Genomic DNA, 144,179 nt, shown 5'->3' on the forward strand with positions numbered 1-144,179 from the left:
GCTGTATGTGAGAATGCAAATTCCCAAGTTGGAGGTTCCAGAGTTTCTCCTGACAGCCGCCTAGTAAAAAATGATGTACTAATGAGTCCATGTGAGAAAACAGCAGGAGATCCTCTGAAGGATTCACCGTGAGCGAGTGGGGGTGCTGATGACGTGTCTAACATGCAACGCATGCAAAACTAATGAAAACAAATATCTTTTAATGAAAATGATGTGCCATATAAATAAAACAGAGTTGTCAAGGGCTGAGGGCTGTTGGTGATAAGGGCCGTCGCTTGTCTCAATGTGCTGCAAACAATAACATGTGATCTCCGCGGTGGATTTGATATATTACCTCCTGCCTCGTGCCTGCTGCTCCACCCCTCACCTGAACACAGAGATATCTGTGTTGTTGTGAATGCACCTGACTCGGGGAATCTCCTGCTGCTTTCTTCAAATGTGAAAGGCAAACTTTGCAGAATGTCCGGACCCCACTGTGTGGCCATTCTCCAGAGTTCATGTCTGAAAACCCTATTTGAAATGTCAGACACAGTCATCAGCTGATGGGTGGAAGGTTCTCGATGAATGCATTTTATTTCCAGCCTCCAAACCAGCGTTTAGTTCATTGCACAACATGAGCAACAGATCTGACCACCCGACCCTGTGGTGTGTATGTGGGACACCTTATCCTCAGATGGAACGGATGGAAGTAAAGCATGTGGGTGACTTTGCTTCGATTGCGTCTCCTTTTCTATGTCTTTTCAGAGGGGAATCCGCTGAGGGGATGCTGCTCATTGCTTTTGGTCCAGATGGTCAAGAGCTCCCAGTGTTCAGTGGGGTATGCGTCGTTCGCCCAGGGGGACTCCTGCCATCTGTTCTGATCCTCTCCTCTCCTCTCGTATAAGTCAGAGCCTCGATACGCTCAGTGTAAAGGCTTTGCATAAAGGTCTGATTCTGTCTGATCCCCTGTTTCTCCTTGACCGATGAGTAAATAAAATCAAGTGCAGCTCGAAACATCTGCACAGAACTTCCAGGAGCTGATAAAAAGCACAGAATTAAAATCTTTATTCTGTCACGATGGACCTATTTTACCTCTGTCCTGTCCTCATTCCTTTACTCTCAGCTTCTATTTCTGCTACCTGTGTGCGTGTGTGTGTGGTGGAGTGTGAGTGTTTATGGGTGTCCTGCAGAATTCAAACAAGATAGAGTGCGTCTTTCTAGAGTCATGTTAGCTCCAGGGAATGTGACTAGATAACGGGATGCTAATGCCGTCCTTGGCCTTTGGGGAATTACGTCTGCCTGAGCGGTAACCTACATTTACTGAGCCGTCTTACATATACGGTTAATGAATCAGGCCTCCCGGAGAACACACGGACCCCTCATATAATACACACAGATACAGCAATCATGAATGCAATCATTCCAGACACAGTAACACACAAACAAGGGGGGGGGGGGGGGGGGGGCTCTGTTTGCTGTGGCGCAAAAGCTAACAAGGTTAGCAAGAAAGCCTCCATCTGAATCTGTAATTTATTTATTTTGTCTGGCTCCAAGGAGCCGTGGGCGTGGACTAATAAGAGGAGGAGAGTTCTTCTGCACTGAACTGTGAGAGAGAGCTGAGGCCCGTCTTAATCCATCTTGCTCCTCTCTCCCACCTTCAATTAAGACAAAGAGAAAGCTCTGGAAAACTGATTTGATAGCTTAATTAGCTCGTGCATATATAATGTATCATACAGTTAACTACAGGTTGAACAGCTAAAGGAGAGCTGGTGTGGACTCACTGTGCTTTGCCCAAAGCATGATAGGTGTTGATGGGAAGAGGTTGATGGGAAGAGGTGTTGAATGACATGGAGGGTGAGGTGTGTGTGTGTGTGCGCGTGAGTGCGCGTGTGTGCGCATGTGTGCGCGTGTGTGCGCATGTGTGTGTGTGTGCTCCAGGGATTATTTATACTGTGGGGATTTAAATCTGTTTACACAGTGACATTATGGGGACTCGCCTTTCCAATGGGGACAAAATGCAAGTCCCCATAACGTACATTTTAAGGTGAAGACGTTTGGTTAAAGTTAGGTTCAGGTTAAGGCTACGTCATTTTCGTTTGAAAATGCATCAACTCAGCTATAGATACGCCCGGTGTTCACACTACTCTGGAGCGTAAGATTAGGGTTATGGTTCGGCAAGTAGTAACTATGGTTCAGTCAATGTAATGTCCTCATGGAGACACAACTGTGTGTGTGTGTGTGTGAGAGATATATTCTCCACACCTCCACCTCTGTCTCGCCCCCCTGTTCCTTCCCCCCACACCGGTGACTCTGGCTGGGATCCGCTCACTGTCTCCCCCCCTGGGGAAGACTGCCATCCGACTCGGGTCGTCAGAATCAATTATACTCTACCCCCCTCTTTTTTCTCCTCGGCAGCATTTACATGAGTCACATTTTTCAGGCCTCTGTCTCAAGCATCCACTTTCCTTCCTTCCTCCTTTCCCTCCTTTCATCGCAACACCCCACCACCCCGAGGGCCCCCCCTGTCAGGACCCAGGAATAATTCCCCTCCTTTTTCCGACGCTTTTGGGAGAAAACGGCGTGAGGTGATAAATCTGCGGTGATGTACTGTAGAAAAAAATTAAATGAAGGAGAAGAGAAGGGAAGCCGGGAGGCTCGGCAGTGCTGCCTGCCTGCTCAGCACAGCAGAAAAAAAAGAGAACAGTCCGCCCAAGAAAGATGGAGATGGAGGGATTGAAAAGAGGAGTAGCAGAGGGAAACGGGACAGTGGAAGAGGGTAACTCACCTTGGACCCTGAACACATGATCCTGAAGGCAGGCGAGATTGCTCACAGGGTATCATGTGGCTGGAAGCCTTCAGCGCTCCTCCTGAGCCAGAGCTGCGGAAACATCTTTCACCATAAATGCAAAACAGAACAACCTTAGACCTGTGATTCTCATCTGTTGAAATAAATGCTCAGGTATCACAGATATTACTGAGGAGAAAACAATAGATCTGTGACCTAGGGCTGGTACGTGGGAGGGTTTGTGTCCATCAAGATAATCAATACCATGTTATTCACTGCAGCAGAGCCAAGGAGAGGTTCTAGTGCTCCCAACATTTCTCATATTTAACGCCTGAATGATTTTAACAGCTCGCACACCTCATGGGTAAGAGGCGAGGAGGGGTCCTGTTCCAGCTCTGCATGCACCTCGAATGTACTTCCGAAGCAAACCTGGGGAGTTTACCTGCCCCGGTGAGCAATAGAAAATACAAACAATGCAGGGCGTAATTGGCATTGATGCACTTTAAACACCCTCCTCCTCCCCTGCAAACACCTGCAGCCCATGAAGCTATGGGCGGCCCCCTGGGAAATCACACATTAGCATTTAGCCGTTTCATCTGCTGCACTAATCAGAGCCAAACGTTTCAATAATACAACACAAGAGCGGTTACGCAACCCAAAGTAAAGGGTGAGTGAGAGAAAACGAGCGCTCAGTTAAAAGGTATTTCCAGGGGTTGCGAAGCATTTGGCGCCTGTGCTAAATAGTTGGATGGATCCGGGTGGGGTAGAGAGCGTGAGGCGGTGACCCCGACTGATCTCCCCCTTGTATTTCGTGTAACCACAGTGTGTGGAAATCAGTGAGATTGAGCGACTTGCTCAGCCGCGGCAAAAAATGATTGCAGTTGTTTAACGGCCAAACAATTCAGGGTGAAACAAGGAGAATACACTAGTGACTCTGTGAGGCTGAGCTTCTGCTTTGTGGAACTTTGAGCTAGATGCTATGGGAGCAACATGGTAACATGCCCTTAAAGATGATGTTAACATGTTGGTGTTAAGAAGGTAATATATAACATGTTCAAAATGCTATCTTTGGATAATTAACTCCAAAGTGAGGCTGATGAAAATATCCATGGTTTTGCAGGTAAAGATCTTAACAGCGTTTCCATAATTAAAAAAACATTCATAATGTTGTAACCATGTAATATAAACTTTCCACAAACTACCAGATTGTGAAACAATGTTCTTTGCTCCTGTAGAAAGCAGAAGTCTGTATGATATCAACTGCGTGTTTTAGATGCCATGTTAAAGACAAGTACTACACTACCCACAATCCTCAGGTGTAATAGCAATGTCTCTGATTGGTGGTGATCGCTGTTGCCATGATAATGTTTACCACAACCTCAAAAATAATGTCTGCTATGATCGGATCGTTCAGCGTTACTACAGTTGGTTGGTATAATGTTCACAATATGAAATGCTATTCACATAAATAGAAGACACCAACTACAACATATTGTAACACTAGAGTTGTGTCTCAATTCGGGGGGCCCATCTTTCGGAAGCTGCATTTGAAGACCAATCACATCACAGTGGTGAGACTAGACTGCCCCAATTCGAAGGTTCTTCCAAATCCGGCCGACAAATGTGTCCTTTCACCCCCGAGTAATAAAGGCTCTAATGAGTGGATCCTTCCTGGCCCAATATATCCCATGATTCATTGTGCTTCTGCGACAAACAGTTTTTCAAAGTGGTAACGGCGGTAAAAAGCGAGACGAAAATGTCAGAACAATTTATTTTTAAGTGCAATTATTCAACCGAACAGTACTTACACTTAAACAGTACACAGTTTTTTACTTTTTGCTGTTTTCGAATTGTTTTCGTCAGAATCAAATGTTTATGGTCACAATTCATCTGACAGCTGGTCGTCCTGGTTCCAGACTTAAAACTCTTCTTATAAGCATTTTCTGAAACGTCAATGGAAAAAAATGTATAGGAAATTTATATCCAGAAGCAGAGCCGTTCTGAATGTGGGCCACTGCTGTTATGGTCTTTTTATTTAATTTTTTTAAAGCAAGACAAATGAAAGTTTTGAACTAATGAACATCATGGATTAGACTAAATGTTGAAGAAAGTTATTTCAGGTAAACCAAACTGGAACATGAACATCTGAATAAATTTCATGGTGTTCCACACAACATTTTTAACTCAAAACCACAAGTGTGAACAGTATGGTGTTGTTACAGCAAAATCAAGGGGATCACCAAAGCCGTAGGAGTTGTCTCCCATGAATGACTGTATGAAAATGTATTCAGTGGTTTAAAAAAAACAACTCTGGGCCAAAGTGCTGAACTGATTTACTGACTGACAGACTCGCTCTCCATCGAACCATCCCCACCCCATCCTTCCCCCAGGTTTGAAAAAAACCCCATCACATGTGCTCTTAAGTAACGGACACATGTTTCTGTTCAAATCATACACTCTGTTACTGTTCTTGCTCACACCAACTGGCAGATTTGTTTCGGCTTGCACCCACTCTGGAACCACCTACCTAACAATTCATCAACTTCATACAGTTCCCCTCCTTTAGACGCCAACCTCTCCTGCAGTCTGTGCTCCCTTCCTGGAGCTTGGCAGCCCCCGATCAGCCTTTCTGGCCCGCAGCGAGCAGGAAATGACCTATTGTTCTGAGATAATGTGAAATATAATGTTCCCCTGCACTCTTGGAAGGCATTCTGCCCTGACAGCCTCGCTGCTGTGGGCAACAGTAGGCGCCAAATATATGAGCACCTGCCAAACAGAGACGTCCATCAGCGGTGCGGTGATGCTGGTTTACAGCGGAGAGAGGGAGGAGAGGGGAATCCCCCGAAGACTTGCGGGAAAACAAGCACCTCTCACAGAGCTGTGTCACGAAAACTCACCTCCGCCCACTCAGCACAGCCTGACTGATTTTCTATCATATTATTCCGAAACACATGTGAAAAAAAAAAACCCTCAGAGAGCATTTGAGGCGATGCAGAGAGTCATGGTGAAAGTAAAATCGTCGTCGGAGACATTCTCGGTTGTTCCCATCGGAAAGAACCGGAGTCAAGCGCTTACATGACCAAAGCAATTCAGCGCGGCAGATTCGCAGATTCGCGGATTCACACCGTCTCCAGACACATGTAAGAAATTAGAGCGTCTCCAAATGTGACAACGCGAGCCGTGTTTCAGAAGGGCCTCTTAGCGCGGCTCGACAAGACGAGGCCGCGAATTCACTCAGACGCTGAAACCCTCATTGATCATTACAGTACACTGCGGAGCGACGCTCTCTCCCTGCTGTGGAAACAGTGAAGGAGTTTGTTTATTTGAATGCATCACCAGCCAAAAACTCATAAATATCCCTGGCAATTTTACAGATTAAGAAAGCTGTTTGCAGAACAAGAGCAGCTGAGACAGAGAGAGGGACCTTCCATGTTTTGTAACAGAAATAGAGCAATATGTGAACCTAAATGCCAGAACACCACAGAAGAAACCACAATTTGTCACTCACCCTTAAGCTGCTTTTAGACTGAACTCAAAATCTCCTCATATTCTCCAGCGTGGCTGTATGTGAGAACACAAATGTACGAGTGAGAGGCTCCAGAGTTTCTCTGGAGTTTCTCCGGCCAGTGCCCAAATAAAGTTTCTGGATAATATCCGAATGAGCCGATGTGAGAACACAGCAGGAGATCCTCGGAGGATTCATCGCGATCGAGTGGGTGTGTTGAGGACTATTCTAGAGCACGACCATTGCAAAACAAAACAAAAAAAAACAAAAGAATACAGATATAGGATGCCATACAGGTAGAAGACACAGTAGAAGTCGAGAGAGCTTTTTGTGATAAGGGCCAATACCTGTGTCGATGTGCTGTAAACAAAAATATATATATATATATATATATATATTAGGTCCTGCGTCGGCCTGCTGCACCACAGCTCACCTGAACACGCTGGAGATTTGTGTGTTGTTGTAAATGCATCTGAGCAAAGAATCTCCTGCTGCTTTGTAAACATGTGAAAGACAAACTCCGGAGAAGGTCTGGACCCAATTGGGACCACAGTTCATGTCTGCAAGTGGCTTTATTCTCTTCCTGAATATAATATCATGCATTAGCAGGTTATAACTCTTTCCCTAAACTTGCTTCCTATCTCAGCTCCTCTGAAGGACAATTGCACAACTTGTATTTCAAGAGCTTTTAGAATAATACCTTTACTGAAGAAACTTTATTTGGGATTGCGGCTCAACAGCTGGCAGGACTTAAAAGCTAAAAAAGCCCTTTTGCTGTTTGTTGAGGTAGAGTTTCACCTTTTTCCACAAAGTCTATTCAGCTGTTGTCTAAGATAACGTGTTCTCAGAAACCATGAAGAAATGTCCCCACAACTTAAAACATTTTCAAATGGGATTCACCACGAGGTGAGAAATGTAGAGGGCGGCGTATTCAGGTAATAAAAGGGTGTAAATCTGTCAGATTAACGACAGAAATGAGAGTGTGTGGGATTAAGGTAAAGCATGGATGTGGCTCCTTTTGCTTTATTACTCATCTCGTACATTCAAGGGATCTTCTTTTTTTTTTTAAGGAGGAACGCACCTAAATGGATTAAAGTCACAATTCACTCCTCATACAAAACAGACATTTAGGCATATATCCTCTTCACTGTATCTTTGTGACTGTGCTTTGATGTTCAACCAGCCGCCCACTGTGACTTTCTTACAGCTGCTGAATTGTCTGTTCAGCAGAGCTTAGGCTCAGACGTTTGGAGGTGCCTAACACTGCCATCTATTGTTCTTCTCCTAAAGGCTCTTAGGTTGTGCTGCACAGTTGGAAGTGTATTGTTTTCAGAGATTAAAGGAGGCTGTCACCAGGGTTCACTGCACACAGTCTAACTTTGGTAAAAGTACTTTCATGTTGCAGTGCATCTCACCTGGGTGTTGTAGTTTTCCTTCATACTTTTTGTGTTGGATCATAGGATTTTATAAATTTAAATTAGCTCATTTTCACAAGAAATAAATAAGTGGAATTTTTGTGAATCTCAAATGCACGGTTTCTAAGAAAAACAGCTTTGCTTTGAGCCTCCATAATGATGTGTTTTTCATATTTACGGTTTGAAAAGGGTTTCAGAGCCATTAATCTTCTAATTTAGGGCCCTTTATAAATGGTTTACAAACTGTTACTAATGGATTTATTTTGCTCACGATTTATTCATTCGATTTTTCTTACACAAAACATAACATTGAGCAATGATATGTGATGAAAAGATTAAGGTAGCTCAAAAAGCAAAGTACTTACTTGAAAAGTACAAGATTATCTATGCTATGCAGTTCATAGCATAGAGTTTTGAATCCCAAAGAAAGAAAGAAAGAAAGAACAGACAAATTTACAAACCACCATTATAAAAGAAAGGGAAAAAAAGTTAAGTAATTTAGTAAAGTTAATTAATGATCAGAAAATAATTCACAGATGTTCATAGATCGGTTATTGGCCATTACAAAGTGCAACTTCTGGGTTTCAAGAGTTTGTAGTGAAAGATCTCTTCTTATATTCTTCTCGTGTTCCGGCACACTTTCTTCAACTTGCTCTTCAGTTCATTACTAATCATCTTCTGGAAAAGGGCTGCAGAGAATCTCAGCCAAAATCCATTTACAGTATTAACAACTTAACATTTACGAGTGCAGACCTGATAGAAGGTCATCCAAACGCCGTTATAGGTGCTTTGATAACTCGCCAAACTGCAGACACGAGGATGATTAGAAAGGGAGAAATCTGAACATATATTAATGTAACTGTAACTATAAAAAGTCTAGTTGGAACAAAGGTAAACTAACTTGTTCCCATTAATTTGAACACAACTCTCTCAGCGTTGGATGACATTGTATAATTAGGGTTCTGTTCATTCCTGCTGATGCTGCTACTTCACTTTAGTGATTAACTGAAATCAGTGAACTGCCTTGCGTCATTCCACGATTTGTAAATGGTAAAAATGGACTGTGTTTAAATAGTGATTTTCTCCTCTTATTGACCACACTACAAGCCACATTCACACCAATCACATGCTTTTGGCACAGCCATCGGGGAAATTTGGGGTTCAGTATCTTGCCCAAGGACACTTTGGCACGCATCCTAGCGAGCCTAGGATTGAACCACCGAGCTTTTGGTCAGTAGATGACCCGCTTTACCACAACTGCCCAATTTGTACGTTACTGATTTGGACTCCAACATCCCTCCTCACAATACTTACCCAATATTTTTTGTGTATCATTTAAGTATAGCCCACTAGGCATCTCCATTATGTTTTGGCAAACAAATGTACAATAGAAGGCATTTCTTAATGAAGCTACATAAACTGAATTAGCTTATAACTGCTCAATAAAGCATTAGAAAATTATTTCTGGTGAAACAAAACATACATTTACTACAATCTTTTCGTAATGGTCACACAATCATTATGCTGTGTTGCACCTTAAAACCAAACAACCTAATTCTTACAAGGATAGATGCAAAATGGAATATGTGCCTGCACACGGGAGACGATAAAGGCCTAAAAACTTGTAAGTAGACATAAACAACAAAGCCTGACATACCCCCCCTCCACTTCACACGCTTAACCCAACTATAATTACAGTGCCGTGCACCGGGCTGTCTGAGATTACAGGAGTGAGTTACACCTGATGCCAAGGGAAAGTACTCCATACTTTAAATATTTAATCAGCCCCTTCACCACGAAGCAAATGAGGCGAGGCAAAAGTTGCCGAGTGGCTAGGGAGAGGTGGGAGAGAGAGAGGGAGGGGTGGGGCTGCATTTTGTGCTCATGCGAACATGAAGGAGCACACACATGTAAGTGTGCCAGCACACACACATGTGAACACACATGCACACACACCAGGGAGTTAAGTATGTCATTACCTTGTGATTTCTCTGTTGATAGATCTCTTGCCAGTCTCTCATTTCAGGGGAACCTGAGAAGCTCTATGACTATGTACAGTATGTGTGTGTGTGTGTGTGTGTGTGTGTAGGAAGTGTGTGTGTGTAGGAAGTGTGTGAATAAGTGTGTGTAGGAAGTGTGTGAATAAGTGTGTGTGAGTGCAGGGGGAGAAATGGGGCGGGGGCGGTCTGCACACCTGCCCAGGGTCAGGGCCAAGACTCCGCGAGGCTCAGCCTCACCGAGCAGCCGGCCGCTGGGACACAAAGGAGAAATTCTTCTCCACGCTAAGCCGGTTAGAGCTCAACCTGCTTCACTTGAGCAACACGGGAAGTGACACAATCAGGCGCTAAATCCTGCATGCCTTGTATGTTCAAGTGACCATGAAATGAACCATCCGCAGAGGTATATTTAAAGTGACACATGATATGGTCCGAGGTGCAGATCACAGAGCGGGCTTGTCTACGAGGTGCAACCTGATTTTGGCAGTAAACACAGCAAACACTTTTCATCATACAGACCCTATTCACACAGAAACCATAAGTGATTTATTTCACCTTTGTTGGAAGATGCAGTGTCAAAAAGTTGATGCCTCCAAATCAAATGCTGTGGTTCAAATTAGGATTTACACTCAAACTTGTACGATAATATCTTTATTCATCCTGATATATTTAATATATTTTGTCTTCTAATCTGGAGAACCCAGTTTTACCAGCAACAATCACGAGTCCAGTGACAGGCTTATTGTCATCAATTGTGTTTGCTGGGAAACACGAGCAAAAGACAAGTGCTGTTACCAGCAGTAGTTCAACAGTAGGTCTCTGCAGCAGTGTGTGAGAATTTCACAATCAGGCCTCCTGTAAATGTCTCCCACATTACTGGTTTTAGCAGATGTTAGCTGCTCGGCTAATCCTCCCCTTAGTTCCAGTGATTTTTATTCTGGCTCAAAGTTTCTGCTGTGAGTCACATCGAGGGGAAGTTTGTGATTACAGCCCTGTCGAAGGCTGGTAAAGTTCATTGACTTGTTATTCACTCCAATGCTGTGCATTGTTGCGTAACAAATGTATTCTGTTCTGATCTGTGATGCTTTGGGCCCAGCCCTGCCTCCTCGGACTAGTTACATTAAAGCTACATCGATGCAAATTTTTTTTGCCATTGGGGAGCATTGCAACAAGCTGTAAACACAACACTGATGTGTCATCACCTTCTTAAGATGTTAACAAGTCAACGCACACAGCCACAGAAATGCAGCATTGCCATTTGTTTTTCTGTCGACCAAAAGTCCAAGATTCACTAGGGTTTAAATGTGGGTCTCCACAAACGCCTGAGATAGAGCCTATTTATTTGCTAAATGCTTTGTGCACCAGTTAGTTGTAAACTAGCTGTTTGGTTTAGGACACTTGTTCCAACCCTCCACCATCTAAGAATCATGAAGGCCACTGTGGCTCTCGTCAACCTTCAGTGAAGCAGGGACGTTTTTGTAGCCCTCCAAAGATGTGTGTCTCAACACGGTCCTGTCCCCGACCTCTGCAGGCAGCTCCTGGCTGTTTGGCTCTGATATTCAATTCAATTCATAACATACATTATCTCAAAGCCTTAATGAAGTTAAGATAATGAAGTTGGGATTGAATTATTACAATAGAGATATTAAGAGAACTAACTGCTCCCACAATGAGCAAACACTTAGTGACTGTAAAGAGAAAAGACTCTTATGCATTGTCAGGTTTGATTCCTTGTATAGACAGGTGTGACTTATACATCACATTGAATTACAGTAGTTAATTTACATTAAGTGGAGTCAAGGTGTTGAAACATGACAAAGATGATCAAGAGAACATTTAATCGGAGCTAAAATGTCACCATAAAGTGTCTGAATACCTATTTAATTGTGGTATTTAACTTTTTCTCATTTTACCTTTGTCATTATGGAGGTTTGAGTGTAGATTGATGAGAGGAAATTACTTTTATTCTTTTCCATTCGACTGCAACATAACAAAATGTAAAAAAAAAAAAAGGTGAAGGGGAATCATTTCTGGAAGCACTGTATGTGTAAACCTCACCCTTCATTTAAAGTAATGGGGGGAAATAGTTCCACAATGCCCAGTCATGGCAGTGCCACGCTGACATCACACGCTGGAAGATGTGCCCACATTATGATTTCACCACACGCTGACATCACCTTGCACCTCTGTCAGCCCAGAGTGATGCGTCAGAGGCCTGACGCCATCCCTGCTCTGTTTACTGGACTGCTCTGTCTGTCAAGATGACATCAACGCAGCTTCACTTCCCTGAAACAAGTGAGTCAGCCGCTCCTGTCCGTTTGACAGATGGAGAGGAGGGGAGGGGAGGGGAGAGGGGTAGAGGAGGAGAGGGGAGGACACAAACATATAGAAATGATAAGGATGAAGCGGTTTGCCCAAAGTAAAGACTTCACCTTATCCTCAAACTCAGCATGTTGTGCCAATATTTTAATTCAAACAGTTGTCAAGTCTCCGTCCAAATCAGTTCTGTATTTATCTGAAGAAAATGCAAATGAATGAGCGACCACACCCAACACTATCTATTCGGATTTGTTTCAAAAAAGACCTGGTGCCAAATAAACAAATATGATGTGAAAAACATGATGGAAATGATATTTCTGATGTATATTTTTGTCACTTGAGGAATATTATTTTCAGTTTTCATTGCACTGTTGAATTTTCAAGGCTTTAGGTCATATTCAGTCCTTTTTTTTTTTACTTCTGACGTATCACTTTCATTTTTATTGCTATTGAATATGCACTTAAATGGATGTAAGCACATACAGAGACACTCTTTATTTCACGAAAGAAAGTCTATGTTATTTTTGCTGAGCAGCGGTGATAGCAGTGGTTATTACAGGAAGCTGGTGATTAATTTCTAAAGAGCTCATGCACAGGAAACGTCATCATTTCGGTACAAACCAGCAAACTCTGTCCGCTCATGTCAAGTCAACATTCAACTAATCTGACTGACCAAAATCTTCTGAATCCACGGTAGTTTTTTGCTTAAATATAGCTACAAGTCTCTTGGCCTCTGCATTAATGTCCAAACAGAGAATACCGAGCTAGACTCTCTATGGGTAACTGAGGATCCAGCTGCGTGATCGTAGCTGCTCAACCCAAGTTGCATAATACAAGAACAGGGATTCAGAGCACCTGGCTGTCTCCATTCTCCATATGACAAGTCAGTGTAGCATCAAAATAAAGTAAAACAAATGTGCATATTGTTGCTTTAGTCCTCCATTTCCTGTCTTTCCAAAAATGGACCTCGGGGTCTCTGCAGAGGACCACATCCCTACTGTGAGAGATGTGAGGTAAATACGCAAGACACAGGAGAGGAGAAGAAGGTTACGTCTACTCTGAAATCGTCATCCGATTACTTAAAGAGCAGCAGAGAGGGATATAAAGCACTCGGGTCATTTGTTAGACAGAAAAAGAAACGTTTCAGGTTTGGTCAGTGAGGACCGCCTGCAGGAGCACTGTGCTATCATGTGGCAGTGTCCAATCTGCATCGTGCACCGTTTCTCCCGGCCTGTCCTGCGGGAGGGTAAGCGGAGATGGCTGGAGGAGAGTGATGCTCTCTGGACGGTGTATCGGTTGTCGCTGAGCAGAGGAGGCCGAGTCTGTGACAGATGCTGCTCCCCCAGGAGAGCTGTGGAGCCGAAAGCCTGAGAGGTGAGGAGATGAGAGAAACGCTGATCTCCCCTGGTTGTTTGTGGCTCTTGCTGCACCCTTTATTAATGCGCGGCAATTTAGCAGTGGGAGTGAAGTCCCAAACACAATGTCAAGTACAGTATGAGCAAACAGAGAAGGCAGCCTCTTTGTTTTCCTTAACGCTCTTATTTGTGCCAGTGTGTGTGTCAAAAGGAAGAAAGGCGCAGGGTTTGTTTCCGTACAGAAACTCTCTATGATTCATGTTTCCTCCGCTTTGATCTGAGAGCTGTGCACAGCCCCGGGATAAACCATTTCAGATTGTCTAAACAATTTCCAATCATTGTTTCCATATTTAGGTTCTTCTACGGAGGAGTGAAGAGAGGCCCTCACATGTTAACACACTTGCGAGGAGAGGAGAACCTGGGTCTATCCATTAAGAGGGAAGGAGACGCTGATTTGTGCAGACAGAACGCACATGAACAAACAAACAGGAACACGGGAACATATACCCACACATCTGCACAGCCATATGCCCCGTGAGGTCAGCTTACCGGCAAACTGAGAGCCCCCTGAAAACACCCACCTCGCTCTCTCATCTCACTCTCAAACACACATCTGCGTCCCCCAACTCCCCTTTAGGCTCTTATTAGTAAACCCCACCCACCCTTTTCTCCGCACACCTTCCCAATTACCCAACAACCCACTCTGTAAAAAAAAAAACACAATTCAAAAAGCTGCAGAGCAGAGCAACATTTAAATTCCGAGGCCAGAGCTCAATTGTGTTGTTGGATAGAAAACACTGTCCCACAACGCAATGTGTGTGTGTGTGTGCTGCATGACATCATTCAGCTGTTCCTCAGGACTCCATCCAGCTAAATAATCCAGGCCAGCCCCATAAAGTAGGGAGTGCCGCCACATTCCCCCAGCCATGAAATATCAAATGGTATTAAGTCACTGTAACTGTCAGCCTCCTTTATTCCTCACGCTTCCTCCTGCACATGCACGAGTCCTAACACCCATTTATTTCTATTGAGGTGTAATTTTCTTGTTTGCAAAATGGAAAAGAAATCAACAACACCAAAGAGAAAAAAAACCCCCTCATGATTGATACTGATATTTGTGTGTGTTTGTGTGATAGTATCAGATGTGCAGTGTGCATGCAGCAGGTGGCTCCACATTAACCTTCGCCCACAGCCAGAGCAGCACAGCTCGGCAGAGAGCGCGGCGCAGGGCAGGGATCTGGTTTCAGCCCCTCACTCTTCCCTCCATCCCTCCATTCCTGCATCCCGGAGGACGCCCATTATGCATGACATCAGAGCCTTTCGACAGCCGTGCACAGCTGTGGCCAGAGCGGAGCTGAGCAACACCCACGGCCCTCATCCCCACCTTTAATATCCAAGTCAGGCAACTGGGATCATTCACACTGATTCTTTTTCACATGTGAAAACATGTAGAAAAAAAACTGCAACAAATGAATCTGATTTCAGAGAAAGTTGGAAAAAAATTGGATAAAGAGTCTAAATAGTGGATTCTGATCACTGGTGAATCTGCTGAGTCGATGCTTTCCTGTGAAAATGCAGCACTGTCCTAAGTGAGGGGACTGAGGTTATTTATTGAGCAGAACCCAAACACATCCAAGTCTGCTTGTGATGCAGCAACACGAATTATCTAAGAACTGTTAGTAGGAATTTAAAAACATTACATTTATTGCGAACATGTCACGTTTAACCATCATGTTCTGTTAGATTTGATTATATTTATACAGAGGGAAAACAAAATCCTTTAATCTAATTTCTCTACTGAATTTGTTGAATATCATGTCATTTTCTCTCGTTCCCTGTGTTTTAAACATTTGTATCTCAACACAGCTTTTCTGTCTCTTTCACAACCACTGAGGAATGTTAACAGGTGCTGGCTCCGCTTTCAATCTGCGAGAAGCGTAATGGGACAAAGGAACAACTGGCACGAGCACCTGTTCTCCACCCGGCTGGGAAACTGGATCCTGTTTCCCCCAAAAATCACACTTGAGAGTCTGACTTTTCTTTTTTATCACAGCAGAGGAGAAGCATACGTACAGTTCTCATCCACTTTAACCCCCTCGTGTCCTGTTTGATTACAACCTGTGAGTGATGATGGACGAGGTGACAGTTTCACTTCTGACAGATGAGCTTCACAACATTCATGGCTGCACCACAGAGACACCGTGTGGTGGCAAATCACAAACCACAGCATCCCAGCACGACGGCAAACACCATACACGTCCCAACAAAATACCATAGACATGAGAAAGCTCATCAAGTGGCGCATTAAAAACATATTTGAAAAGCATATTCAATTCATCATGCTATGTCAGCGTCTCCATATTGTAAAGCATGCTCCCTTTTAAATAGGGATGTTTTTGACACAGGGTATGGAAAAATATATGATTCAGAAACAAGCACAATTATATCAAATGTCTTTTATCCAGAATATTTCTCATCTTCCAATTTCCCGACTTCTAAATGTTGATTCTTGGCTGTAACTTCAGTAGATTTAATGAGTGTATCATACAGGTCTGCCAACAGGGAAATAAAAGCTGCTTGTTAATTTGAAGACCCCTCATGTTTTGTCAGTGGGTGGTTACCTTCATGGTTGGATCTTATACAGAGGAAAGGTTCGGCCAGAAAACACACAACTGACGCAAGTTATTAGGTCTGAAAAAGTTTCACTTCCACAAACGTGTGTTGGTATGTGTGAATGTTTGCCTGTTTTCACAGCCACTTCATAACATATTGTAACAACATACAGATATAACTGTTTATATTCACAAGTATGATTCACTCTCATAGCAGTCAGTGAAACAGTCATGATAGTCGAGTCGGCAAAACTTTCAAACTAATATATTTCAGTTGGAAACATTTTTTGAAAAAAGCTCAACATTTGTTAACAGCAGCTGATTTTGGTTTAGTTTGAATAAACAATTTTTTTCTTCTTAAGTCAAAGTTAACTTTTTCTGTATTAAACCAGGTCCTGTTTTTCCATAAACAAAAGAAATTTAACTTGAGTCCCTTTTATACAAGAATCCTGTTGTTGTTGAGAAGACTTGTTTTAACTGATCCAAACAAACGTATCCCCCCCCCCCCCCCCCCCCGTGTGTGATTTTACAGAACGTGCCTGCGTTCTGGAATCAGATAAGTAACAACAATGCCCCCCCATCCTGTCTTTGTACCTTTTGTACAGAACAGTGACGCAGATTAAAGGCACAAAGTTCTCGAGTAAAACAGGCTGTCAAAGTGACTCATTCAATCACTTAGTCTCCTCGTTTACCCCTGATCGCCCCCCCCCCCCCCCCCCCCCCGCCACTTTTATCTGGCTGGTCATCGACCATGACGTCATTTCCTCTGTAGCGTAGCTTTCACTTTCCAGAAATAGTCAGACCCTCTTTGTCATTCTGTTGGTATTAAGTAGATTCTCATCAGTATTAAATGTGGGTTTAAGCTGTACATTCATTTTGCCGCCTGTAAACACCAGGTACGATCCCCCTGAACATTGTTTGGTGTTGCGGGAGACGGGTTTTACCCATAACCTGTATATAAAGGTCTTACCCCACCTGCAGAGGTAGGCAGCGTTTAAGGCCTGTTTGGATTCTGGTGTCAAATCCCATTTTCAAGGCGGATACTTTGTACTTTCGGTTCCCGTGGGTTTCTATGTGACTGCTCCGTATTAGGCACACGTGACTATAAAGGTAGACCAAGACATTTAGTGTTCGATCCGTTTTAAAAAACAATTGAGGAAATGCTGTATTTAAAAAAAATATATTTTCTTTTGTAGAATACTGTTTTATTTTACTTTTCTGTATATTCTGATTAAATCGGCTGCAAATATCTATCCACTCTTCTCAGCCTGTGGGCGAACTGGTTGAGTTTTTATATTTTGTCTTTTTTTTTATAATCCTTTGTGAGACAACCCTACTGCCTCGTGCCTTAAACTGCTTTAAAGCTGCCTCTAGCTCTCTCCTTCATTTAGTTGCCGGGCTGAACGGATTAGGACTTTGGGCCAGTCGAGTTGTGGTGTAATTGCATGCAGATAAGTATTTAACCCTACAAGTGGTTAAGTGTGCCGTGATATAGTGTGTGTGTGTGTGTGTGTGTGTGTGTGTGTGTGTGTGTGTGTGTGTGTGCATGACAGAAAAGGATCACATGTTGGTGCAGAACAGAGCTCAGTCCTTTGCACTCGGTCGGCCTGTGTAACTTACCCAGCTATAGGATTTATTGTGTGGTTGTGTGAACATCCACTAATTTGGCCTTGTTCCTGGTCTGCCGAGTGTTTACAAGTATTTTTTGTAAATTAAGTGGCTTTTTTGTATTTTATTATCTCTGGCTATAATAAATTAATTAAATTTAACTGTGTTACTGTTAAATATACATTTTTACAATAAAACTTATATAATTGCACTGGAAGCCACGTTTCTGACTCTGATTAACTTTACAATTATCTTATATATTAAGAAAACTAAGTTTAAGAAACAGTAGAACATGTTAAAATGACATTTAAATGAAAAGGAAATAAAAAAGAATGCATAAAAACAGAAAAGGAAGAAAATGATAAAATATATAAGAGCGCAGGAGTGAGGGCAAGTGTAAGATCTAGATAAAGGCTGAAGCAAAGATAAATGTTTTAAGTTTTCTTTTGAAGACATTCAACTTCTACTAACTTCTCTGATATCTAGCGGCAGCCTGTTCCGCGGCTTTAGAGCGTAAATGATGCAGCTCCGATTTTCTTTCAGCTGTTGTTGGGAGCCTCTGATAGACCTGCTGCAGATGATCTCAGTGCTCCAGAGGGAACATAGTTAACTAGAGAGTCAGCTATGTAACTCGGTGCGAGGCCATTCAGAGCCTTGTATGTGAGGAGGAGAACCTTGAAGTCAGCCAGTGCAGAGCAGCTGGAACTGGACCAATGTGTTCTCTCCCTCTTGGTTCTGGTTAAACGGGACAAAAGAAAAGCTCACAAGTGAAATCTCTGAATCAAATCATAAAATTCCCATCTCACACACGACACGTTTCATTTCCATCTGCTTCTGTAGAGATCACCTGAGAGGCCTAAGGTCAGTCGTTCCCCAGAGAGCTCTGCAGGAGACAGCTGTTACAGCTAGTCTGTCCACACACACACACACACACACACACACACACACACACACACACACACACACACACACACACACACACACACACACACACACACACACACATAGAAAGTAATGAAGGCTGGTTGGATCCTCTCCAGGGCCATGGGTGCTGTGTGGAGCCATATGGTTGTTCTAGGTCACCACCTCCACTCAGGGTTCAGAGGTGCCTCGATTCTCATTGACATTAGATTAGACACATTAAACAGGATTTAAGCAGGCGCTGCCCACCCTGCTCCTATACACCACATCCAGCACACGGCCGCCTGCTTTGATTTGATGCGAGTATTTATTGTAACACTCGGTGACGTTGCCAGAAAGAGTGCATGTCAAAAGAGCTTTTGGAGAGGATGGACGAGGAAATTTGACTTGCTGCAGAGGAGCAATGCAAATAAGAAAGCCAACGCTAAAGCCCTTTTGGTGTGTGTGTGTGTGTGTGTGTGTGTGTGTGTGTGTGTGTGTGTGTGTGTGTGTGTGTGTGCGTGTGTGTGTGTGTGTGGGTGTGTGTTGGAGTTTACGTTTGTGAGTGCGGCTTGGATGCAGAGCGAGCTGGCAGGACATGCCCCTCTGAGGTTAGAAATGCTGGATGGAAAATACCCCTCAAACACCTCCAAAATAATTCAACAGTCTCTCCTCCTCCTTCTTCTTCTTCTCTTTTCCATAATATCTTTGATCTCTCCAACCCAAGGCTTCTCCCGTCCCTGATTCATCTACTTGTACCTGCCTCTTTACGGCGCCACCCTCGTGCTGACTCTGTCTCTTTTCACCAAAATTGGATTCAGAGGCTGCTTTATTCACGGAGGGATCGACTTCAATGCCTGCGTGTTTTTTTTTTCACCTTCTTCTTTTTTCCTCTCCCGTCAAATGCCACAGTGAGAGGAGAAATAGAGGGGGAGAGAGGTAGCGGGAGGCGGAGGAAGAAGAGGAGAAGAGGCACTTCTGGATTGTATCTTCATCAGCGTATGATGTCGCCTGGGGGCAGCTCAGTTGCCCTTCGTGCTTTTTTCCCCTCACTCTCTTTGTGTGGGACCAGTAAGTATTAAAAAACGAATTTGGTGAATACGATTCTTGGAATCAGAAAGATTGCGATTCGCCCTCACCCACGTTCTTTCTTTATGGGAGATAATAAAAATGATATGACACACAAAGCACAAGCAGGGATCTATTATGTCGCTGTGAGGCCTCTCGGATGTTCCCCTGATTGGAGGTGATTGAGTGGCACCTTTGGGGCTGTGCGCTGCATCCAATGAAGTGGCCCCATCTCTCTGCTCCTCACCTGAGTAAATGGCCTCTTGTCTGCCGCGAGCTCTTGATTACTACTCTTCATCTGAGCTGCTGAGGAGAATGGATGCAGGGCAAAGAAGTGAGTCAAATATGCTTCCATATTCGCTCTTGTTCGGTTCCTTTCACTTTCTCTTTTCCTCTTCTTTGTTTCCTCTCTTCGGTTTCTCCGGTGGTTGTGCCATGATGTCCACACTGAGAATGGTGAGCTAGATGTCTCTTATTGTAGCCAGCTGCTTGCTCCTGCTCTGTTTGTTGGTGTGTGATGTTCCAGCACGATATTCCAGAGTAGCGCTGTGGCAGAGACATACATGTCATCCTCCTTATTATAGGTTTTTGTATCATACAAATTTTGAAGATTTTATTTTAAGGTATAAAATCTACCCAGTGTTGCTTTAAAGGTATAAGAAACAACACTTAATGTAATGAATAAGGTTTCAGCAGCACCACATCCGCATTTCCATAAGGTTGAATCAACAACTCTCCAGAAAGAGAACCCATCGCGTTTTTATCTTACACCCTGAATTCATTAGCATTTATGCATTAGCATTAAACAGACACTTGCCTCTACCTGGCCGTGTGTGCATTGTAAACCAGCTGATGGATGACTCCAAGCTCCTCAGTGAAGGCTGAGTGAGAGCTTGTATTTTATTCATGGACCTTTCAACCTTCAGTATGCGGAAAGCAAGAGATATATTGGGCATAATGTCATCAGCCTTGTGCTTTGAAGATAAAAAACTGCTCTATCCTGGTCTGGTCTGTTAGAGCTGTGCTTTGTGCCGCTACCCGAGTATGAGCTTGTTCCATCTGAAGAACAGTCAAGTCTGAATGGTGATAAATGCAGAGCTCTCACTGCAGAAGCACCGATGATCAGTAAACTCTGCACTGCCCTAGTTTTAGAGAAAACCAGTAGATGCCCAGCTGGTCATACCCTTACCGTCATGTTGCACCCCCAGCCAGGGAGGAATCTCCATGCGAGGAGCTGTTGCCCGGCCCTGTGGCAACAGAAACCCAGTGTGAACCCAGCACGAGGCTTAAAGCCTAGTTCACACTTCATGACTTTCAGCCTGATTTGCCAGTTGCAGATAAGAGCCCCTAACCGGCGCCTAGTGATCAGATTCCCAACCTACTGGAAATCTACTTGGAGTCCACATCAGACCCAGTCAGTTCTATCCAATCAGAGCGCAGGGCGGGCGAGGGAGGTGAAGGTAGATGTAGTGGTGAGGTACCCCCTGAGTTTTAGCTCTACACATGTCTGTAATCAGGGACAACAAGTATTAACCATGTGTGTGAGGTACACAAAGACAGTGCAGTGTGCACAGTACCTATTGATCCAAAGACTGGAAAATAAAATGACACAAACAAATGCATGAATGAGACTTGTTTCACTTGAATAATTTAAAATATAAATAATATATGTTATTATTTTATCAAAACACTGAAGTTAAATTCAAAACTAAAAGAAAATCAGGTGGAAAAATTTGCTCTTCAGTGTTCTCGGTCAGTATCGCATGTGAGCTCACGTCCATGCTCTGACCATCCGACAGCAGCTAAACTAAACCTCCTGCTTTTACTTATCTCCACCAACACTCACCTCACTGCAGCTTCTTCTAATCACGTCCGCTCTATGTTCCAAACTCCTGCAGAGATAAGTTATTCAGCAGCTTCTGCGCTTTTTAAGTCCACAGTCTGTATTCAGAACAGGAAAAAAATACAACTGTGGTGAAAGACAGCACACACCTGGTCTCTCTGTGAGTACACTTGTGCGTGTGTGTGTATAATGGATTCTCGGGCTACCTGCGTGTGCTGATAAACACCAGCAGACACAGGGAACACAGCGGCGGTGGACCGTCAACTCCAACCTGCTCACAACGCCGAGCGGCCTCCATCTGTTGCCACTTTTGAAAAGAGTGCCTGAAAACACATTTGTGTAATTTGGCATGTTCTTTCAAATGGAAATAATCCGCCTGTTTTTCTTTGCGAGGGGAGGCTCCCCTCTGTCGTAGCTTTCAAGGTAAGATTAAGAGGACGTTTTTATCTCACAGGGTTTAACTCGTCCCCGCCGCTGATTCCACTGCCTTCAATCTGTGCTGTTTGAAATACACAGAAGGCTCCTCTGAGCAGCACTTTGTGCCCGGTGCTCACTATCAACCTGTGAGACGGGGGCTGTGAATGTTAAAAAGTGTTTTTATCTGAAGAGAAATAAATGAATAAAATTAGAAATCAAAGAAAAATAAGAGGGCCTCTTCCCTCTTTCTTCTCTATGATGTGAATGCAAGCGGGTGTATCTGCCTGGAGTTGTAATTGGTGGTGTGGTAGATGAATAGAAACACAACAACTCAAATATTACATGTACAATTTATCATTATTTTGTAAAGTTACAGATGTAACTGTCATATGCAGACACAACCACCACTGAAGACCGAGAGCCTCTCCTCCTCTTTATAATACAAAGGGATATTGCTTCATGAAAAAACAAAACATTTACTTTTTACAGTTAATTCTTAGTTCATTTTCTCTAAAAAAATGTTCAGCCCCATATTGGCTTATTGAAAATATGTCATCATATCAAAGCCTCTCAACACTTCACCCTATTTTAGTGAAACACAGACCCAGCAATATTCTCTTATACCTCCTGGCCCAGGAACAGGCTGAACAGACCAAGAGCACAAACACGTGTGAGTCACAGAGAACTGATAAACAGTCTAATCCCACTGATGAGGAAAGTGGAGGTCAAGTGTGTGTGTGTGTGTGTGTGTGTGCGTGTGCGTGCGTGCGTGCGTGCGTGTGTGTGTGCGTGTGTGTGCGTGTGTGTGTGTGTGTGTGCTATGCTTGAAAAGCTGTGTAAGGGAATATTTTCATTTTCAACGCACGGGGACAGAAAGTGTCATGTCTGCAGGAAGTGAACGCGTGTGACTCTTTTGAATCCCATTACAGGTTCACAGTGCTGACGCCACGTTAGCATTCTAGCCCGATGCAACAGCAATCTGCTGAGGAATCAAGAGTCTAGACTGGTACTGCATTATCGGATTTTCAATTCAGAACCATAACTATATGTTCACATGGTCAATAAATAGCATCACACATTTTAATCACTAGATTCTAAGTTTGTCTATTGAGCCTTAAGACACCAACTGATGATATTTGTCATTGTTTTAAAATCTTATATTTTGCTGGACCACCAGCTGTATTTGACACTGTTATTTATTAAACTGGAGACATTTACATGGTTCCGGGATCCATCAAAAGCAATTCAGAGTCAGAGTATGTACTTCAGATTGTTAGTTTCGTTGTCCTTTTGGTTTGTTTCCTTAGCTTAGTGTTAAAATGTTGTTGATTCCATTCCCAAACTCAGAAGTGAGATGTAACAAAGTACCTTTACTTCATTACTGTATACATATATATATATATATATATATATATATATATACTACTGTATAGTACATTTTCATGTATCTGTACTTAAGTAGAATTATTTTACATATTTAAACAAATATTTTTACTTTCTACTGCACTACATTTTGACAGTTTTTTACATGTGTAATAGTAACCAATAACAATAGGGGAATTTGTCCACTCATTCAATTTGAGCAGGTAACGTAGTAGACTGTTGCATTAGTACTTTTATTTAAGGAAAGTTTTGGTTCTTTTTGTCTGTGTATTTGTAATTTTACTGAAGTAAAATGCTTCTTCCAAAACTGGGATTACTAAAATTATGCCATGTGAGAACTCGTCTCTGACAAAGGTCTTTCAGCAACAATACGTGTCGTCACTAAACTGTGAGTGTTGAGAGGGAACCGTGGCTGGGTACATTGCATAACAATACATGGTCGACTATGTTATGTCTGTCCCCGCAGCTACACTTTGATTCTCATAACCACAGCTGGGAAACTTCAGTCTATGAATGTTTGGTAATTCTCCAAATATTATTTTATGGATATATGAGAAAAGTATACCCACAGCTGCAGACACCATGGCAAATCATGGAGACAACAAGAACATTACCAGTAGCAGAGTCAGGCATCTAAACTTTACTGCCCTCTTCACCACCAGCTCACTCCCGCTGGCTTACACCCCCCAGCCCTTGACACGCAACTATAACAAGTGCCAGACACCCTCGGTAAAGAAAGAGTGTCTAAATATATACCCAACTCACACATACAGTCACACAGGACGGTAATATTGTTCAGGTTTTCAATGTTAAGTCCTGTTTTGCTCCTTTCTGTCAGAAGGCGATTCCTCTTGGGACTGGAGTTTGAAACTATGACTCGCTATTTTCACTTACTGCCACTTTTTCCAGCTGTGTCCGGGCATAGTCTGCTCATAAAGAACCACGCTCTGGACCTGTGACTTCTTTTTTTTCATTCATAGGTTTTATTTTGTGTATAACTCATCCGTGTATCATGTTAATCACAGTCTAGTTTCCAGAATAGAAAAATGGCAGCCTACACAAGGTTGTTAGACATTGCAAACACATAGAAACATAAAAGACTAACAGTACTATAGTATTCAGGTAAACATCACGTCTGCTGTAAAGTGCATTATTTTGACTTTGATTATTAAAGACTTAAGGACTAAGGTCCTACTATTTTCAAGTAGTTACTGGATTGGATATAAAGTCTGTAGTTTTATAGGGAACTGGGTCATCAGTTCCTGCCGGACAATGATCACTCGTGCACCTTAATTATTTTCAGATGCCCCCTCAGTCATTTAGCTCTGACACCGGGCCTGGCTACAACCAGACACACTTGCAGCTACAGCCAAACTTTCCGTTGCAACATTGTCATTTTCCAGTGGTTCATCCTTATCTCTCCATATCTGAACTTTCCAGAAGTCAGATGCTCTCATCATCGCACAAATGGATCTTTGTCAGGGAAATGCTTTTGAACGCAGGAGGCTGCTCACCTCCATTCACTCACTCCCATGATCTCCCAGCTGCTGACATTTAGCAGCGAACATCACAGCTTACGGAGTTCACACAGATGTAAACACACTCCAGAGCTCATTCACATGTACACGCTCAAATCTTTTGTGGGAGAACGCAGACGAGGTCTAGCTCCATATCACGGCCACACCACATGCTCAGCCCGTGATAATAACTACAGCAAGACTGTGGGGGAACGACACGCTCACACTCACACTCACGCTCACACTCATGCTATGCTTCTCAGAAGTTTGGACGAGAACCTGGTCTCCAGCCTGACCCAGTGAGCCCAGGGAGGCTGATGAAAGGTGCAGCACTAGATAGGGAAACAGAATCACACATCACCAGTGTGAGACTGGGTGCGCAGGAAGGCTGATGAAACGCATGTCTGTTTGTTGCAGTACCAATATGTAACTTTTCCAAATCCATCACTGAATTTAAACGAACCAGCGGCATATAATGAGGTTTAAAGTTGCGCTTTTTCCAACCATTATTTGCATCTTCCCTAGCAGTCATCCATTTTGCCCTGATAGAGAGCTCCTGGGTGACTGAGGTGCCGCTCTGATCAGCCAAAGGGTAAACACACAACCTTTAATACTGTTTTTCATAAATGAATTTGATTTTAAGTTCTACAGATCATACATACATATACAAATAATTTGCCTAAATAAACACTGTGTATTCGAAATGTCAAAGCTGCTCAGATTAAAGTGAATAACAACATAAACAAATTATGTGTTATATTGATTGTATATGAAAACTGTTCAGGCAACAATAGACTGCTTCAAAATGTTCTGTTATGAAACTCGGTAAAGGAAACAATTGTGGTCTTTGTTAAAAAAGTCAAGAGTTACATCACATCTTTAGTTCATTTCTGGATCCTTTATTCATCATTATAAGTTATCACAAACGAGCCAAAGGCAGTAAATATAAAGTCATAGACTGTCAGGTGACACATTTACTGGACAGTTACTTTCTAGTGACATGAACGTATATTATAGGACAGAGAGTTGCAGCAGTTGTTCACCAGTTTACCAGGTGCTAGTTTTAGTAATGTTAGAAGAATGGCTTGATCTCAAGTTCAGTCTGTCACTTTGATCACAGACGGGTAAATCCCAATCAAGACTAAAACTGCAAACAAACCTGTTCAACATCACAGTGAACATCAGAACTACACATATTTGTGTTTACTGAGAGACAAGGTGTGGGGGCACTCAGGGGACCACAATTCCCATCTGACCCCCAGCCTTAACCAGAACCTCAGAAAGGATTTGTATCATTACCAGGACAAGGCTTTGCTCCCAATTAGGTCGACTGGTCCTGACAAGGTCAGAAATTATGCTGAAGTGAGGACACTCATTAGCTTAACCAACCAAATGAAATGCCTAACTCTAACCCTTACCCTAACCTAAACCTAATTATAACCCTAACCCTTAAACCAAGTCTTAACCCTAAAACAGCCTATTGAAAAAGAGAGGACCGGTCAAAATGTCCTCACTCTGTGTAGGGCCTATGCTTAAAATGGTCCTTACAAAGATATAACAACAGGAACACACACCCTTGTACGCTCTATTACTCGTCACCTTCTGGTCTCTGCAGGACAGCTGGATGGGAGCCTTCATCTTCATCTAGTAAATATACACACTCACTGTCAGGATAACACGCTTTCCAAAAATCCACGCTGAGCCTGAACGAAGGCACACAGCCTCACAAACGAGCACCCCACAGACAGACATTCAAGTGCACACACACACACACACACACACACACACACACACACACACACACACGACCCCCACAGTGGAAGTGAGATTAGCTTTTTGCTGCTACTGTAATTCAGTTATCCCCCGCTGCCGGGGGGCCAAATGGCGGACAGGGAGTAGTATTCTGCTGTGTCTGTACTTTGTGTGGCTGGCGGCTTGCTTATCCCTCCTATACACAGGTGAATGCCTTTTTGCGGGCCTGTCTACTCCACACCTCACCTCACCCCCCCCCCCCCCACCCCCCCCCCTTGTCTTCCCACAACCTCAGGACACGTGGGTGCCCGCTTGCTGCTAAAGCTGCCATCTTAAATCCAACATTGTGAGGGGCAATTTCTGACACGTTTTCCCCTCAGGAATTGCACCATTGGTGCGGTGTGCTCACTCAGGCCACCTCTTCTTACAAACAGGCGTCACAAAAGCCAAAAGTACGTTAGCAGGAGGGAGTTTTTTTGGGAAGCAAGACCGCGGTGGCGATGCTGCGACAAAAGCCCACCAGTGGTTCACAATGAAGAAGTAGATCCAGTAGGTGCTTGACGTGCCAGCGCCCACATCATTAAATAGCAAAGTTGCATGCAGATGCACACATACCGTCCGTGTAGTGAGTCATGAACACACATGTGCATGCGTGCACACGGTGGGAGGCGGCGTTCTGGCACAGGTTCGCCGCAATCCGGGGCTTTTCCTCCCTCCGCCGCGGACCCCTTGCCAGGCCAGGCTTGGAAAGAGGTCACATTCTCCAAGGTGTGTCTAAACAGAGATGACATGTGGATGTGCTGGCACGAGACGCTGCTCTCGGCTCCCCACCACTGCATCTCACGCCTCTGCCAGAAACGCAGCCGCGGTTGTTTTCTTTCCCCTCTTTTTTCTCTTCTTTTTCTTCTCTTTCCCCACCGAACTGCAGCTCTCTGCCAGAGCAAACAGAATCATTGTTTGTTTTAATGGTTGTTCCATTCCTCAGGTTTATCCCGACTTAAAAATACCAATAGAGTCGAGAGCGGGCTTGACAACTGGAATGATGCTTATGTTAATTTGGGTCCTCCGTTTGCTTCTATCGCCTGAGGAGCGCTCATGTCATTTTTCATTTAACAGTTTTTCTACTGACTGACATGTTTGTGGAAATGTATCCCCGTGACTTATTCCCTTCATAACATGACAGCGTACTATTTACATTGTATGATGTATCATCAGATCTTTCTCAGGGCAAACATGTCATTACACACCGATGAACAGTTATAATAACAAGAGCATAAATTCATCAAATGTGTCAAGAAAGCAAACAAACTGTTGTGGTTTCCTGTAGAGCTACAGAAAAGATCTGAAAAAAAAAAAAGATCTGTATATAGGTAGATGTTGATACTGGCCAAATTCCTGATTTCTGCAGGATTTAGTGATGAAACCTTCCTGTGAAACGAGATATCTTCATTTGGACTGAAGCAAACACCTTTTAAGTCATATAAAAATAGTCAGTTTTCATATTTCTTTCTCTAACATGGTTTCGCTATATGCATATGTGCTCGACGTTTCACATCAGATTTATATGAGTTGCATAACAGAGAATGATTGGCTTCCACTATAGTTGTTATGTCATAAAATCCTGCCTGCTTGTGCAAATGTCTCAATTTCAGATTTGAGGGGAGCACAGGGAAACTTTCCCCCTTTTTAAGTGAACGTGGAAACAGTTTTCTTACGTCAAACATTCTTGTGAAGTAAAAAAGGGCAAAACACATTCGAAGCTAAGGGAAAAATTTAAAGCTCAGATCATCCCGTCCCTCCTCGATTTTTCCTAGATGTGAATTCCTCTTCTATCTCAAGTGTATCTCTGTTTATGAAAACTCAGTATCTACTCACCACTATGCCGATGGAGGGGGTGTTTGAAGAGTCCACAACACTTTTGGAGTTTCAGGGATAAACAGCATTTCAGCCAAATCCAATACAGTTGAAGTAAATGGTGACCGATTATAGCCTAAAGGTCATCTGTTATCCTCTGGAGTCACGTTCATGTGTGGTTCACAGGGGCTAAGAACCTGGTGTAAATGATGCCGTTGAATGTGGATACACCACAGCAGCAGTATGGAGGCATTTTCTGTTTTTTTCTGTTGTTGCTTTACGTTTGAAGAAGTGGTCGCCAGTTACTTCAATTGGATTGGATTTGGCTGAAATGCTGTTTGTGCATTGCATACCCAGTCATTATGCGTTTTCTAATGGGTTCAATGGGTTTATTAGTTCTATCTCTTTCATTAAAGATACATCTTTTAAACATGAATCTTTAAAGACCAGTCAGTTTTAATATTTTTGAGAGTAATGAGCTGGAAAAGAGACCAAAACAGCTAAAACACAGTGAATATAAACAAATTTATCATAATGTTGCTCCCCAAATAGCGATTCTATAAATATGCAACTATTAGTTCTCTGCGGCTTTTTCACTATGACTGACCCATCTTACATTGCACGAGATTATTTGACCCTATAAATTCAGAAGTATTGACTAGAACATCTTCATAGATCCAGAGATCCTCTCCTCTGAGTAAAAGAGTTCCTGCAATTTTCCCAAAAAAACGAAAACATCAACCTGTCTTGAATTTTAAAAGATACAAGGATGTAATCCTCAATTTCAGGGAACAAATTTACTGCTTCCGGTGAGAACTTTAAATGATGTTAAAATGAGTAATATCTTAATTTTTGTGTCTCAGTGCAGCCCTGCTCCTGTGTCTGCCCTGCTGATAAGCTTTTTAAAGCTGACAGCGCAGGATCACAGCTATCTGTTAAATGGAAATGCGATGAAAGCTACCCACACTCAGTGGATTGCTTTGGCTTGCATCACTTCGCATCCTTGGCTGAATTAGTGCTTACTAGGTGGTAATAAAACAACCACGAGCAGCTATGTGGAGTTCAGGGTGAAGACGGCACAGTGTAGACCTCTGCAGAATGAGCCCATAGGCATGTTCACAGGTCCCGGCCAAGGCCCGACAGGGTATTATGTTCGTCAGATTCAGACCTGTCCTGGTTTTAATTTACTGCATCCTGGAAAAGAGCACAGAACATCACCTGCTTCTGGTTTGCACTGAAAAATCAAACCCAGTTGTGGTGGGAGGGCACGGAGTGAAACAAAATAGGCACATAAATCTTTTTTTTTTTTTTTTCGGATGGTAGGAGTTTACAGGTTTTAAACATATATTTATGTGTTCTGGCTCAGAGGGTCTGAGGATAAATCACAGCGGTGATCAGCCACAGGCCACAGATACAGTTAGCACAACAGGCCAGGTAGCAGGACACACGGAGCAGCCAGGAGGTCAGTGAGGACAGAGAGGGAGTGGACGGGATCGGGTTTAGGCCAGAGTCAGTGTATATATTTCACGGAACTGCAGCGGGTGCGGAAAGTGAAAGATGAAACGTCACTCGATTACTTAACTGTCAATACAGTGGATGTTGTTTTTATAGACAGTCAATGCGGTGACAATGAGAAGTGCATGTTACTGTAATCAGAACATGATGTGATAAACACTGTGGAGCGTCCAGGGACATGATGACTTCATTTGACGAGCACCGAGCGTTACGAAGCTTCAAACCACCACTTGAGTGTGTGGGAAGCTGAGAGTGAGGCCTTATGTTTTGCAGAAAATAGTTTACAAGAGCTCCAGTGTCAAAGTATGTACATCAAAATTCCATTAAATTGTATTTGTACAGCACCGAATCCCAACATCCATTATCTCTCTTTACATTGTCGGGTCGAGACCTTAAAAAGAGAAACCCAGCAGCTCCCACAACGAGCAAACACTTTGGCAACTGTGGGGAGAAAAGATGGGAGAGAGAGAGAGAGAGAGAGAGAGAGAGAGAGAGAGAGAGAGAGAGAGAGAGAGAGAGAGAGAGAGAGCTCAGTGCATGATGGGAGTTCCCTCAGCAGTCTTGGCCTATAGCAGCGTGGATGGTTCAGGGCTCACTTGATGCAGTACTAACAAATGAACAACCGTAATTGTTCTCATATTGTCTAACGAGAACCTAGATTATAAGTAAGCATACTTTTTTTCACGTCACATAAGATCAGAATCAGAATCATTAGATATGTATCATTTAACATCAATATAATCTCCTTGTCCTAACAGCTCCGAGTATAAGGTTTACACAACTTTTGGAGGACAGGTGTAGGTCACACATTTTATCAGTGTGATCGCACTGTCAGACGCTGCTGATCCTCTCTGACTCAAGTCATTTAGCTATTGACTTCTGAAAGTAGGTCCTTATTAGCCTCTTTTATTAGACTCTAATTATGCTGGAGACAGCAGCCAACGGTTTGAAGACTGCAGCTCTCCCTCCTGGTGGTGTGCTTATGTCTGTGTGTGTGTGTGTGTGTGTGTGTGTGTGTGTGTGTGTGTGTGTGTGTGTGTGTGTGTGTGTGTGAGACCTGTGCCATAGCTGTAAATGTGATGTGTAGGGCCCGGGAACTTTCAGCTTGTCTGCCCATCACTCAGAGCGAGCAGTTAGATCAGGCCACACGTCCCAACTGGAGCTGAACTAAAGAGAGAGTGAAGAGTGTTTTTGTTTCCCCCGCTTTTGGGTTCTGGAGCACAACAGCCAGCGAGCGACTCCCGAGCCTGAGTCACTCTCTCCCCTTGGTTACGCCACTTTTTGTGTTTTTGTTTGGATCCTTGTGCGTCTCAAATTATACACCTGACCCGCCTCCTTTCCCCTGCAAACGCACACCAGCGTTTGATGTGAAGCTCATTTAAGCGCTGACCAGCACATGTTTTCTGCATGACACAGGAAACCTCTTCCTGCTTTGCAAATCCAAAAATCCACCTATGGCTTACTAGTCTAGCAGAAAATAACTTCCACAGCGAGCTGGTGAACGGAAAACCACCACAAGCGTCACATGGGCCGTGTCAGTGGAACTCCGCTGTAATTTCAGCAAAGTGCCCCAGCCCCCCCTTCACTAAACCTCCAAATCCTCCGCCACCACCCAGCGTGCTGTCTGCGGAGGAGCAGTCGTGTCTGCTCTCATCGTCACCCACCTGGTTAGCAGCACCCTCCCCCATACCCCCCACCGAAAAAACACCCAGTAGTCTGCTCCCCACAGCAGGCTGCCAGGCCCGGGGCTGTGCCACAGGATGGAGGGATGGATGGAGGAGAGGGGGAGGAGGGGAGGAGGGGAGGGAGGGAGGGGAGTGTGTTTGTTGGTGTTGATTAGAGGATCAGAGCCTCTAATGATGCCAGGTGGCAGTAGGAGGGCAGTCGCTCGACTCCGGTCCAAAAGGCCTCGCACACACACACACACACACACACACACACACACACAAGCGCACACACACACAGTTCGTGGCAGGGGAGCTCCTCTAAAAGGCTAAGATACTTTTGATTGATTCGGTGATTGGCAGATTCTTGAAGCAGCAGTTTCCTTCTTCAGGCTGACTGGAGGAAATAATGTGACCCCAAACTGCTGCTTTGAACGTTCATCTAAATTTCACAGTAAATACTCATTTTACTTGAATATGCTGATAAAGTGTATAGAACTTGACCATCACCCTGAACAATTCCACATCCAAGACCCAGCTTTTGAGTTTTGTTCCCATAAAATGAGGGAGATGTGGCCCTTTAAAAATATAAAGACCAAAGTTTGGCACATGATACCTGTAACTGCCCAAATACGCTAAGGTTCAGTGTGAGAGATTTAGGTGAAAGGGATCTATTGGCAGAAATTAAATATGAAATAATCCTAGTGATGTTTTCACTAGTGTGTTTCAACTCGACACAACATGACACTTCACCACTAGATGTCACTAAATTCTACACACTGAACCTTTAAGCTACCTGCTTGCTAAGTAATGAATCAACTTAATTACTCATAGGGAGAGAAAGTCAATTATTGTTGAGAATCAGTAATTTGGTGATTACAACTTTTAACGTGAGGACGTGCAGTTTCGTTGTATCCAAACAAACTTGATTGAGTTTGTGGGACGAACAAAACAAGCAACTATTCTACATTAGAAAACCAGTTAATTATTTCATCAAGTTTTATTGTGGTTTTGGTTTTATAATCAATAATGAAAATACTTACTCAATGTGAAGGTTCATTGCAAAGTAAGTCTTGAGTGATTTACAAGGTTTGCTTTATGGTCTTCGGTAGTTTTGGTAAAGCCTGATTTTACAGGTCTGTAATTTCCTGACAATTTCCAGTGAAGTTTCCTGGATGGTAAAACTCAACATGTTTGTAATTATAAGAAAAAGAGAACCAGATCTCAGTCAGGACAGTTCAAGTGAATTACTTCTAATTAGTTGGCAGCATTACCTAAACCTAAAAGTCTTTTGTCAGAGCACAGCGGGTCAACTGAACAAATATTTGTCTGAGAGACAGCATACACACACACGTATGTACACAAACACAAGAATAGTTTCCAACAATAAATGAGTCATGAATGAATTTGAACTTTGGATGAAAAGAGGTTGAATATTTCAAAAAGAATTTCTCCATTTTACACGGTTCTAAACATATAAAAAATTTGTGAGGTTCTGATAAATAAGTAAAACCTTTCAGGACACTAGAGACATTACATTGAAAGTTTTTCTCTTGGTATTGTCCTTATTTGGGAAGAAACTTTCATCCATTCATTGTCCTGATGACTGCTCACTAAATAAACCTAAGATGTGTGTGTTTGCAAGTTTCTTTATAAATTAACATCTGTGTAAAAAAAGCAGTTTTTAGGAAACTCCCCAAGCTGACAGTGCAAATGTGTTCATGCACATTCAGATGGAGCAGGCTCAGATTTTAATGCAGGGCGTGTGAGTGGACCTTGAGTTAAGATTATTTTCTCATGAAAGAATCATTAGGCCCGCCCTCATCTTACTCCCTTCTTTATATCTTTCCATCGAAAAGTCTAAGTGGCTGCAGAGGAAGAAGGTTAATTCCATCATAAACCTGTGGAATAAAGTCTAAACTCCAGTTTCAGTTCAAACTGAAGTGTGTGGTCCCCGTCTCCCTCCAGCTCCGGGTGGTGCAGAGCCTCCATCCAGGTCACAGCTGGACTGGGATCAGGAAAGACACAGCCAGTGAGGGGGACCTGAGGCACGTGGCTGCGCTCCACATTATATAAATCCACACCACTTTTACGGGCTCCATCAGGGTACAGATCTAAATCTGGGTTAACAAGCGTAGCTTACCACTAAAAGCCCAGGGCACCAGAAAAGAGAAAAAAACTTTTCTTTCTGAAATTCATTTCCCATAAATCATCTCAGCCCCGAGTCTTTGAAGTGGCTTAGACCTTGGACAGGAAGTGTTGCGCTTAGAGCTTTTTTCCAACCTGGGGAGAGGAGAGGAGAGGAGAGGAGAGGAGAGGTGAGGAGAGGAGTAAAGGAGAGGAGGAAAGGAGGAGAGAATAGGAGAGGAGGATAGGAGGAGGAAAGGAGGAGGAGAGGAGGAGAGAAGGATAGGAGGAGAGGAGGAAGAGAGAAGGAGATGAGAATAGGAGGATATGAGGAGGAGAGGAGGGGAGAAGAGAAGAATAGGAGGATAGGAGGATAGGAGGATAGGAGGATAAGAGGATAGGAGGAGAGGAGTAGAGGAGGAGAGGAGAATAGGAGGATAGGGGGATATGAGGAGGAGAGGAAGATAGGAGAGGAGGATAGGAGAGGAGAGGAGGAGGGAAGGATAAGAGGAGGAGAAAGGAGGAGGAGAGGAGGGTAGGAGAGGAGAGGAGGGGAGGAGAGGAGGGTAGGAGGAGGAGAAGAGGAGAGGAGAAGAACCCATAGCTCTATTGTGATGCCGGGAGCGAATGATAATCCACACATAAATAGAAACTGTGAACAAAAAGGAAACACAGCATGCAGAAGAATATGTGCTAAGCCTTATTTGGACTCTCATTGTTCGCTGCTTGTCATCTTCTGTGGATTGAGGAGAGGGGGAGGCGAGGGGAGGAGCGCTGCTGAGCAGGCACGCCGCCAAATGCAAATATTGTGGAATAAACGGCGGTAAAGCTCAACTGTGCCACTTTGCACCTAAGCCTGTGTTGAATTAACACTGTTATCATAAACAAAACATTATGTTAGTGGGCTGCACGCGGGCAGATGGTTAAGAGCATTAGGGAGATACCTGCCAAAGGCCACTCCTCACCCCTGTGCGAGCTATTAGAAGTCACAGCGAGTCATGGCTGCGAAAGCACGCGTGGCATATGGCCCGGTAAATATTGACAGATATTATAATTACCCCTCGCATAATCTAAAAATTAATCACAAACATCACAGTTTCACCTTTGGCCCGCACTCTGTGGACGCTCAGGATGAAGCACCGACCTGATCACAAGTGTGTTTCTATTCTCTGTGTTTTTATATTTCTGTCCAACTTTCATTCATCTTCATGGCACGATAGAAGAAGATCTCAGATACATGAGGAATGAAGTGCTGTATTATTAGTCATCAGGTGGAAAACCTCTTTTATGGTGTTATATCGTTATTTTATTTCGTTCGGGAGTGTAGTTCACTTTTTTTACTACTTCATATACTGTTGGGTTGGTACGTCATATTATATTTTACGAGATGAGCTTAAATGTTGACTGTAAAATCCACAAAAATCCAGAGTAGATCCATTTGCACACACTACTATTTTTATAAATGTTTTATGTTTTGGTGGTGGAGGGAGCTTTTTTAAGCTCTGATGACATCATCACAGTTACAGACTTAGTGTGTACTTTACATGGGCGTTTGTGCAGGGTCAGAAAATGTTGCGATTGGTTCCCTGGGACTGACGGTCAGGATTTTCTTGACTCAGTCTCTAAGTCAAGTCGCCTGACTTTATGGAAGTGCAATGCTAAATCTCGGGAGTTCCCTCCGATGTTTCAGACCAGTTGTAACAATATGGAGCAAGGACAGCGCCATCCACATCCTGTCATCAGTTTCCTGTTATTTCACTGATCAACCGTTAATGTGGCAGTAAACCTAACAATGTGCCAAAACCAGCAAGACACTATTCAGCAACTGGGCTACAGTGATTCATGACTTGAAATGAATGTGGGTTGGCGGTGTAAAGTGTGGGTCCTCTTCCTGTATAAACCCCCTAGTTATGGTGTCCATGCCCAAATTTGAGTTTGGCCTTCATTTTGATCTCAAGTACACATCTGTAAAGTTTTTCTGACTGTATCTAGTATAGATATGATACTATTGTGGTGGCAGACAGACATATAAACACCTGTCAAACTACTTAAATCCACCTCAGTGGAAGTTCCCCTGTCTCCAGGACCACATTTTGTCATGACGACACACACACACACACACACAGACTCACAAGGTGAAAGCAACACCAGCCGTGCGGTCACAGCTGCTGTCGAAATACCTGGTCGCTGATTACAGTCCTGTCTGAGCTCACATGTCATCAGGTGGTGGTTTTCTATCCGTACCTTGAATATAATCCAAATCTGCTGGGGATGGTTTTCATCACTTTGGTCCTGGAAGAAAGTGGCTGATAACCTGAGCTCTTTCATAACTGTGTTCACATTCAAAATCAAACTGTAAACGTTCTGTTTTCACAAAGTTAAAATCACGTTTGGTTGTGGTTTATTTCTTTGGGGTGGATGTGGGATAGGTAGGTGTTTCCATATGCTTTTCCATTCAAGCACATGTATTTTACTTGTAACTTAATGCCCTATATGATTTTTTTTTGCCTATAGCTGCCTCAATTATAGCAATATAAAAACAGACACAATTTCCCTCTGAAATGTGGAAGAATAGAACATAGCATGCAACGCAAATCTTTACATATCTCAAAACACTAATCTAGTAAAAACATTGCAAGCTTAATATCAAACTTCACTTGTTTTCTCATCAAAGCTGCCTCCAGCATTTGAAACAGAAGGTTTATAAAGATGGACGACATGACTGCGCCACAAAAGTGAAGCCAAAGCTCTCCCATGTCCTATGGATGCAATTTGGTCCTAACGAAGTCAAAGTATAAGTCAAATACATTTTTCTCAAAGATAGTTTCTGTCATGCTAACCAGCTAACCCCCGGCCCATCCCCTCTTGTAATACCATGCCGCTATGATCAAAGTGAACAGCTCTTGATGCTAACATTGTCGCTGTAGCATAAACGTACACACGGCACCTTTAAAGAGTTGGTATGTAAAGACATGCATCCCTCGGGAGACGAACTCCTTCAAACAATTTCACAAAAGGTGCCTGTGAGCGGTGAAATTAACTGCAGCAGTGTTTTACTCTGCTTTATGTGACACATAAAAGTTTACAAGGGGATTATTGAAATTATTTGAACCAAGTAATAAAATGTCCTCTCTCAGGGGGAATTTATGGCAAAATGGAAATACTTAAGTAAAGGAGGTAGTCCCCTTGCAAACAGTAGATACACATTTTTCTTTTTTAAATGTACTTCTCAATGCTGCTATAATGAGGTATTACGAGTATTACTGTTTGGAATTTAACATTGAGTGAGTCAGAAGAGGACAGAGAAAATACAAAAAATAACTTTCCGTCAAACAAATGCAAATAGATTTGGCTGACCTCGACTTCCCTTTCTATTCTTTTATTGCTTTCATTACATCTACTATATACATAGGAATATAAAAGCAGCTACTGTGTGTGTGTGTGTGTGTATAAACAGATTGTTCTGTACAGGAATGTGTGTGTGTGTCACAGTGTTTTGCATCCATGTCTTTGCATCCAGTAAAGGGATTGTATCAAAAGAAAAGCTGGTTGGAGCTCAGCATGGAAACTGGGCTCCGAGTCAAAAAACGGGTTCAGAGATACTACACAACACCTGGCAGTGTGTGCGTGTGTTGAGCAACGCAACTGTACATCCTACTGTCTTCCTGGAGACAGAGAGCGCAGGGATGGAGAGTGTTGGGAGAGAGGGAGGGGTGGAGGGAGGGAGGCTTGGAGCTTGTTGCACTGGTGTGCGGGTGTGGAGGAGTGGGTGGGAGCGGAAACGCACTGTGTCGCACATCAAAACTCCTCGCAGGCCGGAGGAGGAGTTCAGAGGGAGCCATGTGTAACAGAGTAATCCAGCACAGGCTCGGCATCCAACATCTTAGCATGAAAGAGAGGGCGAGCAGATGAGAAACAGCGAGCACCACGCAGCTGCTTGCCAACCTCCTCCTCTGGAAAAGGCAGCAGCAGCAGCTTCTTCTCTCTCGCTTGTTGCTGTTTCAGAGCAGGCTGTCAGCAAGGTTGTGAAAATATTGAGCAACACTCGAGCAACAGTTGGATGGACAGAAACCTGCTGTGTATATTGTTCTACTGTGATTGCATGAAACTCCCCTCTAATTGCTCTTGTTCCTCGACACAGGCCAACGGCTGATATTGAGAACATCTGAGAGGTTTCAGTGCAAGTAAGTAAGTGTGTGTGTGTGTGTGTGTGTGTCTGGAGTTGGAGGACGGCCTGGAAAAATGAGGCCGTGAGGTTTAATGGCTGATTGCAGCTTTCACCTGTGTGTGTGTGTGTGTGTGTGTACGACTTCACGTAGGTAACTGAGCTTTTAACAGAATTCATAAAGCTGCCATATGGGGAGAGAACACACACGCACACACACACACACACACACACACTCTCACACACACTAAATGTAGGTTGTTAACCGCGTATCAAAACCCAAAGGAGCGCTGGTGATCACAGCCACTGTCAGAGGAGGTAATAAGAGTGTAACATCAACACGTAGTGACTTTTTAATTACAGTTTCCAGTATTAATGCATGATTCCATGTCCTCATGTGCCAAAGTCACTACATTTACACACAGCCGGTTTTTCCCTGGGGTTCACTGCCTCAACCAGCAGCTCCCAAACCCCCCCTCAGTCACTTCCTTCTGTGAAAGCTGAACATATTCTCCACTCCCTGACATGCTGTGTAAACTACTTACATTTTATTAACTGCTAACAATAGTATAGAGAGACAGCAGGGTTCAAATTATTGAACGGATTGAAGAAGAAACGGTCAGTTTTTAGAAGTAGTAGTTTTTAGTAGAAGTCCACTTTTAGTTTTGTAGTAGTATGCAGCTTGTTAAATATTTCCCTATTTGTAGTGATGTGAAAGTATGAAGTATAGCAATACATGGAACTACTCAAGTACAAGAACTTCAAATTCATACTCAAGTAAATGTACTTAGTTACATTTAACCTAATGTTAAATTCACGAGGCTCTGCCACTACACTGTAAGGATCAGACAGACTTCATATTTGTTCTTCTCAATAATGTATCATCTAAATAAATCCCACTGATGTGACAGCCTCGCTAGCATCAAAGCAATTTTGTTTCTTTATCGTTTCCTTTTTGACAAAGTGAATTTATGGCACCTGTGCAGCTGAATTCCACGTAGCAGCTTAAGTTTCAGGAGGCTGGTACAGTGCATTGTCATAACTTACAGACACTGGAACAGAGCACATTATAATAATATTGATAATAATATAAAAGTCGAACTGTCTGCTTTGAAAAGCCCGATAAATCTGATGAATTCTACTCTCATTCCGCTCCAGGCTTCTCCTCCATGATCAGGTGGGTCTGGTGGTGATCCCTGCCCCCCAGTTTGGGAACCATGATCAAATCAGTATTTTATTTCCTAAAGAGGGTTGACAGAAAATAACACGTTCCCTTGCAGAATGTCCTGGTCAAGGGTTTATGCTGATCTGTTTCCTTTAGACAAATTACATCAACATCATCCCTAAGAGGCAAAGACTTCTTGTAACCTACTTTTTTGGCTTCTGGCCCAAAGAGCGATTTTTGTCCGGTTTAATTCTATTTAAGAGGAATAAATTCATCGTAGACTGAAGTAATTCAGGTAAAAATCACTCTTCTACTTTAGAAGAAAACGAGGAAAGGGAAAGAGGAAAGTTTGGAAAATGAAACAATTTATTGCACCAGGATTTTTTGTCCTCCTTTCCTATTCTATTCATCTCCATTTCCTCACAGTTGAACTCCAACTGGACAACTCTAAAAATTCAACTGTCGAACATTGAAAAACAAACTGCATGTCTAAATGTGTCAGAAAATGTAAAAGTAAGAAAACTTGTGCAAACATGTGCTCCAGGTTATTGACGGTTATGTGATGCAACTTAAACATGACATGTCACCCACTGTCTGAGTTTCTGCAACTGTCACGCATTCAGTCTGTAAAAAATTGACCTACAGCGCCCTCTACTGGGTTAAACCTGATGATGCTGATATCACAACACCACTAAGAAAACAGCAAACTGTGTTAAATAAAGCCCAACACAAGCTTTTCACATATCCAACTTTCAGGGTTTATTTCTCTAATAGATCTTTATATCACAAAGAGTCTTCAAAATGCAGACTATGACCTGTATATAAACTGTACACAAAGCAAGGCACTATACACTGTGGGACTTTAAAATCAAATGCATTTCATCACTCGCTCTGCCTTAAATCAAGCCCGTGTCTTTTACTATAAGTGAGACAACAATGACACTAAATGCATCCAGATAAAGCTGCATCATTTGATCTGTAAATGGCAAACGGTGAACTGTACAGCAAGTTTCTCTAATATCCAGTATTTATTAACATATGACACAAACCTCCCCCAAACACGTTCATTATACACTTTATCACTTTAGTTCAGTAAATACTCATGAAGGCTTTAAAAATCCTTTATAGATTTGATATAAATATAAATTATTTGTAATGCATTAACATACATACAGAGGGTGATGTGAAGTGTGTGGAACAGGCTGACAGACCTGCTCCCACTCCAACACATGGCTGCATTGCTGATAATGTAAGGGCACTGGTTGTCCTGCGTATTGTACATATGTACAAACATTAACAAAGATTACATCTAAACAAAATCTATGAACACATTCACACATACGTGCATCTGCCTACATTTGACAAACGAAATAAACAACACAAGAAGCAGATGAGAGGGAAATCTGCTGCACGGCTTTCGAACTCCCCTCCTACCCCGAACCTCGGTTGTGCGCAGACGTAAACAAATAAAAAGAGACGAAACGACATCTTGGTGGTTTCTTGTGACGTCTTCAGGTCACCTCCTCTGTTTCAGCGATCTAGAAAAGTCCTTTGGCTTTCTTCAATTTCACCTGTTTCCAGACAGGCAAACTCCCATAATCCTCTCTGGTCATCTCCAAGCCTTTCTGTGGGACGAGCCACACACACAAACTATCAGGGTGAAGCACACAACACTGTACCAGCAGTCACATTGTAGTTTACACATTGTTCAGGGTTTCAAACCACAAACATCCTGCAGCTTAGTAAGGAATGGGCAACCTCTCAACACACTCATGCATCAGTGAGATTAAGAGCAAACAACATTCTTCTATTCAACTAAAATATCATCTGTGTCACGTTTGAGTAAAATCGCATATTTCCAGGTGTCCACGCTTACTTGTAGATTGTGAGTGAACAACATGCTGAACAAATGAAAACTTAAAGAAAATAAGAAAAACAGTAGTGAAGCAGAGTTGGGAGGAAACTGGATTAAGAGTGAAAGAGCGGAATAAGAAGTGAGGAGGCTGTAGTGTAACGAGTCCGGGCCGTTCCATGCTCAACTCAGACCACTCACCTTCCCATAAGCCCCTACACCCTGGAGTGTGGAATGAATACAAAAGCAAAGTTCACAAAGAGACGAGAGGATGGAGAGAAGATGACAGAACATAGATAGAAAAAGCAAAGAGAGGCATGAACGAAGAGAGGAATCTTAAAAGGCTCAATAATCAACTAACAGCAAACATATACAACATTCCTGACTGTGATGGGGAAACACCAAATTATAATTTGACTAACAACAACAAACGCACACCCTCAATTCATTCATACATGATCTTTCCCCAGAAACCCCCGACTAGTATGTCTCTGTAGTTGTTGCTGATTTGTCTCTAGATCCTCCGAGAAATCTAGTCGGAGGTGTAGTGTGAACATTACCCTGACCAAAACCCAACCTTACCCTAACTGAAAAACCTGAAATGTTATATTCATGATCCTTTTCAAAAGATTCACATCTCTAATCAGAACCAATGGGCTTGAGGCTGAGAGCCACAGACAGAGCAGGGAAGTCAGAAAGTTTGAGAGTTTGTGAGACATGGACCAAGACATTGTTTTTATCTTTTTATGAGAATTGTTTGACAGTAAAAACTACAACTATATATAATACGAGACATTTACATCAATAAGGCAAACCCATTTTTTTATATTCAGTAATCGGATGAATGTTTGATCAAAATGTAACCAACATTGTGCTTGACAAGGTTTCCCATCAAAATGGATACTTGTTCCTTTGGTTTCAGAAACAAGAATAAATTACTGCTGCACATTAAAATCTTAAGTGAAACCTACAGTTAAAAAAGTCAAATTGTGGCAATTTACTTTATTCGCAGCTATTTATCTAAAAACTTTATGGATCTTTCCAGTGACATTAGTCTGTAGCCAGCGGGTTCCTACCTCAAAGTCCTCCTCCGACAGGTAGACCTCCAGGCGAAGAGGGTCGACTCCCTCAGGCAGCGGCCGGGCCAGAATGTCAGCCAGGGGGTAGGTGGTTTTACACAGCCTGGCCAACACGTCCTCCACCAGGATGATCTGGTTACACACCTCTGCCTCCTGAAAGCACACAACACACTGGATGTATCATTTCAACCCAGAGAGCTGGAAATGAAATAATCAATTTACAGGGATAACGGTGTTTTTTGTACAATAAGAGCATGTACTTTAGTATATGAGAGGACAATGACATCTACACTGTGAGCTTCATATCAGATGATGTATCTGGTAGTAATCAGATAAAGTGATTCGATCCACGCACCCTCTCAGTGATCTCAGCGATGTCCTCTCTGTGCTCCCAGCTGGGGAACATGTTGGTGAAGGTGAGCGGCTCCAGACCAGCGTGGATCAGATACGCTTTGGGAGGCTTCTTCTCATTCTTTTCTGAGGATATAAAGAAAGAATGGCTCACTGAAAATCAGGTTACAAGCATTTATTGCAATTTTGGTTTTGTACTACACTGAATACAGAGACCCAGAGTGGTAATAGAGACAGAGAATATATTGGATATTAACTATGTATGGTTAACAAAATAAGGTGTTAACACAAAGTATATACCAAATACATGGAAACATATATGATTTGTGTTTTGGTTGGGGGATTCTACTCTTTTCTGGGCAGCAACTACAATATGTAGCACTACAGTGAGTCTGTGGTGTGTACATCCTCCATGACAGCCTCAACACATCAGTTAAACATTATTCCAAAAATAAATCTTTCTGTACCATGACCTTAATCTTATCATTCCATTTTATTCTTATAATAATATAGCCTATAATTCTTTATTCTTTTAAGTTGCATACTGCGCTCACATAATCCATGCTTTCAATATCCATTTAGCCAAATACCTACCAGCGGCAATCCAACAAGAAACATGGCCTCGATATAAATAGATTCATTCCTCTCTATGACCACTCAAAAATATTATATCAATCAGTGACGGACAGAGACAAATGTTGTGATATGTACAGACAGAATAAGAAGGAAGTGGGATACCTCTGGAGTACTGCAGCACAGTCTCCATGGCACACTTCCTGTCCGAGTCCCAGCGGATCTGGGCTGAGCCGGTGCTCTCACTGTCCTGAGGCCACCAGCCCTGCCACAGATACACCTCGTGGTGGTTGTCCACCAGGAACAGGGCTGCACACACGAGAGAATACAGGACACTTACAACTCGATCACAGTACAGTAAACATTTCTCAGGGGAAACTTCACAAACACTAATTACTGGACTCTTGTGTTTGTTTATTGTTTTTTCTTCGCACTGGGAAGCTGAGAAACACATTCCAGGCTAATTTTGTGTGCTCTTGAATCTTTTTGGGTCAAGTCGCTTCTCAATTGTTTGTCGGAGAGCAAAGTTAGTATTTGGTTTTATGGAAATGTTAGAGCTTAAGAAATTAGTCTATTATTATTATTATTTACCAGGCAAAAATATAATCCATCCTTTTGTTCAAGCTTCTCCATCATGAGGATTTGTAGCTTCTCTTTTTTAAGTTATTATCCTGAATATTATTTGGCTTTTTTAATAAATTTGAATTAATAAAGTTGGTGGTGGGGTGCATACCTGGCTGGGAAGCTGCATAAAGGTCCTCCTGTAGGAAGGGCATAGAGTTGACCTGTTTGGGGTCTCTGGCTGGGTAGAGGAACTCCACGGCTGCAAACTCCCCTGAGCTGCTGCTCAACTGGTAGAGACGCGGCGTGAAGTTAAACCTGCCAGGGTCTGAGGGTCAAAGGTCAAAAAGAGCACACACAAACAAGGACATTAGTTAAATGCAATATAAAAACCCTGCGTCTGTTTATTATAAAGAAAAGCAGAGAGTCCGGTTCTGAGCTCTGACGTTCCCCCACCTTGCAGCATGCAGTCGTACGCTTTCCTGTCCCTCCTCCCGAGGGCTTCCCAGAATCCTGTGGGCTCTGCTCCCTCGTCACACTCCCTGATGCTCACCTTGCTGCTGCTGTGGAGGCCTGCTTCCAGAGGACAACTGCACAAAGACAACAGTGTCACAGCGGCAGATGATAACACAAATATTGCAGCAAATCAGAAATGGCTATTTGTAAGTATGTTTCACAAGGTGTTCAACAGATATTGGTAGTGAGTAATAAAAGTATCCCCTCACTCTTCTTTGATTCTGTTGGCGGCGGTGCGTGCCACCTCCCGTGTGTGTGTCTGAGACTTGCAGCCGTGCCACAGGTAGATGACAGCTTGGCTGACGCTCAGCAGCACCATGGAGACTCTGGAGCGCAGGCTGCTGCAGTGACAGGCCACCTCCAGCAGGTGGCCCTCCACCTCCACCTCTCCCCGCACGCAATAGAGACGCCAGTCATCTGAGAAGGACACAAGCACAATGAGGACGAGAGGCACAGGCACAAGGTTGAAAGAAAGGTTTTACCTTTTAGGCATTTAACTGAAACTACAAAAGACAAAAACTTCTGAACTGAAGTGTAACTTTCGACAAACGCTTTGGTTGTTTTATCCTCCGATTCCCTTTTTAACATCTAAATCTTCTCTAAGCTACAATCGCTGTTCTCATATATACGAGGACATGACTGCTTTACAGGCAAACTTGATATGTTGGTTTTTCTTGACTAATGACTGAATGAAAACTTACTCTGTGAGTTTTCCTCCTCCTCTTCTCTCTTCCCTGAGTGAACAACCATCCCTCCATTAAAACACTGCAGGAAACATGGAGGCTCCTTCCCCTGCTGGACTTGAACCTGGAGGGAGGTGAGACAGGAGAAGTCATTCTCTCTGTCCACACAAAGTGCTGACTACATGAAAACAAATGCACACAAGTATACGGTACCTGTGCTCCTCGCTCTTCATCCAGCTCCACCGTCATCAGTGCCGACGTTCCTTTCTCGCTGACGGTGGAGTTGCGTCCCTGCCAGAAGAAGTAGCAGCACTTCTCTTTGCCCGGCCCTGCTGTCTTCACCTGATCTGGGTTCTGTCTCTTCCCAACTGATGGAATAATGGTTTAGAAATGGTTAGAAACTAATGTAGGGGTGTGAAACACTACAAGCCTGGAAAACTATTAAATGACGCGTATTCGAAACAAATTTTGTAATTTTGTAACCCAACACTAACCTGCAGCGCTGACCATGTACTTCCACTTCACCACGTAGGTGTCGCCCTCGTGGAACTGGCCGATGCTCTGGCGCGGCTGACGGCTGTAGTCGAATTCCAGTATGTGCCACACCTCCACCGCTTGAGTGCTGATCTGGTAGCTCCGCCAGTCCTCTGCCTCCACCAGGCCGTAGCCCCGGCCCACATTGAAGCCATCCAGTTTGGAGCAGACCGGTGCCTCGTGGGGGTGCAGCATCAGGGAGGCGTCGTACGCGTGGCGATGATCGGCGGCTGACGGCTCCTGCGGCGAGGAGAGGAGTGACGACAGAGGTACAGATTTTGTATCATCCTCTATGTCACATTTAAGACACGATTCACACTTTAGAGTAAAGTACTTTTGGTACCTTCTGATCAGTGACGTGGTTGTTGGTGTTTCTTGTGGGGCTGGGCGTTTTCCTGGAGTCGCTCCAGTCCACAAACTTTTCTTTGAACAGAGTGGTTTCATTGTGTTGAGTCAGTCTGCCGAACACTGCCCAGTCGGGTCGGCCCTGACCTTTCCTACAGGAGAGGAGGAGACAGTGAATCAATGACACAATACCAGAGCTTCAATCAACGGCAATGTTCTCAGTATCCATTCATTATTCACACGTTTACAGTATTCAGAGCATTGAGGGAGTTTAGAAAATAAATTCAGACCAGTCACGCTCTTATTGCTGGATTAGAAGTTTCTTCAACTACTGCATTTTTTGTCATTACTGCCAACTGTCAGATTGTGACAAATTGCATTGCAGGTTTAACAGATTTTAAGAATTAACGGTCAGTGACAAACCTCTGTCATTAAAAGGCGTAGAGGAGACTACTTGTTACTATCTGATATTTCAGCTTTAGATACAAACACACTGACCATGAACAAGAAAGAATTATGTTTTCATCTACGTTTTTTTGGATTGTTAGCAGTTATAGACAAAAATAACAGGATAGATAACCATTTGATAAAAGGATGAGGTATCGATCAGAAACTTTTGTTGCAGATCCGAATCAGGGGGCGGATACAGTATTTTCCCTTTGACCTCTTTTTTGATTTCTCAGAGAATAGTTCTTGGACTGATACTTATCAGTGTGTGCAATTTGGTGAAGGTCCAATAAAAAATTAGAATCTAGTGAATTTAAATATGGTTTATGTGGACTGCTGGGCCTTGGCGGAGATATGCGCTCTATGTAGCATCATTCTAGTTTCTGTTGTTATGGTTCTGCAGAGGTGACAATGACAGTGTGCAATTAAACATCCAGTCAAACTCTAAGTCTGTGATTCTGAGCTGTGGTGTGTGTTTCCATACTTGGGTATGAGTGGGTTGCACTCTCCTGGGTCCAGCGGGTTGATGTCACAATTGGTGAAGTCAAAGGTGCCGTTCCACAGGTGCTTGGCCAGCTGGAACGCCACCTTCCTCTGTGCAAGCGTCACTTCCTTCCCGTGCCATATGTACATCTCACTGCCAAAGTCAAACACCAAAACCTGCACAGAAAACAATCTTTTTTATTTTAATGACCACTGGGGGGAAGCATTTCAACATTTTAAAACACACTTTAAACATACTGACTTTAAATAGAGTTCTGATTTGCAGCTTTACATGTCCACCTATTTTAAATGTTTAGGGTGATCTATGTTGTCTGACCTCCTTGGGTTCGAGCAGGGAACATCGAGGCATCTTGGCCCAAAAATCATCGTCTGGGACCAGTTTGTCGTCCATCAGGCGGTAAATGCAGTTTGTCTCCACGATGGCGCCCTCGTACAACTCATCTTCATCTGGGGTTCCTGCAGCTGCAAGGAGAAGGACGTTGCATTTCAGTAATTCAGGTTGGATTTTCTCCAGTTTCAACCCACGTCCGATATGAATCCTTACACTGATAAGTCGACTGTCCTCCCAGAATCTTCCAGAACTCCTTGGCAGCGTGGCTGTGAGTGTTGACAGCCTCCTCGATGAACTGCACGTGGTTGGCACGACAACCCAAATCTCTCTTGCTCTGGATGAAGTTGGCCAATTCTGCAGCCTGAGAGGAGAAAATTGAAAAAACATTATAAGTTTGTTACACGTTTATTATGGATGGGTTCAACATGGCCCCGATACTCTTAAGAAGGGGAAACTATTGGTTCAATTCTCTCAAGAATAAAACTTTTGGCCTTAATATGAACTAAACTCTAAACAAAAGCTTTCCTCTCCTTCAGATTGAGGTCAGAGCTCTGCTCAGCCAAGGTCATCAGTCAGTCTGGGACAAACAATTGTCTTGTTTCGTGTCAGTTTCCTGCCACAACCCCACGATACACACACGCACACAGACACACACACATTTACGCTCTGCCCCGACACACTTCTTCCTCCCACAGCTGCGTTTACATCCTGCACGTGAACGCTGCCCCACATCACCACAACCTCGCTCCACTCACTTATTGATGTGACTCTTATGAAGTGTGACCAAACCAGCCTGTTTTCCAATGTTTTGTGACCAACCTTGTTCCTCTCGATGACGTTGGCAAACTCTCCGGTCCAGATGAAGCAGTGGTGCGGCGTGATGAGCAGGAAACAGTCGCCGCTGTTCAGGGAGGACACTCTGGGCTCCACTAGCCTGGTCTGGACGTGTCTTCGGCCTGGTTTTACACAAACACACAGACCGGCGGCTCATTAGTGACAACTCAGACTATCACTGTCACCGTGACTGGGTTATTATAGTAGTGTGAGCCAGTCATCACTGTGTATGAATGTACATGCATCTGCTTTGACATGTACCCACAAGTTCGTGTTAAAAACATCTCAATATTAAACTAATAAATGTTCAAATACAAATGTACTCTGAAGTAAAAGTGCCACAAGTGGTTTGGTGCAGTTGACCTCCTAACACATGTGGTCCCCCCTGTGTACCGTGGATTTGTTCTGGGTTACACGCTGTGGTGTTTGGGAGGAGGGGATCAGTCCAGGAGAGTGTGAGGTGACCTGGGGGGAATGATTTAGAGCCCCAGCTGTCACCACCACACTTGCCAAGGAGGCGCACAGACACAGAAATAGACCCACTCTTGTTTCTTATTTTAGATATCCTCTGGAAAGGACGGCCTTCGAGAACCATTTGAGTAAAACACTCACTGTCTGTTTTTCCGTATCAACTGAATAGAATCACTAGAAACCAATTCACACATAGGGCATGTCTTAATAAAAAAACAAGCTAGTGCTAAAGATAAGCTGCATCCTCAAACCTGTCCTATCATGGTGGGTGCCCTCAGGACTTGGAGGACTGCAGTATTTCTTACCGTACAGCATGATTACCTCTAAATGTGGCCTCTGAGTTGTGTTTTCACCCTTGTTTTTGTGTAATGTTGCCTTACAAACAAATGGACAACAGGATGGATTTCTATGAAACTTGCTGAAAGGATGTGGTATGGGGTTTAGGGAAGAACTCATCTGTTTAAAAAAATCTGTTTTTGTAGATTTCTAAGGGAATATTTCACGGATCTAGAAGAAAACAAAACAGGCACGTTTAGGGCACCTATATCCATGTGTGTGAAATTTGGTTCAGCTTAATTTAAAGGTCTGTTGGGCCTTGGTGGAGGTATGAGCTCTACTGAGTGTCTAGTGTCTTTATTTTGTGAATTGAAATGTAATGTTAGCACAGGAGTTAGCGGTGTCCGTTCAAGGCCTGGATTCAAATCCACTCACAAGCCTAAAATTAGACATTGACCCCGAGGTTAGACTTTGGCTGGTTCCTGTTATCTTTAAATTCCAACAGCTCATTATCTCTTTTCATCCAATCACAGCCTGACACCCTCGCCTTGAGCCAACTCTTGTCATCTACTTCAAACCATCCAATCAGGAGCCTTCATGAAACGTCACAACTTCATGCATCATCCCTCATCACTAGCGTCGAGGCTCTGCTTCCATGGCGTTCTACTTCCCTGCTGGTGTCTAAGCACCAACATTTATTCTTCTGTTCACTAATGTAATTTCAATCTAATTTACTCACGCTCACTTGTTTCACTACAAGTCTCTCCTGATTGAGATACATCTCTCTCTCTCTATTAGTCAATGCCCAGTATAACTTCACTTATAGACCATCCCCAAACTACAGATACTAAAAGACTGTGTTGTGAGTGCAGATGCACCTGTTACATACTATAGAAGAAGGCTGTCCATGCAACTGACCTTTGACCTGCAGCAGCATGAGCTTCTTGTAAGGCACAGCGCTGTTGTTGGACATCTGCTCGGAGATGCTGACACTGCGCAGGTTGACGCTGCTGAAGTTCTCCTTGCTGGCGAGACCAGCCAGAGCCACCTCAGAGAAACCGGAGTTTTTATTCACTGAATGGAACAGGAGAAAAGGGAGGGACGGGGGGGGACATGGGACAGAGAGAAAGGTCATAACACAAAACATTAAATCTTCATATTTAGCCCATACACAGTTAAGTTAAAAATAAAACAACACTTTCTTTCAGGCATGACAATAAAGGTCTAAATGTGAAAGCAACAAATAATACAGCGATAGTTTGAGTGTCCCCCCCCCCCCAAAAAAAAACAAACATGTGCAGCTCAAAAACAACCCCAATCCTATGTGCTCTGCACAATGACAGGAAACGGACTGTGGGTCAGTTTTAGAGCCACAGAGGTTTTAGTGGATTCATTTACAGCACAGAGAGACTATTTAGAGATTGAAGAACACAGTCAGGCATAACAAAGACCAATCAATCAGTTTTTTTTTTTTTATCTCTATTCTGTAATTATTATTATTCTTGTCTCACTTACTTTTCTATATCAAATTTCTTTCTTCTTCATTCTTATTTCCATCTTTTTTCTATCTTTTCCATCTAATGATGTAAAGATGAGTTACTCTAATGAGTAACTCATCTTTTCCCACAATCATTTCTTCTATGGCCCTCCATCTATTCTTTGCTCCAAAAGGACTGTTCACCATATTTCTAATTGATCTCATTTCCTGTCTGTTTCCACTATTTTCTATCTATATATGTTAATATATAGCGGCTGTGGCTCAGAGGGTAGAGTGGTTGTCCTTTAAAAGGTTCAGTGTGTAGGATTAGGTGAAAGGGATCTATTGGCAGAAATTGAATATAAAATAATCCTAGTGATATTTTCACTAGTGTATTTCATCTAAATTCTACAAATTGTTTTATTTTCCCCTAGAATGGGCCCTTTATATTGACATATTTACATCAGGGGGCTCCTCTCTATGGAGGCCGCCATGCTTCTTGTAGTAGCCTAGACTGGACAAACTATTCCCTTTGAGTTTTTATGAAAACTGATGGTTACCACAGGTTATCTTTAATGTTTGGAAGGAGAGGATGAGGTGAGGGGTATTCAGCTGCAACATGCAACTTCATCACTAGATGTCACTAAACTCTAAATTCACACTGCAACTTTAACTCGAATCCTATTAGCCATTTAGCATGCCACCCTTGGGCAAGATACCGAACCCCCAAATTGCCTCTTATCATAGAGAAAGTGCTGCACATAGATGCACTGTATGAATGTGTGCGAATGGGTGAATCGCAAAAACTGTGCTGTGTAGAGCTTTGAGTGGTCATCAAGACTAAATTAACACAGACCATTTACCATTTAATCACCAATGGTTTGTAAGATGGGAGGGAGAGGACGGTAACAGGGGTAAGGGTCTGTGTCTGTAAAATGTGCAAAGATTTTAAATCTTAAAAATGAAGGAAAAAATTTCATTTTAAAGATGCAATCTCCACCGGTTTTGATTTGATGATGATGGAGAAGAATTTGATGCTTTAAAAAAATTGGAACAAATTCAAGAGAATGTTAAAATCTCACTTATAAAGACAAATCAAATCATTTAAAAATGAATGGAGTAACATCAAGAATTTTGATTAGTTCAAATGTGTAGATTTAGAGCAGATTTTGAAAAACCAGTCCCATGTTGCATCCCTGAACATCGTTTTTCTCCCGTGTTCTCCCGCTCCTCATCTACTCTCACTCACTCTTCTCAGCCTTCATCCTCTTGCTTTCCAGCAGGCCCACGTTGAGCCTCTGCTCCGTGTACTCGTGTCGGATGTCCTCCCGGGCAGCCAGCATCTTCAGAGGGTTCCTGGACGACTGGACGTTACGCGTCGGGCGCACCGCTCGCTTGTGCTGCTCCATCTCCGAGGTCAGCCTGGGAGGGGGTCAGAGGTGAAGGGTCACGATTGACAGGAAGGAACCTCACACTCATGGCTTAGTCAGAGTTTCTACTTAAAATCGACCTCTGGCAGCGAGAGCTTACTTTGGCACCTGCGGACCAAAGATGGCATCAAAGTCGTCGTCTATCTCCACCTTGTTGGTGACGGAGGGGAGCTCCTCCACATGGCGGTAGAACTTGGAGAATGTTTCATCCTCGAGGGACATCACTTCCTTCACCTTCTTCTGTGTCACTGAGATGGTAGCTTCTGGCAGGCCAGACACTGGGAGGGGACAAGACTGGGTCAGGGTCATAATTATCACTTCATCAATTCACTTTAGTTACTGCTGCAGAACATTTGTCAAACATCACTAAGCAAAGTAATCAAATCTATTATTCTTTTAATGGTCCCATTAATGTAAATCTTGATAGTATAGATAGTAAGTATCTTACTTCTGTGAATGCATAAACATTTTTTAAAATTATAATCAGTGAGTCTTTTTTAGGTGTCCCAGAATTACTGAAACTATCCTTCCCCATAATGAAAAATAAGATGAAGCAGCCTAGTAGATAATAACCCTCAAAATGCTACATTATCTCTCAAACTTCAGGTAATAAATCCGTTATCAGCTCCATATTGATTGTTTGTAGTTTTATTACAGTGAGCTAATATCTGAATCCTTGAGGAAGAACCTGCTGCCAAAACGTTTCTTTAAAACCAAATAAAAAAAAGATTTAGTTAATTTTAGAAGTAGCATTGAATAAACATTAACATTTAGACTTACCTTAATGCATTATAAGACTTATAAGTTAATATTTTAACTTTTTAAGTCCTAAAATTCTGATTATTATATGTTAGACTTGTTAAGTCCTGTGTGGAAACCCTGCTTTTTCTGCACAGACTTTAAATCGTCAACAAACAACCACTGGATTTGCAGGAAATGAACATGTACCGGTCATAATGTGGAGGACAAAAGCTGGTGCATGTCATGTCATGGAGAGGTTGTTTGGAAGTCCAGCTGTTGTTGACTTCCCTACTTCTACAGAATTAGTAACAGAGTGCACTCAAGGGGTTTTATTTAGACCTGACAGGACCGTTAAAGAAAGAGTGAGATGATCACATGATATTTAGAATCTGATGCAAGAGAGGCAGCATTGACTCACATAAAAGGAAAAACGATTTTTGGTCTCAGCATCACTGATGGACTTAAAAACTTATTTTGCAGTTGAAGCTCTAATTAGTGAAACTCTGCTGGAATATTATCCAATGGACAAGTGGACAATGATAAGAGATTAATATATTTACATAACAAGGTTCCTTACCTGAAAATGTCATTCATTCATTCATTCATCAGCAGGGACTCTTATATACCCATTATTTAAAGAAGCAAAATATTAAGTCATGCAATATCTGCCTAGAAATGCAACACTAATAGATGTTCTCATCTCTAAATGAACTGGGGAACATTTTATTCAGTGCATTGAGTTTGGTCTCAGTTAAAGATGAGGGGAGAGAGAGATGTGATTCCTTAAATGTGGCCTCCTTTTTCTATTATTTGAACAGAGCGACAGGTCGGATTCCCAAGCTGAGGCCTGATGAACTTGCCGACAGTATGATGAACAGGACTGACCTTTACTATTGAGCTTGCCCAGGAATGACTCCAGATTATCCAGCTTCCTGTCTGACTCCAGGTTCAGATCGGGTACGGCCTTGATCTCTGTAACACACACACAGAGGTGTCAGAGCCATACAGCTAGGTTTTATTTTAGGGAGTCACACTGATGCTGTTACATATGGGCATGATGAACACTTACATCCAGTCACAATGCAAACATAGCTAACAGTCACTGAACATGACATCCTCTGCTACTCAGACTCATGCATATTCACAGTTAACACTATCCCATGGTGTAAATTCTATTAGGCTTTGTAACCTAATAGAAGTGTCACAGCAACACGTGTGGATGATATTTGTGGTTTTGGTGATAATGATGAACGGTGCATTCAGTGCAACATTAAAAAAAAGTAGGAATAAACCTTCAGTATCAGACATCTCCTCCATGTCTTTTGAAAGAGAAGCAAAGGAAATCCGTTACAGATCTGACGCAGAATTCATTCAAAATCTAAATTTAGCATCGGTGGATAAACTGACAGTTCAATAGTTCAGAATCAGAAATCATACAATACTCTGTTCAGAATAAGATTACAGTTATTTGTGTTTGGGATTTGTGCGTGGTGTCAGCTGAGGGTGTAACAGAGTCAGGTCATTATGTCTAGATCAGATTTGAGCAGCTGCTGAACTCTCCAGTTTTCAATAACCCAAGTGTGTCATATAACAGCTAACTAGAGTACTTATGAAAGTATTGAGTTTTGGACAAAAAATAATGTAAAGTAACAGAAACGAGAGCGGGACAGACCTTCCTGTGGTTTGGAGATGGCAGGGCTGCTGTTCTTAGGTTTGGACGTCACTGGAGACTGGAGGGCGGAGGGGGAGGCCAACCCTGATGAAGGAACATAGACCGACATAAGCACCCAACCACCCAGTGAGCATGACATGCTTACACTGGTTACTCTTTTTCAAATGATGAAATGTTCTTTTTTCATAGTTTCGTTTCATTGGGACACTGATGACTCGTGTGAACTGATTATGAAATAATAATAATAATAATAATGGAGGCAAGGGTTAACCACTGACCTGAGGGGCCTTTATATTATCAAATTTAAACAAACCATAAAAGACAACACACTGACTGCACTGCCACCGAGCAGTGAGAAGTCTGTACATACAAAGGCAGTGGTGAGTCCAGCCTTTGAACACCACAGAATTGAGTAATGAGATGCAGCGGTAGCCAAGGTTTCTTTATAGCCGTCACAGTAACATTGGACAACACTACTGTAAACGTGGATCTAAAATGCAGCCAGAGCTACTCTACAGAAGCACTGTCTATGATGCCTGAAAAGTTGGATAAGGTCCCTGTTTCTAACGTGGCTCCATTAGCTATAATCTGGCTAAACCCACAATTCCCCCAAAACACAAATCAAACCCTCCATCAACTGCAGAGAAAAACCATTAAAGCATTTTCTGCCTGAGCAGAGGCCGCTGAGCACTGGTCTGGAGTGTCTGGGCCTGGTGGCGGGAGGAGACGCATTTTCCTCAAGCAGCAAACCGAGGCTCTGGAGGATTCAGAGCAGGGAGCCGAGACTGTGGACTTACAGACAGTCCAGCATGTGTGTGCATGTATATGTGAGACAGAGAGAGAGAGAATGGTAGAGAAAGCATGTGGGTTCAGTTCGCCCTCTCACCTTTCTTCACCATGCGTGCAGCCACGGTGAACTGGGTGGAGTCATTGGCCGCTCCGTGGCCTTTGCTCTTCCAGGCCTCCTCTTGGGCCACTATCAGCTGTTTCCTCTCATGGATGGACATGTGGGACTCGATGCTCTCGCACTCCATCTCAGCCTCGGCTATTCTCTGAGAAATGAGAGGAGAAAAGTTATAATAAATACTTAGTTATCGGATGAATCCACTTTAGGATGCCTGAACACTGTAATATAGCCTCAAACAGCGATGCCCGATGCATTCCAGAAACCACTTTGTGCAATTTATCTTTAATGTGAGCCCTGCAGCAAACGTGCAGAAGACAGACAGACCCGTCACCCTGATTAGCAAACAAGACTGAAGCTGACCGGAATAATTTGGACTGTTGAGTTTGTCCCAAAATATTCAGGTAGATGTTTTAGATTAATTATACAAGTACACAAGCTCTGTTATAGGTAAACTAAATCAAAATGGAACCAGGACTGCATCTTACTGTGTTATTGGCTGTGTTCAACCGTGTTAAAGTGTTATCCACGGTAATTAAATGTAGTAATTTGCCCAAACAAGGGGCCACATTCACAAACACACAAGCAAAACAAGGATACCAAGGATACCAAAGGGGGACAACGAATAACCATGAAGCACATTAATCCTTTTAACAACATCCAAAGGAGAATAATTCATTTTTATTCTCTTCTGCTGGTTGCATGCGAGTGTGAGGGCAGACGTTAATCCCAGTAATTGGACTTTCAAATATTTTAGTGTCTCTCATAAAGTTAAAATGAATAAAATGTTAGGTGAGGGGAGCAGACCATTTTTTTTAGAGTAACAAACTATTTTGCGACTTGTTTGGTGTTTTTAGAAACTTTGTTCAGCACGTCCACTCGGAAGTGGGTGGTTGGGATGTGAGTTATTTGCCAGAGCACTGTACAGAGTATTGACAAAGTGAGTCACCTTCCGTCTCCAGGGGTGTCTCTCATCCACCTGCATGGGTCTGGGAGAACTGGGGGCCTTCACAACCAGAGGAGGAGATGAGGTGAGACAGGATGAGGATTATGAGATGAAGATGGAAAAAATAAGAAAGCAGTCGTATATATGGTGGAAAAGTTTATCTCTGCACAAGGTAGAAGCTGCAGGGACCGCCATGCTGTCCTCATGGGCACAGTGATGCAGCTTTGGGGAAGGGATGGATATTGAATGGCAGACAACAGGGGCAGTGTGGCTGTAAAGGACTGCAGGGCATTAGTAATCCAAATGAGCTCTGGCCAAAAGAAGCAACTGAAGCAGTGGAGAGGTTAAAGTATTTGTAGTATTTGTCGTGAAACTGTCCCAAATAACAAAGGAATGTCTTCATTTTAAAAATCCTTGCTCCTTGTCCATTACATTTGATAGATTCTCTCTTGCAATACATTTATTACATTTTTATAATACATTTGCCTGTTAAAACGATGGAGTTTGTGATTTTGCGTTTGGATTTCTGAGCTGAAGTGAGCAGGGCGGTGGCGAGGCAGGCAGAGGGATCTGGAGCAGCTTCGTACCTGACTGGCTGAATCAGCAGGGGAAAGGTTATGAAAGAGAGGCTCAGGAGAGAGAGTCGGGGAAAAGACTGGCTCCTATGGAGGCCACAGATAGAGGAAACACACACAGGATATTATCAAGAGGACAGCAGCTGTGGAGCTGTAGGGTGGAGTTTATTATTTCATACTGAGGTCACTGGAAAACAATAAATACCAGGGAGAACTCGTTTAAAGGGTCACTGCACTGATTTTAAACATGATGCTCACTTTACCAGAAATGTTTAGGGAGAAACACGTGTGTCAGTTTGGTTAAATCCGCCTGTGGTTGTAATGATGGTGGTGAAATGCTGCGTTACTAACAGGGGTTGTGGAGTTTGAGCAACATGGTTGTTTACCAATCTTTAGGATTTGTACAAGTGTACATTGCAGTGAGGGTCCATTGAAAGACACTATTGAATTTCCATATTCAAAGTGTTGCCTTCATTGTTTTTGGAACCTGACCCATACAGTGTGCCTGAAGATCCTCTTAACTTGGCTATTTCTATTTTAATCATTATTTTTAAATCAATATCACAAATTCCTCAACTTTATGGAAATAGGACATTAAGCACTAAAGTACCCCTTCAAAATAAAATCACAATTCACGATTCTTCTATCTAATTTGGACAGAGAATACTACATTTATTTCTAATCAGGTTACTTGATTGATCTTGGTCACTTGAAGGCAGCAAACCAAGCTGTAGATACTGACGTTATCCACTTATAAAGTTGCTATGGCAAACGTTTGAGTAAACACTTACACAGTTATACATCCAGCAAACGTTCTTGTTCATTTTGAGTCATGTGTCTGACCATTTGTTGAGTATTGGACTATTATTCATTCTGCCTTCAGCTCCATTTTGTTCTCCACCACCAGTATGCTTCATGCTCATAAAGTATAATTAGAAGATATTTAGTCTGCTTGAAGATTATAATTCGCTTTAAAACACCATTATGTGCAATATTTTCTCTTCCTGTTATTACCCTGCATCCACAGCAATATGACCAGGGACATGACCTCAACAGTAACAACAGACCTGAGCAGAGGAAGTGGAGAGGAAACAGGAGGCAGAGCAGAGAAGGGAGGCAAACTGTTTTGAATTAAATGTCAACAACAGTTCCCGTCATTGATATTTCAGAACAGGGATAATGATTAGAGTCCTGCACCAAATGTAATTAATTAGAGATGAATAATTAAATGGGAAACTTTAACACACAAGCACCAAGAAAACATCCACAGTGTGAGAGAAATCCTCGAGCACAGGAAAACCACTGAGCACAGGCGGGGGGGAATTAGAGAAGCACACACCATCACTATACAACACCATCACCGTGACTGTAACACAGAGCACCATCACTAATACCAACACATGAACACATGAACACACACACACATACACAACAACAACGGTGTATTCATCAAGTGTGTTGGGAGTCAGGAAATTCATTTTCAGATTTTCAGCTAAGATTACTAATACAATTTAAATGCATTTTGTTTGTAAATACCACCGCATGTTTGTGTGTGTGTGTGTGTTTGTGTGTTTGTGTGGTTCTGGCCTCGCACACTGGCCTTACCCACAGCTGGTCGGACACAGCAAGCTCATCGATCATCATCAGCGCTTCATCGTCCTACAGACAAGCAACCGCAGGTGAGAGGGGACATGGTTTCTGAAGGTCGTGTACCGCGGCCAAATCACATGACCCACTAGATACAAATCTTTAAAAAACATTTCTGACACAAGACTTGGACTTTCTGAAATGCTCCTCTCAGAGGTGGAAAATATGAGGACTACAATATGTGTGGCACTCCCGTTGAAACCAGTGATGGATTTCTATTTGCCCTGCTGTTGGCATTTGTTTGACGCTGCTCATTTTTTAAAATCTGCCTTTATTGAGTAATGAGGCTGCAGCCAAGGGTTGAATTATGGCTTAAACTTTGTATTCGAAAATTTAAACATTCATTTGGTTTGGGCTCTACACTGTAGAAGACAAACCTGAGGCTGTTTAACGTCTTTGTACCATGCAAGTGCCGTATAACAAATCTGCGTGTCATGTCAAATTAGTTTGAACTTGATCTTTGAAAAAACTGCCAGGCCTAGTGGGAACCCAACGTGTGGCTGCTGCAGGAGGACTCATGCCTTCATATGTGGGACATCTGTGCTATTCTCTGCCTCGTCTGTAATGTTGCTCAGAAACCTGACTGAATTGTGTCCACTGACTCTGATGAATGGGAGAAAACCAAGATAAAACAACATCCCCTGTCCTTACTCCTGATCTCTACTTGGAAATCTGTTTTTATAGACAGAAATCCAGAAAAAGCAACTCAACCTCAGCGCGTCATCATTAAAAAAAGGCATCAGAACCATCGAAGCAAGGATCTGCCTGACATTACATGAGCTGAAAGCCAGAGTTCAGATACAGACAGAGCTGCTGAGTGGAGCTGAACAAACACTGATAAGCAGCTGGAAACATGGTAGCTGTTGTGGATATGTCTAAACAGAGAGGCACACGCAGCGTCCCACCTCAGCCCTCCCTTCAAAAACACACAGAGGAGCTCGACACATAGACACACTCAACATGCAGAGGATGAAATGACATTTATTTCAGGTAGAGGACATGCAAGTAGAGACAAAGGCAAACAGAAGAATGAAAGGTTACATGCAACATGCAGTTCAGTGGAGAGACAGGCTGAAGCCAGAAATGACAAAACATAGACAACACATTATAGTGGACAGTCGTTAGTGTCACTGACTCTGACACTTAAAACAAACAGGTGCTTTTAGGAAAAACTGAATTGAGAGTAAAACTTGCAATAAGAAAATGAAAAATGTATTTTATAATTCAATTTCATTATCCTTAGGGCAGTGTTACGCTCAGTAGCACCGGAAATAGTTTGCCAGAGGAGTTCTTATTTATAATTTTGGTAGTAAATTTACAATGTCAATTACATTTGTTTTTCATTTACTATTATTTTGTATTCAATGTTGTCATGTATGCACACAAGTGGAAAATTAAATTTGACCGAATAATTCCATTCAATATTGGCAGCCTTACATTTCTGTTTAGAATAAGATCAGTTTGAACCATGAAAACATGCGTGCATGATCCAGATACTGAAGTCAATATAATATTATCATGACTGGAATAACTGCAGATTAGATCTCGACACCGTTCAAACCCCCAAAAACATGCAACAGATGTTAATGTCACAGAGAAGAAGAAAGAGACAAAAAGATGACAACAGAAACACGGACAATACACAACCTCTCTGTTTAGAGATATCCTGAACTGTTACCATGTCTCTCTGCAGACCTGATTATTTATGGCTCTCTCGACTTTGACCTCAGTGTCAGAAAAAGAAAATCAGAAATGAAAAGAACTCTTTTTAAGACCAACAAAATACATGTTGTCATAATGTGAAACCTCAGTGGCATGTTGCTGATTCCATTATTAAAGTGATGGAATGACAGTTACAGGCTGATCAGTGGAGGAGATTGTGTCTTCAAACTTCAGTCAATATGGGAATATGAATCAATATTGTTGGGACTCTCTATCGTCCTTTTCACATGACATGAATGCAGGCGGCATTACAGCATCTCAGGCTCGTCTGTTGTGTGCGTTCAGCAGTGAGTGTGCACGTCAGGCGGTTACCTTCTTCTTGAAGCTCTGCTCCACCTCCCAGAGCTGAGCCTGCTGCTCGTCCACGGCCACCTTCGCCAAATCCTGCTTCCTATTGATCCTGTTCCTCCAGTCATCCTCACCGCTCTTCTTCAACAAGGCCACTCTGCGGGCAGAGGGGGAAGAAAGAGGGGAACAGTTCATTAAAATAATAAATAAAAAAATAGGGGATCTCAAGAGAAGAAAACCCGGATCTAATATTCGGCCTGTGCTCTACAGAGAAATTGTTGGACTGCTTCTTACAACCAAAAACAGTACTGGCTACCAAAAAACACTTTAATTTAAAATAATAAATTCAATAAATAGATTGGAATATGTTAATGTACAAAAGTTGTGCACAACTACGATTTAAAAAAGGTGTAACAGCTTTGTAAAATGTTGCTTATCTAACACTGTACAATATAATATACTAATAAACATTTATTTTGTGTTGATAATATTTAATCTTTTCGCTGCAAAGCAACAAAACATTGTGATACCATTTTATACTGAAAAATATTACCGTGGTTAAACAGAATTCAAGTTGTGGAACTGGTTTGAAACACTTGTACATCTTGTACAACAGTTAAATGTAGACACGCTCGCGCTAAAGTTAAGCGCTCAGCAAAACTTCCGACCCTCTGTCACAACACTGAGGCCAACACAAAACAGGGATGTTCCCACGCGGCTTTCAATCCCCGGGTCAGTTTGCAGAAAAGATAGCAGACACTAAACAGAGGCAGGCAGTGTGTCATTTCACAGCCACAGTTAGACAGAGGTCTGGATCGCAGATAAACACACTCGAGACGGCTGGAGTGCAATTAGACATAAACATCACTCAGAGACGTCAGGTCGTGTGACTGGAGCTGGGAGAGTGACGAGCAGAAAAAGGTGCTAAATGCTGGGGAGGCCAAAAATGAGGAATTCACATTTTGTCTTTTAAATAAGGAGTAGGGGAAACCAGGAGTATTAAAGTATCACAAATTGAAGTATTCTATAGTTTTTTACGAGAACAGAGGTTCAATTATTGAGACTGGGGGGTCAGGGTGTTGGGCAGTGCCCCCTGCCCCTTGTTACAACCACCCCTCTGTGACCCAGTGAGGCGACGTCCTGTTCTGCCTCAGGGGCAACAACACAGTCAGAGTGACACTGAACACAAGTCACCAGCTGTAACTGGGATACAGACCATGCCTCCAGTGAAATGCTTTGAAACTGGAACAGACTCAAAGACGACGTAGGGGTGTTGGGGGGGGGGGGGGTGTTGGATGTCACAGAAAGTGCGACGAGCAGACTGGAACACAACCCTTTAACAGCAGGTTATATGTGATTCCATTATGTCATCAGTCAATTGTGTGATCGCTGCCCAGTGTTTCCCAGTCACACCAGACGACTGTGACAGCCAACACAATGTGACATAACCAGACTTATGTAATCATTTAGTGGTGGGAAATCCAATACTGGGCTCATAGTGAAAACTGACTCTGTTTCAGGCTGTGAATGGTAGAGAGAAATTCATATAGAGCTTTTAACCTAATGCCAACTCAAATCACTTTATACTACCAGTCCAATACACAACCACACACACACACAAAGACACAGCACTTGCTGTACCTGCTCCACCTCCTGGGATTATACTACCTATCATCAGTAATTTGCATTACACGACAATACCAACTAATAATGTCTCCTGCCAGTAAGTACTGTAATCCAGAAGCTGATATATATTATTCCTCTGTGCCATAGAGCTCCATTACAATAGACATCAGTGTGAAACACTGCCTCTCTACCATGAACACACACACACACACACACACTATTATTTATTCTGACTCACACGCTGTCCTGCTGCAGGGAATGCTCTCCAATATGCTACGAATGTGTATTAATACTCAGATGAAAATAGTTCCCAACCAAAGCGCTATTTCCTACTGCTTGAATAGTGTTTGAAGGTTTCCAAAGTCCAAACTAGAAAATATACATTTATGACCCAAGTAAAAAAGTCGAGCCGAGATGAAAGCATCAGGTTCTGTGTTGAAAGTGACAGAAAAGTTAAGGACCTGTGGACAATCCAACATTTTGTTGATTGTGCTCATTAGCAGATTTGTGGACATTAAATTAAACCCTGAACATCACAAGCCTTAAGAACTTAATACATTACAGAAATGCATGAATACATTCTGAAATATAACTTTTTTCCCCTTAAAACAAAGTCAAGAACTAAAAATGTAAAAATATAAAACAGACTAGGACAGATCTGTGGACCTGAAGAGACAACAGACAGTTGGACGCCTGTTGTGTTGTTAACAAAGTGCATTGGGAAGCTTGTGCGGCCATACAGGACTGATTTTGATGACATCTACGTTTCTCATTAAATTAGCATTGGTAGCCTCATGCACTGAAGTTTAATAGCATTTTAGGGCATCAGTGTGAATTAAATGTAAATTGATTCCACATCCAGCACAGTGCTGCTCTTTTATTCCACTCGTTAGTTTGGAGAACCCAGCAGAGCAGCAGCAGTGGCTGAAAAATGAAAAAATCTAACAACTCACCCTGTCTTGTCCTCATGATCCAATTTTCTGTTTCCATCTAACCCACTTTTGAGCAGAGAATGAAAAAGGATCTTCTTTTTCTTTAAGTGGCTTAAGAAGTGGCACAAGAAGCATATTTAAAGCTAAGATTATATAAATTGCACGCAAATGAAATTAAAAGTTTGACAGTAGTTGTATATATAAAAAAGATGTCTACCAACTCCGAGCCTAAAACATGGCTGAGCAGGCTCACCTCTCTCTGATGGACATTTGTCTGGCGGACATGGCGTCGCTCAGTTCGTCCCCGTGCTCGGACAGAAAGTCGATGTCGTCTGTGTGTGTATCTGCGGCTGGAGGCTGACACGGCGTCCTGAGGGAATCTGATGCTGCTCTGGATGTTAGCACAGTCGACTCCAGCCGATCTGTGAGCACAAGCAGTCGAGCGCGCACAAAGGGAGAGAGTCAATAAGTGGACAGCAACTGCATGGATGTTAACAAGGTTCTCATGGTGGATTAAAGTAAGATATAAAGCATTTTAATATAGATTCTGCAAATGGATCTAATAATCAAACTTTCTCAGATACACCCTTTTAATTAACACATTATTCTGAAAAGTCCGGGACTAAAGGAGTTAACATACAACCCAGGCACAGCTTAGCAACTCAGCAGCAGAGCCAGTGTGACGAAGGGGCTTTACTGCTGCGGTGAGGAGCAGAGCAGAGACTTTAAATGTCCCTGTCATAGTTCTAATCGAATAAACAACACTGGAGCTCTCTTGTCGATACCGTGACACTCTGATCTTTGTCTGTGCGTCCATCCTGCTCCATCCCTCTGTTCCCGTTCCACACACAGACATGCAGATCTTATCAGCTTTTCATGATCACTTTTCTACTCTCTCTGATCAGATCTACCTTGGGTCAGACAAAAATGATGGCTGGGCAAAACACAACGTGAATGCAAGACTTTCACAATCCTGTGTTAGAAATATGTCTGAATGAGAAATGGTTGTTGACTGAAATGGACACCACATCTTACAAGCTGCTCTTTCAATATTTAAAGTCTGTTTCAATCTTCATCAATGTTGTTTTGCTTTAGAGTTTGTTTTTTTAAACTCAGAGTCACTCATCAAAACTATTCCTCATACACTTTTGTGAATAACATACATGAATGACATGATTTCTGCAAAAATAAATCTACTTTGCATATAGAATAAACCCGGAAAAAAAACCCAGACCAGTGTTATTCTCTCTCAGTCTGGTAATATAAAATAGGATATGGTTTAAAAGTCTTTTGCAAAGTATGATACTATGGAAACTATGGAAAAACATTGAAATAACATAATTAGGTTTTTTTCCAAAAGGATAATTTGAAGGAAAAAAGTTATACATCCCCAGCAACAGAGTCGTACGAGTATAGGAAGCAGAAGTTTCAAAAATGCTTTCAGTCTCACCTTCACTGACGGCCCTGCTCCTCTGGCCTATGGGGTAGTGTCCGTCCTCCCTCAGATACCCCCTCTGCTCCTGCCTCTCCAGTAGCATGTGGCTCTCTGGGCTCTGCACAGCGCCCTCTGCCCTCGCTCTGGTCAGCCGCTGCTCCACCTCCTCCTCCTCCTCTTCCTCCCTCCTCCTCTCCTTTCCAGGCTGGGGCAGAGCCAACTGCCTGACCGCTCGGTCGGGAGAGGGCAGCTTCCTCTTCCCTCCTCCCAGATCTACCCTGACTTCTCCCTGGGGCAGGTTCCTGTGCTTCAGGTGGTCCCCGGAGTCCTGGGGGCGCAGGGCCGGGCCGTCCGCCTGGTGAGGGGGCAGAGACCTGTCGGAGCTGGGTGGGAGGTTTTCGAGACGGTCTGGTGCTCTGGTTATGTGGATGTCTCCGGCGTGGTCTGTGGAGACGGTGCTTCCTGCTCTCAGAGCAGAGGAGGGCGATGAGGAGGGGAGGTGATCGGGCTGAGAGCCTGTACCGTTCTGAAGCTACACGAGAGAGACACAAAGAAAGAAGTGGGTCAGAGAGAGAGAGATCAGATAAAGTGCACACGCACACTAAATGGAGACAATCAAGCTGACTAATCACCGCCTGCCGGACTCACTGCACTTCCTGCGCATCAAAGGGCAGCCTCTATCTCACTGGTCACTTACAGCCCACATCACAAAGCCATGCCGGCAACCACGCCTGCACACAATGCAACCAGCTGTAGCCAAAATACACACAATCATACAAACGTCACTTCACATCAAATACATGTGAAGTTTTTACACGTGAAGAACTGACCTCGAGCTTCTGCTGGGTAACAAGTGAGAAACAACAGTGCAACTCCATGGAAACGTCGAGAAACCTTGTCCCTGTCCTTAAAACTCCTTTTCTTTCCACTTCCAATTTTCTCTCCCACATCACATCCCCCTGAAGCAGTTGCTTGTTTCCAAGAGGCTGCTGACAAATGGCTGCTTTCAGTCCATGTGGTGGCAAACTACGATTGTTCTCCTCTCTCGCACCACACAGGCGTCTTTCAAACCCTCGCACTTGCTGAAATACGGTCGGTGGTATGATCCATCCCCACACCGCAGCCTCTTTAACTGACACGGCCTGATGATGCCGAGCTGAGTCAGACCTTTATCAGAAGCGAAGCCATGCACTCTACATTCATAATGAAATCACACAGCACGGAGATGGGCTCAAACTGCGATGGCATACAGAGCGGGATGTTCACAGAAATGTAGAGCGGTTTCTGGAAAGAGTGGGTCAGCCGCCAGTGTCTCAGGCAGATGCACGGTGACTGTGCCAGAGGAGCCTTACTTGTAGATGCTCTACTGGGCTGTCGCACAGTTCCTGTTCGTCCCTCATGTCTATGTCTGAGGACTCCTGGAGCAGAAACACGGTTCATGGATTTTCTATTTAACAGATGATGCTGCAACTGCCTGCCAGCTTATTGCACCTAATATTTTCTGATTAATAATATAGGGTAGGTTCTTTATTTACTTATAATTGTCATCCTTAAGATAAACTTTATTGGTCCCACACAGGGAGATTTACTCATTACGGCAGCAGAAAGTCGGAATGAGGTAGACAAGAGAATACGTGAAATAATATAAATAGAATCAAATAATATATAAAAAATGTAATCCAATAGTATCTTTCACTACAGATGGAAATATCAATTGTAGAGAGACATCCTTGATTATGATTAATAAAAAGAACATATCTACTATACTGATATATATGAGTGTGTGCAATTTGTTGCAGATCCAAATCCAAATCATAATGTAGTAGATTACATTTTTAAAAAACACTTTCTTTAACATTGTGACTCTTGTTGTTCTGGGTTTGTACCCTCATGGTTAAATGCACTTATTGTAAGTCGCTTTGGATAAAAGAAATTACATAAAATGAAATGTAATGTAATAACGCCCTTGGCGAAGGTATGACCTCTAATGAGATGCTTTTCTGGTTGGAAAAAGAAAAGCCTTCTGAGACCAATTTCAGATTTTGATTTTTGAACCTGTTGTCTTTGAAAAAGAGGAAGAAATTAAGAAAAATTGGAAAATATGAGTAATTCTATAATTTTACTGGATGAATTGTACATTCTCCTGCTCTGCGCCTACCTGCTCCATATCTCCCAGCGTGATGGGTTGCGTCTGGTAGCGAGCGTTGGCCCTGCGCTGGCGCGTGTCCCCTCTGGTGCGGGTAACCCTGGTCGGAGGCTGAGCCAGCCGGTTGAACAGTGCCATCTTCTCTGCCAGGCTGAGGGTGCAGAGGTCGGGCTCCTCCTGACCGTGACTATGGGCTTGTCCCTCCATCGTGGACACCGGCTTGGACACACAGGCCTCCTTTGTCTCCTGCACCAGCCGCGCCTCCCTTGCCTGCTCGTGGGCAGCGGAGCTCTGCTGTGAGGACGCCTGCAGGCTGAGGGGAGGATGATGGAACCAAAGAGACAAAGAGGTGGGAGAAAGGGAGACTTCTCATAAGCGTGGAAAGAGTTTGTGCAAAGTGACATGCAGCAAGACGGACAACATTGTGGAGCTGTGTGACACCCAAAGTTTTAAAAAGAGCAAAAAATAAAAGGTTACACAGGCAGTGGGTGAGTCGCTACAAGCAAAAGCATGACATAACCTTTCTAGACTCCTGAGTCATTCAATAATTTACTTGTGTAATTTCCTCCAATCACACAGGAGGGCACCAAAACATCAAAAACACCTTTCCATGACAGATCGTTTACATCCTGTGGGTTTCAACCTACTTGTGAGAACACCACTCTGAAATTTAACTGTGCCGCAGTGAATGAACAGCAACCATAAAACATGTTAGTCACACACTGGAGGCTGGCGTGAGCATTCATGCCCGTGCACACGCATGTGTTGCATTTACCATGTACCTGTATGGTGGGACAGAGCTGCAAACAAGGGTGGGGCTAGGGATGCGAGCTACAGCGGTGTGAGCAGTCAGCGTTTGAGGCACATGAGAGGGGACGCTACAGTGGTCAAGGAGAAAGATGAAGACACACATTCGACAGAGGGAAGGTGATTAAGAAAAAGAGTAATTCAAACTAATGGAGAGGAGTATGCAGCATGTTGACAGTGAATCAGTATTATGATGTTCAGGAGGATGGATGGTGACTCAAACAAAGACTTCATTTCAGAATTCAGGGGAAATATTACATACAAATTAAATTTTGAATCATATCCAGAGCAGAAAATGTGTTTCAGATGTTAGGTTGCGAAAATAAGAAAATATTTTCCATTCACTTCATCGCACACCCCTGGTAATGTGTAACCATGCAGAAAATGTTTTATAGGGAAATCTGACTCAGACTTCTGCCTCCACCCTAATAAAGTACATATAAACAGAATTCTATTTAAAATACTTTAAAAAAAAACTACAAAAACCTCTTTACAGAATTTACTGGATAACGAATCTATGAAAATCTGCACAAATAAAACCAATGATTTGACTGAAAAGACACAGCTTAGACTAGTGAGAAAAATGTTTTGTGATTTAGGTGAACTGACCCTTTATAGCATAATACAATGGTGTGGAAATAAGTTAATGTGCCTTCTTTAGATTATTATTAACTTACGTAGCAGCAATGACGACTTCCTCAGTGGTGACGGGCTGAGTTCTGGATCGGTCTAGTGTCCGTCTCAGTCTCCTGTCCACAGCAGCATTCCTGGATCGAGGCTTAGGAGCTCCGCCATCGATGCTCTTCTCCAGTTCCTGGATGGAAACATACAGATAAACATGGAATACTATTATAAATCAGGGGAATATTTCACCTCACCTCAACACCAGTGGGATAATCTGCATTACAGAGACTAAATGCAGATGAATAAACTCATTGGGATCATATCACAGCTCTCCATTGACAACCGAGACTATAAAGCATGTGTGGGGTCATTTCCACAAATGCGGAGTGAAATGTTCTCAATTAAATCTCTGCCAGAGATTAAACTGAATCAAATCCACAGCTCTAAACCGTCACAGTGAAGATTTGATTTGGAGCACATTTCTCCAGAATCTGTCAACATAAGAGGACAAACAGCTGATAGTCGAAGCTCACCCTGAAGAGAGTGCGTTTGGCCGCTACGCTCAGCTTGGCTCTTTCATCGAGTTTCTCTTCATCAGCTGCAGAGGGAGGGACAGAAAGAGATGAAGACATTTGGACATGAGAGACTTTGGATGACTTCTCCATGAAAAATTAAGCCCCTTAACAAGCAGCGGCACAAACTCATGCTGATACGATTTTAACTCACAAGACTTCATTGCAACATTTAAAAGGTTTAAAAATGTACTCTTGGAGCGAATGTGAAACTGGATAGTTGGCTGGCTGCAGGTGATGAAATCTGCAACAGTCACTTCAGATAATTGTTAGAAATGAATTTTTTCTTGAATCCAGGGCCCACTGCTAATACAATTAGAGAATTTTGAGAGGTGACTGCCATTATCAGTTAAAAGTAAAAATATGTACTGTACAAGGACAGACAAGGGAGACAGTGTTTAGTGAACATATGGTAGAATTATTATTATAATTATTGCTGCTTTCACCTTTGGGGAACAGCAAATATACTGTTAAAGGCCAAAACTACTCCAAGATGCAACAAAATAGCAAATAGCAAAAGACTGAAATGTGACTATCCAGTGGCTTTCTTTAAAAACTCCATTAACAAATTTGAGGGGGTGGAGACCAAATAACCCAAATATCCTTTTTAAGGTCTCATGATTATTTTTTAATTGAAAAAAAAAATTAAAATAAAAGTTTAAAAACAAGATGCAACAAAATAGCACTTGTGATGCGTCAGAGATAATGCATCTATTAGATAATACTAGATAATCGAGTATATATGTAAAATATATAATCCATTGCAAAAAAATTAGACTTATTCATCATTATATTTACCTCCATTATTATCACCACCAGCTCCATCTGGTTTGATCACTGCGAGCAAAGACAAACAACTCAACCATGTGACCGGCATCACTAGTGGTGGACAGGTGTGAGAGACATTGCTTGCATGCACACACGCTCTCGCCCTGCAAGTCACGTGACATGACATCACCAAGCAACTATTCCCTATGATTGACGCTGCCCAGCTGAGATCTGCTGCCTCCAGTTCACGTCAGTGCAAAAAATCATCCCGACTGACTGTGTGCTTATAAGAAGCAGATGAGAGGGGTCTGCCCTCAGAGGCGCTACAGTAGGAACAAGACTCTATAGACTCATTTAATGTTGTGCTTTCCCATTAAAAAAAAATCATCATAAGACCTTAAAAGGGAGATTTGGGTTATTTGGCCTCTACCCCTTCATGTCCGTCCTTAGAGTTCACTGCAAAGTCCCATTTCAATCATCTGTTGCTGACTAGAGTTGTGAAGCTGCAGATAATTATCTTGGTTGTGTTGTTTCACTTGTAAGTGTAACATCATGCATTCAATATTGCTTGATATAGTTAAGAAAGACTATCTGTGTAACACGCAACTGAGGAATAAACTTACAAGGGGAATTCCAGTATTTTTCAACCTGGCCCCTATGTTTAAAAATGTGTGTGTGTAAATTAATGGCAGTTACAAAAACTTTTGGAATTGGTTCAGTAGATTGCCTCCGCCTGAAGCTGTGACACTGTGGCAGTGGTTACAATGTAATCACAAAAGGGGCAACAGCGACAGTCCATGAAATGTCCACTAAACAGACATGTTGATGATCGAGACAAGTGTAATGTTGTCAGACTCTAGGAAAAGACCCAGAATAAGAATTTGAGCCTTTTATTGGTGAAAAAAACAACAACAACACTTTTAGGGGACAATTCATGGCCTGTCGCAGTTGCCCCATAAGATTACATTGTAGCTGTTATTGCAGCTTCCAACGAAAGTGATCTACTGGACCGATTCCAAAAGTTCCAGAAGTACCGTTCATTTCCACACCCACATTTGTAAACATAGGGCCCAGGATGAAAAGAACTGTAGTTCCTCTTTAACACATCACCATGATCTCTTCAACTCAGCAAAACCCAAGAAAAGAGACTGAAGAAATTCAATTTACTCAGAGAGCTGTGCTGGTATCTGTGAATTACAGGTCAGTTTTTGGTGACATTCTTTTGCTTTATAAGCGCTTACTGCAGTGTTTTAGGTTTGTTGACTTTCAGTATATAACCCATAAATCAAAATGAAGCCTCCAACCTAAAATTGGAACACCCAAATAATCCATTATCCCCTAACAAAACTGCTTTACTTGTACCATTGCAAATATGAACATTATATCCAATGAACATTATGCAACAAGTCCCAGCCGAGCAATCTCATTAGTCAAACATACTGATAATTCCACGCTGATAGTTCCACTAACCATGTTAAATCAATTATATTTCACCGACACTTGAGTCAGAGGCTACAGTAGAGCCTGAGCTTTACTTTTATATGATGTATGGTACAGGACATTCGATTGTAGGTTGGATGGAATAAATCCTAAATGTCAACATACAATTTCTTATAGTCTATAAAATAATATACTACACAATAATATACACTGATCAGTTACAACATTGAAACCAGTAGCTGGTTTAAGTGCTGTGGCTGATGTATTTTTGATTTAGTCATGGAAGTTAATTAAAAGTATGAATAAGTACATGAATGATGAACAGGCCCACAGAGGTTACAATGATCAGTCACAACATTAAACCAGTAACTGTTTTAATTCTGTGACAGATGGACGTGTATAACTCTGAAAATCAACTTCTGCCCTTAAAGCTTTGTCGAGACAAGTTGCAGAAACAAAAAATAACTCCTTACCTTCAGAGGAAGCAAGATCTGAACTCACACAGGACCTTTAAAAACAGCAGAAAATAAAGAGTCAGAAAAATCTCCTGATATCCTTGCAGCCATGCATAACACAGTAATATGGAAGGCTGGTGAGTAGTCAGGCACATAGGTGGTGAGGGGATGCAGGGAGAGGCGGTCGTCACTGGTATGCTGGAAATGTGACAGCCAGTGTTAGAAGGAGAAAGAAATGGAAATGGAAACAGTAAGCACACTAAGTTGGAGTATTAGACGGCTTTACAGAAGTCTGTTCAGTTCCATGGTCTCAGTGAGTCATTACCAACAAAGGGCAATTCATGCTTCTGTAATTGGTCACATGTGATGTCCACTGCCAAGGCCCAGTCGAGGACCTTTGGCCTTTAAGCCTCACTGTTTGTTAATGTTGTTAGAGTCAGAGACCAAATCAAGGAGAACGGGACTTTACGCTTGTGTGTGTGTGTGTGGTGAACTATGATCCACTTCATGACATTAATGTGCTCAAGGACTTCATTCATTGTAGACTAAACAGAATATACTTTATAAGCACAAGTTCACAACTGTATTATAAGATTAACATTATTTCATGATTTCTTTGACATGCATGATCATGTGGTCATTTCCCAGCATTCCTCACTCTCAGCCATGCACTCTTGAGTCCAGAGCAGTACCTAGCAGTCTTCTGGCGCTCAGCAGAAGTGATGGGCTGCGTCCTAAACCTCTCTGAGGTCTTTCTACTCTCCCCGGGATCGATATACTGCCGGGGCCTGCGCCCCCTGTCCCTTTCCCCTCTCCATGGGGCCTCGTAGCCCGAGGGCGCCCGGTCCCCCTCAACCTCACTGGAGGGACCAACCAAGGTAAGGGACCAACACCCAAAATATAGAGAAAATACAGCAGAGTAAGAGAGAGGGACAGGAAGCAAAAATTGAATTGTTTCAAAGCAGAGGCCCAGGTTTGACCCTTCAGTCACACCCATGGTTTTAAATCAACTATGTGAGCAAGGCCATGCAGATTTATTAACAGTTGAAGCATGCACATGTTCATTGGCCCCGGGTAATAACTGAATAAGCCACAGAGCCACAAAAAAACTAACACTGTTAGGAGGCTTAGAGGTTTAGAGCTGAGCGATTAATACATTAATGCTTTTTCTATGCTGCAGCACTGCATTGTGCTTTGATGCAAAGGTTCAGTGTGTAGGTTTTAGTTTAGCATCCCAGGGTGGCGTTTGCAACCAAGTGAATACTCTTCACACTCAGGTAATGTAAAGTGAGCAGTGTATGAATTCTGGGCTACTGTAGAAACATGGCAGTGCAATTGTAGGCCGGTGTTGACGATCAATGCCCAGTTCCTCCAGTGTGCTTGCCAAAGTGTCCTTGGGCAAGACACACAAGGATTATAAGTTTCAGGTGACACTCATGAAAACATTATTATGAATATGATATTCTCTCAATAAATTCCCCCCGAGTCCTACACACTGGACCTTTGATGTTAGTCAGTCAGTAGCCAGCCGATGTTAGGTGACAAGCATCATTGAGTTCCACACCAGCGAGCCAGTGAGTAGCGGCGTTGCAACATTTTACTTTGCCACCTACAGCTCATTTCTGCGGCCGGTTGGAGGAGTGGTGGTGCTCTCCATGTAGGAGTGCCTGAGCTGGGACACAGACACCCGTGTGTCTTGGAGGCCCTCTCCATTACTGAAACCTTCACCCTGCTTGACCTCCTGGAGGTCGTGGTTCTGGTGCTGCAGGTTCCTTTGACTGGGCCCTTGTGAATCTCCAGCCGAGTGGCTCACGGCTGTGCTGGAGCTTCCCGGGGCTGCATGTGCTACTCTAGGCTGGATATTGGTTGCGGTCGCCCCTTTGTGGGTATGAGAGGAACTTTCCCTCTCTCTGGGCCTGCTCTCGACTGAATGCAGACGGGAAAGGTGCTCAATTTCCTCTCGCCTGCCTCTGCCTCGGTGTCTGCCTCTTGGAACATCCACTGCCTCAGCCTCCCTTGCGTGGCTGAGGCTCTGCACCTTGGACATCCCCAGGTCCTCCTCCCCTCTTCCTCTCCGTGGGTCCTCGGTGCTCCTCTCCCTGCGGCGGATCTCTGAGGGAAGAACTGCTTTCCTACTTTTCAAGAGGCCCTCTGTCTTCACATCCTCTGTCTCCTCAGGCTCGTCCTCAGGAGCCTGCTGCTGCTGGCCGCCTCTGGACGTGGGACCAGAGGCCATGGAGAGGTAACTTGGGTATCCAGCAACTTCCTGTTGCCCTGGTCGGGTGAGCTGAGGCTGGGTTTGAAGGACCTGATGGAGGCCTGGTGGATCTGTGTGGTAACATGGGCTCTGGTGCTGATATTGTCTGCGGTGCACTGGGGGATCTGTAACATTTCCCAGCTCTGGGCTCCTCTGGCGGCCCTCTTCCCTGGCAAGCCTGTCCCTAACTCTGATTCTTCAGGGAAACAAAGTGCTGGTTAACATTAACACTCCAATAATAGATACAGCCTGTGTGTGTTACAATCATTGTAATGATTGCACTCATCTCTAACGTAGAATAATCTTTCTGTACAATCTTTGCCCCATTTTATTTACTGAAATGCAATGTTCTTGTATTTGTTTCTACATTAAATGCTTTTTGGAAAGTTAAATGCTGGGCTGCATTTATATCAATGATTATTTTATTAGACTTTTTTGCTCAATTATCACTCCCTTTATTTATGGGGCTATATGCCTTAAGTTGATAGTTTCACAATAGGTTGGGCTAAAAAGAAGTTTGCATGTAGTTATAAACCAAAGTGAAAAGTAAAAAAAAGTGGGTTATGCCAATTTTTTTCTACCATCCACAGATTTTCAACACAAGGCCCATAACTCCTATTGTTATTTTCTAATTTTACTTCTATTTTAGGATAATCATGTTCCTAGTTTTCTGATGAAAGCCGAAAGCACAATGCTGCGAAGAGTCATTAAATTAGCTGTAGGCTATTTTCTTAACCTATATTTGTTTACACTTTTCAGCATCAATACAATACTGTATTTTCAAATTAAAAGCATACCAATTTAGCTGTTAGCAATTCCTGTTTGCAATATAACCATGGATGCACAGACAAGTATGACTGGATTACTTTGAAACAGCAAAAAAAATTCCAAATGTTATGATTATGAGACAAGCTACAAAGTTATAAGACAGCGTGCGGATGGTGATGGATACCAGAGATATGAATATAAGTCAGATTGCATCGAAATCATCTCAATTGTACTTAACTCAAGTTAAAACATTATCAAAAACATATTATATCTAAGAAGAGAACTGAAGAAAAAACAGGGTGGAAGATGCAAACTTTAAACATAGGCTCCAAACCCAAAGTCACTCATGTAAGGTCAGAACATTTGTTTTCACAATGGGGATTAAATTGAACACAGCAATATGTGCATGACAAATGAAGTTATGGTCCAAAATAAAAGGTGAAATGAGCTTGTGACCATGAGGAGGAAGAATGATGGATGATGCAAGGTCAGCTTAAAAGCTCAAACACTTCTAATCAATACAGGACCCAAACTGAGCAAATGTAAGAGATGATTATTAAAAAAAAAGGGAAAGGTTGATGGGTTTTGGTAAGTCGAGAGAAATGGGAGGTGACATTGCGGAGGGGACACAACCAGCCTGGGTGTATACCTCGATGGCCAGTTGATGAGGGAGTGTGTGTCGCCCTCAGCATCGGTCTGCAGGAACCAATCGGTGCTCAGTAACGCCCTCGCACTGCACCAGTGGAAAACCCAGCAGGAGACATGAGAGTGAGGGATTGAGTGGGTTGGTATGGTAATAGTCTAGATTCAGTGTTGCGGCTGTTTTCTTGGAGCACGCACAGTCGTACCACTACATTACACACACCACTGACTTCACATGTAGCTTGACCACAGTGAGAATGGGCTTGGCCACATTTCATTGTTATTATGGTTTTGGGACAAGCATCACCCAAAAGAAACATCAGAGATGAAGAGCAACTGCTACAAAAAACAAATTTACATGTTTATTCGTTTATGTTTATCAATGCAGCACTGGATCTGGAGCAACTGACTGTCTAACTGAGGTCTTAATAAGGGTCTTTACTGCAGCAGATATTTAGAGGAAATGCCATCTCACACCACTAGAGTCTAGAGGCAAATGAGTCATTCTTGACCTTTGATGGTGGATAAACACAAACAGCCTGAACTGTTTCATAAAGCAGAGTTCAACAAATTTAAGGAGAATGCTCCTCAGCCATCACCACAGAAAGAACAGAGGAGTAGAGAGTTGAGGAGTTGTACTTGGATTTTTGTGCTTTCACATTACATGTCATTTACCTGACGCTTTTATCCAAAGCGACTTACAATGCATTCAGTGCTAACACGACCAACAAGACAAAATGGTGTATCGTAACGTAACATATCCAAAATTTGACCACTATACTTCTGCTTTGGTCCAATTCAGTCGTGTGGATCTGTAAGTCTGCTTCTTTGGCAGAGATTACAAGGTCAACTGTTCCAAGGGCACAGTGGTCTACATAATTCTAAGAAGGCAAGGCAAGTGTATTAGAAGCTCAGTGAAAGACACATGACAGCACTCGACTCTCAGACTGAAAGAAACCAGCCTTTCTGGTTTGATGAAAGCATGATTGAACCGTCTGGTCCCCAGCAGGGACAGGGAGGGAGAGGGTTTGAGGGTTGGAAGCATCCCACTTTTGGACCACAACGTCACAGATCTTAATGGATTTTTTCATGAACAGCAATTGCATGTGTCTCAGATCCTTCTTAAGAAAATATATGGGCTAACCAAGTTTGAACTATTTATTTTGGGGGGGGGGGGGGGGGGGGGGGCTATTACTTTGACTGGCCATATCTCCCTTAATATAGGTCACCGAGAAACTATTCTCATGTTGTTTTGAAGTTATTTTCCAGCTCCATGTTTATCTAAACAGTATGCCATCTGTAACATCTGTGATGCTACAGCCCAAAAGTATGATAATTTGACATGGGGAAAGCTGAACAGAGCAAAGTACAGATATATCCTTAATGGAAACCTGGTCCACAGCACCGAGGACCTCAGACTGGGCATCAGGTTCATCTTCCAAAAGGACAGCGACCCTTAAGCACAACACAGGAGTGGCTTAGGGACAGCTCTTTGAATGTCCCAGAGTGAGCCCTGACTTGAACCAAATCTCTTTAGCGAGACCTGAAAACAGCTGCTCATAGACCTAGACGATCTGAATACTTTCTGAATGAGCTCTCACCACAGCACAGACGGTTTAGTTGTGGTTCTCTTCAAAATATCAAATTAATGGCCACAGCTAATCATAAAAAGACAATCGTTCTTTTAAAATATTTATTATGTCATTCTAAGAAAAAAAGAAGAATGACCTTTGTTGGCCTCTGCACTAAATCCTAACATTTGCCAGTTCACGTCACACTTGTCTGAGGACTCTCAGATACCCTGAGAAAAGTTAAAGCCACACGCTCTCCTATTTACTTCTCTCCTCTCAGGCCTCACTGGTCTTGATCAAGCCCAGCTGTGGGTCAGAGATCTGACTGTGGAGTCACACTGAGCCGCCTGGTAACACAACACCTTCCCTGCACCAGAGACACACAAACACTGGCCAAGTCTTAAAAACCTCAGAGATGGACAGAAAAACAACGAGAGAGGGCAATGCAGACAGGAGCAGAGAAAGATTGAGAAGCATGGCCGACAGATCTAGAATCATCTTCATCTGGTCTGTAGTAACAGCAGACTACCACAGCAGGGTCGAAATCTGGGCTGGGTTTGTACATCAGGCATAAGGAACAGAGATATAAAGATGTGCATGTGCTGCTGATACTATCTACGCTTTCAGTAGTTGAGCCAAAACACTCCTTAGTGCCAACCCTCTGCAGAAGCAATGAGTCAATCTGCTTTGGATGAAACCACTAACACTTTTCATAAAAAAGCATCTCAGGATCTATAAAAACAGATGATTGAAATACTCAACTGTACTTTTTGAAGAATATCATCTTGGTCTCTGGCCTTATTTTAAAAACATTCTGTTGGGAAAAGGCCAGTTTAACAATAAGCATACATCATGTTTACAATCATGTACTAACTACTAAGTACTAATGTAGTCATGCTACTTAGTATTGACTAGATCAATGCAAGGATAATTCCAGTTTATTAAAAATGTGGTCCTCTTCGTGTTTTGCCACATCACACAAAGCAAAGAAACTACTGTGATCTGGATAATGAATACCACTGCTACAGTGAAGCAGTGAATACTGGTAATAAATGGCCACATGTAACCAACGCGCGCGCGCACACACACACACACACACACACACACACACACACACACACACACACACACACACACACACACACACACACACACACACACACACACACACACACACACACACACACACACACACACACACACACACACACACACACACGTTTGGAGCTGGACGTGGACAATGGGAAGACAAAGCCTCATCACATGAGGATGAGGACATTTTGGCTTAATCCTTCGTTGCACAAAAAGCCGTGTGTTTGTGTATGTGTCAAGAAAAAATTTAAACACTAAGATGCCACAGGGCAAAAGTGATGTTCCTCCAATGGAGTTGAACCCTGAACGAGAGGTCTTCACGGGTCCACATGAACTGTGGGACCCGAGACCCTTACGGGTTTGGATCCACGTCAGTTGGACCGTGGGTCTGTTTAACATTATGTGTGATAACCAAGTAGACCTGAGTCTTCTTAGGAGAGTGGCCATAATATTTTGTGTGAACTGTGCCATAATGTCGTAAGAACCTGGCAGTCTTGGCACTTGGCTGAAGCCAATCCTGAACAGGTACTCAGCAGTGGTCGGAAACCAGGATGTATATATATATGCACCAGTATCCTGGTTACTTATGGAGTACCACAGGCAGTAAAATCGTGTTTCTCCAAATTGGGATAAGGGCTCATCCAGGATACTGAAATCAGGATATGGCGTTTACGTGCTTAAACACAAAAACGGAATACATAAAGAATGGATAATAACCAGGATACTGGAGCTCAAGTAAAAACAGTCATTGGTGAACTGCTTGAATAGATGCAATTCTCTTTAAGAATGTGGGGTTAGCTACAGAGCTGGAGCTTTACTTCACTTGGAAATCCCTCATCCTAACAAAACAACAAACAACTTGACCAAATTTCCTTTGGGAATTTAAAACAATACAGCGATTCACTATTCTCGACAGATCCACCTGAAACCTCTGGAATCGAAACATAACAGACCAACACACTGTATTAATCTGCCTGTGTATTTTGAGTGTGAGCCCGGCTGTTGGTCTCAGTGGGAGTTGGTGTGCGAGCTCAAAGATTGTTCCAGAACAAGCTCAGGTTGCCTGACCCGCCACAGTTGTTGCAAACGGGACGACCTTGGACATGTGTGGATGAGAATAGAGACAGAGATAGAGGGTGGGAGAGTCAGTCCGATGGATAACGCTGTCACAGCGAATCCATCTCTTAAAGAGAATGATACAGCAGTGTTCTGACCCACATGGACACTATGTTCAAACCCTGTGTATATGGATTTGAAGGGAAGCTGGGGTCGTGACCCAAGCAGGGTATAGCCTGCTCATGAGAAATCAAATACAGAACAGACTGATTTTTACAGAACAACCTCATATCTACTGTTTCTTAATTTCCAAGATAGAGGAAAAATACGCATATGAAACAATGAGGACAAAAAGAAACATTACACCCACTCACCCCTGTCTGCTGAGGATGTTGTGGGCCTGCTGCTCAATGAACAGGTCTCCAGGAGATGCACCATGTTTAGGTGAGGAGAGGGAAGGGTGCCTGCTCAGCTTCGGTGAACTAGGTGGCATTCCTGTGACTGCATTGTCCCTGGGGGGCACCCTGGCAGCTGAGGATAATGGTGTCACATCCATGTATGAGGAGGATGGAGGCTCAGGAGGAGGGGCCCTCCGTTGATTCTCCAGGTTCATCAGCCTCTCCCTCTCTGAGAAAGAGTCCACCCTGGTTCGACCCATCTCATAGCTCGGCTCGGCGTGGCTGTGGTGTGGTGCTGTGCGTCCAGACCTCGGGCTGGTGGCAGATGTGCCGGTGTAGGAGGTCAGGGTGATATCTCTCCCCTCTTCCCCCTCACACTCCTCTCGGTTTCTCCTCTCCGAGCCTTCTGACTCCTTCCGGGTGCGAGTGTAGCGGGAGGGATAGTCCAAGTCGGGCTCCTGATCCAAGGAGATACCGTAGCGCTCAGCCAGTTGCCGACGCCGTTCCGCCTTGTAACGGGCGATGCGTTCAGCCTTGGACTCCAGCTCGGGACCACTGGTGGTGGAGCCTGAACTGAAGATCGGCTCTGTGTGGATGGAGGACTGAGGGTCAGGCCGACATCGAGCTCTGGACTGTCGCTCCGGGGCCGCCAGCTGCATCTCTGGACTTTCATATCCCTCCACACCATATCGCTGAACTGTAACTAGAAGACAGAGAGTTAAGCCAACGAGGGAGTTATACCCATACAAGCACAGAGAGGAGACAGATGATGACGCAGGTCTGAACATGTCTCACCACCACAGGGTTCAAAGGGGTCATTGGCCCTGGTGTATCGTGGTGTATCCTCCTCTAAAAGCCGGTTGGCCACCAAGCTAGGCAGCAGCGATGGATTGACCTCACCCTCTATGCCCTCCAACCGCCGAGCAATACGCTCCTTTCTACACACACACACACACACACACACACACACGGACGGAAGGAAGGAGTCAAACTTTAATATATTATTATCTTCCTCACGTTTTTAATACACATATCCTCGCATTCTTACCTGTTCATTTCCCAGTCACTTGAGCTTGTGGTTATGCCTTCAAATCGTTTCCTCAATTCAGAGACTAAAGGAGAAATAAAAAAACAAGATGTTACAGCTCAATAAGAATAACACATCTGTCTTATTAGTGGCTTCTACAGACAATTAAAAAGAAGAAGATGGAGCAGAACCAGAGATATTTTCTTTTATATACCACACATTGTTCTTCTTTGTCAAAACCTGCTGCTTACATTACCCACAAAGCAACCAACAGTTTGGTGAGCTACAGAAGGTTTTACTTTTCAAACACAAAAGAAATAAAAGAAGTCTGACCACTGACCTGGCATAGAAACATTCAAATTCATGCAAATATGTTTCAACATCCAAAACGTTTTCACAAGAAATGGTAGAGCTTTTCATCTGGGTTAACCGCCACAAAATAAAAGATTTGACTTTTGATTTTATCCAATCATCCCTTCTTACGGCAAAACTCAGAACCTTTCAAACACTGATCAAAAGTGGCGTTCAACACCTCATCAAACTATTTAACAGCCTCCACCACCCAGCCGGACATGACAGACTCACAAACCTCAATAGGACCATATCTCTTTATAGGTCCTACATTTTTAATAAAATGGATCCTATAGAAAAAGTATAATCCATAATGTTCAACATATCAGAACTGTGCTTGTAGAAAAATTGGTTTTATAGAGGCTGCCATTATGAGGGTCATTTACAAGCAGGCAGTTATAAAAAAAAAAAAAACGTACTCACCTTTGGGGAGATTGGCCAAGAGACTAACATCTATATCCTTGGTGATTTTGGCAGGGTCGTCTTTTTCGTCAAGGGAGAATTCTTTCTGAAAGCTGAGGGGTGCAGGAAAAATACCAACTGTTGTGAAACAGAACTGGGCTGTGGGAAACTAAGTTTGTTTATAGACCGACAGTTGAATGGGTCCCACTGAATTAATCTGAATCTGATCAAACAGGCATTCATATCATTAAAACACTGCTGGGTTTGAATGATGCTCAAGAGTCTCGTCCATCAACCAGTTGATTATGGATGAGGACACATACACAAACAATCATCCAAACAATGCAGTTTAAAGTTTAAAATCCCTCTCATATTTATCTAGACACGATGAGCAGGTTTTGAGCAATCACATCAGCTGCCTCAGTCACATACCCCACTCCCTCTCAGAAACATGCTGGAGTCATTTATGGATTTGATTCAAAACCGCTTTGTTGCAACACAGCTATAAAAGAACTGGCAGCGTATTAATGATACGAAGAAATGCTCAAGAATTGGGGAAACATGACTTTGTGGTTTTGTCCATTCCGGCGACCACAGTGTTGTGAACACACTGATACACGAGGACATAGTAGATCCCTTTTTAATCATAACAGCATCTAAACACAAAGTGTTTCCAAGTCAAAGCCACACTCTCTCGGTTTGGCACTAACTAGGTGTTTCGATATCCTCACTGCCGTAAATGAAACTTCCCAAATGGAGACTAAGGTGTGTGCATGATGGACTATTTGACACACAGCCAACAACATGATGCGGAGCAATCCTGCTAATGATGCAGCAGAGAGGTTCTACACTGCAGAGGAGCACAGTGAGTGGGCCGATCTGCTACTTTCTCAATAAGCTTGTGTATTAGCCTTGTGAGAAACACAAACCCCTAATCACAGTCCTGTTCTAAACGTGTGTAATGGTTTCACCTTACAGTTTAGTTTTAGTCCAGGATAGGGCTTTATCTCTATAGGTCAAATCTACAGTAAATGGTTGTTATCTGTTGTCTTGATTAGCATGTGATGACACTTCTAAGGGCTCATCTCATACTCTTTTAAGCCGTTTTCAGACATGAACTCTGACATTTTTTTAGAAAATTGGGTCCAGGCATTCTCCAGAGTTTGCCTTTCAGAAATGAAAAATGCAACAGGAGATTGTCAGAATCAGACAGGAGATTAATCAAATTCCCTAACAACTCAGACAGGTCACCACACTGCATCAGAATAATCAAATGTGGAGTATTCCAATCTTGGTCACATTATGTGGACATGTTTGTGTCATAACCGCAGCGTAACATCCTATCTGAGTTTTCCCAGCATTTTGCGACATTGATATATGGCTATTCACTAACTGCTTAAACAAAAGCAGACAAAAGAAAACTGAGAATGATAATGAGGGTATACAGTAGAATTGTAACTGTTTCAGGTTGGGGTTTTTAAATTCTGGCGGGAATGTTGATGTGACTCATAACCAGGCTACACTCTGTAACATATAAAAAGGAATATGAACCATTTAAACATCATCATCAGGTCTTAGTCAGAATAAGATCAATAGCCAATAGTGTCGGCCTTGTAAATATAGTATCAATGTATCCACCCAGAGAGGATCTCATTTGTTTTTGGTATTTACATTAACATCTTGAAAATCATCCAGATGCAATAGATTTTTGTTTAAAGAAAAATAAGACAACCTTGTTGGAAGAAATGTGTCGGCTGTTGTACTATATCATGGTTTATCTCAGCAGTGTAGTTTTCATGTCTGCTAAATTTTCAAATGCACATTTCACTGTGCCTTTGATCTGATGTCAAAATCGTACACATGACATCATTCATATTGAAATTATCTATTATAAAGACCAAGGTTGTTTTTTACCTGCCAGGTCTTTAGCAAAGTGATCTAAGACAATTGTAATGGAAATCTGTGAAAATGTGTTAACACAACAAGTGTTTTAGTTTACATTACCTCAAAGCTCTCTTCTGTAGCAACCTGGGATTGCTTAGTTTTATAGGGGACTCACTCCCAAGTCCTGTGGGCAGAAGAAAAGAGTAACATTCAGTCATGTTGCACGGTTCATTCATTAAATCCAGCAAAACCTTTAACTTTTAATGACCAGACAAACATTGCAACCAGGCATCTCACGGTGAAGCAGCCAGCATGTCTGCAGGCCTTTGGCACAGACCCACATTAATTAAGTGGACTTCCACAGAGAAAACAAATGATGTGGAAAACAATAATCTGCCTGCCTGAGTGAATCACATCAAAACATAAGTGATCTGTGCAGTTAAAGGGCTTGTACCCCTCCAACCTCAAACCTCCGTCCCCACCCTCCCACACAAACAGCAACAGACTCAGAAATCATCTCGACACTTACAGCCAGAGACACCGACTGTCTCCATCCTAAATGTCATGTCTGTGTGCTGCGCATGAGGTCATAGCTTGCTTGATGGAGGGGTGACAGCCTGTGTGTCACTGCCTGAGAGCTGTAAAGTCTGATGACACGTCAAGGATGCAGAAGCAAAGAAGCTGGAACGGCGCCAGGAGGAGCCAAGCACATCATTGACGCTGGGCAGCATTTACACCCACCATGAATACAGATAGGAGACGGCACGGAGAGACAGAGACTTTCCAATATCCGAAACCTCACAAAAACACTTCTGCAGCTATGCGATAAAACTCAATTAGACACAAGGCTTTAAAGTCTGGTATCTATTAGGAAAATGGCCCCCAGACCATAAACAAGAAAAAAAGTGACATAAACACCTGCCTACAGAGAAATAAAGCCTCATTACCAAGAAAAGAGGCATTAGTGGGTATTAAGCATCATAAACAGTCTCGCGAGGAATTCCAGTTCTGTGGCGCATCCCTCTCAGGAATGTTGACGCCTGCTTCGCTTATTGACTCCAAACCCTTAAATGTGCGGTTTTGGCTGAACCTCAGACCTCAGCCTGGTCAGAGCTGTGCGCTTTCAGGACAAACATGTGGTCCCACTTCCAGCCCCTGCGAGTTCACCTCAGGGCCACGTGACACACTCAGACCCCCCCCCCCGCGCCCCACCCAAATCCCTAACCTCTCCCTTGAGGTCACCCACCCATAACCCCCCACAAGTTTCCAGACTTGTTAGTCCTTATTACGGATGTTTGGGTTGATGCTTTAAATCCCTTCCGCTTAAGCAAAAACACCATTGGAGAAGAAAGAAGGCTTATTTGCAGAGGGCAGTGTGCCTGCGTGTGTTTGGGGATAGTCCCATATTGTTTCAGCTGGGTGAAATACGGCTCGTGAAAACACAGCTCATTCCTCGCAAGCCTTCAAGGGCGATCCTGAATATCTGAACAAGTGAAGGTATCATTTATTATAGACCATGGCATATTAAATTAAATCTCCACTTTGTGGGTACTAATTTTGCCATCAACACCTACTGTATCCATATCTGCAACTTTAAAACTGGTTTTGTTTGAGCTTCATTTAAAAATTGAATCACCACAGAAATGACCATATACATTTCACCTTCAGCTTCTCATCCTTTACTCCAGTTGGGTGTCATGTATTGTGTTTTTCTTCCGGATAGATTAAAATGGTTTCGAAAAAACTATTAAACTAATGATAACAATTACTAGGCAACATCTGACATTTTTTGTATTATTTCTAAGCAGATTTATACATTGATCCAAGACTGAGATCTCAGATACTTTGACTGCAAAAGTAAGTTCTCCTGATTCCAACAATTTGTTTATGGTCCGTTTAGATTTCAGGAGATCATGAATCTGATTGGTGCAAATTTAGACGAAAATTGTATCAATCTGGTCCAAGGGCAGAAAAAGATTAAAAACAGACTTGCAAGAGAAGGTCTGGTATTCATCGGCCTTATTCTCATATTACTGGTCGATGTGAACCATTAATTGCCATTGATACTCTAGTTGTCAATCAATCATCACAACGTGGTACTCACAGCATCCATTGTAAAAATATTGGAAATCATTTTTTTTCCTATCAGGCTGTGGTTCTTCATAGATATGACTTATGTGCTATAGAAGTAGTAGCAAATGTGACAAGATGGTTAATGTGTGCAAGTTTTCACATTGCAAAAATAAACTGATAAAGTGCACACTGGTGCAGTTTTCAGTGAATGCCCCTACATGATAAATGAGGGGTCCACTTATGGTGTTGTAGTTGTAGTACAGTTGTATTACAGTGTGCTACAACAGTTATAGGGTTTTCCTGTGAACTAGATAATGTGTATATGTTTGGCCAAACAAGTGACTTCTTCTTTAATCTCAGGTGTTTTGGAAAGTTTGCAAGCTCCTGACCCCAGTCAACGTATCTTTGCATTTCTAAATTTCTACAATGCTGGTGATGAGTTGAATGTTGTCCTGACCATTAGTCATTAAAGGTCTAATATGTAATGACGGTTGCAGCTTTCTTCCTGAAACTTAAATTGACCAGCAGTAATTGAGCCGACTGCTGCAGAACCATAAAGCCACTGCTGCAAAAAGAGCCGTTCACCTGTTCATTCAAAGTTCTGTGAAGCTTGACTCATGCAGTACAAAGAAGCCTGAACTAGAGAATCAGTTGTAAATTCCATTTTTGTCGTGAACATGATATTGCTGTAAATGACATCACAGCACTGTTACGGCACACTGGTTCCCTTTTTATTCAAATGTTTATTAATATTGGAAATATTGCGCTTTCCAAAACGCACCAAATTTGACACTGCACTTCCTTGGGCCCTTAACAATCAATACGCATGCCAAGTGTGAAGTCGACAAGAAAAATGGTTCATGAGGTATGTGTTCCAACTACATACACACAGGCAGAGATTCTTGGAATTAGAAGATACATATGAGTGACACCCAAGTTGACGTATACCAGAATTGACCTTAAAGTAAGAATGTGAAACCAAACCAGATGCCAATGTTAAGGTATATTAACTGCTAGCATGAAGAAATAAAAGCTTTAGTTCCCTGGGGGCAGCTGTCTGAGGCTATTGTTGGCTCTAACATATTGAGTTCTCAACAACACAGACCTGGACTCGTTTTACACCTCATACAGCCTATACATAGTGGCATGTGCCCCCCCCCCCCCCCCCCCCCCTCACCAGAAACAGGCATAAAAGCCTCCACAATGATCACAGGTGTCACAGAGCCTTTGATGCTAGCTGTAATCTACAGAAACGCTACGGCAGCTATAGCCGCGAGGGCATGCGCCAGGAATTCCTCAGCAACATGCCCCGTGTGTGTCGATGGGGCTGTAAAAGCGGCTCGACACTGATAAAACATGGGGATGAAATGTTTTAATGATTCAGTGGAGTGTCATTGAGGCTCTGAAGTGAGGAGAGCCTTTTATGTGAAGGTATCAAAAGGTGTGAAGCAAAAAGACTGTAACTCTGTATGTACAAAAAGAAGCGGAACCTTTGGGAATGCTCCACTCTGGTAAACCTGACTTTAACCGGAGGCTAAGGTCAAACCTCACAGCTTTAACAAATTACAAACAAATAGGGGCTCAGATGAAACTTGAAGTGGGTGTCAATCAAGCAGCAGTGCTGACATCATGTCTCATCACACAAAAGCACCCGGTGTGTGTGTGTGTGTGTGTGGTAACCAAAGTAGCATCAGGGACTGAGCATGTGTCCAAGTTGAGATACAGGATTAACTTTGATTCCTGGGATTACAGCATGCCCAAAAGGAAGCGTGTCACTCTTTAACTGTCTACATTACATCACACCACATACGCATGTGTAAGCACGCATGTGTGAGTCTAAACACCCCCCCCCCCCCCCCCATAACAGAAGCCCACCTACTCTGCCTTCACGCCGCCTGCAGCGAGTTGTAAACAAGCCTCACTGAGAGGGGCTTAAGAAGTATTAAGCATTCAAAAACAGATGGAGAATCAGAAATTAGGTGAGAACCAGACAACAAGGCAATTATGCTTTTAACACTAACATTAATGAGTATACAAGCAGCTCAGTCTGAAAATTCAATTCTGAGCAAAGGACAGTAACTCTGCCACATCGAACCCATGAAACACACACACACACACACACACACACACACACACACACACACACACACACACACACACACACACACACACACACACACACACACACACACACACACACACACACACACACACACACACACACACACACACACACACACACCTTTCCTCAGACTCCATGCTCACATAAAAGCCAGAAACTGTGAGCCACCTGTTGTGGACTCCACGCCAGTTAAGTGGAGAAGCCAGTTCTCAACACTCGGCTCTCACTCAGAAACTATTACAGAGGAGGGTGGGAATGAGAAACACTCAAAAGAGGAGCCTACGTGGACCTGGTGCATAATCATACAGCTGTGCACGCTAGGGCTGGATTACATAATCTATGAATTAGCCAATTAAGAATCAATTTAACCATAAATATGTTTTATCATATTAAGTGTTTCCTTTGCTCATTTAGACTCAATGTTGTGTTGTGGACTAAATACAGTACAACTGGACTTCAAAATTTGGGCAATGACACAGCAAAATGAGTCCATGCCTCTTTGTGGAATAAGTAGTTATGACGTAATGAATCAATGGAGCTGGGGATCACACTAGTAATCTGGAATACACTGCTCATCACATATGTCTATCACAATCGTTTTTATTTAATGTTATCTCAGCCGTTTATAGGATAATCTGGATTGTGCTTCATTTCATTCAAGAGGAGAGACAACAAGGACAAAGATAAATATTGAGCTGTAAGGCATTTAAACAAAGTTTATGCTCACTGTCATTTAGCAATTTTAAAGTAATTAGCTTTGTTGCTAGGAGGAAAATATGTACAAGCAAATTAGATTGTAAGGGTTGATTTCATTTTCTCTGGACTCCAGGTCTCCATTTCCTCAAGGATGCACTGCCTGGTTTGCCATTGGTCAATGCATGGTGCAAATTGGCGTGTTAAACTCATTCGACTTAAACTCGCACCCCACGTACTGTGCTTTCACGCCTGGGAAATTGTGTACGCCAATGTGATCAAATTCGCTGATCATAGCAATTCCATTGCAATGAATGAATTTCACCACAAAATGTTGCCCTTTAAACTCTACTGTAAATGGGTAGTAAGACTTTGGGCTGCCTGGCTGGTTGAACCTCTGTTTATATAATCGGACATTTGGTTACATGAAATTAAAACTTGAAAGCTGTGATTAAATTAAGTGATTCTTCACGTTAAGCTGCTCTGCACATACATCATCAATGACATCAACTGCAAACGTATATAAATCACATAAAAGACTCTGAGTCCTAAGTAGCTGTGCAAATAGAAACAGCACAGAAATAGCTGCATCCCTACAACAGCCCCCCGCACTGTTAAAGAGTCCGTTATCTGTGCTACGTAGTGTCCTTGGAGGCTACAGCTGCAGTGCAAGGACAGCTGAGTGGAGAGCAGGGCAGTGAGCACAGAGGAAGGGAGTCTGCAGTTTGTTGCTTGCCAACTTTCAACAGCTCAGATTCCCCACATCCACAACCAGTCCCCCAGTAACCTGTCCCCAAGCCTCCAGTCCCTGTTTCAAATCTCAGCTCTGCACTGAGCCCCAGAGCCCCGAGAGTCGCTGCCTTACCTTGGCCGCAAAACTTGACATGAGTCAGGTAATTCGAGATCCACGGGTTCCGATACATTTTGGCAACAACGTGAGGGGGAAGAGGGTGAGAAGGAAAAGAAAGAGAAAGAGATGAAAAGAGGCTAGAAAGAGGGGCAGCTGCTTAAAAGGTGATGCAGCTACAAAGACACTGTGTCACTGCTTCAGGACAGAGAGAGAGGAGGGAGTCAGGTAGTGAGGCAGAGGAGGGAGGGAGAGAGGAAGGGAGTGAGAAAGAGATGTCCCAGCCGCAGTGTCGGCACAAGTAGAGGTGGTCCTGGTAGGCAAGCAGAGGAGTGGTGAAGCTGTGGCTGCAGCTCTGCCCCCTTCTCCGATCCACTCCTCCGCTCTGGTTCCTCCCGCTAAACACTGAGCCTTAGCCAGTGGCCACTACAGCAACCTGCAGGGCTAAAAGCTGCTCAGCACTGACTAAGCTCATTAGCCAAGGCAAGCAAATTAGGCCCCATCCTCACTATACAGATGGGAGCAAAGTGTCCTGCTGCATGCTGCAGAATGCGCGTCCCAGGCTCAGAGAAGAGGGAAAAGAGACAGAATAGTTCTAGTGTCCCAGGAGAGTGCTGCCTTCCCTTGGCTCACACAGTCGAGTGGGGAGCCAGAGAAAGTGTCGTGGAGCGTCAGAGAGAAGCGGGGGGAGAAAAGCGTGCAGGCTGAGTGGATGGGAGTGGAAATAAAGTGAGCAAGGGCAGAGGAGAAAGTTAAAATCACTCTCTCAGCCAGATGAGAAATTCCAGTCATCTCTCAGCAGGGACAAAATAAAAGGATCAGCATGCGGAGAGAGAAGGGAGGAGGGAGGGAGGAGGGAGGGAGGGAGGGGGGAGGGACAAGGAGAAGGTAAGAAAGATACAGTCAAACAAAATCAGGGACCATGCAGGCAATAATGAGGGAAAGGGAGAATGGGAGCGTCGCTGAGGCCAATCGGGTTAGGATTCTGCTGAGAAGGGAAATGCAAAACACTTTGGTTCTTCCCTGAACAGCTGAAAAGAGGTGCAAGGGTGAGTAAAATAGGTCGCCTGGAAACCTGCCCAATCAGAGAGCTCATGTTTATTTGCTCTCGCAGATGGATCTGCCCCCCCCCTCCCTCTCATTCAGACTGAAACAGGTCGGGCCAGTCGCAGCAATTTATCTAAAACAGGGCAGGGTTTGCTTCGATGACTGACAGCGCAGTGGCCCTGAAGCATTTTCGTTAATAACCAGGATGGCTGCTGCTGATATGGAGACGTCTGTTCAATCTGCTATTGCGACATTATTAGATGAAGTGGATGCCTTTACCGCTGGTCACAAAAAAAAACATGAACACGAACTAACATCTGGCTTTTATCTGCGAATGGATTCAATTGGCATCCACTCACGGGTCAAATGACTCTGCAGTGGACACAGGTTTGTATTGGCTTCAGGTCCAATGGGCAGTGATGGAAACGTGACATCCAGGTGAACACGCTAATTTCCTCTTTATTTTGGCAGTCAAGACGCACCTTTCCCGGCACAACGGGGGCAACAACGTCGAACGTAACTCAAAAAGGCTAACTCCTCTAATGGCAATGGGAAAGGAGTCATTGGTCTTTCTTTAGAGGGTTTACCCTTGTTTAAGAAACCTGCGTATGCTCACTAATTATGGTGTAAAAGAGGTAGAAAAGAAACTGCAGGATAAGTGCGTCCAGTAATGTTTCATTGATCTGCCCATCGTCAAACGTTTCTTTGCTCTGATTGGTTGTCTTTCCAAGTGCATCCAGAGGCCTTCTGGTCTGCGACTGTTGAAAATGCCCCTTGGAAATCAAAAATGACCTGAGAGGTTTCTAACCCAATAACAGGTTTTAAAATAGTGTTTTTTTTTTTCGACAATCCTACAATTTTCCTTCTAACACACTCATCAAGTGTTTGTGTGTCTCAGAGCACCGATAAACCGATATTGCCTGTGAATCATGGTGTGTCTAAACCCCTTTGTGTGTGATTGTTCTGTGAGCGAATGCCAAGAATGAAACAAAGGCACATGCACACGCATGCACGCACCTAACCTATACGTCAAAGTGACGATGACGTGCTTATCATTGTGGTGAGAGGGCACTGCAGAGAGGCTGGCGCAGAGCCCAACACGCTGCTGGGAAAACACTGAGCAGTATCTTATCTCTCTGCAGCACACAGAGCTAAACTGTCACCACCTATAACCCGCAGGTGTCAACATAAAGCAGATCTATGGATGGAAGTGGTCGCAAATGCTAGTTTCTCAACTGGGTGACTGTGGATTGGCAGGAGAAGCGATTAGAAGAGGCCTGCTGCCTCCTTCCAGAATATGTGAATCTCAGTGGAGTTTTTCTAAACTATTCTCTAAATCTAAGCCAGGTTGTTGAGCCGTTTCAAAAGCACCAACACAGAACAGGCTTATCACATCATAACATTTGTCAAATCACATAAATCTGTCCAGCCTCACCATCCAGGTCGGCACAGGTGTGTCAAGACTCAGCCCGACTGAAAGACTGGGGTGTGTAAACTTTAGAGGTGGCATGTTTTTGGATCCGTCTCGGAGATGAGCTCATCAGGCTCATGCATGTGAACTGCACGCGCGCACACACACACACACAAACATCACAAACCTGCCAATTCACACCGGGGGTGAGGGAATGGGAAGAGCAGTACCTGCAACCAACATTTACCTGTTTTTTCCAACACTAGCCTGGAGGGTTTAACAGACTACTTCCAGACTGACAGCTGATGATTCATAATGTATTTAAATAAAAAAACCTCTATTAAAAACAGCAGAGGAAATATGTGAGATAACGAAGCCAGACCATCTGAATTTCACTTGCTTTCTCCGTTCAACTTTCATCTCGCACCTGGCTGCAGTATTGGTCATAAACTCAGTCTCCTCCATGTTTGTGTATGGGATGTGGGCCTAAATAAAAGTTTAAGTACACGTTTCATCTTTCTGGGCAGAAATTTACAAAAACGCTCCTCACTATACTTGCAAAATGCATGAGCATTAAATTGTTATATATTTAATCTTTGTTATATAGCCCTATATGTGTTACTGATGGAAGTACAAGTATCAAGTTTCAAGTATCTCTAATATTTCAGCTGTTGTCGGGTGCCCCAGTGCTTACATGCAACCGGTTTACAATACTTAACACGACCGACACTTCTATTCTATTGAGAGCGTTCACCTCAACTGACACTTTACTATTTCAGTGCTTCAGACTCAACTGACACTTAAACTCCTTTAAATGAAAAACTAAACTGTTTCGACTGTTCTTGGCGTAAGCGACCAAACTGAGGATTTTGATTAGACACAAACCAAAACAGATTTTACTCTCCGAGCTGTTATCACCTCTGTACCTACCACATCCAACCTCTGGCACTCGTAATACATTTAATATGTTTCTTTGTCTCATCTGCTACAGGGATGACCTCACACCTACACAACCACCTGAAAGTTACTACCCTGTTATTAGCAACGAGGTGTCTTTACTGCCAAGAATGGGCAAGATCTCACAAGTCGCTGTAAGGATGCAACACTACTCTTGTTCTCTAATCTTTGCGCTGATTCATCCCCTGGGACAAGAAGAACGCATTTAAACAAACATGCACGCACAAGTTATTCCACATTATGAGATAATTAGTTTCAACTCTGCAGCAGATACGAGGCATCTGAGCATGTGTATTATTACATGTGCTATTAAAGCTAATTTGGAGTCAAATGGAACTACACATCAACCATGGGGAACAACAGCATAGTGTTTACTTGAAGAGTCATACCCGTGATAAAGCAATTAAAAGACTTAAATGGTGTAACTCTATATTTAGACACGTCACCTTCGTCAGAGAATCATAAGGGGAACATCTACTTCCAGGAAACTGATTTAAGTGTCAATCCGTGTAAGCTTACAAAACTGATTAGAGAAATAACACAAAGATCTCAATATATTGCAAACTGACTGGCACTCAGTCGAGCACATACCTCGGCCGAGGCCCAAAAGCCCCTTTAAATTCAAGCTGCAGTAAATTTCACACACACTTGTAAAAATCAAATTCCCTATATATACACACACCTGATTTCATCATCAAGATCCAGAAAATGTCAAAAAAAACAATTGTGCAATAGTAAAGAAAAGAAGAAAAAACAGGATCAGCACCAAAATTTGATGGATTCTTCTTTTATGGACGTATTTGAAGCATGTGCTTGTAAATAGTTGGTGCCAGTTGGTGTGTATGCAATCACATGAGTTGAAATGTTGATTGAATTAACATGTAATAATTAAAATGTTAATCACAATGTCATTACTGGTAGGCGAACTGTGAGAAAGCCACTTCAGGATGTTGATATTCAACAGCGCTAAGAGTGAGGCAGATCGTGTTGAACATCATAATAACAGAGACAGTAAACTCCACCAATCATCCTCCCAGATGTTCGCTCAGCTAAACAATCTGCTATTTCAGCCTGGACAAGCTCACATGTGCAGCCAGTCAGTGGGTCATTATTAGATAAACACTTCCAGACAGTCCGTGTTTGCACTTAAAATGACCTCCGGCGCACAGAGGCATCCTGACAGGTCTGCTCGGGGAGACGTCCTTAATGGCTGCATCACCTTCACGGTCAGAATATCTTTGAGAGGAGAGCAAACGCTGAGAGAGAGGGAGAGAAATAAGTTTTAGCAAACGCTGGTCTCCTGCTCTGGGCTCTTTCACAGCACTCTCAGAAATAAAGTCCAGATTTATGGCGTCCCCTAGGAAAGATATTCGTCTTTCCTGGCGAGAGAGAGGCAGAGAGATACAGTGCGCACGGCTTTTCCGTCTCTGCAGACGCATAGCAGAGCCCGAGCCTCTGCAGCGTGACCATAAATTCAGACTGATAGGGGGGGGCAGAGTATGAAAGGTAAAGATATTCATATGCACACATAAAGGGAGTTAGGGGGAGGGAGGCTCAGGCTGAAACTTCATTTGGAATGTTGTCTGATGTCCTTTGCCAGGTATGATGGGATATCAGTAGGAAGTAGACAGATTCTTCCATGTGCCCTTTGACCTTCTGAGAGAGGGTGAAGAAACAAGTCAAGTCAGTGACTTGAATATGGAGTTAATGCTTTGAACCATAGGCTGATGGACGACGCGTCTTCACTTTCTCCCAGTATCCAGGAATGAAGCTAAAATATCCCGGATATTATCTCTGCCATGTTGCACATTTGGAGCCATAGATTGTGTTGAAGCGATCTGGAGAAGAAGCAAGGTTCCATTGATACAGTCTCATTGATCAATGTATCATTGATACATTGATACAGCTGCTAAAGATAAATTAACTCAATACTTAACAACTAAGTGACATTCAGGTGTCTTTATCCTCCTCTACTTCCTTGACTAATACAGCTGACTGCCACAGAAGATAAATTAACACAAGAGACAGTAAACTTTGAGTTTTATTTCCCCACAGCCGTCCATACATCACTGAGGTGCTGTTACTTTTATGACTTGATTATTTATTCCATTCATTAATATTACACATTTGTGAGCAGCTTAAAAAGGGACTGCACCTGTCATTTCATCATACAATCTTATGTTACATGATATTTACATTGAATCTTGAATGATGCAGTCGCAAAACTATCCAATTAATGAGTTAACCAGACCATCACCACCCTCCTCCTCTACACCTGCAGACAGTGAATCACAGCAGTGACGGAGGGATGAGGACAGAGGACTGATACTGACTCATGTCTGTGTTCCCTCTGAACTTTACCCAGGAATATTCTTTTACTGATATTTTAGATTTGTTTCCACTTAAATTATGAGAATATATATAGTGATTGTCTTGAATAACACAAAACTCTGAGGCACCTAGAACCCATGCGGCACCTGCGCCCCTTTAAAACTTCGGAAAACACTGACTTCACTGTTACTATAACAGCAATACTCTGCATTTGTAGAGCATGGACGATGGTGACTCTTTTCAGCTTCACCATTCATATCCAGCTTAATGATTTAATGACAAACGAATGTTGTATGTAATTCCGGGATATTTTGTTGTCTTACAACTGCCAATGAAAAAAGAGAGGGGATATAAATAAGAAGTGGAAATGTATTGGATCAAGCTTGCGAAATCAAAACAGATTTTTAAAACTTGGTCTGAACTCACAACAAGTGGCCAATTTCAAATTTCTTCAAGCCCATATTCCTTCCAATAAAGTGTTAACCTAAATATCACAGAGCATCTACCTTCAGTGGCCCCCTGATCCCTGCAGGGCCCCTGAGGTCAGATATGACAGACCTGCAACTTTTACACACACTCCTGCACAAGAGATTTGAACCTTATTATCGCCGTCTTGTCGTTGCGGCTTCAAGTCTTTGGAACGTACCAGTCGCACTGAAAATAGACACGGCAAGACAACGCTGACCTTCTCTGGCCTCTGTACACAGCTCAGCGCGGTTTTCCAAAACAAAAACAGATAAGAGGTGCTAAGTAGGAGATTCAAAGACTCCAAGTGGACTCCTCCAAGAGGTCCAGCGCTGTGTGCCTCTCAGCCAATCACAGAGCTGGTGATTAATCAACAAATCATCTCACCACTATCCTTTGGGGGAAAAAAAAAAAAACATCTACTGAGGCAGTTCTTAAAAAAAGATTTGTTCTTTTTTTAAACGCTGGATGGTGAAAAATAGCAGCAGTACAAAAACAAACCTTGGCGCTGACATTTGCTTGCTATTACCATTTTCTTTCTGCTGTTAAACCTCTTCAAAATTGCTGAGAACATCTGAAATCACGCTGTCCACTTTTGTCCCATTATCCATGGGTATAAAAAGTACACCAAACAACAAAACAGACCCAAAAATGCAGGGTACAGGGCCAAAAACCATTTGTCACACTGACTTTTCTTTTTCCCTGTCCCTGAATGGGAAGTGGACTGCACACTTTCCAAAACCATAACTGCAATCATGATTAATTTGTAATCATATGAGCCAACATAGCACCATCTGTTCCTCAATGATGATCTGACCCTTGAGGCATGTGATGCACCTGAAATGCAGAAACACGTCTACACTATCTGATTCAAACAAGGACCCGGGGGAAAGATCTATTCTTAAGTTAACATGCGCACATATAGAGCCCACAGCTGTATGACGCACACACACACACACAGCACATCTGGACAGTAGAGAAAGCTACACAACCCGAAATTCTTCATGGCTCCCGTTTGCCAGAGTATTTGCCTCCATCTCCTGAAGCAGGACACTTTCCCAACAACTGTCATCCTGCAGGACGGTAACAGTGAGACACTGAGTGGAAAGCTTGTCTCTCTCATTCCCTCCCAGAGTCGACGCAGTGTGAGGTGAGCCAGCTGAGCGGAGGCTGCCATCGGTGAGCTCAACCAAATGTAGCTGCAATAATCAGTGCCTGGCAGGATGCACCTATTTCCAGAGTAAGAGCTGGGGAGTGAGATATGATATCCGTAGCAGCTCTGATATTCATTACGCCATCAATTCATTACGCAGTCACTTATCAATGGTTGATAAGTAAATATCATTTGACCAGGCTGAGAAATTGGAATACTTGTATAAAGGGAAACAGACTTTTTGCTAAATTGCCAACAAACAGCCAACATTAACTGCTACTATCAGGGTTTCTTCCTATTTTATAAACACTCAAAAGCAGCATCTGTATGTTTTTCACAGCATCGTAGCCCAATGGGGGGGGAAAAACATCCTGGTAGGGCTGAGCAGGCTGCAGGGCACACAGTGAACCAGGTAAAGTTGAGGTAATGTTTTCTTTTTAATGAGTTGAAAACAACTCATTAAAAAGAAAAATGGAAAAGTTATGTATTCATCCATGTCAGCAATTGTTTTACACAACCGCAGGGGGCTTGTTAAGCTTATAGCAAACTGTTATACAGGCTAAAATGTAGGCTGTCTATCTATAGCATGTTTATACTTGAATCTTGAGATGTGGTAAACTTATCCTCTGGCTGAGACAAACCACCACCAACCCCCTCTATACTGACTCATGTCGGTTTTCTTTGTTAGTCAGGGAATGTTTATTTTACCGACATTTTAGATTTGCTTCCATTGAGATATTGAGTGTATAGTGTCTCTTCTGTAAACTTTTTTGTTGCTGCTCCGGAAACAGATTTTATTACTTCTACCATCAAGGAGGTTATATTTTCAACCCTGTCAATCTGTTTGTTTGTCAGCAGGATTTGGCAAAAAAAACCGACTGAACAGATTTCAGATAGAAAGATAGAAATGTTGTGGATCAGGGAAACTTGGATCCAGGATTTTCTTTTCACTTTCTTGAACATGGCGAGCTAGGGCGTTTTTTGACATTTTCATTGATTTCCCTGGGAACGAGAATGGCACCGAGTAGAGAGCATACCTCTGCAGAGGCCAAAAGTCCAGTTAAATTCAGTCAAGCCGCACCCAATTGCACACAGTCATAGACACACACACTCTTAGTTCTCTAGATATGACAGATTATTTTCAGCATGATCAAAAAAAAAAAAAAATGTATAAAAAGAATCCCAAACGATATGGGGTTAGAGAGAAATTAAATGTTTCATCTTAAATTTACTCAGATACTCAGATTAACTATCTCTCTGCTGTTCAAAATTCCTACATCTCCTACACGAATCATCCACTTGTAAGAATGGTGATCCCTGGAACATTTAGCTTTAGCCTGTGTCTCAGCTGGAATCTTTAAAAAGTCGAATGGAAATGGCGTCTTCAACCAACTCATGAGTTAGCTGAATTAGTTTGATGGCAAAATATGGCAGTTAGAAAAGGCAGTGGTTGGCAGCTTGATCGAGAAAGTGCAACGAATTTCAATGCTACATCTGCCATCATTATAACTGTCAACTGCCGTACAGAATAATTTGTGACCCTAAGCAATTGTCAACTGGGATTGGATCCAGACCCCTTGTGACCCTCAAAGGAAAAGCAGCAAAGACAATAAACCCTGCTATTTTCTTTTGTCCACAGTAACAACCCATTCAATATTATAATAATTGCTCAAGAGTCTATCAACAAAGACTTGTTGAGAGATTGTCATCAGTGAACAGGCAGTAAAGTCTCACACTCACCAGAGTTGGTCTGTTCTCTCTCATTATCTGTCCTTGAGAGAAAATGGCTTCAAAGTCCAACCAGACAAAAAGACAAATCTAAATGAAAATCCAAAAACTAAGACGTGTCACTTTAATGTCCTGGTTTTTAAAGCCACAGCTCTCTTTGGAGAAGACTTTTGATTTTTATAATGGCGCAAGTACATCACATATGATGCAAAAGACCCAAGGTATTGGGAAAAAACTATTAATCTAAGTGTAAAGGTATAAACGGTCTTTAAATAGATCACAACAAATGCTTATATGTATTTGGAAACATTGGAAACAAGCATATGTGCCATTGGCGCATTTGTTGCTCTTTTTGTTCTACTGCGCTGCATCTCAGTCACAGCAGCTCATGTCAGAGCTCCAGTCTGAGGTCAACGCCAAGGGCAGAGACCCCAGCTCAAAGTCCTACATGCCATTAGTGGCTCATCATTAATCACCACTAATTAGATTTGAAACTGGGACTAGTGGGTTTAAAATAAAGGAAAAGCTGTCATGGAGGGGTAAATATGCACTTAAGACCCACCACGTGGGACCACCAGGAATAAGCCTCCAGAAAGACTTTGAGTGCGACCATGAAGCCTGGAGCAGGTCCATTTTTTTTTATATATATTGTTCAGCCACAGCTCTCCAACATATTTAGAGATTGTAAAGGTCTGATGAACCCACTGTGCCAGCACAGTAGGCAGGTAAAATTAGCAACATGCCAGTGAATAAAATGGGGCATTTAGCAGCTAAACAGACAGATATTTCTCTCAGGTGTTGGTAGAGAACAAAACAGAGTTAAAACGAGACCGGATTTCGGATTGTCACCACAATCACTAATCCAAATGAATACTGTTGTTTTTCGGTGTCTGCTGAATGTGTTGTAACTGTCACAGACAGTTAACAAAGATGGACAACGCGTCTGCACTTCCTTCACGTGAGTCAGCCTCATCAAAACCAAACTTACTGGACAAATTAACACTTGAAAATACTTTATTGTCATAAGAGCTCCCCAAGATGACAGAAACTTCTTTTGACTTTTTAGTTTGTCCCATCCACTAACATGGAGGAGGCTGGACTTATTACCTATTCTGCAGCTAGACACCAGATGGCGATCTAGATGCTTTGGCTTCATACATCTTTATATACAGTCTATGGTTGAGTCATAACAACTGTACCTGTATGTGTATAAGGTCAATATTATGTTTACATTGTTCCGCGGCCCCCACGTGACCAAACAGTTCAACACAGTGTTTAGGAATAGGAACAGACAGTGAGCACAACATCACCTGAAATACAGTGACACAAAATAAGCTAACATGATATGCATGGTATGAATGACAAAGCCTATATATTGATATAAAGCAAGTAGAATATCTATCACTTTTCCTTACCATGCAGACAATACCCTTTGGACCTCAGTCCCTAAAGGGAGACAATGAAACTGTCTCTGTAACCTAGATGCCTAAACAAAAGTCAAATGGGAAACGGAGTTGCTGTGGATGCCCGTCTATGGCAACAGAACAGTAAATAAAAGGTCTTAGGTCAGAGTAAGCCCTATTTAACTTGTCGGCCTGGTGTTTGGTCAACCCGAGTGTTGACAATGGGATGTCCAGGCTAAAATAAGCTTTGCACAGAAGCATGAGACATGTTCAGTCAAGGTGCTTCTATCAGCGGGACCTTAATCCACACACAGGCTTGAGTGATGTCTTTTTTTCTGTGAGGGTTGCGGACAAGCTGGGTCTCCCTCATCAGCAGCGCCTGAAAAGTACTTGCTATCCGTTTTTACAGGTCAATGAGTCCCCAGAGGAAAAGCTCTGAGAGGAAATCAAACACACCGACAAAAGCTCTTTGAATGATTAGCTGGACCCAGACACAACACAGACGCATCAATACAGCGATACACAGTGCGCTTCCTCTCGACCCTGGTAAGAGATTAGCTGCTGTGGATCCAAACCAACCAAATCACAGCGTTCGTTTCCCCGACACGCTGCAGCGTGACACCATGACGAGCAGCGGAGAAAAGTGACAGTGACACACACACACAGAGTGGCGGTCGAACACCGACAGTGTGTAACAGAAGAGCGCCACAACATCCCCGCTCTACTTCGCCTCCTCCCACGCGAGAAATCAGATCAGACCTCAGCCAATTAAGTAACTCTGAACTAGGCCTCATGTACAGTATATTTGGAGCAGAGGGTAAAAATAAAGACATCGCTCAGGAGTCCCACTTTTCTAAACTCTTCTTCAACAAGAATATTACATTCGATTTGGGTGTTTCTTAATAATAAGAATTAGAGAGAAAAAAAAATCTGAGTAACTGGAAACGACAGTTAAATTATTACGTGCATTTTAATTCTTGAGTGAAAACTAGAATGGACATTAGGATTAAAGACAAGGCTTGTTTTGGTGTCTGTGTGTGTGTCTGTCTCTGTGTGTGTGTGTGTGTGTGTGTGTGTGTGTGTGTGTGTGTGTGTGTGTGTGTGGTGTTCAGGTACTACTTGTATTGTTTACACAGTCACATTATGGGGACTTGTCTTCCTTATGGGGACAAAAGGCTAAGTCCTAAATATGTTTTTAGGTTTAGGTTTGGCAAGTAGTAACCATGGTAAAGATTAGAGCACATCTCCAAGAATTTTTTGTCAGTCAATGTAATGTCCTCTGAAGTCATAGAGACATGACTGTGTGTGTTGTTGCCCTGTTAGGCAGCGCTCTATTTCTGTCTATGTGTCCTGACAGAGTGAGAGCAGGTGCAGCACAATGAACAACTGTAGTCTCCTCAGCCAGTCACTCAGCACTGAATGAATCACGCATGGAGGAGCTCAGCAGCCCCGAAATCAAAATCTCTCCTCGACCATTCATTTCCTCATCTCTCACACACATACACACAAACAAATAAATGCACACTCATACAAGCACGGACATCAAGCGAATCTCTGCCAGTCATGGAATTGGACCAAACTTTAACATAAACAACTGAACATACAATAGATTACATCCACAAGGCGAGTTTGCTGTGATTTATCGCTGAGCTGCTTCTAGGAAAAAAGCCAGAATCCAACCTGGACCTGACAGTCTCAGCAGAAATATAAAAAAAATCTACCAGACTGAAATTAAATCCTCATAACAATGGTTCAGAATGGATCCGAAAACAAAATACAACAAGCACGTTTCAGACCACTTTTCAAGAGTTTAAAACATTAGGATTCCATTGGCATCAATCGAAAACCATCCAACATTTAATTTCACTGATCTAACCAAAATAAAATTAATCTTAAAACAACATTTCAACTCCAAAGTCATTTACCAACATCTAAATCTGTAGTCGGTAACCAAAACAAAAAGCCACATACCTTCTTAATGGACGTTATCTTCTCAGAGAGACAATGAGTTTTAGGTTGTGTTCCAGGTGGAAAGCTTGTTAAAAGGTTCCCTGCTGGTTCCACAGTCCTGTAGAGGGTCAGAGCTCCGGAGGGTTGTGGGACATGACTACTGAGACATAAAGATAGACTGACAGGGTCCACAGGCCCCACACCTCCCACCCACTTTCTATCTACAACCCCGCTTTAGCACATGTGTTGTGACTAGATCCACAGCAGGCATGAACCAAAAGGGTGGGTGATAAATTTAGCACGGTGCTTTCCCAATCCATCAACGCCAGGCGAGATCAATCAAATGACAAAAGTTATGAGTGGGGGTCAAGAGGCCAGCTGGAAGCAGGACAAGTTATTCTGAGTTTACAATACATATAACATAACATATAATTACATTTAGATTTATAGAAAGTCACTCAAAAACACAGTAGTGTATTTGGACTATAGGGCCATAGGGTTCTGATTGAAAAACACATGAGTCTTTTGGCATTTATACGGTCAGAGGTGAATTAATATTTGTGGACTTGTTACAGTTAAAACACACATTGTCCAAAAAGGAAAGGTTTTTAAAAAAAATGAAATATGTGATGATTCATACTGCAGAAAAAAATCTTGACTACATCTCAAAATCCATCATTCATCAATTAACTAAAAACATTTAGGGATATAGCGATTGTGAAAATGAGTTGGAGCCCTTAATGACTAAAAATATAGAAAAATGCTATATTAGAGGCGTTTGCTAAAATGTTAAAAAGTTGGTTGAGATATTGTGACTGTTCGAATATGGGCCAAATCTAAAAATATTGAATCCTACATTTCCCAAAATACACTAAATAATACATTCCATTACACCTTCCCTAAAGGCCTAATTTTCCCAACTTAATTTACACGGTCTGTTAATAGAGGCTTTACATTAAATAGTTGTAGCGTCCAAACCCAAGCAAGCCTTTGTGACATTGCTATTTTGGTTGTGTTCTTCCTGTTGAGCCACAGTTTATAGTTTGGAACTCTTGTCACAAGTGATGGTGATAGTTCTCCTCGTGACAAGTAAACTGGAGAATCAATTGCATGTCAAACCACTAGATGTTGAGCTATTTCACAGGATAAGTGACAACTTTGACCTGCAGGTGGCACTACAGCAATGACAGATTTAGGATATTATTCATATCAGGGGCCATAAAGGGGTCAGAATTAACAGAGGACCCAGTTACATGTCCAGTAATGCCACAACATCATTTAATATATTTTGAAAATAGTACTTTTATCAAACAAATTGTGTACTTAGAAAAATAAAAAAAATAACCTAAAAAGCATTTAGTTAGGGGACACTTCAGGAACCAATTAGATTTCAGCTGGGGCCCATGGCCCCCTGGCCCCGCCCTTGGTCCCCCCCCAGCACGACAAGAAAAGCGAGGGGCAGCATCTGAGTCATTAGACTTCATCTGCTACGCACCATGGATGCTTGTAGAAAATTGCATGGCAATCCACAAAACAGTTGATGAGATATTTCCTTTTGGACTAAAGTGGTGGACTGACTGATCAACCCACCGAATGACATCACCATGAAAAAGGAAACCAGATGACAGGCTCAGTCAGACCTGTGGCAGGAGGGGTACAATGTCACCGCAGACATCAGACAAAGACGCCATCCTAACGACTCATCATCTCGCAATCAGATTTGGAGTTAGAGTTCTAAAAAGTAACGTGAACATACCTACTGTAAAACAGTCAGTTAGTTTCTCACGGCAAAACAAACCTCTTATTCATCATGCTGATTCAACATTTGAGGTTCCAAAGCAAAGTGACGGACAACACTTGATAGATGGAGAGGAAGGAAGGGAATCTAACACACAAAGACCCAAAGATAAGGACAGGGCTCTGATTCAGCTGGCCAATGAACAAAGGACACACTGGGCGAAGGAGAGGACGCTGGGACGCTGCCAGTCACATGAAAGAGGGGAGTGGGGGACATAGAGGACGATGTGTCATTAAATGCTGTTTAAATGGAAGGAACGTCTATGGAATCTATGGGCTACAGAATACTTTGAGTAACTACTGTAGCATGTACTAACTATCATTAGGGACTATCATTCACTTTGCATCAGAGCTTCAAGGCAAAGAGCACCATCTAGTGTTGACAACAAGGTACAACCGCAATGTTCGCTCAAAACCTCTAAGACGCCTTAAAAATCACCTCATTCTTCCAAGATTTCACAATTCACACCAACAGACTTGTAAAAAAAAAAAACTGAAAGAAAAACTGAAAGAAAAGCTGAACCCTAAAACTGACTCAGGATTTTTTCAGCATGTGAAAGCAGCTCTGGGTCTGAGGCCAAACTTTGAGACTCTTTAACGGGGCTTTGTGCATTGAAAACGATGCAATTCAGCCATTCCAGAGCTAATAAGAGAAGAAGTTAGTTAGTTCTTCTAAGGCCAGCAGAATTTTTTTTTAAAGCAAATGTGATTGCAATTTAGCCCCTTGTTAGGCGAGAGCTGAATGCTGATTGCCAACATGCCCCAACCACACTGAACTGTCAGCACAACACAGACGACTGAGGGCAGAGACTTGCCTCCTGTTTTTCCATAAACAGTTGCAGGGAGACCACAACAATGTCCTGGGATGCAGAAAAACTGGAAATATGTGTACTATTAAACCGTCCCCCTCCTTCGCCAGCTCGCTTTGAAGATTGTCAGACGTGCAGGCAAACTCACAGTCAGCAGCTTTGGATAAAGGAGTATTCTGTTAATGCAGAGCGGCCACAACAAAAAAGACATGCATGGGTAACTGCGGACACATGCAGGGCAGACCGGGCCAGACTGGGCCTGTTCAGCCCTGAAATCATCCTGCAGCATGGGACACCATTCACACAGAGCACTGAGCATGAAACACCACTGCCAATTAAAGTGAGACACAAGTCAGTGTCTTAAAAGTTGAAAAGTCTACATTTAAAATGCTGTGTGAAGAGATAACACACGGGAAAAGGAAAAAGAACAGGTTGAATGGCTTATTTAAAACAAAACTAGGTCATCTTTGCTATTGTTGTCTTACAAGTTTGATAGTTACAGTCGGCTGAAGTATATAATGCTCATACAAATGTTTATGCTCTTGAAAAAAAATATTTAATACACCAATAGGCTGTTCTGACAATATTATACTGTGATCAATCTTGAAAACATCCACAATATACCTTTCAAATGAGTCGTATATATTGTGACATTTTTTTGCCACCTACTAATACTCAAGTCTATCCAATATAAAAATAATCCAATGTGCCCTAGCAGCATGGCGGCTGACTGGATGTCAGTAGTGTGGCAGTGGTTCGGCTATGCACGCTGCGATATTTCTACAAGCAAAGTTCTCAGTCGGGCAACAGTTCGCACTTTCAGAGGTCACACGACAAACCTATTCATCCAAAGGAACAAGCCGAGAGCGTTTCACTCAGGTTGGTACAACCCGACTCATCTGTATCTCACTGACCAACACATTAGAGCAGTTGTAAAAATTTGACAAAAACAGGATCTACTATTGCAGTTTTACTATCATCTATACTTCACCCAATAGGAAATTAAACCAACTGCTAAACAACTATGTAGTCAATTATGAGCATAGCGTTTTTTTTAAGCTCATTTTGTTCCAATTTGTTTTCTTCGTGCTTATCTCATCAGCAATGGATTCTCCGAGCTTTAACACCACTCATGTGTTGCTTTTCATGCCTTTTTAAAAAATGTAAAAGTGTAGAATAGATGCCACACAGTTTTGGCATAGCCACATGAGGAAAATTAGTTTTCACCAACTTGCAGTGCTTACATGTATTAGTTGATGGACAACTAAATCTTTGTTGTATGGCTTCTTTTGTAACTGATACAAAGTGGGTTAAAATAATGCTGAACTCTGGATCTTACTTCATTAAATGGACACTGATGTGAACAGTCAAATGCTCATTACTGTCAAACAATACAACTCTATGTTTTGTTTATAAGAAGCAATAAACCCAAGTATTTAGCTACTTGTTTGGCTTCATACTAATATCTAGCAAGTCTGGACTAGTATTTTACATTGTGTTCCAGAACCTCAAATTTGTGTGGGCCTTCTAATTAGGAATTTCTCTCTATAAAATGTCCATTCAATTATCAAGTAGCAAAAAGTGAAAACTCTTTCACTCTCAATAGTGCCAAAGTTTATTCAACCAAGCTGTTCTCTGCCAAACTGCAGGGTAAGCATCCAGATGTGCAGACTGCTTTGGATCAAAGCTAAACTCCCTCTTGCTAAGTGCTCTACAAACTCCGGTTTGCACCTCTGATCCTGTGCACATCAGGACCACACACACACAAGAGACAGGAGCTCAGCACAGTTTGCCCATGAGAACCTTTTAGTGCAGCAGCAGAAGATTTCAAGGTGTCAGTCAGTGGCCACAAATAGACAGCGCAAGAGCAGATAGGAGCTTCAAAGGGGGCAGAGAAAGAGGTCAGAGGGAGCATGAGTGTGATCAAAGCACAGCCTCAGAAATCAAGAGTGAAGAGAGAACACAAGAAGAAATAAGACAACAAAAGATGCAGCTTTCTTCAAACTGAAGCTGCACTTATATAGCTAGAACCTTATCTTGACAGCACCCATCGATGACAGCTCCAGCTTCTCTGCTCCCTCCATCCAATCATCCCATTCCACCTCTACCATCCAACCCCTGCCACGACCTACATGTCAACTCGACGTCAGAAAATTGGCATTACACAAAGCAGACCCCCTTTCCTACCAAAGCACCCAGGCTCACAGCAGATAAATAGGCTTTCAAAGTGCATTAATGAGCAGATATGTCCAGCAATGGGAGCAACCCTACAGCCGAAGTAAGACAAATGAGATTGAGACATTAGATGAAGGAATAAATATGAATGTGAACATAGGTCTCTACCTTTCATTGCGCCTTTGATTCCGGTTGTTATTTGTTGAACAGATTATCTCCAGAAAAAGTAAGTATCCAAAGCCAGAACACTTGAGAAAAAAAGCAGGAAGAAAGAAGAGATAGCATGGACATAGAAGACAAAGAAACAGGCAGAAAGAGTGAGACTGCCAGAGGGTAGGGCTGGAAGGACTATCACACGAAGCAACTGGCGGCTCACTAGCCACTCAACCACAGGGTGGGCTTGGCGGTGACATCAGTGTTGGCCCATTGAGGCAGCAACAGGCACAGTTAGAGAGTCAGCTTGGCATCTGGGAGTGGGTCACCAAGAGACCAGACGTGCACCTGGACTGTGTCTGACAGCGCTAACGGACATTATGATGGAGATGAATAGAAATGGGAAGCTGTCCTAATGAGGTCCGGTGAGGAATGAGTCACCGAGCAGGGATAGGAATGGGAGGAATCCCTTTTTATTTCCTCCAGCGGTAATGATAAGTCGAACAGAGGGACAGTAGAACAGAAAAAAAAAATCTACCGCTGTGGAGCAGAACCACTTTCGCACATGGCTGAAGACCAACGGCCATAACGGACAAAAACAAATGAGACAAACATGATTCCAGTTCCTGCAGGAGATAAGTCGGTGTGCTCCATCACTGACCCTGACAGTACAGCCGTTTTCTGATATGACCTTTCACAGTTTGCCTTTCACACATGCGCAACGCAGAGGGAGGTGTTCTGCACAGCAGCGTTCACAATAGCAACTAATCCTTGCATTATTAGGACAGATGTTACATTGACTGATTTGGTGCTGTGCTATAATTTACTGCTATACAACCAATAATACCAAGTGAGAAATATTGCTTGAAAGTACAACGATTTGACATACTTTCTTTAAAAATGTTTGCAAATTAATCAGTAAAATATGAAACTTTACTACTACTAAAATGCATACATGAAGGGTGATTTTCAGCCAGTAATCAATATCTTGAAAGCTAAACCTCTGTACTAAAAAGAGTTCAGGGTTTTATCAACATGGGAGAACCCATAAAAGTGCCTTTAGACACCAGGAAACTGAAGCTCTCTGCTGAATAATCTTATTCAAATGTGTAGCTCCTGAAGGCAGCACGACTCACTGCAGCTATTTAAAGGTTGAGGAGTAATTTACTAAAACACATTAACACTAATCTGATATATTATCCCACAATCAAGAGTAGATGAACTGGGTAGGAATCCCCATTGCTGTGTCCACGAGTTCCTGGATGTAATTAATGCCACAAAACTAAAGATAAGACTGTTGGATGTCTTTACTGGGCTGCGCTACTCCAACAGTGATATTCATCTTTGTGGGGTGGTGGGAGGCAAAATCATGCTGGGGACCACTAAATAAGATTGGTCAGAAATGAGACAACATTAGTTGTGTTTCCCATACACTGATTTCTTTGTGATCACCCTTAAAAAAAAAAATCACAGGCTGACATCTGAAACCTAAATAACCCTTACTGACCACATGTGGCAGCAAACACACCGAAATGAGTCCAACTGTTTAGAGCATTTCAGACAAGTGTTTATTGTGAAGGAAAACACGCAAACTGAGCAGTTTATAGCCTCAGAGAGATTAAGCTGACCTCCGGTCCCAAGTGGAGAGAGACTTGAGGTAAGCCAATGTGGAACAGGCTCAATAAACGCGGAAAAAGGACTAATTAGAAGACATTTAAATAAAATTTATTTGGCTTGGTGAGTATTACTATATATTTACCATCAGGTTTATGAGTCCCTGTGATAGGGAAAGTTTTATCGGATTAATAAGAGATAAATTGGTATCACTGATGTAATGAGAAGCATTAAGAAGCTATGTGATGATGTATGAATGTTGTTTAACACAGGTACACATGGAAACATGTGTACACACCTCCACACACACACTCCTACCATCCCAGGCATCCTGTGCAAATGCTTTCCTATAAAAGGCAAACTGCTCCAACATGGCAATAGACCAGAGACAATGATGAGCAGCACCAGGTGCAGGTGAATGTTCACATTCGTCTGTCACCTCAGCACCGTCGGCCAGTCAGACTTCAACACTTCATGATGACTCCTCTTCAAGTCATCACCTACGTCTGATCGGTGCTAACTGGCTTGTCAAGCGGGGATTATAAACGCCACCTGGAACCATCTGAAAACATCCAACATCGTGACCTCACACTCTCCGATACATCAGCGTCACCTGTTTCAATCAGACATGGGTCAAACCTATTTTTATTGGATGATTAAGCCCATGTGGAGAACCAGATGAGAGGGTTTCCGATTCTAACACAGGACCAACTGCATCAGGCTGCCAATCAGTCATGACAGAGATTTGCATTTCAAATATCTGAAATGAAACAACTGACACATGCAGCCTGTAAGTGCTGCGGTCTTTATGAGTCACCCTTTTCCGCATGAGTCATTTATATCTCCAGCCAGCTCCTGATGAATCTCTCACCAACAAGGCAGGGGTCAGTGAAACACACTGTGGATTGGATGACGCAGTGTTTATTTGTGTTGGAGGTGTGTCAGTGTACAGTATGTATGGAGTCAGGGGGGTTAAGGAGTAGGATGATGGTTTCACCAAACAATCAGAACGTGTAACGAACATGTCAGCTAGCTGTGTAAAGAGCTTGAAAGAGAATTCCTGATTTAACTTTTGTAGCTCTGGCAAACTAGTTTAATAGTTATGATAAGTTGTACTAACTTAAACAGGTTTTAGATTGGAGAGGGGGGGCAGACTGAAGTCAAACAAAAGTGATATTGATGTTTTTTCTTTTATTAATGGTAAATAATATATCACAATTCCAAAGAAAAAGGTTACATTAATGTATTTTGAAGAAGTATCTCAAGAAGTATCTCATCTTTATTTGATATATTATTATATACTGCCTGTACTGACAGACAACTTCAACACGCAGCAGAACCACAGCGATTACTTTGTTTTCCTAATAGATCATAACTGAAATTAAATGAAAATGAACTCCAGAGGTGGGGGGGGGGGGGGGGTCTACTGGGATGTACAGGGGGCTATATTAATACAAATTATAATGTGGGATTTGTAACAAGTGCAACTGAAAGTCAAACTAAGGAAAACAGTTCTAGGACAGAGAGGCAGAAAAGCATTGATCATCTAGTTTGATGTTGTTTCTAGTTGTAAGAGTAGCAGTTAGTGAAGTAGGAACAAACATGTCAATGGGTGGATCAAAGTCCATTAGGTATTACATAAGCACTCTCAATCAATCGCTGACACAATTAGGCCACTCAAGCCTGTGTGTGTGTGTGTGTGTGTGTGTGTGTGTGTGTGTGTGTGTGTGTGTACTTGGCAGCACACCACCTATTGTGTCAACACAACCGCTGCTGAGGTCTAATCTTTCTAACATCTTGAAAGTCATACAACACAAACAGGGAAGTTTGTCCTTTAGTGTCAGTGATGGTGATTGATTATCAATATTAGAAAATTGCGTTATCAGTAGGAATTATCTACAAAATACAATACATTTAATTATTCCTTTTACCTATGTTGCAAAACCTGCCGGTTTAGATGTCGCATTACAGATTTGAATTGGCTAATGTGATTTCCATCACCCAGGTACCACTGCAGACAGGAAAGAATGTGAGTTCTGCAGAGGGCAGGGTTGTTTGTGTGGCTGAGCTCCCCCTCAGCACAAAGGTAGGTGGGGAGAGAACAAACGGACACAGGAGACCAGCCAATAGCCAACAATAAAAAACAAAGAGGCTGCTGGGTCCGTTTCCTTCAGGTCATGAAAAACAGTGGAAATACTGATATGTGACCACGATGTTGAGATGCCACTTGTGTAATGTTGTGCTTTCTAACCACGATGTTTGCTGAAATATTTTTACATCTCACGTATCTTCACTGGGGAGAAAAGAATCCCTGTAAAACCCCAAAACGAGTGGTTCCCAACCTTTTTGGCTTGTAAACCCCTTAAAAACACAGAGATCAATGTCAAGTTGCCATATAAAAATGTATGTAAAACTATAATGTCTTTGACACACACACACACACCAAACAAGAAGCGGTTACCATGGTGAGGAGTGTAAAGTTTGGCTTTTTCTGCACAGCCAGGGTCTGTTGTTGATTCACCTCATCAGAGCTACACATGGTGTCATTGACAAAGAAAAACAGAGCGGGGCTTTCTAAAGGTCAGCTCACATCCCAAGGAAAGGAAGGATATAGGGTGTGTGCGTCCATGCAAGGTATATGTGTCTCTTTTCCTACTATGATCACAATGACATACAGTATGTTGGCTGCGGGTGATGGGTCATTCTTTCTGTCCCACGAAACCTTCGGACAATCTAACAGAGGAACCTGTGTTTATCAGAGGAACCAATCGACTCAGCTGATGTACTTACAAGATGACCATTGAGACAGAAGAGTTCAGTTCTCTTCCTCCGGTGTCCAGCTCCTGAACTTCACCTGGTCCTGAAAACAAATCATTAACTTAGTCACCAGAGTGTGATGGGAAGTTTGACTTCATTTTACAGCTTTAGTTTCCTTTTCCTCAAATTCACACCAGTCCACTTGTATATTTTCTTAAATGCTTGAAATCAACAAAACACAAATAATCGAACTGGCTGCATGAGACAAGTGAATTTGTTGCACAGCAAGTGACATACATCTATATTCAATTATTTCCAATAACAAACGTGAAAGTATGTGGTTAATGCAAAATATAAACTGCAGGACTCGATGCTCATTACATTCCATGTAAGCAATTCAAAGTGAGGCAACTAAAACACTTAATCTGCCACAATAGAGCATTGTTTCTGTGACCCACATCGGCCTACCCAGCCTACACATAACTAAGGTCTGTGAGAAAACCCAGTAGCTCTGCATTACAATAATGAGTAGAATGTGTCTCAAATGCCCTCAGGAACTAGAGATTGGTGATTTGACCATATATATCCTGACATATACATATTTCTGCTGTTTATACACCGTTTATACCAGAGTAGCTATCCCCGTTCGATATTTCTGGGTGTAGTAGCTATTGGAGCATTCCGTGTCAAATCATCTCACTTTCTCACACCGTCACAGATCTTAATGAAAGCATGCTGATTTTATCATATAAGACACGCTGGGAATTGAAATTGCATGCGTCTCGTATTGCAGTTAAGGGAGATCTGGGCTAACGACATCTGGACTTTTTGGGGGAACACTGTGACTTTGACTGGCCATATCTCCATTAATAGAAGTCACAGAGGAAACAGTTCTCTTGTCATTTTAGATAATAAATCTGGTCCATATTTATTTAAAATGTCTGCGATGCAAAACTATGTTTCAATGTCGAGGTGGTGATCAACCTTTAAGCTGCAGTGGACTTTCTTCATTTCTGCTCCTTCAAAGCCTTTGATGCAGCAGTTGTGTCTTTGCTTGTGCTGTAAGACTTTGGGAAGACATTGTGTAATTGGTGCCAGTTTTGAGGCAAAGGGGCGGACACAGCAAACAGAGATCTGATTGTGGGGTTTTCTGTTTATTGCACTTTGTATTAAAATTAACTTGTGAATAAAAATATTGAATGTAGAAATTTTGTACATCAAATTAAATACGGTGATATCATGATTTTATTGTTCTTTTTATTTCCCAGCCCTTTCAATGATATCCAAGAAACAAAAAGCCAGACTTTTCACGCTCTGTTCATTAAATGATTATTTTGTGTCAATCCATGCCAGCTTCTTTTCCTTCTTTTTTCCCCCTTTTGTGAAACAATGTCTTTTGCATTGGTTTCTTACAAACCACCATTTCTCAATAAGACAAAAGGGTTGTGCAAACTGTACTCGAGCCGCGCACATCTTGTTGCAGTTACTTCTAACTGCCAATAGAGGTTGATAAAAGGATTAGATAACAAGCCCCTCCGTGTGCCTTTATTAGACAATTCGAAGAAGAGAAACCAACAAGATTGTGAGATAAAGTGGAAGCTGTTCTAACAAAGAACCTGCAGCAGATTTGGCTTGAGACTGTTGTTTAACAAGATACACACCTGAGACCACGGAGCCTCACAGATGCTTTTAAATGAGCAGGTCTGCAGATCTATGTGTGGACGAGAAGACCAAAGGACAATTCAAAGCTTGTTTTCAGAAAACTTGTGATCTCAAACCTATGTGGGTGCACATCCAAAAGGACACACAGCCACTTAAAAGCATGGTGTTCCACCCCAGTGGTCTTTATATCGTCATGTTTTTCTGCGCCGTTTGTTCTCAAGTTACAGGTTACAGAAATACCAAAATGCAGAAAACATCCACTCCTAAATCCTTTACCATGTGACATTTAGGGGATTTTGCTTTTGGTTTTTCAAACAGTACTGTCTGTAAGTACAAATCAACTCTGACCCACAAGTTTTTGGGGGGATTGATTTACTGGAACAAAAAGAGGTGGGGTTGTTTTGAGGATTATAAACCAATAAATCATCCCTGTTTTGCATGTTTTTGTTTGAGGTCATGGCAACCAAGCCCACCCAAATCATATTTCCAACATACGGCAGCTAATCATTGAACACTCATAGACATAAAGCACAGAACACCCCCCCCCCCCCCCCCCCCTTATCTATGTTCAGGTGAAGCTTCGTTTCACCACCAGCAGGAGAGATTTACTGAGCATCTGCTTCCAATAGTTTCTTAACCTCCCCCCCTTCCTCGTCCACTGAGGGGGTCTGTGGGAGGAGGACCCATTGGACCCATCTGAAGACCAAGCCCCAGCTCTCCGGACCAGGGCCCCCAAAACAATGATGTAACACCCAACAGGCTTATATAACTAACTTCTGCTGGCAGTTTCTCACTCTGAAACACGGAAGGTGGAGACCCTGGGAACACTCACAACAAATAATTACACTGGACTCCTCTTGCGTACACATACAATGGAACAGTGGATGGATCACATTTAAGTGTTGACACACCAAAGTTTTAAAAAATACGTCAAATAGCCTATGCCAAGCTTTCTCCATGGTTTCTAATATATCTAAGTCTTAACTATGCACAGTGCACACGGTCTTTGGTCAGCAAAGCTTCACATTGACCATCTATGGTGTCTCTCACTGTGGTCTGGTCCTTTTTCTCCATTTTCTCCAGTCGTGTTTCTAGTCCTTTCTACTGCATAAATGCTCAAGAGTTGCTTTATACATGCTCTGAACTCTGGATAATCTCCTGACGTTTTCCAGAGCAGCTGTATGTGAGAACGAAAATGTCCAAGTGAGAAGCTGCAGACTTTCCCCAGCCAACCCCGTGGAGGATGTCCGAATGAGCCCATGTGAGAATAAAGAAGGTCCTCGGGAAGATTTACTGCGAGCGAGTGAGCGTGTTAAAGATGTCCCTAACACACGTCAGACTAAATATCTCCACAGTGGAAATAAAATATTACGTCCTGCCTCGTGCATGCTGCTCCACCCCTCAACTAAACAAGGGATTTCTGTGTTGTTGTGAACGTGTCTGAGTAGAGAATCGAAAGCTGTGTTTTTCATTAGTGAAAGGGAAACTCTGGAGAAAGTCCGGACCAAAAGGTGTGGACATTCTCCCTAGTTCATGTCTGAAGACGGCTAAATGTTATTAGAAGGGCATCCTCCCAGCAGTGAATTATTCCTTCAAATGGCCCAATATGCACTTTATTTTTGTACGAGGTTCATATCAAGTGCATTTCAGTTCAGTGGGTTCACTGCTCAGTGACACTACGCAATGCAAATATTTTTCGGAATAAAGTGAAATGGAAAATGTTAATAAGGTCGTTTTTACACAATTTCTCTGCAGACTTATGTATTATATTGAATTGTATCGCAAAATAGCATGATATATCCCATTGTGACCCATGCACCATGATATTGCTATTGCAGAAAAATATATCAGGACAATTATATTAAATTATATCAAGACAATAAGTGATCGCCCAGCCCTACCCATAACAACAACTTATTTTGCAGGCTTAGGCTGCGAGGGTCAGACTGATAAGCAGACCTTCAACATGGAAAAGGAAATGGCTCTGTTTTGACTGCATCTGTGGCAAAGGCAGCCATGTCCCATTTAAGGAGGAACATGAGGGATGAATGGAAATTATAACATACAAATTTGGAGTAAGTCTTAAAAGTAACTCCACAATTTTGATCAGATGTTGATGTATCTCAAGCTTGACAACAGTCGGCAAAGCATCATGAACAAAAGGGAAAAGATTCCTGTTGAAAGTCATGAGAACATCTGAATCGTGTTTATCCACCGCAGATTCTGTTATACCTGATCCACTGTGGTAAAACAGTAACAAAAGTTGCCCTTCGGACCTGATTCAGTTAAGTCAGTTTTTAATCAAAAATCTGTGGGAATGCACAAATTGTGAAGTGAACTGGCTTGATCGATGTAGAGCAGATGTGTGGAGAGAAACCAGGGATTATTAATTAGCCGAGGCTTGTTTATTTTGGCAGATCATAAACACCAGACTACCTGCCAAATAAGAAGGAGACGACACTTGAGCAGTGCACTCTGTATGTGGGTTGTTGTTTGTATAAACCATTTTCTATTATTAGACTAAATATGCACTAGATTTTTGGGTGCACTGTAAAAACTTGCAGTGCAATTGTGTTCTAATCATACATTGCTGCAGATCATTGTGAGATAAAGTGATTTTCAGAGATGAGGAAACGCAATCTTAAAAACGTGCATCGCGGCAGTATTCTTACATCTACCACACCAGACCCCTTAAGGAAAAGCTTATTTTAAAAGTTGCTTTGCCAATTATCACCGCTACAGAACACATAAAGGGGAGTCTTTACATGTTACAGGAGTCATCGCCACCCTCTGGTAAATTCGGCTGGCAAATAATCCACTATGCGGCACTTCATCTTAAAATACTCTAAATTTTATCATTTACTCAGCAGTGGGTGACAGCTGGTCCCTGCGTGATATAAGTACCAATCATAAAAGTCTTAATTTCGCTTCGGCATGCGCTGCATGGTGTGCGAGATACATGCCGGAGTAAAAAAACAACATATTAAATGACAAGTTTAAAGATAGGTGATATTCAATTTGCACCGAAATAGTTGGGGACTCAATTATGACGTTTTGTTAAAAGAAGTGTGGCACCGCGTCCTCTCCCTCTCCCCGGCAGACCACTGCCCTGTCCTCGTTGCTGTGGTATTAGGTGTCATGCACCGTGTAACATTATACATATCTGGCGCCGAGAGATAATAAAATAGTCTATTGTGGCCTCGAGTCTTCGGTTTCACGAGTTTAAAAAAAAAAACGCAAACTCATCGCTGCACATTTCCCCTTTACTTTCCTTAATTGAGGTGATGTGAGCCGGTGTGGAGCGGATGAATTAGTCCCCACCTGCCGAAGGATGATGTCCTCACCTGGACGTGCAGGCTCACACTAAAGTGGTCCTTTCAAAAAAAAAAATCCTGTTTTAAATATAGCGTCCGTAAACACCACGCGAGATCAAAGGCAACGCGCTTTGTTTGCAAGTTGCATTCACGGACTTAAAACTTTATAAAAACTTTTTTTTTTTCCTGCAGTTGTACCAAAATCCACCAGACTGACAAAATGTCCCAATTCCTCCGCACGTTGGGAAAAACAGCGAGAGGTTTAACTTTCCATGCACAAAACATTCAGTCCCACTCACTCACCGATGCTGCTCTGCAGGAGACGACTCGTTTCGAATGGCTGTTAAACCAACACGCTCCTGTAAGATCCCGCAGCGGACACACGGACACTGACACGCACACTGACACGCACACTGCACTGTTACTCACGAAGACCCGCTGCAGCCCACCGCGGTCATGTGGTCCTTCGTTTGCGAAAACCCCGTCACACCAGCCGCAGCTTGAAAAGTGATACGTGTCTATTTGTGGTGTTACGGTACATGTGCTTGGAGTGAAAAAAAAGTTGAGACTTTATTGTCCCCTCTTATGGACGTTTGATAAAATAAGTAAAAACGGTTTCGCTTTCCACCCAACACATTAACAAGTATAATGGAATGGAATATTAAGAAAATGAAAGGCTACATTTTCATTATGACATTCATATCTTGCTTATGAAATATTATTAAAAAAGATCCTTAAGAGATGACAAAAAATAATTTCACCTCACTCTTGATCAGGATGACCCCACGTTCTCTGTTTTTCGTTTTTAAGTAATTTCACTGCAGACATTTTGAGGAAAGTAAAGGAAATGTAAGCTCAATTTTTATTATGGCATTTATAGCTTGCTCCTATCAAATTGTATTTGTTTTAATCCTTAAAAGGTAACTCTTGTTCAGGATGACCTCCACTGTCTGCATGTCAAGTTTCAAGTAATTTCACTGCACCCCTAAGGATCTTTTTATAATATTTCATACGTGCAAGTTATGAATATCAATGAAATGGAACCGACTATACATTTGATTTTCTTAAAAATATATTGAACCTATGTTGCATTCAATTTTTTTACACATGTTAACGTGTTGTGTGAAAAGGAACAACTTTCAACGTTTGTTTTGGGCTTTTATTGGCTCCAAGTGTTTGTACCGTACCATCTGAAATAGACGCGCATCACTTTTCAAGCAGAGGCTGCTGTGAATGCTTTTTTACAAACGGACAACATGCCACAGCCTCATGTAAACGTCTTCTCTCAACAACACAGAGAGATCAAGAGTGTAAAAGGTGTAAAATTGACTGGTCCATCTAGGTTTGTACAGCTGCTTGTCGCCTAGTTCATGGTTTTGATGTTGTTACTATCTATTTCTTCAAATATGCCCATATAAGTGGTCAAAAATCTTGTTTGAACCCCTTATCTGAGCCTGAATTATCATTCAAATTTCTTAAAAACGTATTTTCCTCAAAACTGAAGTTTCTTTTTGTTTCAAATTTGCTTAAATTTGTTCTAAATGGGTACAAGAAATATTTTGTCCCAAGTCCCAAGTAATTGTTCAATTGTTAAGCATGGGTTAATGTAATTCATGTAATTTTTGTCTGTTTAGCTTCATTTAACTGTCAGTGATGGAACTATGAGCATTTACTGTTCTTTACAGTTGTTTTTATTCCTAATATATGTTGTTATTTTTCTGCGGACCCAAATACAAATTCCCACATTGTAGAAAATAATGTTCGATCCAACCTAAATTTCTTTAATTAACTTCCCTATTTTATAGTATTTGAGTATGACTTACAGTGGACCAATTCACAGTTGTCCAAATGATTCCGCCTAGTTTTTTTTCCTGTGAGATATTACAGGCTTTTATTTTGAAGGCACGTTAAAGTTAGCATTGATATTCCTATTCTTGTTGAAGTCTTGTCTGGCTTGACTCAGCTCTTTCCTCTTCTGGGACTCATTACTTTCCTGTCAGCTACATTGTATTGACCAGTAGTCAGACGAAAGGCTCAGAATACATGAACATGTAATTTAATCTCTATAATAAATCAGCCAAGTGTACAGCATGGTCCTCTTTCCTCTTCCCTTATTGGAAAGAGCAACTTTCTCCTCATCTGTCTGTTATTATTCTATAGCCTGACAGTCATCTCTCTGATACACACACACACACACACACACACACACACACACACACACACACACACACACACACACACACACACACACACCCATTCAAAGGGTTTTTGTTGCAGTGACTTATGGGGTCAGCCTCAGTGCGATTGCCAATCAATTCCCAGTCCCACATTTCCTGTCCATTAAAAACTAGCCCAGATAAACATTCCCAGTTGGAGCTGCTCCCATCACCACTTCACTGGCTTGTAAAATGCAAAACACCGTGAATGGTTTGAGCACAAGCAGAGAAAATATAAGGGAAAGTGGGTTATAATTGAGTGTGAGCGCATGGTTTTGAGTAAAAGCATTACAAAATCTGAATGTAAAACCAACCATGTTCTGCTCTTAAACTGAAAGACCAAGCTCTTGAATAAATATAGGAAAAAAGAAGATACTTCTGGGCCATGTCATAATATAATTATTTTCTTGTGATACAGTATCGGCTCAAGCTACTAAATAGTATTAAAAGCTATAGTTAAACTCAAACTGTGGTCTTCATTGAATAATGAAACGTTTTTTAAAAGAATGACTTAAAGCATAAGACACATGTTTACGTCATACACAAACCACGTCCATTCCTTAACCAAAGAGCTTTTATTACCTAAACCTGACCACACGCAGGAGTCAAACTCTGATGTCTGATGGGAAAATCCTGCTCTGTGCCTACCATCAAACCAACCACCGCTTTACATGTTGTGGGCTGTGCAGTAAGTTGATGACCCACTTCCTTCCTTCAGAAGGAAATCCATGCCGTCATAGTTTGCCAAACGTTATAGGCTCCAAGAATGTGTCCTTTCAAATTATAATTGGGAAAAAGACGCAATGTAAACAAATTCTAGGAAAGAGGGTTGAACCCTGTCATGATGGCTTGTTATATTTCACATTTTGTGTAATGAAAATGTTGTTTGTTAAAAGAGCATTCAAAAAAATTAGGCTGCACTCAGAGGAAGAAAGAAAGAAAGAAAGAAAGAAAGAAAGAAAGAACACATCCATCTGTTGAGGCCTACTGACTCCTGCATTTTACTCATAATCTTGATTGAGGGCCACCATCTTGTCTGCAGTACCTCCACTGGCATCAGTTACCTCCTGTCTGTGCTTCATTGAGATATTTCTGATCCACGTCTTTGTCTCCCCCTGAGTCAGGGTTGGTTCTGTCACCGACATCCAGCAGATTGTGCAAAGGGCAAATAATACATTTATATAAATTCATGGGCATGGAAAAGATGGACTAAACTTTTCTTTCTGGAGAAATCGGAAATCAAAATGATTGTGCTGTTTTTTTAACCTCTAAATCAGCCTATGTGAAACCTAGTGAGCAGCAAGGATTTGTTTCATCGTGAAAGCCTATGGCGTCACCTTTGACGCGTCATCGCAAATTCTGAACTTTGCGGGTGCAGGTGGGTGCAGGTTTGCAAAAATGAACCCGTGCAGGACTCTGATGGAGTAGCATTAGCCTTGGCTTTAGTAGCTTGGACATCTCAGGCCACGTGAATGCAAGTCTGCGTCGACTCCTGAGGGAAACATCTGGCTCCTCAGTTGCTGAATGTTGAATGTTATGTTCACCAGCTCGTAGCAAACCTTGTCTGTCTGTAGTTTGTTACTGGGCAGGCATAATGTACAGTGGGTTGAGTTAAGCTTTTTTGCAGAGCAGCTGGTATTGAAAATGCAAAACCATGAGCTCACAGACACAAACCCTTGTGGTACTGCAGAATTGTTTCATGTTACATCTTTCACATTACACATAGTTACGGAATTTATTGTTAATATCAAACAATTATTATTGCAGTTTTAAGTTTCTCTCTCCTCCACTTTCCCCCTTTGACTAAATGGTCTAAGTACGTTGTAGACCTTGTGGAGTCTTCTTATGCTATTACACTAACTTTTCTTCTCTTTCCCCTTGTGGCATATTACATTTCAAGCCATTGGATTTGTGTGTGTATGTGCTGAGCACTGCACTATATGCATGCATTACCCCACTGTCAACATTAGGTCAGCTATTCCATAATGGATTCTTGGAGTAAGATGAAGGCCAGTGTTATGTTAATTTGACTTTCTCGTCTGTGGGAAAGCGTATCATTAGATCCACGTTGTTTCTCTGAGTCTGACAGAAATACTGTCCACTACGCTTTCTAAACAGGACCAGGTTCTCCAGCGCTGCAGAAGTGGCTTGATGACAATTCCATTTGGAGCTGGATGCACGAGAAGCACATCTGGCTCCGGCAGCGGCCTTTGAGGTTGTGACGTGGCACACATGGGTTTGACATCTAATGGAGGGGCTGGGGCAAGTCACGAGGCTCTGGAACATTACGTGAAACAGACAGGCTGAGTGAAGGCCATCTGAAGAGCATCATCAAGTGAGTCAAAGCAGAAGAGTTAGAAGTCGACAGCCTGGGATAGGGATACCCCCCCACTGAAGATTTCCATCTGATGAATAAAGTACTTTAAGCTTTACCTATCAGATATACTATGTGATCTGACTGTCAGTATAGAATATGGTATCGTTTTTAACAAATCTTTTTTGATGTTGCTTTTTATCATACATATATATACTGTATATATATTCATGACACCTCAGAATTAGATTTTTGGTGGACAGCAACAGATGCATGAAACAAGGATTTTTTACATTTCATTTAGCTGACGCTTTTATCCAAAGCGACTTACAATAAGTGCATTCAACCATGAGGGTACAAACCCAGAACAACAAGAATCAAGAAAGTACAATTTTCTTCAAGAAAGCCAAACTAGTGCTATATGTAAGTGCTACTAAATCGCTACTTTTATTTTTTTAATTTTTAATTTCTTCAAGATATAGTCGGAAGAGGTGTGTTTTTAGTTTGCGGCGGAAGATGTGTAGACTTTCTGGTGTCCTGATGTCATTGGGGAGCTCATTCCACCATTTAGGAGCGAGGACAGCTCACAGTCGCGATTTTGTTGAGTGGTTAGCTCGCAGTGAGGGAGCAACAAGCCGATTGTCAGATTGCAGAGCGGAGTGGACGGGCTGGGGTGTAAGGTTTGACCATGTCCTGGATGTAGACTGGACCCGATCCGTTCGCAGCACGGTACGCAAGTACTAATGTTTTGAAACGGATGCAGGCAGCCACTGGTAACCAGTGAAGGGAGCGGAGGAGCAGAGTAGTGTGAGTGAATTTAGGTTAAAGACCAGTCAAGCTGCTGCATTATGGATCAGCTGCAGAGGTCGGATGGCACTAGCAAGTAGACCAGCCAGGAGGGAGTTGCAATAGTCCAAGCGTGAGATGACCAGAGCCTGGACCAGAACCTGAGTGAGAAGGGGACGTATTCTAGATTTTGCCATTGTTTGGGCCTAAATAGTGATTGTGTGACTGTATACTGCGAGTTATTTTGCTAGAGGAGAGTTCATGAAGTTTCCTAAATAGAATGCAATGAACATAAAATTGTGCTCATTAAATTTAACTGCAATCTGCCCATTATACTTTTTGCCTATTACATTTTGGACAATGAATTTAACATGCCTGTGTTTGTTTATTATTATTTGTTTTTAAAGCAACACATCTCATAAATCTCTCTCTCTCTCTCTCTCTCTCTCTCTCTCTCTCTCTCTCTCTCTCTCTCTCTCTCTCTCTCAGAGCTGGCTCCAGACCTTTATATATATATATATAAATATATGAAATTCACCCTGTAAACACAAATGGTATTTTTACCTGTTGCTGAGGTTACAACAATTACAAACTTTTCCTCGATGATCATCTACCAACACAATAATACTGGGGAGCAACGTGGCAGGTAAAGATCAGAGCATGACAGTTGCCTTAAATGCAAACACTCCTCCCACTACTTTTTATTTCTTCCCCAAATGTAGTGATATTTTGAACTTAACAATGTTTGGGAGCAATAGCTCATTTTGGGCCTGTCTCATTCTGCATCCCAAATGAGTGTGCATTGTTTGTACAGGGTTGTCGTGTCTGTAGAGGGCATTTAACCGTGCTCCTCGTTGACTGCGAGTTTAAAACCCCAGTAATGAGGTCAAACTAACAGTGTACTCTGGCAGCAAAGGCACCACTAACAAGACCTCTTTTATTCCATTGTTCTGTATATCGCTGGACGAGACTGGATTGAATTGTATTTCTTTCCTGCACGACTGAAAATGTTTTCCCTGCCTTTACTTTTAATTGTATTTTGCAGTTATGAGTTGCAGCGTCGTTTGTTTGTGTTGATGAGAACGATGCGGTGCATGCCAGTAAGTGCTCATAATGGCCATCTGAGAGAAATAGACATGAGAGAAAAAAGATCTGGAAAAACCTTCATCATCATCATCATCATCGTCCATGTGCCTAATGATGGAGTCCATCACAGCAGGAAATGACCTGAGAGAAAATTTGCCTGCTGAAAATTGCAGACTTGTCAACAATGCACCATTAAAGTGCTTGGGAATCCTCACCCACTGCAATCTATTACTTGTGGTTTAATTACAGTGGAGGGCCAAGATGGCTAAATGAGATGTTATCCAGGGCCGACAAGGTACTTTAATGAGTATAATTTTGGACAGCAGAATCGCTTTGATTGCACAGCACTCTGCCCGGATTTGAACTTTGTCCCACTCGCAGGGTGAAGGCCGCCGGAGGTTTTAGAAGGAGAAGAAGAAAACTACATTTTCTCAGTTTACTTTCCCACAGCTGTCATTTACCATTCTCTCACCAGGGGTCTGCGCAACCCGAGGAGAAACTATTGGATATACAGTAAGCTGACGAGATCATTCAAGGTCTTGACAAATTAATGTGTTTTAAACTATTACAACATGTGATGAAGATGATATATGGAACTCCACTGGTGCTTTAAAAAGGGACCCTATGTGTAGCTAACTGAATAAATAAAATCTAAATGCATTAAGCCATATATATATATATATATATATATGGCTTAATAAGAAATATAAGTCATCATTTGTAACATGTAGGATATCCTCTTGAACGTTATAAAGACAATTGCTTTTTTTCAGGGGTGGCTCCAGGGGAAGGGCCTGTGTGTGTTTGTGTGTGTGTTTGTTTGTGTTTGTTTGTGTTTGTTTGTGTGTGTGTGTGTGTGTGTGTGTGTGTGTGTGTGTGTGTGTGTGTGTGTGTGTGTGTGTGTGTGTGTGTGTGTGTGTGTGTGTGTGTGTGTGTGTGTGTGTGTGTGTGTTGACCTATCACAGAATGGATGTGATCCTGGCTGGTAACATTTAATTCCAGACTGACCCCATAAATTTCTCCCACATATAAAATCCTGTCTAATTACCAGTGCATGCTTTCAGCAGCCTTGGGTTACAGCTCTGTCTGTCTGGGGGACGGTGCTGCACTGTAGAAATAGTTCAAGCTAATTGTGTCAGCAGAGGAAAAGACAAAGTCTATGCTAGACCTAAGCACTTTTTCAATTTGCATATATGCATAAGCATAAATAAGCCTATATATTTTGTTAAACGTATTTATTTGCTTATGTTCAAAACATCTATCTTTTCATCTATCTTTCTATCTATCTATCTATCTATCTATCTATCTATCTATCTAACAGAAGAATGTTCTATAGTCATGAACAACACCATGTGAGCTCGCACACATGGTGTTTTAAGGCTGCTGTCTTTTCGTGGGTGTAGAAATGGGAAACAGGTGAAAGCATCGTGTTCTATTGAAATAAAGAAAATATATGTCAGTTTTTTCCCCCGAGGTTGTGTTTTTCTAAGATCACCGGGACCTGTGCTGAGGCCAACCAATAAGATATTCACATCTGCTGCTGATTACTGTAAAATAACAACAAATTACATGAGACAGTTTGGACCGTGGGTAATCATAGGCCTTTGTGCAGTGATTGTTGCAGGTAATGTACTCATATCTTTAAGACGTTAATACATTTTAAAACTACAATAGACATAATCACAAATAAACCAGGGTGGATGAAAACAACAAACAAACAAACAACAGAATGAGCTGCTTTTTGTCAGCATTTGTCAGCATTTTAACAGCATTTTTGGGACTTAATGTGAGCAGCTACATATACTTTAAGTCTGATCTAATACAAATGGGTGTATGGCATTAATTAACTGTGTCTGCATCAAACACAACCTTTGCAGCACTTGTGAACCTTCAGATACGCCACGGTGTATCAGTATCCATCCAACCACACCTCGCAGATTCCTCCTGCCAGCACAAAGTCACATGGAGAAATGCACAATATTTGGGAAAGCACGTGTTCCTGCAGCCCAACGCAAGAATAATGACAAACATATAAATAATGCAGCAGCTCAGCGGGCTGTGCAGATTAGAGGGAGAGAAGAGAAAACAATCTGCTTGTTGGGTACAAGTCAGACTTGTGTTTGATGGGAGTCTTTGCACGCAAGAGACAGAGGACGAGAGAAAACACGGACGAATGGAGGGGGGAACAGGACGAGAACAGGAAAAGAGGGGAGGAAACACGAGTGAGAGATGGCTGTCTGAGCTGATGATGCAATCAGTGTGTGTATATGTGGGTTGTCTGGTGTTTCTATAGTTGTGAGAACCAAACTCGAGATTACACAATCATGTAAAGTGAGGCCTTTTCTCTTTTGTAACATTTTCATGGGGTATGTTAATTCACTTTTAGGCATGCAGGGGTTAGAGTTATACAACAATACAACGAGTGGGTGTGTATCAGACTGATACTCCTTTCTGTTATTCATTCTGACATTCTGCTCATGTTAGCTGTTAGGGAGGACTTCTTATTTTGGTCTAACCCAATCAGACGCAAACAATCTAAGTCCTGGCATGCTGGGATGTTAATTTAAAGCTGCACTTATCATAGAATATAAAATGTCTCAGTGTAGTGTGAGAGTACACGACAGTATGTTACACAAAGTGCTGCATCTACAGAAATATAAACTGGACCTTGCGTACTGGAAGTGTGACTGGCTCCAGTGTTTGTCTGATCAAAGAAGCAACAGGACACCTATTCAAATCACTGGCAAAATCATAGATGTGGACTGCAGTTCAAAAGGTCTGGAGCCAGACTCAGGTTGTACACGCATGAATGACTTATTCTGCAAGTATGTGAAGGTTTGTTTGGATCGATTTGAAACTATTTGTGTGTTTGTTAGTGTCGCAGTTGCTTAGTGTGAGTCAGTCAATGTCTCCTCTGTCTGTATGTGTGGGTGACAGTGTGTGTGTGTGTGTGTGTGTGTGTGTGTGGGTGTGAGTGTGTAAATCTATCTACAGTTATGAGGGCCACATTTTGGTTCAATACCATCATTGGGAGGACATTTTGATGTTGTGAGGACGTTTTGGGGGCTGGGGAATGCATTATGCCAATGAGTGTCCTCACAACTATAGAGAGACAAGTGTTTGGTTGTGTGTCTGTGTGTGTATTTTGTCAAACAGGCAGCGTTCCACACAAATCCAACCACTCTTGGCTCGGCAGCTGCTCTGTCACTGTCAGATCTTGTCAGCAACCCAGCGGCGGCCCTGCCTCTCTGATGCTGACTCTGTGTCTGATGGGTTGCCAGATCCAGGGTGGTCCGAACACCACAATCATCTCACCCTTGTCCACTCTCGCTGTCAGGGGGATTTAGGGGCAATACTTCCCACCTCCTCTTCAATCTATCTATCCATCTTCTCCTCGTCTGTCGCCACACATGCCAGTTGTGGAGCTGCCCGTTCCACTCATGTGTGACCAGCTGGCATTTCTTCAACTTTTCACTCTGCCTGGGATGAATGTTAAACATTCTGTTTGCATGAGACTCGTTTTTTTCCTCAGCAGACACATAGCAACAGTTAGTACTATAATTTAATAATTAGAAGCCATATGTGGTGAAACATGTCAGGAAAGAGTTTCATAGACGTGTGGTGCCCTTTAACTGCTGCCATAACTTAACATCCAGCTTGTAGTGTTACACAGCAATATAAATCTTTCCATCCATTATCTATACTGCTTATCCTGTGATGGTTGCAGGGGGAAGCTGAAGCCAATCTCAGCTACTGCGCCATATAAAATGTTTAAATGGGACAAATGACACAATGAAATAAGCTGAAATAGAATTGTCATCATCTTTTTATTTATGAATTTACTGTCAGAATTAGATGACAAACATGTTAAATGGGCAGTTATTTATCTATTTATTTCTTTGATAACTCAATTATGTGTTTTTAATTGTGACATTAGGATTTTAAGCATTCTAAATTTATATATAACTAGACTGGCACCCAGTAGAGGGCATACACTTGATTCTTTCTTGGGTCATACCCCAGCCCTCCACAACATCTCATGGAAATCAGAATAGTTTTTGCATTTTCCTGCTGAGTAAAACATAATCTCCTACGTGGAGATAACAAGGAATTACACATGACAGTGTGTGTAATTTATTTCAGTTTAACTCTTTGTGTGATATGTGTTTAGGCATTTGAAACCTTCCACACAACCGTGGCTCCAATTATTTTAGCCTGTGACTCCAACGTCAAAAATTGGTCTGAGTAAAAATGTTATTAGGGAGGATTACCCGCCTTTAACTGGTCTGTTTCACACGATACTGGAAGAGCACATGGTTGTCATGGTAACTTTGTCGAGACTCAACTAACATTTTTACGGCCAGACTCTATATTTGAATCTTGCAGCAATTAAAAAGTCAAATTATAAAGAGAAACACTATTCTTGTCTCTTGTTCTTTCAAATGTTAAAAGTATATTATACATTATCATATCGTCAAAATAAAAATGTTCAGGTTTGCATCTACTCATCTTTATTTAACTGAAGTTAATTTAACAGGGTCAGAGGTTTTTACTGAGCATCAAAGCCTCATGTGAGTTGTCCCTTGAGTGCAGCTACAGACAGGGATAGGTCATATGATCAACCTGAGGACGGCTCAGCCTGTCAAACCAGTCATTGGCCAGTTATGTGGAAAGAAGTCGAGTCCAAGTCTAATGACCACACAACTGGAGGAGTATGCTTGTGGTCAGCGTGGCTCCATATCCAATGCACAACCCACATGAACACGTGACGTGAACACATGACACATCAACAGTAGTCTACTGTACATGCTGCAGATAGAGTGTGGACACTGGTATGAAGAATTCCTTTGGATTAGTTCAGTGTCAGTGTAGCAGCGTGTAGGTGTGTGGGGGCAGTGAGTTGTAGAATGTGACAGGGGGCAGTCAACAGCATTCTCTGCTGGAAATGAAGCAGACACAAGGCCGAATGAATCAAGACTGTGGATTGTACATAATGTTGTACATGACAGCTCCCCAAAATGAGGCCAAAGCATTTCGAATGCCCCCTGGTGGCTGGCGGCAGTTTAGGTCATGAAGCCCACCTCCTCTATGTTAATGGATGGAACATGGAACAAACAAAAGGACCTTGATCCTGTGGCTCCATGCCGCGACCACTACTCTGCAGACTCTGGGTTCAAACCTGCAAGATGGCAGCATTTCTTTCCAGGATATTTTGGCTTCTTATGATCAAGCCATGAAATGAAGACAGACACCCAAAGTGTTCAATATTAAATAAATATATCTGAAAAATAAATAATCATATAATAACAACATTTCATCAATATATTCCCATGAATTTGGGAAAGACTTCAATGTAATCTTAAAATAATCTTATTTTTAATATAAAATGCTATTAAGTCCTGCTGTCTTATATACTATAATGTATAATTTCAAATTTTCCTTTAATAAAATCTGCTGTATTTCTTGTTGTATTATTTTTCATTATTTTACCATAAACTGGGAAGCCGATATAAATCTGACAAAATCCACAGCCCTGTTTGTCTGGAATGGCAGATCAACCCCAATGTGTGTTGCTTTAAACAATATAAAGGTTGAAATAAATAGTTCAATAAAAGCTGAAAGCTAAAATCATGATAAAATACATTTACAAAAAAATCTAACAATATAAAAAGAATTTCTTGCAAGTAAATGAATGAGCTGAGTTGTAGTATGTTGAATTTTTTCATGATTGAGTAACATGTTTTGTCCATATATGAAATGAATACTGAGCATGACCACATCAAAATAAAAGTGTTGCTTTATTTGATACATTCATGATTATGTGAATATTGAAAATTACATCATATATGTTTAAAATAGGCATGTATAACTCAAAGCGTTTGATCATGTAGGTTAAATTGGTAAAAGCGTCTTTACTTCATGGAATAAAACCTCAGCGATGAGAAATGTACTATTGCAGCACCACATGACACAAACGCAAGGACATGGCATTTTCCTTTTTCCAGACTTGAGCTCTGATGTGGTTATGGGAGGATGTGAGTCGTTTGGGAATAGGAGTCGTGCACGTTGATTTACAAAACTATTACTTACAGTGTTGGGGAACCACAATATTTTCTTTATGGGGAAAGTCCTTGAGCACCAACATGTATGCATGCACTGAAACTGCAGCAGACGTGTACAAGAGCAACAGGAAAACTCAGCAGAGTGATCTGTATTTGAGTTTTCAGATTAGGTATATAAAGTTTGAGACATGGTGTTTTGACAGGACAAACCTGAGTTATCCATCTCTCTAAACAGACGCTGCTGCCACGATAAGGTCTCCCCAGTTCATCCATAATTCATGGTTAAGCCGGTGGTGAATGGCTGGGAGGCCCAGTACTGTCTGTGGCCCACTGTTAGCCACACTGAATAATTAAAGACAGAGGTTTCCTCTCTGTTGCCATTTGTTAATTTACATATCTAGTGAGGCGGAGAAACAAAAGGGAAGGCTCTTGCAAAACAGCCGCTGACTGTGCAGGACCACATTCTGATCTTTCAGGGGTGCTGCCCTCAGTACCCACACGGTGTGTTTATGTAAAGTTTCTCAGCTGACCAGCCGTCCGTGTTGCTCATCTGGGCGTACTTTCCCAAAGTGAGGTAATGTTTTTCAGTCGGCGCTGCCAGAACACTCTGTGCAAATCAATTTGCAATGTCATTTCTAGTGGGGTTGTTTTTGTGAGTTTTCATTCCAGAAAACTACTCCGTCCTTGGTTTTCTTCATTTGATCTTTGCCAGATGTTACCCTCACTCTGCAGGCAGCCAATACAAAAAAACCCCATCTCCTTCTCCTTCACAGAGCAACATGCTAGCCATGAAGGAGACCAAACGGGGGGAAAAAAACGTTTTCTGATTTTTGGCCCCATGTGAGAAACAGGGTGGAGGGGAAGAATGATGATGTCAGTTCCATTGGGTTGGATGTCCTCCATCTCAGGCCCTCGACCCCTCTCTCATTGAGACGCTGGAAACAGTCTGTCAAATTCCTCTGTGGAAAGACAACAGTGGTTTTACCAACAGCTGGATCTCTGCAGTGAGCCGACACACACTGGAGCTCTAACATCTTGTGGAGGGACAAATTGTGTAACACTGAGGAACTACCTCATAGGCAGTGGAGCATTCCTGCCACTGCCCAATGTGCAAAGAACATAAACAAGATACAAACATTTCCTCTGGACCTCAATCATCAATATCTTCTTAGGTTTTGTCTTAAATTTGTTCTTAAGAAAGTTCTTGTGAAAACTTTACATCATATGAAGAACCACATCCAAAAAAGGGTTAAGTGTCAAGTGTTAAAGTAGTCAAGTGTGTGTATGTGTGCTCTGTTCTTACATAAGAACAAATCCCAGATAAGTAAACATTGGTGAATGTCAGAATTTCCATAAAAACTGCATAAGTAGGTTTCAAGAATAGATTTCCTCTAAAGAACGGTCTGTGAATGAGGCTCTTTGACTTTGTCATGCGAGGTGTTATTATATAATGATGACTCTGTTATATTCACGTGTGCTAATAATCTATGACAGTGGCAGCTCTCCAGCATTCACAATACCAGCAGCAGCTACATGGAATGGAGCCAAATTGTCGACTGCTTTCTACAGGTGTTTTTCCCTCTGTCACACATCAAAACGTGAGTAATGAATGTATAATTAATAAATTTGGCCTTTTACTATGCATTAAATGTCTAAGTGGCTTTGGTAACAGGTTGCTTGTTTAGGTTGTTTGCCAATTTCACTGACTGCCTTATTATTTGCAGTCTACAAGTCTTTCAGGGTGCCGGTATCAACAACTATGCCCATGTTTCCAGATAACACAGACAAATATACATGAATACAGTTGTCGTGGCCGAGTGGTTAAGGCGATGGACTAGAAATCCATTGGGGTCTCCCCGCGCAGGTTCAAATCCTGCCGACAACGTAATGTCCCTTTTAGGCCAGATGGTCTGATCCTCTACAATCCACCTTATCCAACTCAACAATTACACAACATGTAAAACACATGTAAACACATAAAAGTGAAACTTAGATTTGAAGATTTGATGATACCATGTCACCGTGTAAGAAGAACATAGGTGTTACTAATGTGGACATGCACAGTCTGTTTACAAAACAACCAGTAAAGTTAACTCGTTCTAATGTGTTTCTGGTGAAGAGATTGAAATTGATAATGGATGATTTAAAGTATCTCAAGGTCACATTGGACTCTACATTACGTGAAAGAAAAGGTGTATAACATTGTAAACTTTTATTTGCAACTTTTTTAAACAGTTAGATTAGATCAGATAGAACTTTATTTATGCACACATCAGGCAGCAGATCAGAATGAGACAGACAAGAGAATAAAGAAATATTAAAAGGACAATGGAATAAAAATAAATAATTTCAAAGTTAAAATTAAAAAAATTTAAATTAAAAAATAAATAATAAAAATGAAATGAAATAAGAAAATGCTGAGTATGAACATTCTGTACACACAGGACGATTTGTACGACACACAGGATGAATAGTACGTGGCAAGTAAAATAATCTTTTGTACATAAGAGTGAGACGGTTGTACATAAAAAAAAGTGTGCAAACAGTTTAATGCTGCTTAGGTGTTTTTACATCCAACGATTCTCTCACATATTGAGTATTGTTTTACTAACTTAAGTTTTTTAAACTGATGTTCATTAACATGTTCTGTCCCGATCAAATAAATAAATGACACCAAGACCCTGAGTCTGCAGCAGCTACATGGAACTGAGCCAACATGTCCACTGCTTGATGACATGAGCTTGTCCCTCTGTGACGCATCAAAATGTATATAATGGAATGTGTAATGTATTAAAATAATCTGTGGTAAACAGTACAATCCATTTAAGTTATTCTGAGAGGATTCAAGTTATATATAAACTTAGATAAAGATAGATGAACAAATACATAGATAAAATACAGTAAAAGCATAAAATACATAAAAGCATATGTATATCTATAGATCATTTCACATTTATGCTAACATTAATACTGACTTAATATTAATAATATAAATCAAATATCATGGATCTGAGTCTTTACTGTTAAAAGGTGAAAAAAGATAACTTCATTTCACTGTCACCCAGTGAATCTGATGTGACAATAAACAATGTGACCACTAGACGGCGATACAATAAAACACTAACGGTCCCGTGCTGAAAAAGCTCGAACGTGCTCCTCGTGCAGACCTGCGCACAAACATGTAGTTCATTTAAAAAGAAGTGGCAGCAAGTAAAGAAACTGATAAACAAGTAAGTAAGCAACAGTAAACAAGGAGGAGGAGTCGGGAGCCCGTGGAGTGAATGGACAAGAACCGGAGCTGGTCCACAGGTGAGCACAGTGCAGAGAAAGGTCAGGAAGCTAATGTTAGCAGGTTGTAGCTCCCCGCAGCGTCAGCTAGCCAACATCGTTAGCTAGTTTTAGCCGCTAAAGTTAGCTAGTTTTAGCCGCTAACGTTAGCGACTAACCAGATAACGTTAGCGACTAACCAGCTAACGTTAGCAGGTTGAAGTACGTGGCCGCGTTGTGTGGCTGTAGGGCGGCTCTGGCCCATGGAAACGTTTCGCTCCACTTTGCTGGAAAGAGGTAAGAGTGACTCCAACTAATTCAAGGCCATCTTCCAAAAATCTTTCACAATGTTTCCATAACTGATAAATAAACTTACAAAAAATCGGGAAAGCCAACTGGCAAATGTCAACTAATTACAGTCATTTTTTTTATTGTTCTTGTTCTATATATTTGTCTAACAGACTTTAGACAAAGTTTATATATGGACATACAAAATTAAGACATAAATATTATTTGTTTTAGAATACAAAAATGTTTTTAAGTGGAATTGCAAAAAGTTGTTTTAATGCTTACAAGCAGGGTAGAGTTGTCACTACTCTGTGTGTGTCATGAAAACATAACTCAACAACACATGGACAGATTTACACTAACCTTTGTGGGACTATTACTTTTTGAGCTGATGGGTCATATGGAGCATATGATAAGTGACATTGTGCAGATCCCACACAGATAATGTCAGAATATAATGTGACCTGGCATTATAAGTAATGCATTTCTGTGAGACCAGATAGGTAGTGTGGACCCTATAGATACATTTAAAAACAGATAAATAGATAACTTTCTGTTCAAAGGTTCAGTGTGTAGGATTAGTGGAATCTCATGGTGAAGTTGGATTTTGCAACTAACTTTACATTCCTTGCCTCACCCACATCTGTGATTGTCTACTACTGCCATCTTGTGGCGCTTTTCTTATTGCCTTTTATATACTGTCAGAAGGAACGTTCAAACGTAACCCAGGCTCAGGTCTTTACTTGGTAAACAATGAACAGCTGCTCTTCCTTCAGTACTAGTAACAGACTGCAGATAGTCATTTGCTGGATGATGACATGTGCGCTCAGTATAGTAGATACTGTACTTTTCTCTTCATAATTACCTCAGGATCTTCTTGCATATTTTTCTACTTCCTTAAGATGAAAATGTTGTTATTAGTTTACAATACAAACTTGGTTGTGATCATCCAGTTACATTTGATCTGTGAACTCCATGGGTTACCCAAGTTACCATTTTACATCTTGAATTGTTGAGAACCATCATACACACATACTATTTTGTTTAATGGTTCAAATGGTTACATGTTCATAGTGTGTATATATGATCTTTTCACTCATGTGTAGTGTATATGCAGTTTACGTTTGCTCTTTTTACATTTGTGAAGTTTATACTTGCTTTTTGTGGGGTGGAAAACCACGTGGGGATGTAGCTCAGTGGTAGAGCGCATGCTTTGCATGTATGAGGCCCCGGGTTCAATCCCCGGCATCTCCAGGTTTTTGTTGACTCTATTGCGTCTTTACTATGCCAGCTTAAAGTGCAACGTTTTTACCTGAACATTAGCTTCAAAATTAGCTTCATTGTTCACAGACTTGAAATTAATTTAGAATTTCTGTGCAGAGATAAAGCTTGAATTCTGAAAAACTACTAAACCCCAAATTACCAAACCTAAAATCAAAAACTACTAAACCTAAAATATGTTTTTAAAAAAAAAATACATATTCTAAATAGATGAAAATAACAGTCAAATCAGTATAGCAAGTTATTGAATTTCAAAAAAAGGTTAATACTTATTGTAATAAATTGTTAAATTTTAACCTTACTTTTAAGGAACCAATTGAGTATCCCTACTTTTCAAATTTCTTTATTCAATGTAATTTCATTAGTTTAATTTTTGTTACTCTTAATTATATGCTTATACGTTAATTTGGGAGTTCAAGCTCATTCTTTCATCTTAATTTGAGCTGGAGATACAATTAAGGTTGCCAAAATAGATTTGATAGGTATACATTATATATAGTATATATATATATATATATTATATTTGTATATAATTCTGCTCAGAAACGTACTAATAGCTGAGTGAGGTAGATGCCCAAAGCACGACCGCTGTGTCCAGTATTTTAGTGATGTGGCCTTCACTATATTCCTCCCACTGTCTGTTGTGATTAGGGCTGCAACTAACGACTATTCTGATAGTCGATTAATCTATCGATTATTGAAACGATTTATCGACTAATCGGATTATGAATCACACAAATACTCAATGGTTCTTATTTAGCCATCAGCTTTTAAATTTAACTTGAGGTTGTTCGCGGCATGTGATGACTGACAATAAAGACAATAAAGATCGATACTTCGTTCAAAAATGTCTTTTAATAAACTTTGCTGCATATTAGGCTACTATTGATACAAAAATAAAGATTCACTAGATCACTCAGATTCATAAAGATTTAATTTGTCCAATTAAAAACAAGGACAGGCAGGGTGCTAATATAATTTTTTTATATTGTTGTTAAGTATTGACTCCGTGAGGGCAGTCGCTTGATGTGGAGTACACGTCTGCTTCTTTTGCAGAAAGCCATCCATGGTACCTTTTTAGTCTTCTTCGGACTGCATAATTGTGATTAAAAAAGACGTTTGTCAGGCAAAAGGATAACATTACGGTTTTAAATTCGTTAAAAAAATCGACATTCAAACCATATTTTTGTAATGGATTCTAGAATCCTGCACACAGGTGTTGAGGGAGTTGCCAAGACAACTCTGTATATATAGCAAGCTAGATAACAGGCTATCTTACCGAGGCGAGTCTGCATCGTCTACGTTATGATGCCCAACGTGCCTCCTCTTCAAATGCTCGTGCATAACGGACGTGCTCCCATGGAAAGCAACGTCCGCCTTACAAATATTGCAGGTCGTTTTTTTTCGGGCTATGTTAAGGGTGAAATTCTCCCATACTTTTGACTTTCTGGTACGCGATGCTGTTGCAACGGACGCTGCCATTGTGCTATGTTTTGTCGCTATTGCACATGCGCGACTTTCAGAGATAGGAAGGGAGCGAGATGGCTTACTCCTCAGCTACTTCCATCAGCACCTCCGGTAAAACGACATTTAGTTCAGCTGCGCAGCACGAAAAACACGCGCTATGACGTAACCAACGAATCATCGACTATTAAATTCGTCAGCAACTATTTTTGTCATCGATTTTTGTCGACTACGCCGATTAATCGTTGCCCCCTAGTTGTGATGCAGACTTGTTTGTCTTCACTCAGTCACCAGGATACGAGTGCCTCTGTCAGTCCTAAACGGATGACTTTCTATGTATGGTTTTCAGGAAAGCAGGCAGTTTGAAGACATTTGCTTTTAAAATTCCAATCTTGGTCAATGAAGTGGGCAGTGAGGCTACACCGGATTGGCTGGTTTACTGGTTTTCTGTTGTTCTGAAAGTGTCCAAACTCGGGACAAACTCCGGTCCAAGTAATGTGGACATTTTCTGGAGTTCATATTTGAAACAGGCTTTAGTGTTGCTTTAAGGAAATATTAATTTAAAAGAACTTCACATTGAATAGAGTACCATACATGTGAAATGAATACATATGAAACCATACATACCATACATATGAAATGGGCAAAGTGCACATGCGTTAGCATTAAGATAACAATCACTCTCCGACAGGATAAGTAATCTGTGGAGAAAATGGCCTTAGTATTGCTGATGCCAAGATTTATTTGTCCACATTTCCTGCCTTTATTGATTAATCACTGTATTGTCCAGTTTCCAAAGGGGATGTAGCTCAGTGGTAGAGCGCATGCTTTGCATGTATGAGGCCCCGGGTTCAATCCCCGGCATCTCCACTAAACTTTTATGTTTGAACAGTAGTGATTGTGTTATCTGCCATCAGGTTGTCAATTAAAACATATTAAAAGTATATACTGTGAACATGATATTGTGGTATATAAAAGTCAGCACAGTAGCCCAAAGGGTTAAACTATTAAACTATTTTATTTTCCTTAGTAAAACAATAAAAATTAACTATAGTTGTTAGATGGTGTTGTAGTGACTGTTTTGACATCCAAACTGGGAGCATGAAGGAAAGTGGCTTGTAAAGGTTGCTTGTTTAGGTTGTTTGCCATATTTATAGAGTGCTATATTTTGAAGTGTACTGCTGAAATAGATATTCATGTCCCATTTTTTGACATGATAGACAACAAGATTTGAAGTATATGGTTGTCGTGGCCGAGTGGTTAAGGCGATGGACTAGAAATCCATTGGGGTCTCCCCGCGCAGGTTCGAATCCTGCCGACAACGCAATCCTCTTTTTCTGCTTGATGGTCTGACTCTCTAGAATCCATCAGATTAAAAAATACAATTGTACAACCATTACAGCAAAAAACTACATGTAATGGTGAAATGTTATTTTAAAGGTTTGATAATGGTTGCCCATCATGTGCGCATGCGCCGCGTTTGTATGCAGCCTGTTACAGTCGCTCCTGGTCTTTTTCTTATATTTTCCAAGTTTTTTGTCTTTTTCCTTTGACATATTAAGTTGCATCCTCTCTAAACATGTTTGTGTGGAGAGTTTTGGTCAGTTTTTTTTTTGCGGTGGAATTACTCTTTTGTTCTGCCAATCGACCGTCGCTCAGCAACACTACATTGTTTACTCCAGCGATCAGCTGATGGTGCTGAAGCCGGCCGGCTTGGCGACTGGGAAAGCGGACATCCCTGCTGAACTTTGGAGAAAAACACACCGGGGTTGCAGAGGAAAATGATCGGTGAGGAGGAGGAAGAAAGCCAGGTCTGCTAAACGACATGGATTTGTGGAGAAGAGGTGATATAAGCCGTATCTCCCCTCTCTCATCATGGGCAACATGAGATCACTGGGGAACAAGATGGACGAGCTGACAGCGATAGCCAGGAGCCAAAGGGAGTACCGGAACTGTAGTCTGATGATTTTTTCGGAGTCATGGTTACACAGGGACGTTCCCGACCAATATGTTAACATCGATGGATTTCAGTCCATCGATGTTTACACTGAGGCCTATTAGGCACTGCAGGCCTGTTTTGAGGTGACCGACTGGGATGCACTCTGTGAACCGCAGGGGCAGGACATTGATGAGTTTACAGAGTGCATCACGGATTATATAAACTTCTGTGTGGACTGCACTGTCCCAAAGAGGACTGTCTGCTGTTACCCAAATAACAAGCCATGGTTAACAAAAGACATCAAAGCTAAAGCCTGAAAATCAAGATCAAGGAGGCAAAAGACTGCCACAGGAGGAAGCTGGAGGGGAACTCCAGCAGAACAACATGAGGTTTGGTGTGGAATAAAGATCATCACAGGCTTCAGACCAGCTAGCGGCAGAGGAGCTGAGGGCACATTGGACATGGCCAATGAATTTAATCAATTTTTTTCTCTTCGGCGGTCTGTCCCCAAACACCACTCCTCCCCCCTCCCCCTGAGTGTCCCTCAAATTGCTGTGAGGGTCCCCCTCCCCCTCCTTCCTTACACCTCCTCTGGCTCACAAGCTGACTGTCTTCTTCCTGATGACTCCAGCCCTCTTCCTCCCCAGCCTGCATCCTCTATAGTGTCCTTCACACCTCACCATGTTAGAAGACAGCTGAGGAAACTCCACTCATGCAAGGCTGCGGGCCCCGATGGTGTCAGCCCCTAGGTGCTCAAAGCCTGTGCCCCCCAGCTCTGTGGAGTGCTTCACCGTGTGTCTTCAACATGAGCCTGAGTCTCGTTCCTGTGCCGAAGACGCACAGGCGTCCCAGTGGCTCTAAGGACTACAGACCGGTGGCTCAGGCCCATGGTCAGGCCACACTTGGATCCCCTCCAGTTCCCCTCCAGTTCGCCTACCAGCCTACCAGCCTACCAGCCTACCAGCCTACCAGCCTCGGCTAGGACATTTTTACTAAAAGGTCTTGTCAATTTAAAACATAGGACAAGGTGGTGAATATACATTGTTAATCTGAAGATCCTCTGCAAATAGTTTGATAATTTATCAACCACCAGCAGTTGTCAGGGATCACCAGCAGATGTTAGGGACATATCATCAGTTTTGTACCTCAACGTCATCAGGTTTTTGGCCGGACGATAAGAACAACAAATACCAGCCCTAATATAATGTCCATGTTGTCGGACAACATTAGTGAGCTAATTTTGTGAGTTGTCGTGGCCGAGTGGTTAAGGCGATGGACTAGAAATCCATTGGGGTCTCCCCGCGCAGGTTCGAATCCTGCCGACAACGCAGAACTCTTTTTCTATGTGTGAATGTTAAGAATCCACCCAATCCTGCACTAGAACTATATCTACAATTATTAAAAGGAAAAGTGAAGATTTGAATACACAGCTAGACACAACATCAGCATTGTAACAACCTGTTATTGCTCTTTATCATTCAAGGTTATTTCCATACACTTTATTTTTTGTTGTGGTGTACTGGTGAGCATTAATACATCAATTGTTTTAGCAGACTTGGGTTTTTAGGTCCCTTTGCATGTAGTTCAGACAAATACCATGGAACCTTTTCCTCGGAAGGACACATCAGCATCCTGAAGTAGAATGTCGATGTAGCGGTACAACACAAACCTAAATTAATATGTGGTTGTCGTGGCCGAGTGGTTAAGGCGATGGACTAGAAATCCATTGGGGTCTCCCCGCGCAGGTTCAAATCCTGCCGACAACGTTGAATTCTTTTTCTATGTCTGAATGTTAAGAATCCACCCAATCCTGCACTAGAACCACATCTACAGTTATTAAAAGGAAAAGTGAAGATTTGAATACACAGCTAGACACAACATCGGCATGGTAACAACATGTCATTGCTCTTTATCATTCAAGGTTATTTCCATTCACTTTATTTTTTGTTGTGCTGTACTGGTGAGCATTAATACATCAATTGTTTTAACAGACTTGGGTTTTTAGGTCTTCGTGGCAATGAAACCCTTTGCATGTAGTCCAGACAAATACCATGGTACCTTTTCCTGTGAAGGACACGTCAGTGTCCTGAAGTAGAATGTCCATGTTGATTACGACACGAACCTCAACTAATCTGTAGTTGTCGTGGCCGAGTGGTTAAGGCGATGGACTAGAAATCCATTGGGGTCTCCCCGCGCAGGTTCAAATCCTGCCGACAACGTGTTTTAGTTTTTTTTGCCTGTGTCATTGTTTACAATGTATCAAATTCTGCAGTCTGCTCACATCTACTGTTGCATGATCTTTGTAGCTAAAAGATCTTACAATATCCTTGAGGATAATATCTGTGTAGATTTTTAGTCATCCCGGTCATGGTATCTTTAGAAGTTGTACAAGTGTACAAAGGTGTCTGAACTTACTTTGCTTGTATTTTTCAAGATGTTTCACCTCTTTTTTCAGTTCTAACTGACGAATGGGACGTTTCAGCTATGTAACTGCTGTGGATCTGTGTCTATGCTGAGAGTTGTTATGTTAATAGGCAGGTCGTTGAAACCCTTACCAACTAGTGGGTTGTTGGGTTGTTGAGTCAAGATGTGAATGGCTGTTGATATCTTTAAAGCCCAATTCATGCTTCTGCGTCGAAGCTGCGCCGTTGCGCAAAATGTAACTATGCATCAAGGTACCGCCACTAGTGTGTCGGCGGTGTTATTGCAGCGCAACTCTCTCACGCCTACGTTCAACTATGATTGCTCGGCCCTGTGTGTAGGCTACATGCATACCGTTCGATGCAGAAGCATGAATTTGGCTTAAGTCATAGACCCACCCTGCTAATGTGTGAGTCATGAGGATCACAGGAGTTGGGGTGTGGTTTCGTATCGAGCTGCCTCAGAAGAGAGCGTAGGACTACAATTTTGGGGGTTGAAAGTTGGTGTCTTAAACCACCTTCTGTGCAAAATAATTGTTTTTCCAGGTTTTCAAAGATGGCGTCTATCACTCCTCTTTCAAACCATCTGTCTTTTCTGGCCAAAATACTTACATTGCCATCTTCATATGAATGTCCCTTGAGGTGAAAGAAACTTAACTTTCATTGCAGCTTTTCATACCCTGCTAACAATGTCTGACTGTTCTGAGCTGTGGAAGGCAAAATAAATGTAAAAATGTCTCCTCTAACAGACACAACTGAGGTGTGAGAGAAATAATACCGAAGACATACAGTCAATTAAAGCTTTTTTCAGTTCAGTGTGCTAAGTTTGCATTTGTAAGTGTTACGCTCCAACTTTTGGATTTGCTTTCACACAAATAGCAGTTGTAATGGAGTCGTGAACTCCCTCTCCTCTCCCAAATTCCTTGTCTTGCACATACTGCTCAGTCAGCAGCATTCCTTGTCTCAACGAAGCGATGGTGGTATAGTGGTGAGCATAGCTGCCTTCCAAGCAGTTGACCCGGGTTCGATTCCCGGCCATCGCATAATATATTTTAAATTATGCATCCAAATTAATAAATCAATATTATGGCAAACCTCAGAATTTAGTCGAAAGCAGTGCTGTACTGTCACTGCTGGTATTTTTCAGTCCAGGCTTAATCTCCGGCATCTTTGTGTAGTTTTAGTCAGACGTCAACTTTGTCTGCCCATTAACATTATCGGGCTTTGTCACATGTGAGCAGCTAAAATTAATGTTGAGATCACACAGACACTGTACATGAGAAGCATCTTTTAAATTACTACTGCTGCTCAATCTAAAGTCACTTCTTACAATACTTACTACATTCTCAAAAATGACCAATACCCACCGCTCACACACTGTCAACATTAATGAACATTATAAGTTTAATATGAAGAAGACAGTTATTGCAGACCTATATTAATTATTAAATTACATCAAATTGTACAGCCTTAACCCAGTGAGCAATGGTGAGTGATGTCGCTTCACCACATGTAAGAGAGAGTTGTATTTGCTGCTACCAGCAGATGGTAGCAGCCGTCTGCCACGTTTACTGGGAGCTAGTGAATCATGTAAGTGCTGGTGAGACTCAGAGGCAACCCCATTCACAGCAGAGCTCACAAACAGCCACTCACATGTGATGCATTTAGAGAGAGAAGGAGTTGATAAGAGAGAAACACTTCACACAATTAAAAAACATGGGTTTCCCTGATGCAAAATCAGTAGTAGATACTACTACCCATGACTAATTTATAACATTTAAAAGTAATGTAACAGAGAGCTTCATTAAAACTTTATTCTCACCTCATCTTTGTGACTGAGCTGGTAGCTGGGGAATCCAGGAAAAAAATGAATCGGTGGATGTCTCCCATTGCAGCTACATATCCTGCTAACAATGTCTGACTGTTCTGAGCTGTGGAAGGCAACATAAATGTACACATTTGTCCTCTAACAGGCACAACCTAGGTGTCAGGAATATGATACCAAAGACATGAAGTCAATTAAAGCTTTTTTCAGTTCAGTGTGCTTTGTTTGCAGTTGTAAGTGTTGCGCTCCAACTTTTGGATTTGCTTTCGCACAAATAGCAGTTGTAATGGAGTCGTGAACTCCCTCTCCTCTCCCAAATTCCTTGTCTTGCACATACTGCTCACTCAACAGCATTTTTTTGTCTCAACGAAGCGATGGTGGTATAGTGGTGAGCATAGCTGCCTTCCAAGCAGTTGACCCGGGTTCGATTCCCGGCCATCGCAAAATATGTTTTAAATTATGCATCCAAATTAATAAATCAATGTTATGGCAAACCTCTGAATTTAGTCTAAAACAGTGCTGTACTGTCACTGCTGGTATTTTTCAGTCCAGGCTTAATCTCCGGCATCTTTGTGTAGTTTTAGTAAGACATCAACTTTGTCTTCCCATTAACATTATCGGGCTTTATCACATGTGAGCAGCTAAAATTAATGTTGAGATCACTCAGACACTGTACATGAGAAGCATCTTTTAAATTACTACTGCTGCTCAATCTAAGTTCACTTCTTACAATACTTACTACATTCTCAAAAATGACCAATACCCACCGCTCATACACTGTCAACAGGAATGAACATTATAAGTTTAATATGAAGAAGACAGTTATTGCAGACCTTTATTATTATTTATTAAATTACATAAAATTGTACAGACACCTAATAAACTGGTAACTCAGCGCATAGCAACCTGTCCTTTTGTGCATAGTAATCCCAGAGTTAATGACCTTTATGCAGGATAAAATAAATGCAATAATAAATTGGCCAATATTTCTAAAGATTAAAAAGAAACTTGACAAAGCCGTAAAAGAGGCTGAGCTTACCTGCAGACGTGTGAAAACAGATTTAATTAGCAATGAGCACTTTCTTGAAACAAAGCAATACCATGCTGTAGTGGCCAAAGTTGGAGAAAAAGAAATAGGTCTGCCGCATATGGGTATCTATGTAACAAAATTACCACTCTAGCTGACCCTATAGACAGGGCAATTTCTGCAGTCAGTAGCTGACCGCTGACAGCACAGCAGGTGAAATCTCTATAATGTACATAGAAGACCAAATATGGTCCCTCAAAATCCTGTAATTGACCATATACATTGCTCCTGTTTATTCTGTCAAGCAGCCTTAACCCAGTGAGCAATGGTAAGTGATGGCGCTTCACCACAAGTATGTAAGAGAGAGTTGTATTCGCTGCTACCAGCAGATGGTAGCAGCCGTCTGCCACGTTTACTGGGAACTAGTGAATCGTGTAAGTGCTGGTGAGACTCAGAGGCAACCCCATTCACAGCAGAGCTCACAAACACACACTCACATGTTATGCATTTAGAGAGAGGAAGTGTTGATAAGAGAGGAACACTTCACACAATTAAACCACATGGGTTTCCCTGATGCAAAATCAGTAGTAGATACTACTACCCATGACTAATTTATAACATTTAAAAGTAATGTAACAGAGAGCTTCATTAAAACTTTATTCTCACCTCATCTTTGTGACTGAGCTGGTAGCTGGGGAATCCAGGAAAAAAATGAATCGGTGGAAGTCTCCCATTGCAGCTTCATATCCTGCTAACAATGTCTGACTGTTCTGAGCTGTGGAAGGCAACATAAATGTACACATTTGTCCTCTAACAGGCACAACCTAGGTGTCAGGAATATGATACCAAAGACATGAAGTCAATTAAAGCTTTTTTCAGTTCAGTGTGCTTTGTTTGCAGTTGTAAGTGTTGCGCTCCAACTTTTGGATTTGCTTTCACACAAATAGCAGTTGTAATGGAGTCGTGAACTCCCTCTCCTCTCCCAAATTCCTTGTCTTGCACATACTGCTCACTCAGCAGGATTTTTTGTTCTCAACGAAGCGATGGTGGTATAGTGGTGAGCATAGCTGCCTTCCAAGCAGTTGACCCGGGTTCGATTCCCGGCCATCGCAAAATATGTTTTAAATTATGCATCCAAATTAATAAATCAATGTTATGGCAACCCTCAGAATTTAGTCTAAAACATTGCTGTACTGTCAGTGCTGGTATTTTTCAGTCCAGGCTTAATCTCCGGCATCTTTGTGTAGTTTTAGTAAGACATCAACTTTGTCTTCCCATTAACATTATCGGGCTTTATCACATGTGAGCAGCTAAAATTAATGTTGAGATCACTCAGACACTGTTCATGAGAAGCATCTTTTAAATTACTACTGCTGCTCAATCTAAGTTCACTTCTTACAATACTTTTTACATTCTCAAAGATGACCAATACCCACCGCTCACACACTGTCAACAGGAATGAACATTATGAGTTTAATATGAAGAAGACACTTATTGCAGACCTTTATTATTATTTATTAAATTACATCAAATTGTACAGACACCTAATAAAGTGGTAACTCAGCGCATAGCAACCTGTCCTTTTGTGCATAGTAATCCCAGAGTTAATGACCTTTTATGCAGGATAAAATAAATGCAATAAAAAATTGGCCAATATTTCTAAAGATTAAAAAGAAACTTGACAAAGCCGTAAAAGAGGCTGAGCTTACCTGCAGACGTGTGAAAACAGATTTAATTAGCAATGAGCACTTTCTTGAAACAAAGCAATACCATGCTGTAGTGGCCAAAGTTGGAGAAAAAGAAATAGGTCTGCTGCATATGGGTATCTATGTAACAAAATTACCACTCTAGCTGACCCTATAGACAGGGCAATTTCTGCAGTCAGTAGCTGACCGCTGACAGCACAGCAGGTGAAATCTCTATAATGCTGAAGTTCATAGAAGACCAAATATGGTCCCTCAAAATCCTGTAATTGACCATATACATTGCTCCTGTTTATTCTGTCAAGCAGCCTTAACCCAGTGAGCAATGGTGAGTAATGGCGCTTCACCACAAGTATGTAAGAGAGAGTTGTATTCGCTGCTACCAGCAGATGGTAGCAGCCGTCTGCCACGTTTACTGGGAACTAGTGAATCATGTAAGTGCTGGTGAGACTCAGAGGCAACCCCATTCACAGCAGAGCTCACAAACACACACTCACATGTTATGCATTTAGAGAGAGAAGGAGTTGATAAGAGAGGAACACTTCACACAATTAAACCACATGGGTTTCCCTGATGCAAAATCAGTAGTAGATACTACTACCCATGACTAATTTATAACATTTAAAAGTAATGTAACAGAGAGCTTCATTAAAACTTTATTCTCACCTCATCTTTGTGACTGAGCTGGTAGCTGGGGAATCCAGGAAAAAAATGAATCGGTGGAAGTCTCCCATTGCAGCTTTATACCCTGCTAACAATGTCTGACTGTTCTGAGCTGTGGAAGGCAACATAAATGTACACATTTGTCCTCTAACAGGCACAACCTAGGTGTCAGGAATATGATACCAAAGACATGAAGTCAATTAAAGCTTTTTTCAGTTCAGTGTGCTTTGTTTGCATTTGTAAGTGTTGCGCTCCAACTTTTGGATTTGCTTTCACACAAATAGCAGTTGTAATGGAGTCATGAACTCCCTCTCCTCTCCCAAATTCCTTGTCTTGCACATACTGCTCACTCAGCAGGATTTTTTGTTCTCAACGAAGCGATGGTGGTATAGTGGTGAGCATAGCTGCCTTCCAAGCAGTTGACCCGGGTTCGATTCCCGGCCATCGCAGAATATGTTTTAAATTATGCATCCAAATTAATAAATCAATGTTATGGCAAACCTCAGAATTTAGTCTAAAACATTGCTGTACTGTCAGTGCTGGTATTTTTCAGTCCAGGCTTAATCTCCGGCATCTTTGTGTAGTTTTAGTCAGACATCAACTTTGTCTTCCCATTAACATTATCGGGCTTTATCACATGTGAGCAGCTAAAATTAATGTTGAGATCACACAGACACTGTTCATGAGAAGCATCTTTTAAATTACTACTGCTGCTCAATCTAAGTTCACTTCTTACAATACTTTTTACATTCTCAAAGATGACCAATACCCAATGCTCACACACTGTCAACAGGAATGAACATTATGAGTTTAATATGAAGAAGACACTTATTGCAGACCTTTATTATTATTTATTAAATTACATCAAATTGTACAGACACCTAATAAAGTGGTAACTCAGCGCATAGCAACCTGTCCTTTTGTGCATAGTAATCCCAGAGTTAATGACCTTTTATGCAGGATAAAATAAATGCAATAAAAAATTGGCCAATATTTCTAAAGATTAAAAAGAAACTTGACAAAGCCGTAAAAGAGGCTGAGCTTACCTGCAGACGTGTGAAAACAGATTTAATTAGCAATGAGCACTTTCTTGAAACAAAGCAATACCATGCTGTAGTGGCCAAAGTTGGAGAAAAAGAAATAGGTCTGCTGCATATGGGTATCTATGTAACAAAATTACCACTCTAGCTGACCCTATAGACAGGGCAATTTCTGCAGTCAGTAGCTGACCGCTGACAGCACAGCAGGTGAAATCTCTATAATGCTGAAGTTCATAGAAGACCAAATATGGTCCCTCAAAATCCTGTAATTGACCATATACATTGCTCCTGTTTATTCTGTCAAGCAGCCTTAACCCAGTGAGCAATGGTGAGTGATGGCGCTTCACCACAAGTATGTAAGAGAGAGTTGTATTCGCTGC

General features: G+C 42.1%; 2 protein-coding genes and 11 non-coding genes across 29 annotated transcripts in view; 12 read left to right on the plus strand and 1 right to left on the minus strand.

The window, feature by feature from the left end:
• Positions 1-39,679: 39,679 nt before the first annotated feature.
• On the minus strand, positions 39,680-114,849 carry svila (supervillin a). Of its 16 annotated transcripts, XM_034572189.1 has the most exons (46): positions 87,711-88,436; positions 82,078-82,141; positions 80,095-80,186; positions 79,342-79,405; positions 79,089-79,231; positions 78,270-78,996; positions 74,184-74,267; positions 72,322-72,962; positions 72,123-72,282; positions 71,202-71,369; positions 70,528-70,562; positions 68,645-68,683; positions 67,808-67,872; positions 67,328-67,464; positions 66,626-66,721; positions 65,856-66,156; positions 65,050-65,115; positions 63,713-64,229; positions 62,516-62,684; positions 62,284-62,373; positions 59,729-59,861; positions 57,653-57,706; positions 55,476-55,532; positions 54,509-54,674; positions 53,623-53,706; positions 53,243-53,269; positions 52,836-52,922; positions 51,310-51,487; positions 51,029-51,201; positions 49,221-49,376; positions 47,541-47,677; positions 46,935-47,082; positions 46,707-46,852; positions 46,371-46,546; positions 45,438-45,591; positions 45,055-45,334; positions 44,774-44,928; positions 44,579-44,684; positions 44,087-44,294; positions 43,818-43,951; positions 43,534-43,689; positions 42,966-43,109; positions 42,232-42,353; positions 41,874-42,029; positions 40,999-41,019; positions 39,680-40,570 (listed from the first exon to the last, which is right to left on the minus strand). In XM_034572189.1, the coding sequence occupies exons 1-46, from the start codon at positions 87,766-87,768 to the stop codon at positions 40,484-40,486; spliced, it is 7,161 nt and encodes a 2,386-aa protein (XP_034428080.1). In that variant the 5' UTR covers positions 87,769-88,436; the 3' UTR covers positions 39,680-40,483. The 16 variants fall into 16 exon arrangements, with proteins under 16 accessions (XP_034428080.1, XP_034428082.1, XP_034428084.1 ...); XM_034572191.1 differs by lacking the exon at positions 53,243-53,269 and having other exon boundaries at positions 72,123-72,281; positions 72,321-72,962; positions 87,711-88,431; XM_034572193.1 differs by lacking the exon at positions 66,626-66,721 and having other exon boundaries at positions 72,123-72,281; positions 72,321-72,962; positions 87,711-88,430.
• Positions 114,850-128,685: 13,836 nt separating this feature from the next.
• On the plus strand, positions 128,686-128,767 carry trnas-aga. The gene has a single exon. It is a non-coding gene; the product is annotated as a tRNA-Ser (tRNA).
• A 1,300-nt stretch (positions 128,768-130,067) lies between these two features.
• The window catches only part of mtpap (mitochondrial poly(A) polymerase), a 42,145-nt gene continuing 28,033 nt past the window's right edge, over positions 130,068-144,179 (plus strand). The window contains exon 1 of one of the 2 annotated variants that reach the window (XM_034572575.1): positions 130,068-130,191. In XM_034572575.1, coding sequence (XP_034428466.1) covers positions 130,164-130,191 — 28 coding nt within the window. In that variant the 5' untranslated portion in view covers positions 130,068-130,163. The remainder of the gene's footprint in view (positions 130,192-144,179) is intronic. The other variant, XM_034572574.1, reaches the window with a different exon arrangement.
• trnaa-ugc lies at positions 131,620-131,691 on the plus strand. The gene has a single exon. It is a non-coding gene; the product is annotated as a tRNA-Ala (tRNA).
• trnaa-ugc lies at positions 133,981-134,052 on the plus strand. The gene has a single exon. It is a non-coding gene; the product is annotated as a tRNA-Ala (tRNA).
• Positions 134,425-134,506, plus strand: trnas-aga. The gene has a single exon. It is a non-coding gene; the product is annotated as a tRNA-Ser (tRNA).
• On the plus strand, positions 136,368-136,449 carry trnas-aga. The gene has a single exon. It is a non-coding gene; the product is annotated as a tRNA-Ser (tRNA).
• On the plus strand, positions 136,806-136,887 carry trnas-aga. Its single transcript has one exon. It is a non-coding gene; the product is annotated as a tRNA-Ser (tRNA).
• trnas-aga lies at positions 137,259-137,340 on the plus strand. Its single transcript has one exon. It is a non-coding gene; the product is annotated as a tRNA-Ser (tRNA).
• trnag-ucc lies at positions 138,513-138,584 on the plus strand. Its single transcript has one exon. It is a non-coding gene; the product is annotated as a tRNA-Gly (tRNA).
• trnag-ucc lies at positions 139,738-139,809 on the plus strand. Its single transcript has one exon. It is a non-coding gene; the product is annotated as a tRNA-Gly (tRNA).
• On the plus strand, positions 141,434-141,505 carry trnag-ucc. Its single transcript has one exon. It is a non-coding gene; the product is annotated as a tRNA-Gly (tRNA).
• On the plus strand, positions 143,137-143,208 carry trnag-ucc. Its single transcript has one exon. It is a non-coding gene; the product is annotated as a tRNA-Gly (tRNA).

This window comes from Hippoglossus hippoglossus, chromosome 20, assembly GCF_009819705.1.
Source record: "Hippoglossus hippoglossus isolate fHipHip1 chromosome 20, fHipHip1.pri, whole genome shotgun sequence".
Lineage (NCBI taxonomy): Eukaryota > Metazoa > Chordata > Actinopteri > Pleuronectiformes > Pleuronectidae > Hippoglossus > Hippoglossus hippoglossus.

Coding starts and splice junctions, on each gene's coding strand:
- svila (XM_034572189.1), bottom strand. CDS start 87,768: ATGTATCGGAACCCGTGGATCTCGAATTACCTGACTCATGTCAAGTTT. Junction 67,873..68,644: donor TGGTGGTGATAATAATGGAG/GTAAATATAATG, acceptor CTCCCTCTGCAG/CTGATGAAGAGAAACTCGAT. Junction 51,202..51,309: donor TTTGGTCCGCAGGTGCCAAA/GTAAGCTCTCGC, acceptor ACCCCCTCCCAG/GCTGACCTCGGAGATGGAGC.